The following is a 144,179-nucleotide window of genomic DNA, read 5'->3' on the forward strand; positions in this document are numbered from 1 at the left end:
TAAGCCCGTTGCTTCCTGCCCCTATCCTTAGGGGCCAAGGAGAACAATTTTTCTCCTTCCTCCTCGTAACACCCTTTTAGATACTTGAAAATTGCTATCATGTCCTCTCTGTCTTCTCTTTTCTAAACTAAACAAGACCAATTCTTTCAGTCGTCCCTCATAGCTCATGTTTTCTAGACTATTAATCATTTTTGTTGCTCTACTTCGGGACTTCTCCAATTTCTCCACAGCTTTCTTGAAATGTGGTGCCCAGAACTGGACACAATACTCCAATTGAGGCCTAATCAGCGCAGAGTAGAGCGTAAGAATGACTTCTTGTGTCTTGCTCATAACATTACGTTTAATGCATCCCAGAATCATATTTGCTTTTTTTACAACGGTGTTTATTTGTCCCCAGCAGTGTTCTAAAGGCAATTCAAAGGGGCCCAGAGCTATCGCCACTGCCACTGGGAACTTTGGGTGCCTTTGAAGCTCTGGGCTCTGGGGCAATTACCCCTCCCCCCTGTCAGCAGACCTGCTTAGCACAGTGGGGTTCTGCTCTTGGCTGGGGACTCTGGCATTACAGTAAATATCAAATATGTTTTATCACACAGTGGTGACCATGTCACGGAGCAAGAACTGCTGCTTTCCCAAGAGCTTCAGAATTGCTGATAACCAAGAGATTCTAAATTTTGCTCTGAGTATTTTTTTACTCCAGGGACAAAACTGGGATAGTCATAACATGGAATAACCATGTGAGACCTGATAAAATCAAAAAGTAGAGAGGTGAGAGCAAGGTCACTGAAATAAATCATTGGCACATGGGATAAGTTAATCCTGCTAGCACCAAATGCAAATTGAATATAAATGGCATGACCTTAAGCGGATAGAAACAATGTGACAGAAAAGTGATTTTTGTCTTAGGAGGTTTTTATTGACGTTTTGCCAGTACAGGAGTGGAAGGAGAGGTATTTTCAGTGTCATGACAGTGGATTTTTACCATGTGACTCCCAGTTCCTCTAATCAAAATTGTACCTCTCACTTTCTGTGCTTATAATTTACACCTAGCTTTTAAAGAAATTTAGCGAGAGTTTGGAAAGGATGATCGTACAGGAGTGTAAAGTGCTTTGCTGCTATCTATGTGTGGTTGGTGGTTAGGTCATAGGGCCAGGCATAGGTTGGTGTGACTGCACTGATGACACCGAGAATGAAAATCTCAGGAATGTAATCGAATGTCTGTAGAAAGCAGCATAGGAAATATTAATACTAAAGCCTAGCACCTATGTAGTGCCTTTGGGCAAAGGATCTTAATAGCACTTCACAAAGGTTAATAAAGTCTTGCAACCCCAACCCCTCTGTGGAGTAGACATGGTGATTATCATCTCCCATTTTACATTTATAAGATGAGCACGCTCTCATTGCAGTTGATGGCAAAAATCACGTTGTCTTCGAGGGGGCAGGACTGGTTTCATAGCATAGAGTAAGAATGTAAAATGCACATTAAACTTTTTAGGGCCAAATTCTGGTCCTTGCTCCAAGCTCTTGGGGGAACTCTGTGGGGTATGTAAGGTGTGCGTTGGGTGGGCGGATTAAAAAAAAGTGTAGGAGAGGTAAGAGGGATCAAAATTCTCCTTTGGGGTTTGTTTATACTCAATATTTTTAGTTTTTCAGTTAAATTGTAGTGGACAAACTCAGAATTCAGGATACAGAGGACCCTCACTGCTCTGCTCAGCTGCCCTAAGGTCTGAGTTATATGCACTGACGGGTGAGTAACTAGATCCCCAAATCTTTCCACTAAGGCTACATCTAGACTGAATCCCTCTATGCAAATCAAGCACATCGAAATGGCTAACGAAGCAGGGATTTAAATATCCCGTGCCTCATTAGCATAAACATGGCCACCGCTTTTTTCTAAACGGGATTTTTTTGAAAAAAAAAAGGCAGTCTAGATGCGGATCTGTTGAAAATAAAGCCTTTTTCGACAGAGCCTGTATTCCTCAAAAAATGAGGCTTACAGGATCTGTCAAAAAAGGCTTTATTTTCAACAGATCTGCATCTAGACTGACGTTTTTTCAAAAAAACTTTTGGGAAAAAAAAGCAGTGGCCATGTTTATGCTAATGAGGCGCAGGATATTTAAATCCCTGCTTCATTAGCAATTTCAATGTGCCTAATCTACATCTTTCTGTCTAGACATACCCTAAGTGGTTCATCATAACACATACAACATTATACCTATACAAGTTTCAGAAAGATTGACTACCCAGTCTTTCTATGCTGCTAAATACCATGCACATAGTAAAGGATAAGATGCAAAAAATAATGGCTGTTTTCAAAGGCACTGCAGAAATAAGGGCACCATAGTCTCAAGGTAGCCTGGATGAGAGAGAGAGTTCAAAGGTCTTGGTTCTAATTCTAGCTCTGCCATACTGACTTAACCTGAGGCAGATCACTAAAAGTTCTCATGGCTCAGTTCCCCATTTGTAGAAGGAGGACAGTGCTGTTTATCTTTGAAATCTATGGATGGAAGCATGGGCTGTGAGTGTAAAAAACAAGGGGAGGCAATGCCTTTTCTGTTTCTTAGTGCTCAACTGCTCCGCTCTTCCTTTCCTTATTCTGACTGTTCCTGAAGGCTCCCACAGCGGGCTGTTGCTCTTTTCCTAAAGTGGGTTGTTAACTTAAAAGAGAAATGTCTTCCAGCTTGCCAGACCTATTAACACTGAACCTTGAACATTGAAAGAGCCAATAAGTAGCAATGAAACCATTTCGCAGGTGTGTGCCAATCCTGAATTTACTGACAAAAAGAGTTGTGCATTACTATGTCTACAGGACTGTAATTTAAAATTTGTTTTAAATATTTCATTAGATTGTGCATCTAAATATCTATGCAAGATTTTTAGAGATGTGATTTTATAATTTTAGCAACAATCTGAGTATACCTGGGTTTTCAAACAGAATTTTCAAAATAAATGTGTCAAACGACCACCTTATATGAAATTCACATTTTAATTTTAATTGCTCTAGTACAAAAACTTGCTTCCAAAATCTTCCTGTCCTTTCTATCCATCCCTACTCTCCTTTCACTCCCCTGTTGAAGGGAGCCCTTAAAGAGGCAACATTCCTTTTCTTCCAGATAGCTAGACAAATTACTTTCTTTTTCACTGCTGACTATCTGATGAACTGGTTTTAAAAGGCATCTCCAGCAAAATCAGTACCTTAATAAGATACAAAATTCTTTGTTCTGCCTAAAATTTTTGGAAACATATTTTAACATAAACATATAGTAAAATTTCATAAACACGTCTTGTTATGAAAATCATACAAAATAAATTAGTATTCCCTTTTTCTAAAAGCAGTGAACTCTGTTATTAACACACTAAACCACTCTGATTAATTTAAAATAATGTCTTTTTTTTAGTGAGTTTAAATATATCTGTAATGATTACTTTAGGAAGGCTTAATAGTATATTTAAAATATAAATTCATCTTAGAAATACTGATGAAGAAAATGTAAAACAGACAAGAGCTGCATCATGTATTTCATAATATTTAATGTTGTAATCAGCAGGACAACAGACTTGCCCTTTGTGATGGTAGGAGGAATGCTGGCCAGCACCTGGTGACTAAGGGGTTAAATTCAGATCGCTAGCAAGGGTGTTCGCAAAGAGCCAGAAGAGCCAATAGGATTCAGTGCTGAAATTTGAATTGTATAAGATACCGTGCCTGCTTTCTTTGTGGGGGAGTTAAGCCAGGCATTGAGAGAGACAGAATGATTTAAACCCAAAAGGACTATCATGCCTACCAGGAATTTGGGGCATAGTAGTAGACTGAACCAGGAGGGAATCATGAGTAAATAAAGGGAAAATGTGTATTTAGTCGCGATCAGGACATTTTTCTTTGTTTTGGTTGTTTGGTTAAACTTTTCTGTGTGAATCTGCCTTCCTTCCCCCATTCACTATCTTAGGGTACATCTAGACAGTGGCACTCTTTCAGGATACTTCTGGTATACCAAAATAGCTATTCGATGTCTTTTAAGCAAGCCCATTATTTCAAAATATAACGGGCTCACTATTCTGATGTCCCTATAAACCTCGTTCCATGAAGATTAAGGGACATTTCAGACTAGCGCTATATTTTGAAATTAAATTTTGAAATAAGCTATTGCAAAATTAACTTGAAATAAGCTACACAATTTGTGTAGCTCAAAGTGTGTAGCTTAGTTCAAGCTAAGGGTTCAGTGTAAACACACCCTAAAAGAGTACCCAGATTTGTTCTGTGTTTTAATTTGTTTTACTCAGTTGCTCTGTAACACCTAGCAACCAAGTATGTTTTATTAAGTATATCGTTTTGTTTTGTTAATAAAATCACCGTTTTTAAGGCGATGATTTAATTCTTGTGTCCTGGAAAGAAACAGAAGGTAGGTGTGTGTTTCTGCCTAGCCTGAGAAGCCAGCTATCAGAGATATAGTTTGTTTTCTGTGCTTTTTGTTTGGTTGGGGTTTTTCAAGCTCTCTTGTGGCAGAGGAGCTTGGGGTACCCCTAGGGAAGGAAGTCCAAATGCTTCTTTCTCAGGTTCAAAAAGAAAGGAGTTTCACTTGGTGGTGGTGGCAGCTACTCCCCTCCCCAAAGTCAGTGACTCGGGGGAGTTTTTGTAAGCAGAGCCTATAGAAGCAAGGTATATAAGCTCTCTTGTGGGCTGCCATCTTCTGCATTTGAAGTGCCAGAGTAGGGAACAACCCAGACACCTTACTACAGAGCTTTTGCAAATAACTTTCTGACAAACTTCAGGATATAATTTAAAAAAACCCTCTGATTGACATTTTTTATTCTCCAATTTAGTGCTTTTAATTAGGTTCCTTCTTCATGTCCAGTCTTCACAATCTTCTGTAGCCCAAGGTCTAATGTTCCTCAACAGCAGCACTGGGAACTACAAGTTGTGGACTACAAACTGCAGCATGTTGGGAGAACTTCCTGGTTCCTGCCAGGATGTACCCTTTGCCCCCAGCAGGGTCTTAGCAGGGGCTGAGCTGGAAGCAGCACAGAGAGGAGGGGCTGCTGAACTGTGATCCTGTTCTGTGGGTTTTTTTTTTTTTTTTTTTTACAGACTAAAGGTGTTCCTGATGGTTTGTCTGAATGGGTCTGGTCTGAGGTGCACACACTAATACATAACACAGAGCACACCGAGGAGCCTCAGGCCTAGTCTCCCACAATTGTGTAAGAAGTCACAAAGCTTCCCCTATGCTGAATGACCTCATATTGAGCTACTGAACTAGGGCTGTTAAAATTAGATTAATCAACTAATCGAATAGTCGATGGAATTTCCATTGACTATTTGATTAGTCGATATGGGTGCTTCCGCTTTGAAGTGTAGCAAGAGCCTGCTGGGCTGTTGCTACATTTCAAAGGTGGAAGTGTCACAGGCATTCCACCTTCGAAATGTACAAGAGCCCCAAAAGGGGTACTTGTGCATTTCAAAGATTAACGCAGCATGGAACCTGGGACCAGCATGGGACTCTGAGTCCCCCCTGGTCCCAGGCTCCATGCAGCACTTCTGCTTTGAAAAGTACAAGAACCCCAGCGGGGACTCTTGTACATTTGAAAGGTGGAACGCCGCTCCTGTCCCCTTCCACAGAGCTGGAGCTGGGAGGAACTGGCTTTTAAGCCGGATCTCTCCAGCACCCCTTCCTTCACACACACCCCTTGCTGCCTCTCTCTGATAGAGGCAGTGGGGCTGGGGGAAGCAACTAGTCGACTAGTGTGTCGACTATTTCATAAGCTTTTGTTTATCAGATAGTCAACTAGTCGCTTACATCCCTATTGTGAACAGGAGGGGTTACATGGCATGCAGTTGAAAACATGCTCCTTTCTCTTTAGAATGAATTTTTTAGAGTGTTTTTTTTTTCTCAACTGTCATTTGTAACATTTGAGTTCAAGGATCAGGCTAGAATGAGTGAACTCAGAGAAGGAGGAGACAGTGTGGACGGGGTGGGACAGGAGTGGAGTATGGGTCAGGGCCACAAGCTGGGGCGCTTGCCTCCTCAACTAGCAGCTTTTCCTACCACCCATGGATGGAAGGCCTTTTGTAAGTGCAAACTGTTCTTGAAGGAAATAAAGTATCTTAGTACATTGCTATAGAGACAAGAACAGTAAGATTGATCACTCAGAGTTACATTTCCCCTCCCCCTGTAGCACGTGTGATTCCTGTTGGATTCAGTTGGCAAAAATGATAGTTCTATTTTTTCACAAGTCGAGCATGTAAATCCACTGATAAGAGCTCAAGCAAATTTACAAGTCAGCGGGCAAATAAAGGGCAGAATTTTCCAAGTCAAATGCAAGGATTTAACTGTGATCTCCAGTAGTATTAATATTTTCAGTGATTAAAACCCCACACAGTTATATGGTCCCAATCCTGTTCCCACTGAAGCCAGCAACAAAGGTTAATAATTACACCAGACATACACTGCTAACTCAGCCCAATCTGACCCAATGAATCCATCTCACCTTACCCATCTGTGTATATAAACCCCTCCACAACTGAAGTCAACCTGATTTCCACATGTGACATGCCATTGCAGTGCTGACTTAAAACCTGCCAGGCACTTGGGTAATCTCTCAGCTCTGTCAGCTTAATGAAATGGTTCAGTCACGTTATTCCAGATGCGGCCACTGTTAAGTGCCTGCAAAATGCTTTCCCAGGGGAATAAACCTGCGAGAGAAATGGAAATGGCCCACCATAGACTGCATTTGTCTCAGGGTAATCTATTTCTTTCCAGTTTTTGCTGTCAAAGCACTTTTTACTCTCACCAGTTGTCAACACTTCTTCCAGTTGTTCTTTGGGAATTCTGATGATTATTGCTGTGGAACCCACTTCTCTTTTCCAATATGAATATGATACTTTTACTGATGGAAGCTCTTCAGTTGCAGGGCTTTGCTAACACCTTGTCATTAGACATGGACTAGAATCAAAACTCTTACACATTGGTTAGGGATGGTTTCAGATTCAGGGTACGTCTACACTACACGCTTCCTGAATAGTTATTCTGAAATAGCTTATTTTGAATGAGCACGTCTACACTGCAGGGAAGGCTCAAAATTAGTCCGAAGCAGGCTTCCCTAATGTAGATGTGCTATCTTGATTTAGAGCCCCAGGAGGCACTGGGGAGGAATAACTTAGAATGGCCTTTGTGAGAGGCTATTTCAAACTAGCAGCAGTGGAGTGACTACGTATGCTTTATTTCGAAATACAGGCAGTCCCCGAGTTACACGGATCCGACTTATGTCGGATCCGCAGTTACAAACGGGGATTTTCTCACCCCGGAGGACTGGAGCGTCCCGCCGCCCGCCTCCTCCGGGGCGAGAAAAGCTGCTCCCCGTCTCCCTGGTCTGCTGGGGGAGCCAGCAGACCAGGGAGACGGGGAGCAAAGCGGCAGAGGACCCGGGCCAGACCCGCGGTGCTGATCTGGAAGCGCCGCGGGTCCGGCCCGGGTCCTCCGCCGCTTTGCTCCGCGTCTCCCTGGTCTGCTGGGGGGGGACGCAGCTAGTGCCCCCCCAACAGACCAGGGAGACGTGGAGCAAAGCCTGGGGCCTGTGGTAGAGCAGGTGGGGTGCTGCCGGTTGGTCCTGCAGCACCGCTCCTTGGCGCTACCGGACCAACCCGGCAGCACCCCAGCTGCTCTGCCCCAGGCGTCCTGATTTAGCCGCTGCTGAAACTGACCAGCGCTGACTACAGGAAGCCCGAGGCAGAGTTGCTTTGCCCCGGGCTTCCTGGAATCAGCTTCTGATCAGTTTCAGCAGCAGCTGACTTGGGGACGCCTGGGGTTCTTAAGTTGAATCTGTATGTAAGTCGGAAACTGGTGTCCAGATTCAGCCGCTGCTGAAACTGATCAGTTTCAGCAGCGGCTGAATCTGGATGCCAGTTCCGACTTACATACAGATTCAACTTAAGAACAAACCTACAGTCCCTATCTTGTACGTAACCTGGGGACTGCCTGTAGCTATTTCAGAATAGGCATTATTCCTTGTAGAATGAGGTTTACAGATTTCAGAGTAAGCCATCTGTTATTTTGAAATTATTTTGAAATAACAGAATGGCTGTGTAGACGCTCCCATTGTTATTTTGAAATAACACTAGTTATCTCGAAATAACAGTGCTGAGAGGAATATCTTTTATTGCCACTCATATTGTGTCTGAGTGATTGTATCTTTATTATGGATGAACCAAAACCTGCATACCCTTGAACTAAATGACCCGGGTGATGGAGAGAATTTTGACAAAAGCTATTTTTACCTGTTCTGTCTATTCAAAAAATATGTGCACATTTCAAACACTACAGAAGAAGACGGGTACCCTTAGCTTGTTCTGGCAGCTTACTTCATGATATTTTCCTTTTAAACTTAAAATATCAAATTCCCTTGCTGTTGTAAGCTGTTGGTTTTGCAAGCTGTTAAAAGAACAACCCCTCCCCACATATATGAATTCATCCTGCTGATTAGAATACTGAACCATTGTTTAATTGACATACATTTTTACAGAATCCCAGAAATGCAGTGCTGGAAGAGACATTGTGAGGTCATCAAATCCAGCCCTTTTGCTGAGGCAGGATCAAGTAATATTAGACCATCTCTGATAGACATGTGTCCAACTTGTTCTTAAAAAAAGGATCCAGTAATGGGGATTCCACAACATCCCTTGGAAACCTAGTCCAGAGCTTACCTACCCATATAGTTATAAAGTTTTTCCTAACATCCAACCTGAATCTCTGTATAAACCCATTTCTTCTTGTCTTACCTTCAATGGACACAATCATCACGCTTTATAAACAGCCCTTAACATATTTGAAGACTATTATTAGGTCCCCTGTCCTTGATCTTTTTCTCAAGATCTTCCCATTTCTCTACGCTCACTAATCCCCCTCTCTCTGGCCATGAGTCTAATGGTAAGTATCTGAGGGGTAGCTGTGTTAGTTTGAATCTTCAGAAACAATGAGAAGTCCTGTGGCACTTTATAGACTAACAGATTTATTGGAGTATAAGCATTCGTGGGCTAAGACCCATTTCGTCAAATGCATGTCAGATGTAATGCATCTGATGAAGTGGGTCCTGGCCCAAGAAAGCTTATGCTCCAATAAATCTGTTAGTCTATAGAGTCTAATGATGTCACTCTGTCATGTGACAGGAAAAACTTTTTTATAGAGAGAGAGATGCAGTTTTTTTAACTGTCAGGTTTTATAAACCATTTATCATTTTGTTGTTTGCCTCTTTCAGTTTATTCATCTCTTTCTTAAATTGTGGTGTCCAGAATTGGACACAGTTCTTCAGCTGTGGCCTCACCAATGCTTGGTGCAGTAGGACAATTACTTCCTGAGCCTTACCTATGGCACTCCTGTTAATACACTCCAGAATGACATTAAACTTTTTTCAGCAGGATCACTGTTGACTCATATTCAATTTATCTATTATACTTCCCAGATCTTTTTCAGCAAAACTACAACCTACCCAGTTATTCCTTATTTTGTAGCTGTGCATTTGACTTTTCCTTCCTTAGTGTCTTTTCACTTGGCTTTATTGACTTTCATCTTGTGGATTTCAGTCCAAATTCTCTAATTTATTAAGGTCACTGTGAACTCTAATTCTGGCAACCCCACCCAACTTGGTGTCATCAGCAAATTTTATAAGCTCCATTCCATTATCCAAATTATTAATGAAAGTATTGACAGTGAATCACTGATAACTATTCTCTAAGTATGATCTTTCAACCAATTGTGCATCCATCTTATATGAAATTCATCTAGACCACTTACTTTTCCCTAACGGGCTTGTAAAAAAGTCATATGGGATGTGTCAAAAGTCTTACTAAAAGCCTTACTACACTTGACATAAAATTCACTATAGTTTCTCCAGAGTATCATGTGAGAGCTATTTAAAAGGTTTTTCTATGCAGACAAACCACATTCCTTACCTCCAGTTGGTGCAATCATGGGCAGACACACTTTATTTGGTAGTCTTCATTGCTGGTATTGACAGGGCTATTTAGTGCTTGTTATTTGGCTATAAACTCTTTTGGCTGTGTGCATTTAGGTGATTTCTTCCATATGAAGCATGACACAAACAGTGGTTTCACTAGGAACAGTTACCATTTGGGAAATCTATATGTCTTGTTTCCTAGTCAAAGACATTAAACCTTGGAGTATAATTTATTGGCTAGGTAGCACAAATGTGACTTAACTGTCCTCTGAGAAAGTGTTGGCTACATTTACCTCACTATAAAGGAAAAGAAGGCATTGTGATCCATTGTAGGTGAATTAAAGCCGTTTATTTGACATTAATTGCAGAATTTACAGCACTACCATTTAATGATAGGAATAAAAATATAAAGAATCCAGTGTAAGCAATGTTGTAGACAAAATCATCAGGGCGGGAGAATAATGGCATCATGATGAAAACACAGCAAATAGAAAATAGTTTCTCAAAACTCAACCAAATTATTGAAAGGACTGGGAATTTAGCAAAGCGTTTAAAGTGCCCCAATGTATCAACAACTACAATGATGTTCAAGCTTCAGTCAATGCAACAGTTGAAACATATAACACCAGTAACAGCATTTTGCAAAACCTTTTTTTTTTCTATTTGATGACCTACAGATGTGGAATATGGACTATTCCTGTTGCAAGAAAGCTCAGAAAGAACAGGAATGCATTCCTATAGTGAAGGAAAGGATGTATGTGAGAAAATGCTTTGTTCTAATAGTAGCATGTGTACAAACTAATTAACAGCACTTAGTAACTTTTGGGAGGAACACTCCTGTCCCCACACGTATCTATTAGTTCCCATTGATGGTCATGCCAGTTTCAGTACTGTGTTGAGAGGTGTTTACTCCCTTTTTATGGAGCTGCAGTTTTCATGGAGCCATGTTGCTACTATTCCAAACAACACAGAAACCATTACCCATGGGAGTTTGCCTGTGTTAGGAGTGAAGGCTGAGGCCTGAAAAGTAACATTTTTTTATTTGTGTTTTGTGAGGAAAACAGAGTATTAGGAAATTTGGGTGGTGTCTATAGGAGACAATTGCAAAAATGCTTAAAAAGATATAATGGTCTAGATTGTCCACTTAACTTTAATGGGTCTAGACAGTGTGGACAGAGATAGTATAGAATTTGGCTGTGTCTTCTTTTGACATGTACTGTTGATTTCAATGGGTTATGAAACAGGCCTGTAGTGATGGAAGTTTCCATTTTAGGGTATTTTTTTCCTGTTTCCAATCCATAAATGGCCATTTTTTCATTCTTAAAATAATACATTAATGCAGAGCTTTAAAGCAGAGCTGCAGAGTCTCTCTTCCTCCCCTCTGTGCTCTCATTCCAGGCCCACACTGCTGTTTAGTTCACAGACTGGAATGGCTTTTAGTCATGCAGCTGCACATGAACAATGGGTTTGCAGGGAAGAGGCAGTGCTTCGAGGAGAGAAGTTACAAACTGCTACTTTCACACCAGTGGAGCTGGTTTGGCAAAGCCTGCACACCAGCTGAGCTGCCGAAGGTAGAAGTTGAAACAAGATGACTGTGACATTGGTTTTGATGTTAAATAGATTTAAAAAACCCACTTCATTATACAGGGAAAATAAGTTAAGGGGAGAGCTCGTGGCAGGAAAAGGCAGAGTAGCGAAGGCCAGCACAGACTGAACATCTAAGAAGGCCGCTCTCAGGCCAGGTTAAATGTCCATGACTACAACTACATGACACAGGAGTGTGAAAAAGCCATGTTCTACTGACCTAACTGCCAGTGTAGACAGTTGACTGCCTGCCCTGAACTATGGCACTTTTGGAACAGCAGATTTGTGGACATGAAATGTGATGCCTAAAAGGGAATTCAGTTCTACTCTCCCCATCTGCCTCAAAGCATCCAAGACGTCAAACGATGACAAGAGAGAGGAGACTCTCAAAATAACATCCTGAGCTCTTTTAACTGAAACACAAAAAGCCACATTTTGCTGCTGGCCTACTGACATTCAATGAAATAGAATGGGGGCAGCATCTGGTTCAAAGTGTTCAAGAGAGGAACATGAAGAGAATTAGCATCAAAGTGCACAGTTAAATGCTTTTATTCCCCCCAAATGGCCTAAACACTAAAGCCTTTTGCTGACAATGGTTGTCAACAACACATTACAATCAATCAGTTCTACAGCTAGTGTGGATCGGACCAAACATCTTTCAGCACTATTACAGGAAGTTATCTTGAAGCTCAGAACCATCATTTTGCCTCCACTGTGCTAGTGGCAGAACTGTTGTGCACAGGTTTAGTAGGACTGTTTACTAACAACTGACGTCAACAACAGGTCAACTGACTTCAGAGAAAAAGCAATGGACAATAATCATAGGCTGGGGATTAGCTTCCAATTCAGCCCAGGGAACAAGGAAGGAAAGGGCTATTTTGAGTTACTTTTTTACTCTGAGCGATAAACAATGGAAACCTTCACCTTTAACTGTTTTTCCTTGTTTACTTCTTTTGCATCTGATCTACTCAGAATAAGACCACTCAAGAAGAAGAAAAGTAATTCCCATAGCAATAGTAAAATCAACGTTAACTGAATTTGTTGTAAGTACCTTCCCAATACCAATCCTTAAATTATTTATCTTCTTATCGAATATACCAGGACCCACACCAAACAGGGAGATAAAGACGACTGATATACAGTTCTTCTGAGCCTGGGATAAAGGGCAACTCACTTTCTGGGACTGAAACTTATGGAACTTCAGCTACAGCAGCAGCACCTGCTGCTTCTTGCAGCTACAGTGGTAGATTCACACAGGGCTGAGTTTGGCTGCCAGGTTGAGTATAATTTACTTCAGTTTCTTGTGAGAAAGTAAGTTACACAATATTGGGAAATTTCTGAATATGGTAACAGTGAAGACTAGAGAGACAGTTGGAAAAAAAACAACAAAGGAATCAGCTTGACTTCTTTGGCCAACTTCTCTGTGGGGATTTGCTTCTAAAGCCTATAAAGACAATCTTGGGATAAAATTTTTCCCTGGGTTGGATTCCAATTACTAAAAAAGGGATGTATTTGCACCTTTATGTGTGAATCATTCAACAGTAGAAAGTAATATCCACAAGAGAGTAAAAATTAAGGTGCATGTTCCCCACCTCTCCTCCAGCAGTTGTGCCAATAATGTCATCAATCATTGTCCTTTCCTCTGCCATTTAATGGACTATTGAAAGACCAAGACCAATTGCACTGCCAACAAGAATGCATGAAATTTGCCTCCAAACCTGTCTCATTCTCAAGCTTAACTAGTAGATCCTGAGCTTGCAATGACATACACTCATGCTTAATTTTAAGGACTCTGAGTAGTTCCATTGAGATCAATGGATCCACTTTCAGTGCACACAATTAAGGACACATGTAAGTCATTGCAGGGGTCTTAGAAAAGAGGGTTCATTAGAGAGAGTCTGAAGCTTAATTAAGGTGTTTTTCTTTATGCCCTGATCTTCCTCATTCCTTTATAATTCAAGTGCATCTGCTCATATGAGGCCTGATTCTGGATGCAATGTAGCATTTCTAAGGATCAGGATCTGCAGTATGCCAAATGTGCCCAGCTCTGCTTTATAGTCTGCTACAAAATGTGATATTCAGGGTCTGATCCTGTGCTCATCGAGATCAATAGCAAAGCTCCCATTTGCCTCAGTGGTGCAGGATCAAACTCTAGGTGAGTTTCTAATAACTATAAAAGGCACCTGAAAACAAATGACCTTTTCATTGCACAAGGAAGCAAATATGTCAGGTTTTCCTCCTTTATTGAACTTTGGCAAATCATATGTGTGTGGTTTTTACATCAATAGCTATAAATAAAAATTTGAAAATTATACAGTATTTAAGATAAAGGACATCTATTGGCACAAATCATTGAGTAAAAACCTTTAATAATAAAATAACATTCACTTTGTAGCTACTTTATTTGTCTGGAAAACTCAGCTTACACTCAATTCAACATATCATCTTCCACAAAGTTTAAAAAAAAGTAATAAAATGATATAACAAAATATACCTTAAATTTCATAATACAAGTACCTTGGCAAATCTTAGTAAGCTGGACCATCTACTGTTTGTTATAAACAGTAATGGACATTGTCATTGTCTCACATACCCCTTCTTTCCTTTGGATTGAAAAAAAAAATTGGAATTTAATGTATAGGTATTATAATAACTGCATTAAATAGGAATAGTTTGTGGATCTGTTAGCATGAGTTGAAATTACTGAAACAAATATTGATTCTATTTATTGCGGAAGAACATATAAAGCTTTTTGGAAGATTAAACACTATTACAATCATTAACTGTCTTACAAAAAACCTATTTAAAATCCTTGTCTCCATTACCATCTTTGGCAGATAAATAAGGGGAAAATAAACAGACTATATTACAAAACTTCCATATCACAATCTACTTCATAAGGCCAAATAAAAATATGGTTTTTGCAGTAATGAAAGCACAGTTTCAATATATTCTTAATGCCAGATAATATAAACACTGTACTGATGTTTAATTTAGATGTTGTGTGTTGGAGACTGATGCTTTTACATCTTCTGTTTCCTAAATTGCACTCTCTATGCAAAGGAAAGTGTATTAGTAGTTGATTTGGCTTTATGTTTAGCATGGTCAATGAGTTAGGTTTATGTAAAAGTTTGCAAGTAGGTGAGTGAACCCAACTATAAAAACTACTACATTTGCAAATGCCAAATAGTGCTAATATAAAATTAGTTTTTTATGGGTTCTTGTAAGGTAAATGAGATTAGGATATAGAGATTATTTTAAATTGAGTACAAAATATCTTATTAAATACTAATCCTAAACTGAGGGAAGTGAGGGGTGGGTGTATCCTAAAGGGACTGAAGAAAACAGAGCTTCAGTATTCTTTCAGTAAAATGCAAATAAAACCAATATATATACTTCAGACTAGAGAGTGAAGTGAAACACAGTTGCATAGGCAAGATAGATGGGAGGGGATTCTATCTATGTTTTTAGACTGAATCTCTGAGGCAGTCTGAACTGTTGTCAGTCATGACAGACAACGTGGCTACTATATTAGATCTGGTAATACTGAAGTTTTTGGTTCATGCTGAGTGCTGACCTTATTACAAAATACAAAAAGAAACAAGATCATCAGAAGAGATCTGGAATTTTTATGAAGCTCCATAATATCTACATTTACATTCGAGGGCATTGCATGTTATGTCTAAGGTCTATGTCATAAAGCCAAAATAACTCCTTTTATTTTTTTGAAAAAATGCACAGTTCACTCGATTTTGAATAAGGGGTATTTTGAAGTGACCCACTCATAAATTTATGGGACATGGAAAACTACCAATTATTCAAATTTTGCTTTGAATGAAATTTCCTGTTTTATATTTTCTGAAATCCAATTTGATTTTGTTGTTTCTTAAACATGGACTGATCAGAATAGAGTTTAAAAGTGATGTAACTTTTCATATAAACTAGTATTTAAACTTCATGAAGCAGAACTGTGCATATTTTCACAGTTTAAATGTATACACAATTTTTCCACAACTGCTAACAGATAACAGGTGCCCATGCATAAATTCCATTAAACCAAAGGTTAAGGTCTATTTCTGAATGAAAAAAAAGTTGCCATTAAAAACCACAATGTATCACACCGCTAAACTTTTTTTTTGCCTCATGCATACAAATTATAGCACTGATTGGCAGTTGCTAATTATAATACGACACTGTAACACAGAACAATTAGTTGTTCAGACCAAGTAGCACAAATGTAGAAAATAATCGTATTTTTTTTAACAGAGCAAATTAACACAGATTGTTTCTTCAGCAAAATATGAAACTGTAAACTTTGGGCTCATTCTGCAACTTTCCCCATCCAGAATAAATAAAAATCCAAAGGGAAAAAAGACGGACGTACATTATTTAAGCGCACCTTTTTTGTCTATTACAAAAGCACAACCTAAAACGTATAAAGCTTTTTTCTTTAAATCACAGTTACCAAAAAGAAACAGTGAATAATTTATTACATACGCTATAATAACATTACTCTAAACACTATTATCTATGAGGTATATCTGAGAAAATTCGGTAAGGAATTGCGCGGTCTGCGTTGCCAACATGCCCAGTTTTATATTAAAGCTTTGGAACCGTGAAGAAATAGAACAGAAGGAGGAGGAAGAGGAGAAGGAAGAAGAAGCAGAAGAAGAAGAACCTTTGGTATTACAAATATTGTTCTTTGTGGGGTTGCATTGCAAAGCACCACAGTACAATAAGCCCACCAGGTATAGTATGGCGGCCCACTTGAAGCTGAGGTATTCACAAGAATTTAAAAAAGCACAGAGAGGTCTAGACTGGCAAAATCGTTGCTTTGGTTCAAGGAAGGCACTCGTCCCGTGGTAATGTCACACTTTGCAAGTGAAGCATGAGTTTTGTAAAGAATGCAATTACTGTAGGGGATCCTGCCAATTCTGACTATTTTCTGTGTTCAAACTGTCAAAGTCCTTAGACATACACTGGCAGGTGAAAGGGGGTGGAACGGTATGGAAGGTTTCACTTAATACAAGGAATACATCATCTCCTCCATACCTAGAAGGCATCCTGAGAATTATTATAGCTCCATGTTGAAGGTGGATAGATAGATAAGGATACAGACAAATATAAAAAGCACACATATCAAGCCACTGTCTTGTCCTAGAAAGAAAAGGCTTGTTATTTTGAAAAGAAACAAAAAAAACCAGCCAACTTTAATACGGAAGTGGAGCTTTTGGGTTGAGGTGGTGATGAAAAGAATTTGAATCTGCAATGTGCTGCTGATGCAAACACCTTACTGAAAAGCTCAAGTATCACTATATGATGTGCAAGTGCATTAGACTATTACACAGTTCTATGGCCATGACCCTAGCAGTTTTATCTGCCTGGGGAGTCCCTCTGAAACCCACAAGGTTCTGCATGGGTACAATCCTTGTTGCTAAACTAGGGCCTTTGTATCTTTTCAGGGCTGGATTCTCCTTCTGTTGAGGAGTTTTCTATGTCCCTTGGAGCAGGAGCAGATCAATAGACTCAACAGGCCAGACAGCAAACACTGTTACTCTTGTGTATCTAAATTCAGTGTTTAGATTTACTTCTCTACAGATTGGCGTATATTGGCACAATCCTGCTCCCTTTACTCAGGCAAAACTCCCATTAAAGTCGATGGGGTTGTGCAGGATCCAAGGGAATGCAGCATTTTGGCCTTCTATGTCGAAATCTATTTGCTATAAACCCGTGAAGTGTTAAACACAGTATACAAAATGCAAACAATGCAGATGAGTGGATTTTAATAGTCATTCAATCATATAACAGGCTAAAAGAAACAAGCACAAAAGGGTACTCTTTATTCCCTGATGACAAAAGAAGCAACTAACTTTTAAGTAATCACTTAGGCACATCCTATTAATGGAGCATAATATGCCTTAATTTCTCTGATAACTTGAGAAAAAAATAATTAAAAGATGAGAATGGGAAAAATGTAATTGTAAAAAAAAATAAAAAACAAGAAAGAACCTTTTTCTCTTGTATCTAATACATTAGTTAGAAGCTCAGGGCTTGTTTCTGATCTGTTTCACTAATGTAATTTTGTGACTTCCTGGGATATACCCAGGTTTATACTGATGCTATTAAGATGAGCCTCTGGTCTAGAAGACCTACTGTACAAGACCTGTGATTCACTGACATTTGGCTACCCTGCAGTCGAGAGGTATGATTCAGCACATGTAGACATTAAAAAAAAAGCAGTGAAGCTTCGGCACCTTGGACAGCCACTGCTCCATGATGTACCCATGGCTTTGGGCAGTTGGTGCTAGCCCATGCAGTCTACTGGAACCCCAGCTTTGTTGCTACTGTTACGCACGCTAGCTTGAGCAAAGCTAGCTCAGGTATGTCTACACACACTATAATCCCACCTCCCAATTACAATGTAAACATACCCTAACATGTCTATATTTTGTTTCTTGCACCACCTAATGCCCCATGTTTTAGAGGAAGTAAAAAAAAATCCCATAATGCACATATACTGAGTTCAACTGTAACCAACCCATCTTCCTGATGTAGTGTATTGTCCCATCTAGTGGCACTATGACCACTTATAGAGAGCATAATGAGTCTGCTCTATAGCTTTAGCTAATAGCCAGCTGGCTTTTAGCTCATTGGTAGAAGCTTATGGTCTAAGCTCGAGAGATCCCAGGTTTGATTCTGCCTCTCAGTGCCTTGCCTAGGGCAACAATTCCTTCCTGACCTCTTTACAATCCACTGAAATAGTGCTGGGTTTCAGCAGAATCTGTTTTATGTGAACTAGAGAGACTTGTGAGTTTGCAGGATTGAACTCCACATATTTAATTCTCCCTCACATCAATGAAAGTTCTGCATGTGGAGCATCTATTAAATCAGGCAATGAGCAGAGAGAAGTACTTACTTCAGCATGTGGTTTTCTCCTAATGGTTCCCTATACTGCACTTAAATCTCTAAGGATCATCAATGGGAGTTTTGCTTGGATAAGGACTACAGAATCAGACCCATAACACTTTTAAACAAAGAGAAAAACACTGGTCCAATTTCTGCCAGATTCAAATGCAACCCCTCCTCCCAATATTACAGATGAAGGTTTGCATGTGGCAAAATAACAGGATATAGATTTATTTTACCAAGGTAATAGTCAAAGAACAAAAATCAGATACCAACCAAGAATCAACTCAGTTGCTCCAACAGATTGAATTTGGCAGGTGGAGGAAGTAAAGTGGCCTGAGACATTTTTGGCTGGCAGACAGGAATAAGACAAACACAGAAAATGCTCTCATCAGAATTAGCAGTCCCACTACAAGAACTTCTTTGAGGGTATCGGAGTTGCAGCTGTACATGACTGTATGTAAGAGAGAAAGGAGAAAACTATAAAAGAGCACGAGCAAAATGCAGACCGCACAGAGAAAGAAATCTTTGGTATCTTTGGTATTATCAACACGATTAAAATTACAAATGGAAAAAGTCAGTGAGGTAGCCTCTTTGGTTCTCACTAGAAATAGAAAGGTTTTTCTTTATTTTTTCTTTTTTTCCCTCTTTTTTTCCCCCACACACAGAGTTCATTCTTGGAAGCAGCTAGTTTAAGGGTTTCTCTGTTTTTGCTTGTCATCATATGTTTTCCCCCCAGCTTGTTTTCAGAAGCCACAAAGTTTAGGCAAAGTATCGGTGTCTTTTTTCTATTGTCTATTGTTTCTGAATGCACAGTTATAGGTTGAATATTCATTGCTTGTCCACAAAATTCGCTCTGTTGTTCTGACAGCAAATAAATTGTAGTGCTTTAAGTTGTTTTAAATAAAAAATATAAAACTATACAACGCATCTTTCGCAGATGCTGAATAAGTTAAATAAATAAGGTATATTGGGAAGGCTTTCTGTGTCAAAATAATTAAGGGTACATCGCACTTTCTAATGAGATGGGATGGGGGATTAACTTAAATAATTTAATTATTGGTACGTAAACAATTTAAATCAATTAAAAGAAGAAATACAATTTTAAAATCCCTTTTTAACCTATTGTTTCCCTGTCTGTAACAGAATTTGGCTGCTTTATGAAGCAATACTAACTTTAAAGTGTATGTACTAATATAAGCATTGCATCTATGATGCGGTACAATTCTAGAACTGATAAATATGTAAAATTAACTCAAATGACAAAGTAATTAGGAATGATTAAATTAAATAGTTACAAAAGATTTTCACTTGCCTGTCCCTTCAGTCTATAGGCAGACAAAAATCCCACTGAAAATTAAAATACAATGATACCAGAAGGGGATTTAGCCTGAATAAAGACTTCAGGATTGGTCCGAGGTTAATTTAAATAAATTACAAAATTGAAACTTAATATAGTTGGTCACAACCCAAAAGAGTCAGGAAAAAAATTATTCAAAGATTTCTGTTTTTTAAAGATTTTAAACAATAAAAATTCCCCTTCATAAATATAAATTAGGCCCAGTATAATCTACAACATTTTCCCACTATTAAAAATACTCAGGTGTTGTGACAAGCAAGAAAAACATCAGATTCCCCCCTCCCCCATAGCTAGCACAACCTTTCCAAAGCTATGTTTTTACCATGTCTCCTTTTGGAACAGGAGATTCCTAATTCCTAAAGTAGGTTTGAGCTTTGCTTTGCTGGTTTAGTCCTTCTCAGGTCTTTGGATTTAGCTTTAGTTAAGAGAGATCCAGAATAAAGCTATTCAACCGAAGTAATCAAGCACATTCTTTGTTCCTTCAGAGATGATTAAACAATATCCAAGGTTTCTTGAAAGTTGAATTCATCTTGGATGTGCCCATGATAGTGACTCCAAGTATATAGTAAAGAAGATGCTGGGATACTATTTTTACATGTTAGTTTTTTTGTATCAGAATAAATAAAAAGATATTTGTTATAACCATACAGCTATAGAGACTTATAAACAGATGGCATAAATGTAACACACATTTTGGATTTTTTCAGTATAAACAGAATATTCTGTATACCATACCTATGTGTACTCAGACTCACATATAAATATATCTAGACTCAGTTTATATTGTTAACACTTTTTTCTGAGTTATATGCTACATAAAAAGCCTGCTACAGTTGACAATGAAATGGAAGACTTAATAATGGGGTGATAAAACATACGGGAGTAAAAAATGCAGCAGTGTTTTCATCAAAACCATTTGTGGCAAATAGGCATATAATGAAAATGCTAACATGGCCATGACCTCAAATGCAATCCTCTCTCAGGCAAAAATCTTATATTGCAATTTTGCTTGAGTAAAGGCTGCAGTTTTGGAACCCCAAACATAACAGCAACACCAGGGAGCAGTTCACCTTGTACATCATTATATTGTCTCCAGTGTCTGACTGTTTTCCAGTAGTTTAAATTAAAAAATTGGAATTTGCAACATGACATTGTCTACCAAGCAAACCAAACATTTGTGGGGAATCAAAAATATCACATTTTATCTTAAGAATAATTTTTTTGTTAGTTAATAATTCAGCATTTAAACTGGATAGTGTTGGCTACAGCTGCTGGCCTGCAGTCAAATAAAAAAGTCTTAAACACATCCTTGCATAAAAATTATCATTTTTTCATTGTATGGTTAACAGGTTTTGCATGCTACCATAAGATATGAAGCTCAGACACAAACTTATTGGTCATGTTATCTTTCCAGAAATTGTTGGGCATCTGCTGTATTTTTTATTGGTGAGATGAAACAAATAAAGCCAAAAAGGTGTTTAGAGTTTGGACAATAAAAATTATGGTCTGAAATAATCAAGGACCAGATTCTAATTTTCTCATGTTATTTAGCAATATATGTCACAAGGTATTGCAATGAAATCCATAAGGCTGCTCACAGAATGAAGTACTACTCAGCACAGGTCAGGAGTATACTAGAATCTGATCTTAAGCAATAAGAAAATGATGACACAGGAATTTCTAGATAATTCATTAGGCTTCGGTGCATATGATGTAAAATAGTCTGTGAAGCACTGAGAATTTACTCACTCTTCTTCTTTTACTTGTTAAAAGTTCACAAATCACTCTAAATTGCCAGCATAAAAACTTCATAAGAGAAACATGACACTTTTCCCTGGACTAAAAAGGAGATGTTAAACAAAAGACAGAACTCCGCAGGTGGTGGATGTGCTTAATGTTCGAAGACCATCTGTGTGGACAAGTTATTTTGGCATGGATATCTCATTTTGACCACATGCCTTAAATAAGGCTTGGACATTATTTCTTGTCAGACATATAGCTCAATTCATTGCAATAACAGGGAAAATTGATTGTAATTTAAAAGGCTATGTCTACACAGCAACATTATTTCAGAATAACTGACATTATTTTGAAATAACAAAGAGCATGTCTACATTACAAGCCATTATTCTGAAATAATGGCAAGCTTGCAGGACTTCTTACTCTGACTCCTGTAACCCTAATTTTACGAGGCGTAAGGGAAGTCGAAGGAAGTGTTCTTCCTTCGACTTCCTGTTGTGTAGACAGCACCAAAAGCTGAATTAAGCTATTTTGACTTAAGCTACACAATTGACTTAACTCAAGTTGAGTAGCTTAATTTGACTTCTGTCCTGCTGTGTAGATGTGCCCAAAGAGGGTAAGAGATTATATTCTGTGCTTTAATTAAAGTATTGTGACCATTCATTTTATGGAACAGCGAGAGGCATAAAACATTATGGAATGGGCTGTGAGAAAAACAATAAGAAAAACAGCACTGTATAGTACTGCAAGAAAATGAAAAACAACTCTATTAGGATAGAAATTGCTAGTCAATTATCATACTCAAGACGTGTGGAGATAGGTATTCTCAAATCAATCCTGATCTAAACATTAGTTTTCTGCCAAACTTTGAAGGTGAAGATTTGGATCAAAGTTTCATAAGCTGAACCCTCTTTCTGTTATGGGCAAAATCAAAACCTTAAATCCCAACACTTTGATTCTTTGGAAAAATGTGAGTACAGATCTGGTGTTTGCAACTCAGATCCATCTCTGATAATGAGGCTTCACTTGTTCATTGGAGACTTATATATGACTGACCTTCTCTAGGAAAGAATTATGTGAAAAGAATAATTTTTCCCCAAAGATATCATTTAATTAATTGCTAATGCCAATTCCACAGTGCCCATATTGAATTTATTTGAATGTATCCTTCTGGTACAGAAACTTTTTCTGTTTTTCTTCCTTTTCTTAAAAAAATGTAAAAAGCAGAAACTGATTAAATTACTTTTATATGCAGTTTTAACTGAAAAGAAGCCCTAACTCATAAGTAGAGATGGAGTTGAATTGATACCCTGATTGCAATCCTCCTCGGACTTTCCCTCCTTCCCAAACATTGAGGAAATTCAGATTTGGTCTTGGATCCAAACTTCATACTTTGTAACTACAGTAGTTCAAACCAGAACAATAAATGCAAACCATGAACTACTGGAAGCTCTGATCCAGACTGAATTCTAGATTTGATCTTTTTAACTCAGGCTCACTGATCTCTAGAGATATGCAGTATTTACAATGAAGTGTATCAGTACCTATACTGCAAGAGTCTTGGAAGGGGAAAAGGATCTGGTCAGTAAACCATTTTTTCCCATAGGAGATGGTTGTTTAAAGCTCTGAACATACAAGAGAATAATTCTACCTATTAAAAACAAATAATATTCAACTGACACATTTTCCACATACTCGTATGAACAGAGAAGACAAATTAGATTAGTATCCCAACACCTTATACTTGGAGTCTATGGAATCTTTATAAGATTCCATGTGGGGGGGGGGGGGGGGAGAGACAGAAAAAAATTAAAAACTACCCTTTTTGTTGCTCAACAAAACAGAATTGATTACCTTTACACAGATCAATGGTGCTATAAGCATTTTAGCCATGCAAGAGGAGATAATGAACTGAAACAAAAGTGAGAAATCCTCATCTTTGGTATTGTAGCTGTTGAGGTTTCGGTTGCTCTGTTCCTTGTTCTTTTGAAAAAACTGCATAGGCACAAATTAAAGACAATCTTCAACTTTAAGATTACTGAGTTGTCAGATGAAGCAGCACTCACATTGGCTTTACTTTGTTTTCATTCTTGTCAACCCTTTCTTTGAAATCTGCTTCCTAAGATGTCTGTCAAAACACAGTGTGTTGTTTGTTCGTTTGTTTCCTGACGTGCTTCCTTGTTTTTTTTTAAATTTTATTAAAATGGAACAGTTTGTTGCAGAAGAAGTAGGTGCAGAAAAAGTTTCTTTGGTTTCGATTACGTTACATAAAAAAGTCTCAAGTGTCTTTAAAGAATCATTACAGCGTTTGGCTTGCTTTTGAACACTCAGTTGGTGTTTCAAAAGGGGCCATTCACTGGTAAATATGCACATCAAGTGACCATAACAATTTTAGTGATAAGGATTGTTTATGCTATTTGAAGACTACTGTAATTGCAGCTAGTATGGCCATGTTAGCTTTGCTACTCCACTCATGACTTTGCTATTTTTTTCAACATTCACTTTCTGTTCAATTGTACAGCAAACTAAAATGATAGTTATACATTTTTTTTGAGGTTGCAAGGCTTTCTGATTTCTAAAATAATCACAAGATGATGATGATGACGATGATGAAAAATAACAAGTTATAAATGTCTTTGGCTTGCAATATATTGCATCTTTGGTGTACTGTGTTCTTTTTCAAGTTAAGTTAATTGGTAATGGAGATGTGACAGATTTTGATGTCATATTTAAATCATATGCAGCACATGTACAATGGTCAGTGATATCCTGAAAATGGGGGGGAGAAGGGGGAGGAGGTTCTGCTAAGAAAATAGCAAGGAAATCTAATATAGAATGTAACAATAAAAATAACCCAAATAGATATGAGTAACAATGAAATGATAAGGAAAAACTAGATGCTAACGAATAAAAAGGCCATTAGTTACCTAAAGAAATCTAGATCTCTCAAAGTGTTGTGTTTGTTCCATGCACAGTAGCAATTAAATTGACCTCCTGAGTGTGCATCTGCATTATGTACAAACACAGAATTTGTGACAAACAGCAAAATGTGCTTGAAGCTTATGTGGTCACATACTTTTCATTAACTACTTCATACATTAGAGTGTCTTAAAAGAACAGATGTAGCAAGTTAGGAACCATTCTATTTCTGTATCTATTGTCTTTGTGCTTGATACTTTGAGCTCAAGTAAACTGAATTTTAGTGATCCAAGACCATGTGAGTGTTCACTGATAAGTTTAAAAAATAAACCCAAACCATAAAATTGGATCAATTTTTTCCCTAAGACATCTAAATAAAACAATGCCTGAGATTACAGAACAGGTTTTTGGAATCAACAATTTCCATGTTTTAAAATTTGTGCTCAGTTCTCATGTCATGTAGTGGGTGTGAGTTTTAGGATATTGTGATCTGGCAAGTGTAAGCATTTGAAAAACAAAGTAGGTCAGACATGTTTGTACCTCTTCTATTTAGCTACCAACCCTAGGAAATCCTGAAGTACTCCAATCACCTTCAATACTGATACATACATTAAGTCTTCATTGGTTCTCAGAAAAAAATTGGGTAATGAATGACCCACTTATATTTTGGATATGCTTAGCTTGTTTTGAATGTAGTATTATGTAGAAAGTGATTAATTTGTGATTTGCGCCTTCTAAAACTGACTAAATAACCATTAAAAAAGTGTCCTGTGTTTACAACTAAACTAGTATTACTTTCCAAGAGAATTGTGCTTTCAAATCACCAGTGAAGGGCCCCACTACAAATCCATATTTTCTTTCTTTTCTTTCCTTCTTTTTTTCTTTTTTTATAGTTGAGTTGAGCCCAGTTTAGATTCCTTTCTTCAATCATGCTTTGGTACAAGTGCTGGAGGTTGACGAGGATCCCCCTGTACTCAAATCATCCTGCCATTTCTCAAGGCTGCGCCTCCTAGCGTTCATGAAGAAGTTACTGACCGTGGTAAGTTCCAAGCCCAGCTGCTGGGAAATAGTGATCTGCATTTCTTTGGATGGACGTTTGTTCTCTTTGAAGATGGCAAAAAGTGTTCTGCGCTGGAGATCGGTGAAAACCAGACGAGATTTCTTCTGGGAATTGTTCCTGTCTTTATTTGGTTCTTGCTCTTTGCGTTTGCATGCTTGGGGAAGCAGAGGGGGAAAAAAAAGAGAGAGAGAAAGAGTCAATGTATTCATAAGTACCAATAAACTGAGCAGGTGATACATTGAAAACATTGATAAAACTGTACAGTGCATGTAAACTGTTAACTTTATTGTGCAAATTGCAGCACTGTCAATAACCAATGTTTTCAGGTTCATCTTTTAAGAATGTGAGTCACTGATATGGCTAGTGTGGGCAGTAAAACCAAAGAGATCAATGATCTGAATTAATACTGAGTAAACAATTAGTATTTGAAAAAGCTTTCTAGAAGGAATTATATGCGGAAGTGATTTTGGTCACAGTCACCATTAAAAGGCCTGATTTTTCCCATGACTAGTGATTTTGAGTCATTTCAATTCTAGGTACTCAGCACCCATCCACAGAAAATTGGGTGTCATCCAAAAATTAAGGCTCCCAAAAAAATCACTATCCTCTTTTAAAACTGTAAGCATTTAGTATCTATTCCTATTATAAATGTCCCTCTCTAAGAAATATATAACTCCCCCATAAAATTTGCTGCATGATCTGAAATGTAGAATATAAGATTTGGGCCTAGCAAAAAACCATTTTAAACTGCATCTGTATCACTTTATCCAGTTGCAAACAGAAAGCTGCATTATTTTCAGAAACTTGTTAGGAGCTCTTATAACCCACAATAGGCTCAGTTTTTATTTTGTGAATAAAATGGTGGTGGTGGCTGTTAGTCCATTATGTCAAGTAAACCATTTAGGAAGTGGATCTATACACAGAATAAATCCAAATGGAAATGACTGTTCTATGCCTGCAGAAATGTACTCCACTGGCATATTGGGGCAGAGAGCATTTTCTTAGAGGTAACATTATTTATGCATGCCAGTAAACTGCAAAAGGCACTGCACTGCAGTGGTGAGGGCATGGAAAATCTGCTGTGTAAACGTAAAGGAGAAGGTAGAGAGCTGAACCAGCATAATCCCTCCATACCCCTGTTTACAAAAGCCTCATCACACAGACACCATCCATCTGAGGCTCTGTGGACTGAAAGGATATGTCAGCATGGAAGCAGTCTGAAGCTAGTAGACAGCCCTCTACACTGTTATTAATTCCTGCTGAATATCTTGAAAGGGGAGCAGAAAGGCATGGACTCACCATGGTTAGGAAGGGATACTCACAGTTTAGCATGGAGACAGGAGGCTGCCTGCACAGATCCCCTAAAAATCTATGGAACTCTCCCTCCTCCCCCAATTTGAGGACATATATCCAGACAAAGGATCATGTCTAACTCATATTCCTTAAACTATGAAGTCCAGGCTAGATTTTTAAAGGTATGCCCAAAGATACAGATGGGGGCCTAGTGGGATTTTTAAAAGCACCCAAAAGTCTAGCTCTCATTGAACGGCTAGTGTGAAAATCCCTGTTAGCACCTATCACATCTTCACTCACTGAAATATCTTTACAATTCTGGCTCTCTGTGCTCTGCACTCTATTAAATTTCCCCTAGCTTTTCTCTTCTTGTGTGTTGTCATAAGAGTGGATGGTTTGGGCCCAAGTACTGTAGGCTTCTGTGTCGCTAAATTGAAATGTGGAAGAGGAGAGGAAGCATTGTCCAGGACTTGGCCTCTGAAAAGTTGTGTTCCAGTACTAGCTATGACACAGACTTCTTCTCTGGGCCTCAGCTTCCCCCTTTGTGGAACAAGGAATACTTAATCGTGGTATTGGAAGGCTTAATTCATTAATGTTTCTAAGGTGCTTTGAGATCCTCACATGGTAAGCCCTATAAAAGTGCAAAATATTATTATTACTTTTTTACAAATTACTCATTTACACAATTTAAAGTTCTTATGGTAGATGCAAATTTGGAGGATGTAAAATGGTTTGGAATCAAATTATCACTAGTAATGCAAATCTTTACCCCAAACTTCAGCCAAACTAAGCCTTTTTTAAAATTTAGACCTGTATGGTTTGGGAAAACATATTTCCCTATGCTGAATATGGGATACCTAGTAAAATTACTCATATTCAAGCAAGTTCAATGGCAATCAATCAGAATTGTGCAGTACAAATGTTCAAATTAATATCAAGTTGACCCGAGTCCCTGTTAAAAAAAAATACTGCGTAATTCTTCTTATCCTTAAGACTTTAGAGTTCACATGGGGAGAGGTGACATACACACATTCTTGTATATATCTCTCTCACATGGGGAGAAGTGACTGACTGACCTGCCTAGTGCTCTTTGCCTTTCATGCCTAGCTGGGCCAACGGTATGGACCCACCTCTCCTGATACATGGCATTGTGTCTTTCAGGGGCAAACATGTGTGGACACACAGTTACAAGGGCCCCCTTCCCTAGATTTCTGCCAGGATTCACACCAGAATCTGGCCAGCAGCAATCTTTCAGCACCAGGCGGGGGGGAAGTGATGGGAATTTCTTTTAGTCACAGGGACTGGGGGGGAAGGCGGGGGAGGGAGGGAGGATGCCGGAAGGAATGACCTCACCTTGCCCTGGTCTTTGTGGAGCTCATCTCTTTCCCCACCTCTTCATCCCTACTCCCTGTGACTGGAAGCAGCTTGTCCCTTTTTGCGCATAGTGTCAAAAGGCAGCTAACATCTCCAGGCTGCTGCCGACTACAGGTTGTACCTCCCTGACCTGGGACTCTCTGGTCCGGCAACATCTGTGGTCTGGCAGGAACAAGGAGGGCTGGTGGTAGAACTGGTAGCACTGGCAATTCGACTGGAAGCTCTGGGGAAGGAGGGGCAGGGGGTGCGGTGGGGAGCTCTGGGCCCAACAGATGTGAAGCTCCACCCCAGCGGCAGATAGGGAGCTCTGGACCCAAGGAGTCATGGCTAGGCCAGTGGCAGGGGGGCTGGGACTGGAGCCCAGTGGCAGTATGACTAGACTGGAGCCTGAGCCCGGGGGCAGTGGAGCTGGGCACAGGCTACAAGGAGCCAGTAGCCGGGAGGAGTGGCAGGCCAGGAGGCCAGTGGCAGGGACCTCCCCTGATCTGGAAAATCCCCTTGTTCGGAATCAGTCAGTTTTCGAGGGTGCCAGATCAAGGAGGTCCAACCTGTACTGATGTAATCCAGCTGTTTCCTGTCTTCCAGATTCAGCGTGGATCTGAAAGGGTGAAGCCTTAAGGATCCATTGTGCACCAGGGCCAGGGAACCTGACTGCAGTGGCTTCAGTGTACCTGGTAAGAGGGGCTCAGCAGGGGGAGGATGCCTAGAGATAGAGCAGCCCTGTGCTCCTTGTGGGAATGACCCAGACTGGTGGTGGGAAGGGACAAGTGAAGAAGATGCTAAGCCTCTGCTCAGGGGGCTGCTGTGGAGCCTGTAGGCACAGCCATCCCATCCATAGGACAGTTTGGGAGGGCTGCCCTGGGCCTCTGCAGTGGCTGCCCCAGTCATTTTATGGGGCAGCCCTCCATACTGAAGTTTACTCCACCCTTGATCTGCGGGGTCAAGGGCGAACTGGGAGATTTCTTGAGGGACCTGATGCAAGCAGGAGGAGTGAGCTCCCCCCACTTACCATAGTGGCAGGAGCTGTGGGAAGCCGAGTGGCGCTGCAGCTCCGCCATTTCCTAGCCCGATCGCTCTGCTTCTGAAGCTTCTGCCACTGCGGTGAGTGCAGCAGCCTGACCCCTACTTCCACCTTGCAACACCTCCCCTCCCCCCGGTAAATCCTCTATGTCATGTAGCTCAGGGGAGGGGAGCTCCAGGGAAGGGGTGCAATGGGGGCAGGAGAAGGCAGAGCGGAGAGGGGGAGGGAAGATGTTGGGTGGAGCAGGGGTGGGATTTAAGGGAAGGAGTGAGGGGGCAAGGGCGGAGCAGAAGCAGGAGGAGGTGGGGGCAGGGCCTGGGGCAGCAGAGGAATCATCCTGGGCCTGCCTGCACCATCCTAGGGAGGGCCCTGCTTGCAAGTTTAAGACACAAACAGGATGGAAATTGCTTCTCCCTTCCTGCTCCTGAATTTAGCTGAGGGGGAGGGAGGCTACCCCATGCCAGCGCAGTGCAAGGCATTGGCACAGACAGGACGTGGCTCCTCCTGGCCAGCACCCCAGGTTGGAGAGTAGTGGGCTTTCCCAAGGCTCTGGCCCAGCCACAGGCAGTGGGCAAGGAAGGAGCCTGATGGCCGGGCTGCTGGTGAGCTGAGAGCTCCAGCCAGTAGCTGGCTCTCCGCACAGCGCTCGGAACAGGACATATTCCACTTTGGGGGATATGAAGGAGCAGTGGGGCTAGAGGGGCGAAGGATCAAAGCAAGGACAGGACAGTGAGGGGGAGCACATAAAGGGCCGATGAATGTGCAGCAGAAGTACCACATAACCAGCCACTGCCTGGCACCTGCCTGGCACCTGCTACCACAGCTCTCAGTGTGCAGCCAGTACCAGCCAGAAATGGGATGAGGGCAGGGCCCTGCTGGCTGAGATCTGAACATTCAGCAGGAGCTCTGTGCACTGTATCTTTGCCCTGCCACCAACCTTGCACACACAGGAATGTCCTTAGGATTTATGGGGTCTTACACAGTACTATTAAACTGGTGCCCCTCTGCCAGACAGGAATCGGGTGGGGTGGAATGACAATTTTTTACAGAAGTGATTTTATAATCCTCAGCAACACGCTAATGGATTTTTAAAGCAAATTTTAAACTAAAGTCCTGTAGATTAATATAGTAAATTCAGAAACTGACAGCATATACCTGGGGCTGATAAATGCTTGTTAAATGGCTTCATTATCACTTGAATAGCTCTTTCATGGTTTCAATATTTGCTGATAGATCTGGTAGGTTTTTTCACTTTTAAGTTAACTAGATTGTCTCCAAAGGAAGAAGAGCCACAAAACAGGGATAAGAAGAAGCAAGTAGGTGGACATTAAGACCCAGTAGAGTCCCAAATTTTCAAGTGCCCTATGCAGCTGCATATTCTGGGTATAGGTAAAGAAGGCTCTGTATACACCCACTCCATCGTCAACCACTAAGCCTCTCACTCACCACGGGTGGGTGGGCAGCTGGTGAACAGAGATCCAGCCAGTAGCAGAACCTGCTAGTATTGATGTTGGGTAGACAGAAAATATGGGACAATGTGCTCTTTTCTATGAAAAAGTGGCAGGTCTTCAGGAGGGCTTAAATATCAGACTGTCCCTTTAAATATGGGATGTCTGGTTACCCTGGACTGTCTGGATAACTTTTTTCCCATCTTCTATTATTTGTCATTTTCATCCATCTTTGCACGAGTTGCAACCTGAAAAAGAACTGCTGAAACACGCTAACAGTTATGGGGCTATTTATAGTCCAACTGGAGAGAAGGAGGAACCAAAAATCTGTCAAGCATGTTTATTCTTTTGAGATTTTCATGCACATTTTGCAGACTTGAGACGTTTCAATAAAATTCAGCTAAGAATCAAAAATCTTGATGTTTATTGGACCATGAACTAAACTTCTGGACCTTTGAATTTCCTGCATTACTACTGGGAATATGTAATATTAGACATAGAGGTCAAACCAATCCTTAATATTATTCAAACAGAAAGCAGATGTAGAGTTCAGCAATTTTATTTTGATTAGCCTAGCTCAAACGCTCCACCAAAACTTAAGCCAAACCAACCAACCAACCAAAATCCAAAAAAATCCAACCTCCCCCACAAATTTCCCATGTCAAATTACAATCCCTCAAATGATATGCAGCTTGAATTATCCTGTTAATTAACTATTATTAAAAACACAAAACACAGAAAGTTCAGTTAAAACAAACTCCTGTTTAAAAAGTACATTTCATGATACAATATCCTTCTTATTTATTTGAGCAGTATAAGATGATCTAGACTCAGTGATTGCATTCTGTGCTTCTGAGCATTATGGAGACACTCTAGGGGTACGTCTACACTACAGCGCTAATTCGAACTAACTTAGTTCGAATTACAGGCAGTCCCCGACTTACGTGGATCCGACTTACGTGGATCCGACTTACGTCGGATCCCTAGATACGAACGGGGTGAGGCAACTCCCGCACATGTGCAGCAGCATTCCCGGGGCTCGCTCACCTGGGTCCTAGGATCCTCCTCCTCCTCGGGCCGGCTCCGACTGGGGTCCCGCAGAGCTGCCGGGCAGAGGAAAAGTGCCTCCCCACGCCCGCTGCTCCCCCCCCCCTGCCAGCAACAGGCTGCCCCCTCCCCTGAGCAACAGGCTGCCGAACAGACAAAAGCAGCCTCTCTGCCCCTCCTCCCCTCTATACATGCCGGGCTCCCGGAGCGCAGCAGCGTCCCCGGGGCTCGCTCACCTGGGTCCTAGAATCCACCTCCTCCTCCTCTTCGGCCAGCTCCAACTGGCCTCTGCCTGCAGCAGCTGGCCACAGGGACAGGGATCCCGCAGAGCTGCGGGGCAGAGGAAAAGTGCCTCCCCACGCCCGCTCCCCCGCCCCGCGGCCTCGCATCCTGCACGCCTCCCCCTCCCCCCCTGCCAGCAACAAGCTGCCCTCTCCCCTGAGCAACAGGCTGCCGAACAGCAGACAAAAGCAGCCTCTCCGCCCCTCCTCCCCCTATACATGCTGGGCTCCCTGGGCAAACAAAGACTCCACCAAAACAAACAAAGTGCTGGCCTCATTGTGTTAGCAAAAAAAGGACCCTCCTCCTAGAACCCTGGGTGGTGTGTGGAAATAAAGCTATTAGCTCAAAGCATGGTGCAGAGCTGTTTGGTATTTGATGAGTTACTCCTTTAGTCCTGAGTTTGTCACAGGGACAGAAATAGATGTGAAATCTTCTGAACAGGGGAACAGACAGCAAAACAAACATTAGAGGGGAGTTAACCTTTCCCTATGCTATCCAAAACTAAAAAAAATGTTTGGCTAGAGTTTCCCCTACAATATGTACCAGTTCCGACTTACATACAAATTCAACTTAAGAACAAACCTACAGTCCCTATCTTGTACGTAACCCGGGGACTGCCTGTAGTTAATTCGAACTAAGCTAATTCGAACTAACGCGTCTAGAACTAAAAACTAGTTCGAATTAGCATTTTGCTAATTCGAACTAGCAAGTCCACATTGAGTGGACTCTGAACAGGGCTTAAGGATGGCCGGAAGCAGTGCCGGCAGGGCATCAGAGGAGGACTTAGAGCGTGGAGATGCTGTCTCAGGCTAGCCGAGGGCTGCACTTAAAGGGTCCCGACCCCCACCCCGGACAGACAGTTCTAAGGGGTGCCCCGCTTGCAAAGCAGTCCTGGCTTGGATTGCCCGGAGTACCCACACTGGGTACATCACAGCACTCGGCCATCAGCCCGGCTGCACTTGCCGCAGGCTGCCATCTGGGGAGAGGGGACAATCGGGGGGCTGCAGGAGAGCTTCCACCCCCAGAAGCCCGGAGAGCCAGCCCAGTCCTCCCCATCGGGGGCTCTTACCCCATTCCTCCCTCACCTCCTTCCACTTACCCTTCCCTAGCCCCCCTTCTTATTGATGTACAAAATAAAGATAACGTTTCTTCCAACATTGACTCTGTCTTTATTGAACAAAACTGGGGGAGACTGGGAAAAGGAGGTGGGAGAGGGGAAGAGAAAGGCTGGGAGAGGGGAGGGCAACTAACATGATCAGGGGTTGGGAACAGGTCCCAGATGAAGAGAGGCTACAGAGACTGGGACTGTTCAGCTTAGAAAAGAGGAGATGGAGCGGGGACAGGATAGAGGTCTCTAAAAGCAGGGGTTGGGTGGAGAGGGTGCACACAGAAAAGTTCTTCATGAGTTCCCATAAAGAAGGACTAGAGGACACCAAAGGAAAGGAATGGGTAGCAGGCTTCAAACTAGTAAGAGAAAGTTGTTTTTCAGAAAGCAAATAGTTAACCTGTGGAACTCCTTGCTGCAGGAGGCTGTGAAGGCTACAACTAGAACAGAGTTTAAAGGGAAGTGAGATCAAGTCATGGAGGTTGGGTCCATGGAGTAGTCTTAGCCAGGGGGTAGGAATGGTGTCCCTGCCCAAAGTTTGTGGAAGGCTGGAGAGGGATGGCACGAGACAAATGGCTTGGTCACTGTCTTCGGTCCATCCCCTCCAGGGTCCCTAGGGTTGGCCGCTGTCGGCAGACAAGCTACTGGGCTAGATGGACCTTTGGTCTGACCCAGGATGGCCATTGTAAGCTCAGGGCTCAGGGTCGCGGGTCTCAGTGGACCCCGTTGATTTTCATGCACACCTGCTCCTGGGTGGCCAGGCTGGCAGCTCTCCTGCCCTAGACGGCCACTTTCCTGTGCCTAGTGCGGAGATCGTGGACGAGGTCCACGATGTCCGCACTAGCCCAGGAAGGTGCCCGCCTCTTGCGGTCCAGGGCAAGCTCCCGGGAGCCGCCAGCCTGGTCCCGGGAAGAGGGGGTGGGCTGGGGGACATCGGGTGGGTGGCTCTGTGCCGTGCCAGGTGCAGGGTCTGCTGGCTGGGTGCTGGCAGGCTTGCACCTGGCACGGGCACCGTAGCCATCCCGTGCCCCTTTAAGGGGTCCGGGGCCGGGAGGGGGGGCATAGAGTTTCCCTGGTGTTGGCCAGAGTGGCCACCTGGGAAACCTGGGGAGGGCTAGCCTCCCACTAGTTCGAATTAAGGGGCTACACACCCCTTAATTCAAACTAGTAAGTTCAAACTAGGCTTAATCCTCGTAAAATGAGGTTTTCCTAGTTTGAACGAAGCGCTCCGCTAGTTCGATTCAAATTCAAACTAGCGGAGCGCTAGTGTAGCGGCTATGAATGTTAGTTCGAACTAACGTCCGTTAGTTCGAAGTAACATTGTAGTGTACACGTACCCTAGGTTAGCTACATTAGATTGAGAATTAGTAGCATTCATTTTAAGACCTTGATTCAAACAGTCACAGAATATATTTTTGAATCAAGAACAAAAAGGGCCACTGTCATGGTAGGTAGCCCTGACATTTCTCTCACCTCTTCTTCTCCTCTGTCTGCCTGCAGACTTTGGGTATATCTACACTGGCAAAGGGCCTGCTTGTTTGGGCTAATTAGAGGGTGATGGAAGCAGCCTCCAAAGCTTCTATTCCTCTGCAAACTCATCTTCCTCTGCAGCCTTTCTGGGGACCCCAGTCAGCAAACTAAATGGAAATGGCACTTAATGCACAAACCCAATTAAATATTTTCATGTGCACAAACATGAAATCCAGGATAAGCAATTCAGTACACAACGTGCTTATTCAAATAGTTATAGGTGGATGCAACTCCATTAACTCCAACTGACTTCAGTATACAGATGGTACTGCAACTCAAAACATCACTCACACACCCTCCTGCCTCCCAAAGTGTCATATAAACTTTGAACTGCAGAGGTGGCAGAATAGAATTCTGCAGGAGCAGAATCCTACCCAAGGGAGCCCTGGATGAGGGAGTGCAATTACCTCACACTACCCATTACATGTCTCACAAAAGAAAAAAACAAGCCACCCAAGAACAATTCCATCCAAGCCTGTCACAATTCGTGCAGGTGGGTGGGTCAACAGATCAATTACATCAAAGACTGCTAATGGATCTTAAAAAGTTCAGTATAAATAGCTGATTTTTATCCATTAGCAGGAGAACTTTAACCAAGGAAACCAATGCCATCTATATGACACATACAAGGCTAAAACTAGACAGATAGAAGTATCTGGACAAAAGCAATAAAAAATGTATGTTTTGACATGCTTCGGTAACATGCTCAAATCAAAATATGCCTATCAGATAAGTGACTGGATCTGCAGATGTGCTGTTGGAACTAACCTAACTCTAGGCACCCAAATTTGAAAATTTTGTGCTTCTGAAACTGAGAACAGAATCTGACTCACCTACCTCCATTCAGACCTAATGAAAATGGGTATAAATAAATTGGTGTTCATGGAAGGGTATCCAAAGTCCTATGAGTCTATTATAAGTTTTTGAACTTCACAGAGATCTTCATTATGCCAAAATGACAGCTGTCATGTTGATTGCGGGGATAATGAATGCATTATTCACAGATTCATGTATGGATATTTTTTTTGGAATAAGCATCAGGAAAGAAAATTAGTGCACGTGGCATGATTGCTTTTCACGCAGCTCATCGAAAGCAATGCTTGCTGTCCACCCACCTGCTCCAGAGTTGACAGCATGTAAGAGATGTAGCACTTTTGTAGCAGGGATGTACTAGTCAGGAAAGGGTGTTCAGGGTGTGCATCTCAGACAACACACACAGGACGGGGGATGCTGTCCTGGATCTTTTGAGCACCAAGAGGAGACCTTATTAACAAGCCTGCTGGTGATCCATAGACTTTCAGGGTATATTTTGCTTGTTGCAAGCTATGGTTTCTTAACCCTTTGTGCGTATGCTGCAGCACATACCAGAGTGAGAGCATTTCAGAGCACAGCATGTATCCCGCTGGTTATGAGTCACCGTACCTTGTCTCAGGAGGGTAACTATGAGACTTACAGCAAAGCCAACTCACTTTGTCCTCCTCCAATATGTGGCCACTAATAATAAAAGGAGGATTTGTTCAGAATTTAGAAAGTGCTTTTGGTTGGAACATACAATTTAAATGTGCAATTTTATAATTATATTATTCTGGCACTAAAGATGGGTCTGCACCAAATGTACAAGTTATTATTATTCATATTACAATAGTCAACAAAAATTGGGGTCCCATTATGCTAGGCACTGTACATACACATAGCAAGAGACTGCTTTTGCCTTGAAGAGCTTACACATTTAATAGACAAAAGAAAAGGGAAGTGGTATTATTTCCATTTTCAGATGAGTAAAGAAGGCACAGAGAAACTAAAGACCAGAATTTCAAGAACATAGCACTCATGGTGAGGGGCATAACTTCAAAGTTGGCTTCTCTAATTATTACAACAAATAAAGCAAAGCTCTTCTATTTATGACAATGATCAGATTTCCCCTACCCTCATTTATCGAGTTTCCATTAAATCTCCAGGTCTTGTTTATTTGTCCACTATCTTATGGTTCTACATCTCTGCTTCACCCAGATTCCTTTTTATATTATATTGGAACTTCTTCTTAGTCTTGGTTTGGGAACTAATGATTTTTATTTTGATGGGGAAGGTTACAGAAATTTTGGATTTGTGGTTCAGAAATATTTTTTTTTCACACATTCACCCTGCACCTCCAAATAACCAAGTCCTCTTGAGCTAATGTATATGGTGGCAAGAGGTGGAGAGTAGAATAGGAAGGGAAAAGTATGAAATTGATGGTCATTTTTGTTTTATTTTTGGGGTGCTGCAAAGCATATTCAAGTATTTAGCTCAGGAAAGGTCTCATGCATGAGGAAACATGGCAGAATTATTTTAAAAATTATTAAAATTTTGACAGCATGTTACTGCCTCCATATGTTTGACAGCAGCCAGTTGTCTCCTGTTGCTTTTTATATTTTATAACGCTTCCTTTTTTCCATTTGTAATGTCATCTCACTATGTAAATTATTCCTTATTTTTTATTTTAGGTTAATTTTTTTCTTCTATATTTCTTTCTCTACTTGTCCAACTGATTTCCCCCCTTTTTTTCTTGCTCTATTTTTTTCCATTCTTGCTATTCCTTTTCTCCATTTTATTCCTTCCTTCCTTCCTTCCCCTCATCTTCTGCCATCATTTTCTTCCCAGGCATCATGTGAAATTTTGCATGAATTATCTTGTATGGTATGGTACAAAACTATATTTTGTATGACACATTTAATGCAGACTATATCCCCAAACTTTACACTATTATTTTACATAAACACAACCTTTCCTGTGATATTTCTTTGAAGACACAATGCTCCTGATTCTGACCTCATACTGGGTTTATACTCGGGTAATACCCAAGGTTTCAGTGGATTACTCCTTATTTATACTGGTGTATATCAGGGAAGAAACAAGCCTACTGAAAACAGAAGATTTCATTCTGATAATTTTGCTACAAAACAACCTTTTCCTTCAACCAAGAAGAAGTCCAGAAAGAGAAAAAAAGTATTCTGAAGTCTTTGACAGACACAAACATGCAACAACTTAATTCAGCCTTGGTGTAAGCTGATGCAGCTACACGGAAGTAAATGGAACCTTAGGGCATGTCTGGATTTTAGTCATGGACTAGATCTAAAGCAGTAAAAGATGTCTGGAATTTGAGGGTGTAGAATGTATGATTTAAAAAAATCACTGGTTTTCCCTGCTAATGTGCCAAGGGCTCATAGGAGGAACCTGGTTTGCTGGATGTTCCTCCAATGACTGCTTAGCTCTTTCATCCTCTCACCATGACTCCTCCATAATCTCTCCTTTCCTCAAGATTTACAAGAGCCTCCTTGCTCTAAGTATTCCCCCAAGTTGTCTCCTCCCCACACGTTTTCCCCTTGTATCACCTCCACCCACTGCTCAGCACTCTCTTCCCTACAAGTTCTGCCTCCCATAAATTCCCTGCTTCTGAACTCTCTCCTTATCCCCTCTGGCGATCTCTATAAACTCCTCAAACTTAAACTCTGTTACCCTAAGGTCTCTTATGTTCCCCAGAGCTCTTCTTTTACTCTTAATCTGTCAGATAATGCTATCAATTTTTTATTATATATTGGAGAACAAATAGAAGGTTTTAATGTAGTCATACTGGATTTTTCCATACTGTGTTTTACATAGTCTTTTCTCTCAAATCTACTTCCATGATATGCCAATGAAAGGCAAGGAATGTGATGAGCTCTTACATATTCGCTGTAGTTCAGGTTACAGGGAGGGCTATGATATTTTCTAACATCACTAATTTATGTCCATTCTTGGTATTATAGCTATTCATATCTAATAATAAATAATGCAAAGCTACGTGCTTCTCAATGCATTCAGTAAATACTTTCCTTGAACTGTTAAGTTTGCTCTTGAAAAGGAACTATAAAGGCAAATGTTTTTCCTTGATGTGCATTTATCAGAAAGGAAAAATGGAATGAGCACTCTCTTGTGAGATACAGCTATTGTTTAGGAAACCTGTCTACAGAGCAAGACTCATTTTTAATAGGAGAAGGAGAGGAAGGAGCCATCTTCATTTTAGAAGAGTCTTGATTTTATGTTCTAGAGTTAAGATTGAAGGTTGTCTGTAAAAAACAACAAGTAGTGGGAAATAACTATAAGCTTTATAGACATTTGGAGCAAGAAATGCAGGTGCATGTTTCTTTGCATTAGGCTGCACTGGAGAACACAGGAGTTTCTATAAAAACGCTTTGAAAAAGGCAATAGCCTGACTCACTATTGTGTTACTCCAGTTTTACACATGTGCAATATCATTGATTTAACGGAGTTATACTCGCATAAAATTGTAGCAGTACGGTGGTGAATCAAGCCCTCAACATTTTTTGGGAGTAAAAGATGGATTGTCCTTCATAAATAAAGGCAGTAACTATATAATGGGTTCTGAAAGCAGCAGAGCTTCAAAAAAATTCAATTTAAAAAAAACAAAGATCTGTTATGGTGGCATTCTTATAATGTAATCAAAGTGTGAAGTCTGCAGTTCAGCCTGAGAAGTGAGGGTGAGATAGGAGCAAATGGGTGCAGTCTAGCAAGCTGTGCAGTTATGTATTTTTAATCAACCTTCATTGATTAAAATTTATAATTTTTTCACTATAAAGGTAGAAAGACAGATTCTGATCTCAGCTACATTTAAAATTTAGAATAATTTTCAGAATTACTCCATCTTTTCACAGGTGTAATTAAAACACAATCTAACCAAAGACTCCAGTTCTGACACATATGTCATTTGCACCACTACAAGCACAAAGAAACTCCAGAGAAGGTAAACCCTAATCCAGCAAAGCATTTACCCACAAGTTCCAATTTAATTCCATTGACTTCAGTGAGATTACTCACAGGCTAGAAGTGAAGCATGTTCTAAAGAGCTTTTTTGGATTTAGGACTCAGTGACCACGCAATAAGGCTCTCAATTTTCCTTTGCCATTACATAGCTTTGCTTTGAATATATTACTTTTATAAGTGACTGTAGTGTGCAAGAAAGCTGCCTGAAGGATGAAGGAGTCCGTTTATTAATTGAACAGGTACAGTATGAAAAATAGAACAAGCCTTCCCTCCTTGCACCTGGTCTGGTCTGGTGGGATGAAGTTGAGTGAGAGGATAATTATTGTTCCAGGCTCATTCCATCCTTGGACTCTCTACAGAGATTGTTAAGAAGGCTGCCAGCTAGCATCCTCAACAATGGTGATTTTGGGATGAGGCACCCGTCCACTAAATCTAGACAGAGACCAAGTCATTCCATCCAATGACTTTTTGTCACTATCACCCAGGATGGGATTCAAACTGATACTGTAGAGGTGAAAATCTTCCTATCTTACTACTCATTTTCTGAACCACTGTGACAGGGAGAGCATACCCCACACTGAAGGGAGGGGGGTCTAGAACTCTGTGAGCTGACAAAGCCCCTTCACTTTTCCCAGACTGGGCATGCTCCAAGTGCTGGAGCAGTATAAGAGGCAGCAGAACAGCCCAGTCAGGGTGGACTACCAGAGGGGAAGGAGCCCAGGCTGGAGTGCCTGAGTTGCCCCTGCAGCCCCAGCCGCCACAGCCACCCAGCAGCAGCCACCGCAGCAGCAGCCCCAGTGACAGCCCCGAACAGGGAGGCCATCTGCGGGGGTTGGACACGCCGAACAATGCCTGGAGAGCTGAGCAGCGCTATGGATGGTAGGAAGTGGCCCAGGGTGGAGGACTGTCGTCCAGGAGCTCAGCACACTTTGGCAGGAATCCCCACTGAACAAGAAGTGAAGGCCTCCACTGCCAACAGGGCCCTAGGCTGGTACCCAGTGGAGCAGAAGGGACTGGGTCCCCCTACTCCCCAGCCCCTGGTATCCTCCTCCCTGACTACTTGGGGAGCCTTACCTGTGGATTAGGCCTCTAGGCCAAAGTAACTCTGAGGAAAGGGGAACTGTGTTTGAGACTAAGCCTGTAGGGCCATATTTACCCTGGTTGAAGGGACTAGGCCTGTTGAACTTTGGGACTAGGCCTGCAGGGCCATATTTACCCTGATGGGGGAACTGTGTTTAGGACTAGGCCCGCGGGGCTGTATTTACCCTAATTAGAGGGAACTGTACTTATGGACCAGGCCCATAGGGCTGCATTTGCCCTGCGAAAAAGGGACATTGTCCCGACTTTGGGGGCGTCCTGACTGTCGAGGGGACCAGCCTCTTATATCACCTTGCTTAGAGAATTTTACTATCTTAATATTACATATTCCTGGGATTTTTAAGTGATCAATTTACTGTATATGTTTCACAAAGTATATTCTGGAGTTGTAATAAGAACTGAACAAATAGTGCAAAATACTTTTCCTCTCAGATTTGTTCAAATTTCTGAACGAATCAGTTTTGCCCATGCTCACACCCATGCCTCCTTTATTCTTATTCTCTATGAACATTCTGGTGAACGAATTGGCAAGCAGGAATATTTGTGGAAATAGTGATTTTAAAACAAATACAGGCAGTCCCCAGGTTATGTGGATCCGACTTATGTCGGATCCCTACATTCGAACGGGGCTTTTCTCGCCGCGGAGGACGCGGGCGGCGGCACTGCCCAGACGTGCAGCGGTCCCACCGCCCACGTCCTCCGCGGCGAGAAAAGCTGCTCCGTGTCTCCCTGTCTGCTGGGGGGGGGGCACAGCTAGTACGCCCCCCCCAGCAGACAAGGTTTTTCTTGCCGCGGAGAACGCAGGCGGTCCCGCCGCCGGCATCCTCCTCTGCAGTGAGAAAAGCCGCTCTGTGTCTTCCTGGTCGGCTGGGGGGGCTCCCCAGCAGACCAGGGAGACGCGGAGCAAAGCCGCAGAGGATGCGGGTGGCGGGACCGCGGCACGTCTCGGCGGTCCCGCCGCCCGCGTCTCCCTGGTCTGCTGGGGGAGGGGCGCAGCTAGTGCGCCCCCCCCCTCCCCCAGCAGACCAGGCTTTTCTCACCGATGCCTGGGGTAGAGCAGCTGGGGGGCTGCCGGGTTGGTCCCACAGCGCCGAGGTGTGGCACTACTGGACCAACCTGGCAGCGCCCCAGCTGCTCTGCCCCAGGTGGTCCCAAATCAGCCGCTGCTGAAACTGATCAGCGGCTGATTCCAGGAAGCCTGGGGCAGAGCAGCTCTGCCTCGGGCTTCCTGTAGTCAGCCACTGGTCAGTTTCAGCAGCGGCTGACTTGGGAACGCCTGGGGTAGAGCAGCTGGGGTGCTGCCGGGTTGGTCCAGTAGCACCGAGGTGCGGTGCGGTGCGGTGCTGCGGGACCAACCCAGCAGCACCACAGCTGCTCTGCCCCAGGTGTGTCTGATTCAGTCGCTGCTGGTCAGTTTCAACCGCGGCTCAATCTGGACGCCAGTTCGGACTTACATACAAATTCAACTTAAGAACAAACCTACAGTCCCTATCTTGTACGTAACCTGGGGACTGCCTGTAATGAAGAATGTTGCAATCTGTTTTGAATTCTAGAACATGTATATGTGTACTAGAACCTTGATTCTAAGAGTTATATTTTTTCCAGTGAGAGAGCAGAAACATAAGATGTGACTGTATAAGCAAAACTAACCAAAATAACTCAAATTTTGATGACTGAATAACCACAACAAATTGCTTGTGAAAAATCTAGAGAATTAAAAGCAAGAAACTATTCACTACACTATACGATGCAGCAGCTCTTGAACACAGTTGGCGAGCACATGTATGCCTGGAATTAAGGCAAATGCCCTTTTGTCTGAAGCAATACAAAACAGTCACATTCCATTATATTCTGGCAATAGTTTTAGGGGAAAATGTACAGCATTTTTCTTGAATAACATCAAAAACTCCCAATTTGCACAACACCTAGAAATGTAAGAAATATGAAAGCACAAGCACAAAAATATATGCTTTTCTGACAGCTGTTACTGTCATTTTATTTATGAGTAGAAGATTTAACCGGCATTGTTTTCTTCATTTAAATCATTGTTCTGGGATGTGGCTGAGAATGAGGGGTTTAGTATGCAAGCTGCTCCAGGAAGAGAGGACTACCCCAGCCCTCCATCATTGCATCAGCTTGGAGCCAGGTGAGAATTGCCTGTCCATGGGTGTGTCTAAACTATATCTCTCTGATGGCAGCGGGCACAATTGAGGGAGGAATACATTTTCCATGCCTGGGGACATGGAACTCTCTGATATGTAGTAGATAGCTGTCTCTCTCTGTATCCTTCCCCCTTGTTACCTCAAAGGGGTTTTAGCTGTCTGGGCCACATCTCTGACTCCTTGCTGCCCCCCTCTGGTCATTATACAGTATAACTATTCCTTTTCCATCCCACATCCTCTGCAGTCCCCATGTGGTCATTAAATAGCAGAGCCCTCTCTTTCTGTTTTATGAGAAACACTCCCATTCCAGGCACAGTCCATTTTCCTAGCACAACCAAACCCTTGTTTTAAATTTTGATAAAAAGAAACTATATACTAAATTCAGTAGTCCTAGCTCTTACTCTTTAGGAGAAGTTCTTGAACAACTGACAGACAGATGTACTCAGGCTAGGTCTACACTACAGGGTTTTGCGCAAAACCTGCGGAGTGTCTACACCGCAAGTGCATTTTTGTGCAAGAAAATTTACAATAGAATGGCAGAACAGAGGGCTTTTTTCGGTATAGGTATACTTTCTATGAGGAATAACTCCTTTTTGCACAAAAGAGTTCTTGCACAAAAAGGTGTGTGGATGCTCAACAGGGGTTTCTTGAGCAAAAAGAGCCTATCAGAAAAAGCACAGGTGCTCTGGTGACCATTCTGTTAATGGCAATCAGAGCTTTCTTGCGCAAGAGTGTCCATGCAGTGTGGACTCTCTCTTGTCCAAAAGTGCATCGCTTTTGCGGTATGGATGCGCTTTTGTGCAAGAAGATTTTGTGGAAGATCTTTTCCACTAAAAGTTTCTTGTGCAAAAAGCCTGCAGTGTAGATGTTGCCTCACAGTCAGATAGACAAACTCTCTCAAATTTAGCACTGCTCAGAGTCCTCAAATATGCATACAAAAACAAAATCCCTCTCCAGAAAAGCTTATAATCCAAACAGAAAATATAGTCATAGAGTTTGTAGGGGAGAACATATCAAGAATTATTCTATCAAGGATCTAGTTTATCTCTGACAAATATGTTGGGTGCAGCTGACATTGAGTAAAACTTTTTTCTGACCAATTGTCTTGTTGCAGTAAGTCACTCCAGAGTCAGTCAGTTCAATGTCCATCCTTAAGTCACTCCACTGTAGTGATCCATCTAGACTTAAGAGAACGGTTCCTGGACACAGGAAACAGGACATATGTAATGCCTTTTATGAGGCACTTCCATGGATCAGCCAAATATGAGCATCATTAAGAAAAACAACATGGTGTACCTCTCTTAGATATGGTGAAATCCTTCACAGAGTTATTAACATTAACAATTCAGGAAGCCTGTCAATACATAACACTATTTCTCAGAAGCAGAAACTGCTGGGCTGTGTCTAGACTGGCAAGTTTTTCCGCAAAACCAGCTGCTTTTGCGGAAAAACTTGCCAGCTGTCTACAATGGCCACTTGAATTTCCGCAAGAACACTGACTTCCTACTGTCTGAAATCAGTGCTTCTTGCAGAAATACTATGCTGCTCCCGTTCGGGCAAAAGGTTTTGCGCAAAAGGGCCAGTATAGACAGCTCAGATTTGTTTTGCGCAAAAAAGCCCCTATTGCAAAAATGGCGATCGGGGCTTTTTTGCGCAAAAGCACGTCTAGATTGGCACGGACACTTTTCCGCAAAAAGTGCTTTTGCGGAAAAGCGTCCGTGCCAATCTAGACGCTCTTTTCCACAAATGCTTTTAACAGAAAACTTTTCCGTTAAAAGCATTTGCGGAAAATCATGCCAGTCTAGACGTAGCCCTGGAGTTTCAAAGACAGGAAAAGAAATGTCCTGCTCTTGGTACTATCATGAAGCTTCACCCCTATCATCTGCAAGGCTAGCAGTGCATCCAATTACTCATGCTTTCCACCTTGGAGGGTGAGTAGCTAATTTGCTCCCAGCCAGAGGGGAAGAGCTAAGCCATAATAAGTAGTCTAAAGGGCTATGTCTACACTCACGGCTTCTTGCACAAGTACAGCTGTTCTTGCGCAAGAATCTGAAGTGTCCACACTGCCCGCCCGCTCTTGCGCAAGTAAATTTACAGTATGGTGTGGTAAGAGAGGGCTCCTTGCGCAAGAGCTATGCTCTTTTTTGACAGGTGTTAGCCCTCTTGCGCAAGAGCTCTTGCGCAAGAGGGCAGTGTGGAAGCTCAGCAGGGATTTCTTGCGCAAGAAAGCCCTATGGCTAAAATGGTCACTAGAGCTTTCTTGCGCAAGAAAGCATCCACACTGCCATGGGTGCTCTTGCGCAAAAGCACAGCTCGCACATGGCAGTGTGGACGTTTTCTTGTGCAAGAGTTCTTGCACAAGAACACTTGCGCAAGATGTTCTTGCACAAGAAGCCGCGAGTGTAGACATAGCCATGGAGTTCAACTGAGAGACAGATGGCAGAGCTGGCCCACAGCATTTTGGTACCTGAGGCAGGGAGCTCAAATGATGCCCCCTTGCTTGGGCCAAAACTTTGAAAGGTCTCAATTCTGCCTTCTTCCTGTTCTACTCCTTTCATGGCACTCCACCATCTCTGTGCATCTGGAGCAGAGAGAATACATATACACCAGCAGCAGACACAATTTTCTCCACTCTGGGTCCTAGTGGTGCCCCCCCCCCACTGTCTGGAACCTGAGGCAGATGCCTCAGTTCGCCTCATGGTAAGGCCAGCCCTGAAGAGAAGACAGAGAAGCCCCCCTGGTTGAGAGAAACCCCGGGTTAGGGCACACAGACAGAGGCAAAAGCGGCAGCACACTACAGGACCATGCAAGAGAAGCCTTGAGACAGGGTCTATTAGTTGTTACAATTAGAAACCTGACCCTGGGGAGTTGAGTAGCTAACTGGTGCCTGGCCTTAGGGGAAGGAGCTAAACCATAATATAAAGACAGAAAGAGTTTGGTTGAGTGAGAGATGGCAGAGGAGACAGACATGTCTGGCTGAGAGAAGCATTCAGTTTGGGCTGGATTTATGATACCCCAGAATGTGAAATTAAGTGACTTGTCCAAGGGTTGAGTATTCAGTGACCTGGAGCCACAGGGAGGCTGTTGGCAGGAGAGGCTGGACCCAAAGACAGTGGCAACCTCCCATAGTGATGCTAGTGGGTGCTCTGAGGATCAGTGAGCCCCATCACAGGTACGTGTAAAAAGCTGGAGCAAGTGGCTATACACTGTTTCCCCTCTCCATTAACCTCTGGCATTGTGACATAAGTTATTTTTGCAGGGACTAAATTCACAAAGACACTTAAAAGCCTAGCTGCTATTTTAGGTTTTTGTGTCCTAGACTTAGGCATTGACAAACCCCACTCTCAGCAGCCAAATTGCTCTGTAGGCACCTAAACTCACTTAGCCCCTAAGTTTTTGCAGACAGTGATCCCTGGACGCCTATGGGTACGTCTAGACTACCGTGTTTTGTCGACGGAAGTTTTGTCGACAGATACTGTCGACAAAACTTCCGTCGACAAAGAGCGTCCAGACACATTGAGTTCTGTCGACAAAGCAAGCTGCTTTGTCGACAGAACTCCGTAGTCTGGACACAATGTTACAGGCAATAACACCTTCTGCCGACAGAGTTCTGTCAACAGAAGGTGTTATGCCTCGTAAAATGAGGTATACCAGCGTCGACAAAACTGCTGAGTTCTGTCGACGTTATGTCGACAGAACTCAGCGGTAGTGTAGACGCTGGTATAGTTTTGTCGACAAAAGTCCACTTTTGTCGACAAAACTAGGTAGTCTAGACACACCCTATGTCTCTGCCTCTGAGCAAGCACAGGGCTGCCTCACTCTAGACATCCAGCTACCTTAGCTCCAGTGAGGTTAATGAACTGAGGGAAGTTAGTTGCTTCCCTGCCTAACTTGCTTGCAAGGCTAAATCATGCACATGTGCTCAGAGGCTATCTAACACTACATTCTGCTGCTGCTGCTAATGTTTAGGCATCTTACTCTGTGAGAGGGTTCACAACTGTGACTACCAGGTGAAGAAAGGGGCCTCTCTGTAACCTGGTGTCTATATCCCTGCAAGGGGCAGGGCTTAGCACATACCCCTATCTTCAGTCTCTCCCACAGGCTAATTTAAGTGGTTTAACAAACTGGCTTTTGTTAACCCCATTCTTAGGCACTTGTCTCTCCCCATTCATTGTATAGCAAGTTTAGGCATCTCACACAGGCTTTGTGAATCCCAGTGATTTTCTATGTGCCCAACTCTCTTTCGGAATCTAGCCCAAGAAATACACTATCACAGAATGATACTAGTGGCTGCAATTTGGAAATTCCAAACTCAATTGGGAAGTTAATTATAACATCCACATTCCATATGAGGTTACTTATGTTTATTTAGAAACCTATAAGTCCATGTTACATTCCAATGTGATGCTTTAGTGGCATCTAGATGTTCTATTTAGAGATGCTAATGTCAGAAGATGAAGCCCACAGTTAAGTCAATGAACTTACGTCAGACTGCTCTGTTTTGGGCATGTTTTTATTATAACCATAGAATTGATTAGAGAACCAGTAAAATTATTTACTGAAAATATAAAACTTGCAAGTCTTAGACTTTAAGGCATGACTGCTCTCACTCACACTGGTTTTATGCTATTATAACTATAATTATTAATTATTACTACTAGGGGGTGGTGCCCTCTCCTCTCTACACTCACCAACCCCCCATCTCTGGGGATAGGCAGGCCCAGCTCTTCCCCTGGGGAAGAGGAGAAAGCCCTGGGACTCCACACTGGAATTGGCTTGTGGGGAAACGCATGCTGCTGTGTGGAGGGGAGGAGCAGTGTGCATGCTTCCCTGCAAGCAGAATCCAGCATGGAGTCTCAGGGATTTTTCCTCCTCACCCCCACAGGAAGCTGGTGCTGGCGCTCTAATGTTGTGGTGGGGAGGTTCAAGGCTGGAGCACCAGGCAGACAGAAGTCCGAGAGCAGGCCAGGCGGAGGCAGGAGGGCCCCAGAGATCAGCAAGGAGCCACTGCCACCACGCCCTGGCCCTCCTGCAGGGGAGCTGGGGGCCAGCGCAGACTCCAGGGCACGCTCGGAGGAGAGGTGGGGGAACCCTGAGCAAGGCTCCTGCTTTCCCTTCTGGAGGCTTTGCTCAGGCTGGGGGGCGAGGCGATGCAGAGAGACCTGATGACATTACTCTGTCACCCCGCAGGAAAAGGGTTTTTTTCATATAGAGAGAGATTACTAATCATTCTTATTGCAGGGATTAAACAACTCTGGAGCCTGATTAGGCTAGAAGCTCTACAAGCACAAAGAAGTAAAGAGACACTACTCCAAAGAGTTTACAATCTAAACATGACTTCAACAGGTTCACACCTGGTTTAAACCAATCTGAATTAGATAAGAATTCAGATAAGAATATCTTCTTGGTAAAAAAATCATTACAGTATTGAGAAATCTATTTTAATCTATTTGCAATGACACCCCACCCCAAAAAGAGAAAATCAGAACAATTGTTATGTAAATTCTATATAGAATAAGCCTGCATTATGCAATATATTTTACTGTGGAAACATTTTATTAAGGAAAAGAAAAGTGAGACTGGACTGGAATTGTCTTTACAAACAAACATAGGAATATGTATGATATATGTAATTTTGGATATATAGTATTCCAGAGGGGAATTCAGTTTCATCATGTTTATTATTTATATTTTATTTTGTAAGTCTTGATTTCTATTTTTTTACATATGCTGGATTATAGCACCTTTCTGAGCTACCCCCTTCTGAGCTGGTTAAATCTGACTTTTGACAGATCTGTTCACATTTTTTGTACACTGCAGTTGCCTTCATGTTTCACTATGTGCAATGGATATCTGTTTTCTAGGTGATTTTTATCTTGGTACCTTCTGAAGGGTAGAAAATTGGGCAGCTGACTCCAAGCAAGTTTTAAGTTAGCGAGGAACAATCCAGGATTTACACAAAGGCCGAGTTATGAGAGAAGGAGTATCTGTCCTGGGGATCACAGTCTTAGTTGGGCCCCATCTGTCTCCTTCAGTCTGACTTCCCTCCCATATCTGAAGGGTATGCACAGAACCAGCTCCTTTAGCGTGATCTGCTTTGTGCTCAGCATGGTACAACCTCTATGTTGTTGGAGCTTATCTTCTTCCATTAGGTGAAACAGCTAATGGGGGCAAGAACAGTCCTCTTAAATCAGTGAGCAGGCTCAGGCCCATCACTAGCCAGTCTTAATGACACTAACATCTAATGACATCTAATCCCAGTGATTTAAATGGAACCACTCAAAGGTTTTGCACCCACTTCATTTAAATCAGTGGAAAAACTCCTGTTGACTTCAGGGGTCAACCTGAACCTCATATAAAATTAAGCACGTCTGTCTCTTTGCAAACTGGGGCCCAAAGCTCAATGTTTTCAACAATGGAGTCCTCATTCATGGATAAGAAACCTTCAGCTCTTGCAAATATTACATTAAGGTGACCATACATGTCAAAAGCATAAGTGATTAATAAGTCATAAAAAATATATTAACTGGAAAGCTGAGGTAATTAGTGTGAAAAATCTTTAATGAAACAGGCATGGCATAGGTCATCACTGAATACTACAAATGTATAGTGTTAACTGAATGTAGAAATAAAAACATCATTGCGATGCTTTAGTGTATTTCATTAGATATTATTGAGCTCACCCAAATTTGGTTATAATAATAACATACCAAAACACTATGTTAAAGGAACATTATTCAAAATGCAAAGTCAAGCACTTGAAATTTAATGAAAGCTAGATTGATGGTTACCTCTGCAAACTTAATTCTGTCTGAATAGCTATCCTGTGCACTAAATGTGCACCTTACATAGAAAACAAAAGACAGGCCTCTACTCTAAAGAGGCTTCAAGTTAGATTTTAGACATGACACAGCAAACAAGCAGACAAGGATGAGAGTCTTGAGACAAGTCTAGGGCTACAAAACCACACACAATTGTATAACCACAATAAAGAATTAGGCTTGCCAGATGCTTCCACCAAAAATCCCGAACATGACAGGAACTGTCCCCCGTCCCCGTCCCCCAAATCCTGGGAGACCAAACATGTTTGAGCAAAAAAAGGGGGTAGGGAGGGGTCGCTGTGCCTTTAAGAATTCCTGCGCTCCTTGCTTCTCCCCGCTCACGCCAGATGCAGCAGGGGAATTTTGTCCTTGACGGCCTTTTGTATGAGAAAACAGAAAATACAGGACATGTAAAATGTTTCTGTTTTTTTTTTTTTACCAGACAGGGGCCAGAAAAAATGGACTGTCTGGGTGAAAACCAGACACCTGGCAACCCTATAAAGAATGCATATGGCAAGATGTGTCATATATATTCAGGAAAGCTTATAAGCATGTGACCTAAGTAAAGGAAAACACCTAGTGGCAGTGCCCCAGGAGCAGCTCTGAGGCACAATCCCTCCCTCTGTTTGCTCAGTGAAGAGGAGTTGCATCAGCTATTACAAGATGCCACATTCTTCCTGCGTTAAGTCTAATTTGGGTGTGAGGGATCTATATAGGTTTGCCTAGTCTCCATCCCTTCCTATCTATCTTACTGCCCAATTGACTGCAGAGCAATGTAAAGGATGCACAGAACTTGCTGTTTCTTCTTCAAACACAAACTCCAACATAAACCTAATCCAATTCTGAATCCCTCTTCCTCCAGTTTCTAATTTTACATTAATCAAGCAAGGGAGCTTTAATCATGTATCTTGGGAAACTATTTAACAGTACAGAACATTTAATAGAAGGGGCACTTTTGAGATCTAACATTTTCCCTTTTTAGAATGTAAGAATGGCCACAGACCAATGGTCCATCTAGCCCACTATCCTGTTTCCTGAAGTGGCCTATGCTTCAGGGGGAATGAACAGAATAGTCATCAAGTGATCCACCCCCTGTCACCAATTCCAAGCTTCTGGCAAACAGGTTGGCGACACTTCACAGCATGAGACTTCACAGCCTGCCCATCCTGTCTAATAGCCACTGATGAACCTATCCTCTGTGAACTTATCTGGTTCTTTTTTGAACCCTGTTAGTGTCTTGGCCTTCACAGCATCCTCTGGCAAGGAGTTCTACAGGTTCACGGTGCATTGTATGGAAAAAGACTTTCTTTTTATTTGTTTTAAAACTGCTGTCTATTAACGTCATTGGGCGAACACTAGCTCTGAGTTATGAGACGTACTAAATAACTCTTCCTCATTTACTTTCTCTACACCAGTCATGATTTTATAGACCTTGAACATATCCCCTTTTAGTCATCTCTTTTCCAAACTGAAAAGTCCCAGTCTTATTAATCTCTTCTCATATGGAAGCTGTTCCATATCTCTAATAATTTTGTTGTCCTTTGTTGTACCTCTTCCAGTTCTAACATGGGCATTGGGTATGTAAGGCGGGGGAAGACTCTGCCTTCCCAAACCACCAGGTATAGCCCCACCCACATTCCACCCCCAAAATGCCTGCTGTAAGTGTTCTGGGGGCGGAGTGTTGCTGCCCCTAGTGTCCACTGTCCCACTGCTGGAGAGCCTGGGAAGCGCACTCACTTCCCACCCCTGGTGCTCTGGGGCTGGAGAGGCTGGGGCCACACCATGCACCCTTCATCTTCCTCGGGGCTGAAGAGGCTGGGCCGGGCCGGGCTGTATGGTGTGGCGTGCCCTCCTCCCTATCCTGGTGCTCCAAAGCTGGGGGGGGCTGGAGCCATGCTGCGTGGTACAGCACGTCTTGCTTCCTTTCTCCCCTGAAGTTGGGCTGGGTGTGGCCGGGCCACGCGGCATGGTGCACCTTCCTCCGGGGCTGGTGAGGCTGCAGCGAGTGCACGCCCACTCCCTTTCCCTCCCCGTGGTTGGAAGGGAGAGCACATGTGCAGCACGCCACCCTGCCTCCTGAGTGGGCCCTAGCAGAAGGGGCAGGGCTGGAGGTGGGGCTGGGGCTTGCCTCCCCCAGCCCTGCCTTCACCAACCATCCATGTATTCTAATATGTTTTTCTGAAATGTGGTGACAATATCTGCATGCAGTATTCAAGATGTGGGCATACCATACGTTATATAGCGGCAATATCATATTTTTTGTCTTATTATCTATCCCTTTCCTAATGATTCCTATCATTGTTTGTTTTTTTGATTGCCACTACACATTAAATGGATATTTTCAGAGAACTATCCACGATGACTCCAAGATCCCTGTCTTGAGCAGTAACAGCTAATTTAGTCCCCATCATTTTATATGTACATTTGGGATTATGTTTTCTAATGTGCATTACTTTGCATTTATCAATACTGAATTTCATCTGCCATTTTGTTTCCCAGTCTGCCAGCTTTGTAACATCAGTTTGTAACTCTTCACAGTCTGCTTTGAACTTAATTAGGTTGAAGAGTTTTGTACTACCTGAAATTTTTTCCATGTCACGGTTTACCTGTTTTTCTAGATTATATTTGTATATGGTGAACAGCACTGGTCCTAATACAGCCCTCTGGGGATACCACTGCTCACCTTTCTCTATTCTGAAAACTGACCTACCTTTGTTTCTGATCTTTTAACTAATTATCAGTCCATGAGAGGACCTTCCCTCTTAGCCTATGACAACTTAATTTCCTTAAGAACCTTTGGTGGAGGACCATGTGAAAGGCTTTCTGGAAATCTAAGTACACTATATTCACTGCATCTCCCTTGTCCCCATGCTTGTTGACCTCTGCTCAAAGAAGCCTAATAGAGTGTTAAGGAATGATTTCCCTTTTCCAAAATCATGTTGACTCTTTCCCAACTAATCATGCTCATGTATGTGTCTGATCATTTTGTTCTTTACTATAGTTACAACCAATTTGCCTGGTATTGTAGTTAAGCTTACCGGCCTGTGAGGGTACATCTACACTGTTCAGTTATTTTGGAATAAGTTATTCCAGAATAGTTATTCCCAGTGCTTTTTTTTAAAAAAAAAAAAAAAGTCCCGGCACTACGGTTTCAAAAAATTTGTCGAGGAAAAAAAAAAGCCAGGGAAAATTATCACGCGAAAAAAAGCACTGGGGAGTAACCAGGGGGCCCTGGGAGGTCGAGGCCGAAAGCCGAAATGCGGTCATGGCCCCTTTAATTGCCACATGTCCAGAGCAGACTTACGTCCAGCATGGCACGAGTGCTCCCAGAGCCAGCAGGGGCCTGTGCTGGGGGGAAGCAGCAAGTGCTCCCAAGAAAAGGTGACGGTATGCCGTACCAGTGCGTACCATCACAAAAAAAGCACTAGTTATTCCCAAATAGCTTATATCAAAATAGCATATCTACACTGCAGGAAAGCCTCAAAATTAGTCCAAGGCAGGCTTCCCTAATATAGACGTGCTATCTCGATTTACAGCCCCAGGAGGCACTGGGGAGGAATAACTTAGAATGGCTCTGGTGAGGGGCTATTTCGAAATAGCAGAAGTGCAGCGTCTACACATGCCTTATTTTGAAATAGCTATTTTTGGAATAGGCATTATTCCTCTTAGAATGAGGTTTACAGAAGTCGGAATAAGCCTCCCATTATTTCAAAATTATTTCAAAATAATGGAATTGCTGTGTAGATGCTCACAGTTATTCCAGAATAACAGCCGTAATTCCGAAATAATTTTCCTGTGTAGACACATCCTAATTGTCAGGGTTACCTCTATAGCCTTTTAAAAATATTGGCATCACATTAGCTATCCTCCAGTCAGCTGATATGGAAGTTGATTTAAATGATAGGTTACACACCACAGTTAGTAGTTCTGCAATTGTAAGTTCCTTCAGAACTCCTGGTTGAACACCATCTGATCCTGGTAATTTATGACTGTTTAATTTCATATTTAAATTCATACTTAATTTCATCCCACCAACATGCTCCTAATTTTTACTCCCTTCAGTCTTCCTAACCAAATCCTTTCCTTTCTCAGTGCATAGATACTTTTGCTGATTTTTAGTTCTAGAATAATAATGACAAAGAAGCACAATTTTTTTGAACTGTGAAATGAACACATCAAATAACTGCTAAATGGTAAAGGAGCCAAACCTACTATGAAAAAAACAGAAGTCCTTCTAATTTGAATGTAAGACATTACTCCATATCTTTTGCAAGAGTAAGCAATGCATATAGATCTCTAATATGTTGTTTTATATATGTGCAGTACAAATTTAGCTAAACCAAGTTATCTGCCTCATGGAGCTCAAAAATGTTTTTCAATTTGATTTCAGACAGAACTCAATGTGGAGGAAATGTAATTATGTTAGTAATACTAAACACAATGAAATGACCATCAAAACAGTTTTCAAAGATTTAAAATGTTTTTCTTTTAATATAATTTAGTTAGGGCACCTCTTGTATATCTGTATTAGTACAATCTCTTAAAAAGGAGGCCTCAGAAATCAATTTGATTATCTCTCTGAATTAAGTATGCACAAATGAGAGCAATTGAGATCAATATAAATTAGGTTAAGTACTCCACTGTGTACAAAACCATTGTGTAACAAGAAACAATTTGAATGAAGACACAAATAAACACATTGTAAGGGTTTGCAGGTTGTATATGTTTATCGGCTTATTTCCATCTGCTATACATACAGAAAACAAGCTTGACTTTTTTAAATCCTTATGAATGCCCTTTTTTATCCATCATGATCAAATATGCACATAAATGGAAATGCAGTATCAAGCATGGATTCTTTCAGGGAAGATCAAGCAGTGGACTTTATGGATTGGAAAGATCTTTTTAAGTCACCTTGCCAAATCCCCATGCCAATGTAGAAATGTTCCCTGTGGTATGGTTTCTAGTGCTTTTCCATGGCTATGTTCAAATGCCCCAATATAGAGGGATTCCATCTCTTCCCCTGGCAGTGTATTTTACACCACAGCGAGTCTTCCAATGCAGATTATCAGACTTGTGCTAATGGGGCTCCAGTCAGCATAGTAAAAATAGCAATGTGAATGATCCAGCTTGGGCTGGAGTTCAGGATCTCAAACATAGAGGGACAGATAGGCTTGAGAGCTTCACTAGTTCCAGCCCAAGCTGGAGCATCCATATTGCTATTTTTATCATGCTAACTTGGGCTCCCTCTAGTATGAGCCAGCTAACCCAAGAAGGGCTGAGAACAGACTTTGCTGAGCTGGGCTTCCGGAAGGAGGCCTCAGGCAGAAGGAATGGGGAGGGGCTAGAGTCCCCCAGTAAGCTCTTCAGCTTGCTGGGTGTGTGCCACATGGGCTCCAATGGCAATTTAAAGGGCCTGGGGCTCTGGCCATTGTTGCTCTCAAGGTAGCGGCTGGAAGCCCCAGGCCATTTTAAATCATGGGGCCGTTGAGCAGCTGCCACCTTCCTCACCTCTCCTCCTTCCTCCCCCTCCCCTCCCCCCTGTACTCAGGCTGGGAGACTTCCTTCAGCCTCAGAGATCTCATTATCAGGACAATTTTCTCAATAGCCTAAATTTTCCCTTTCTTCAATTCATCCCCGGGATTCCACATGAAATAATTCCTCTCTTCTTTCAGTGTCTGCCATTCTTCTGATACCTGTAATCTCAACATCAAACTTACTTCTAAAATGGTTAGCAATGAAATCTAATGGTCGGCACCTTGTTAACGTTATTAATTATTTTAGAAAGATACTTCACTCCATAGAAATTATACCTGAATTCATTATGGGCCTATTCCAAGGTCCACTAAAATCCAGGGGATAGGTTCCCATTGATTTTAATAGGTCTCAGATCAGGTCCTAGATGTATTAGTCTCCTGTAGCCTACTATATATTTTAGAGAATTTGTCTGTCTGTGAGGGTATGTCTACACTACCCCCCTAGTTCGAACTAGGGGGGTAATGTATGCATACCGAACTTGCTAATGAAGCCCGGGATTTGAATTTCCCGGGCTTCATTAGCATAAAGCCGGCGCCCCCATTTTTAAAAGCCGGCTAGTGCGAACCCCGTGCCGCACGGCTACACGCGGCACGGACTAGATAGGAAGCCTAATCCGAACTATCTAGTCCGTGCCGCGTGTAGCTGCGCGGCACAGGGTTCACACTAGCCGGCTTTTAAAAATGGCGGTGCCGGCTTTATGCTAATGAAGCCCGGGAAATTCAAATCCCGGGCTTCATTAGCAAGTTCGGTATGCATACATTACCCCCCTAGTTCGAACTAGGGGGGTAGTGTAGACATACCCAGAGTGTGTCTCCTGTTTGCTCAAGAATTTCCCCTAAACAGTAAGATCTAGGACCACCAAATTCTGTATGCAGCTTCCTCTTATTATAACTTAAAGAAAGGTAAAGAAAATGGGATGTGCCCAGAATGGGACTGCTTCCATAAAACCCATACAGACAAGAGACAGAATCATCAGGCATGTGAAAGAGGTTGGCTGGGGGCACACACCCCCTCCACTCCAGAGTGCCCAAGCCTTCCACTCCCTAAGCTTCCTTTAAGAAAGAGGGGGACGCTCCCAATGATTCATACAAAGATGCACAAAACCATATAGAAAAGAGACGAAATCACCAGGCAGGGCCCCCATCTGGGACTGCCCTAGCCCAAAGCCTCCCACCCTCCAGTTGCCCTTTAGGGAGGGTGGGGGGGATGAAGCTCCCCCTTTCCCGATTGATACAAGAACACTGTTGGCTGTTCCCCTTCATCACAGAGCGAGGAGAGAGTGCACACTTTTCTGCATTCCCCTCTGGCTGGGGAACACAGGGAGCAGATGAAACTGGACTGGCCCCAGCTTGGGGGACATGCACCGCTCCCCCGTCTGTGTTTGCTGGAGCTGCAGTGGTCACCTGGCCCCGAGCTGTTGCAGTGAGAGAGGGCTGGAGTAATCCTCTCTCCCTAGGGCAGCCTGCATACTGATCCTCTCATCCCTAGCCCAGAGCAATGATTTAAATGAAGAAAAACAAAAATTGATTCAGCAAAACCAAGCAACGCCAGGGAAATCTTCTAGTAAAATATATTCATAAAAACTAACAGACTTTTCTTTTCCCCTTTCAGCTTCTTTTAAAGTACTAAATTATGAAACAAAAGAACAGATGGAAGGAAGAAAAAGAAGAAAGATGTTGAGGTATTTGTTCCTGTAAGACCATGTTCAGTGTTTAGCAGGTCTCAAGGTAGCTCAGTGATAGGATCCTTATAAATACAACCTATGAATTAAAGATTAGAATAGATTGTTATTTTTTGGGGTCAGGGACTGTTCTTTACTATGTTTGTACAACACCTATTATAACACGGCAGTGATCCCTGACTGGAGTGTTTAAGCAATAGTGTAACATACAACAATGACAGGGCCCAATTATTGCACTCAAATGCAAACGTGAGTGGAGCTGTGGTGTGGGTATAAAATCGTTTAAGTATCATCATTTCCACTGAGTGGAAGTCTCAAGCTTGGACTTGTATAGCCTCCATAGAACAGATCCTCTCCACGTCTTGGAGAAGATGCTGCCCCTGTACATTGCACACCCCAGTTACTCATGCCTGACCCTGGGCAGGTAATTTCCCCTTCTGTTATTAAAAATGTATTGGTCCTGATTTGGAATACCATACTGCTTTCGTGTACTGATAGAACTTTCGAAATGCAATTGCATTCAAAACTCGTTCATCTTTCTGAATTGGTGCCATCTATTTTATAGCTCTGACCAATTCATTGATGTACCTTTTCCTGTGTTACAGTTCTTCAGGTAGATTGTACAGCAGCTTCTGCTTTCACAGGACACTGTGAGCAGGCCTAAAATAAACCAATTAAACTTATAAATTGAAGAGAATAACACATTTACTGTAAGTCATGCAAACCATCTGTCAGTTAAACAAAAAAGTTTGGTGATTGAATTTGACTGATTACATTTTGAATTTATTTCTTGTCATGGGTCACTTGTAGGGCATTTAGCTCTATGGTTGTTGTTGATCACATTTATGGCATAGCTGGCACAGAACTGGCCTCGGGACCAGGGGTAGGTAAGGTCAAACATTTTCATTGCAGCTTTCTGAACACTGTGTTGATGGGGCACAAATGGGGATGCAGCTCACTGTGTTCATTCAGATTCTTCACGCAATATTTACCAAACCAAATCAAGAGAAATTATGTGCTATTCAGTACAGTAGATTCAAACCATGTTTATTATTGCTAATTATTAACTACTTTGCTCTCTGTACTCAGTAGAAGGTCTTTGAGCACTTTCAAATCAGTAGAGAATTTTCAAAGCCTCTGTGAAGAGACCATTGTTCTGTGATATTCATGGGAAAAATGAAGACACAGAAAGGCTAAGAGAACTGTCAGAGATCATGCAGGAAGTGAGTGCCAGAGCCAAGAATGGTTCCTTGATCTCTTGACTCCTAGTTCTATGTTTTTCAGAAACTGTGACTCATGACTGATAAGAGATAATAATGACTTACTCGGAATGACTCACATTAATGGGATACAATAAGGATTAGTGGGGCTTTCTGCACTTGACCCCTTATGTGTAATTTTTTGACCAGCAAACTTTTATAGTCAGCAACTAAGCCTTTGTAAGGCTGATCTGAAGACACTGAGAGTCTTTCTAGTCAGTGTCTATGTAGATTGGCCCTGGCTCTTGATGAGGGTAGGTGAGGGAGGGGAGCTGTCTCAGATGAGGAAGGGAAACTCAGTCAGATTGTGTCATATCTGGTGAGACTACTTCTAACATTTTGAGCCATTTTTTAAACAGTTGATAAGTAGTGATAGGTTTAGCTCAGCATTAAAAATACAATTCAAGTGATTAATATAAACTAATACTATTTATAAATGTTTAATATATTTCTTTTAATATTTATAAATGTTGTTACTACTAAATTTTGAGCTACATCTACAGGAGATAAAATATATAGTCCCACAAATCCATTCAACAATTAAGCTGAAGTATAGATAGACATACACCATAGATAGTAAAAAAGCACCAGTGTACAATGAATCATGATGCATGCAAAGACCATCTAGATGATAAGGAAGCCATAGCAAAAATATATTATTCTTTTTTGGTGAAGGCAGTGAAATAAATATGCATTTCTGTGTATGTCCTAGAAATTGCACCAACAGGTTTCTCTTTATCTAAATAAAGATTTCCCAGGATTCTAACTAGCATCCCTAACCTTTTTCTAATTCTTTATTAAACCAGCCCTCAAAGGGCCTGCCTAGCAACATCCAAGGGAAAAGAAGGGGAAGTCTTCCAGGAGGTCTGCAGGAACATGAAGATCTGGATCCCCACAACCACATGCTGATCCAATTCTTACCTCACATGTCTCTTGGAAAGAACACTGCCTGGTGATATTCTTGAGGTTGTAGTAACTGTTCTTGGTACTGAAATTAACATGAAGATCCCATTGCAAAAAGTATTTGTATGCCTGGTATTATTGTGCAAATAAATGCATTTAAATACCTGCCTTCCACCCTGCTATGGTTTCAAGACATTTAGAACATATTGCCAAAGAATGCAGTGATGTATCCCAGTATTTCCCTCTAGTTTCTCTGTGATTGCTGTTAAGATGTCTTAATTTTTTAATTAATTTAATGTTATGATCATGACTGTTACCTTCCTTTGTTAATAAAATCATATTTAATTGTCTAATTTTGGTGAAAATCTTATATTGGCCATAGAAGAGCCAAGATCTTGTTCGTTTTATACAAATAAAGATGTTACTATCAATAAGCATAATAACACCAGATGAAGTATTTCAGTCTTGGGGAAAGCACCATTGCCTTTATGAAGCAAGTATGTAGCTAATAAAAGAAGAGGAAAAGGAGCTTGAGTACTGGTTCAAGACTGTGGAACAAACTTCCTCTGGGATGAAGTATCACCACAAACCTCACCACTTTCTGTACCAAATGCAAGGTACATTTCTCTGACCTTGACTTTGCTATTAGCAACATACATCTATCACTTAACAACTACAATAATAAAAGCCATTGCACGCACAATTTATCCCTTAGGAAGAGTATGAGAGAGAGAGAGAGAGAGAGAGAGAAAGAGTGCAAACCATACATGACAGATACTAGCCATATCTCTTAATGAACCTCTGGCAGGTGCTCAGATACCATAGTGTTGAGAGTGGTATAAGAACAGACTAGAATAGACTTTGTAAGAGTTGTGTACATCGTAAATGTGGTTCATGGCTAGGATTTTTTAAACCAGAATTCATATAGTTGCTTACTTGCTTCAATCCTTATTCAGGCTTTTATCTAGAAGGGACCTGATTTTCAAAGATGTTGAACATCCACAATTTCCTTTGACTTTAATGGAAGCTCCTAGTGGAAAGTGGAAGTCAAATCCTAGTGAGGAAAATAGAAAGGACCATATACTTTGTCAAATTAAGTGTAAAAACATAGTGGCTGCATCTAGATTGGCATGATTTTCCGGAAATGCTTTTAACAGAAAAGTTTTCCATTAAAAGCATTTTCGGAACAGAGCGTCTAGATTGGCACGGACACTTTTCAGCAAAAGCACTTTTTGCGGAAAAGCGTCCGTGCCAATCTAGACGCGCTTTTCTGCAAAAAAGCCCCGATCGCCATTTTCGCGATTGGGGCTTTTTTTGCAGAAAACAAATCTGAGCTGTCTATACTGGCCCTTTTGCGCAAAAGCTTTGTGCAAAAGGGCTTTTGCCTGAATGAGAGCAGAGTAGTATTTCCACAAGAAGCACTGATTTCTTACAGTAGGAAGTCAGTGCTTTTGCAGAAATTCAAGCAGCCAGTGTAGACAGCTGGCAAGTTTTTCCGGAAAAGCGGCTGATTTTCCGGAAAAACTGGCCAGTGTAGTGACAGCCAGTAAGAAAAGCCAAAAGGAGTTAAGAACAGCTAGCCAAAAACTCAAAAAGTAATAGTAAAATGTTTTAAAGTACATCAGAAGCAGAAAGCTGGCTAAATAATCAGTGGGGCCCTTGGATGATCGAGATGCTAAAGGAGTACTCAAGGATGATAAAGTCATAGCGGAGAAGCTAAATGAATTCTTTGCTTCAGTCTTCATGGCTGAGGATATTGGGGAGATTTCTAAACCTGAGCCATTCTTTTTAGGCTCAGATTTTTAGACAAACCTGAGGAATTGTCCCAGACTGAGGTGTCATTAGAGGAAGTTTTGGAACAAATTGATAAACTTAACAGTAACAAGTCACCAGGACCGGATGGCATTCACCCAAGAGTTCTGAAAACTCATATGGGAAATTGTGGAACTATTAACGGTGGTTTTTAACCTATCTTTTAAATCAGCTTCTGTACCTAATGATTGGAAGATAGCTGATGTGATGCCAATATCTAAAAAGGACTCTAGAGGTGATCCTGGCAATTACAGACCAGTAAGTCTACCGTCAGTACCGGGCAAATTAGCTGAAATTATAGTAAAGAATAAAATTGTCAGACACATGGATGAATATAAATTTGTTGGGGGAAAGTCAACATGGTTTCTGTAAAGGGAAATCATGCCTTACTAATCTGTTAGAGTTCTTTGAGGGTGTCAACAAACATGTGCTATAGTGGAAATGCGGAGACTATTGTGATTTCGAGGCGATTAAGTGGTGTACAGCAATTGTTCCTTTTATGTCTACATCTCCTTTCAGGCCTAGATGCCCTAGACAGCCACTTGTGCTTTTTGTTTCTCATTATTTTCTTATTATTCTCAAAGAGTTAGCTGTTTGTTCAAGATGGTTCAGTTTAGGAATATACTGTTTACTTTCAACAAGTTCTGGACCGGGTCCCAAGGCTATCCACCTGGTACGGGAGTACAGGAGTGTTTGGGATAGTTATCTATGTTGAAGGTTTGCCACCGGCCAAGCTGATTATTTGGCCTGGGAAAATATGCAATGTATCAACAATCTTGTCAGGTTCTCAAAGCAGCAGGTGTGAGTAATGTAAATCCAATAATATATAAAGGCCAGGGAAATTTCTAATATTGGAACCTCGGCATAGACCAAAGCCGCAGAAGGTGCTACGTACCAGCCATTGGGGGTCTGTCCGCTGTCCTCCTTCAGGGGGTTCCCAGCAGCAGAAGGGATGTAAGCATTGTATTTTATTCTGACATTTAATAAAGTCTTTAAGCCTTCACCCAATTTGTGTACTTATTGCCTCCGAATCCTTTACGGAAAGGACCATTGCCTCTTGGCAACACATGTGGCCAAAGGCGATCCAGTGGATATAGTATATTTAGATTTCCAGAAAGCCTTTGACAAGATCCCTCACCAAAGCCTCTTAAGTAAAGTAAGTTGTCATGAGATAAGAGAAAAGATTCTTTCGTGGCTTGATAACTGGTTAAAAGACAGGAAACAAAGAATAGGAATAAATGGTAAGTTTTCCGAGTGGAGAAAGGTAGCTAGTGGTGTCCCCAAAGGGTCTGTCTTGGGTCCCATCTTATTCAACTTATTTATAAATGATCTAGAAAAAAGGGGTAAACAGTGGGGTGGCAAAATGTGCAGATGATACCAAATTGCTTAAGATAGTTAACCAAACCAGACTGTGAAGAGCTTAAAAAAGATCTCACCAAACTAAGTGACTGGGCAACAAAATGGCAAATGAAATTTAATGTAGATAAATGTAAAGTAATGCAAACTGGAAAAAATAATCCTAACTATATATACAATATGATGGGGACTAATTTGGCTACAACTACTTAAGAAAAAGCTCTTGGAGTCACTATGGATAGCTCTCTGAAAACATCCACTCGGCGTGCAACGTCAGTCATAAAAGCAAATAGAATGTTAGGAATCATTAAAAAAGAGATAGAGAATAAGACAGAAAATATCTTATTGCTTCTATATAAACCATGATACACCCACATCTTGAATACTGTGTACAGATGTGGTCGCCTCATCTCAAAAAGGATATATTGGCATTGGAAAAGGATCAGAAAAGGACAACAAAAATTATTAGGGGTTTGGAATGGGTCCCATATGAAGAGAGATTAAAAAGACTTGGACTTTTCATCTTAGAAAAGAGGAGATTCCGGGGGGATATGACAGAGGTCTATAAAATCATGACTGATATGGAAAAAGTGAATAAGGAAAAGTTATTTACTTATTCCCACAATAAAAAAACTAGGGGTCACCAAATTAAATTAATAGGCAGCAAGTTTTAAACAAACAAAAGGAAGTCTGTCTTCATTCAGTGCACAGTCAATCTGTGCAACTCCTTGTCAGAGGATGTGGTGAAGGCTAGAACTTTAACAGGGTTCAAAAACCAGCTAGATAGATTCATAGCAGTTAGGTCTATCAGTGGCTATTAGCCAGGTCCATCAATGGTCTTAGCCTTTGTTTCTCTGGAGGTGGGTGACAGGGGAGGGATCACGTGATGATTGCCTGTTGTGACCCTTCCCTCTGGGGCATCTGGTATTGGCCAATGTTGGCAGACAGGATACTGGGCTAGATCAGTGTTTCTTAAACTGTGTTCCTCAGCACACAGGTGTGCCGCGAGGCAGTTGGAGGTGTGCCATGGAGAGCAACAGAATTCAAAATGGCCACCCTTAAAGGGGCAGGTGACTTTTTTTTCTTTTGCTTAACAAAAAATCCTTGGTGTTCCCATAAAAAAAAATTACTGTTTGGTGTTCCTCGGTCTTAAAAACTTTTAAGAAACAGTGGATTAGATGGACCTTTGGTCTGACCATGTATGGCTGTTCATATGTTCTTATGTTCTTCTAGGCCCAGATGATCCTCCCACTGAAATCAATGAGATTTAGGCACCAATATAAATGGGACTTAGGCACCTAAATCCCTTTGGACATATGGACCTCAGTAACTTTCAAAAGTGCTGAGTACCAATAGCTTCAATTAAAGTCAATGGAAGCAATGCATGCTCAGCACTTTTGAAAATTAAGCTTTCGTTATTTAGGTTTTAAATATGAATATGGATTTAAGTGATTAGCATTTTTGGCCCACTTTCCTAAGATAAACAGCTTCCAGATAAAAAACAGAAAATATTATAATACTACTATATAAATCCAAAGAACATGCACACCTTGAATCCAGTTCTAGTGATCCCAGCTAAAAAAATAAAACAGATATTAGAATTGGAGAATGATAATGAAAGTGATTAGGGGTATGGAACAGCTTCCATACAAGGAGAGATTAAAGAAACTGGGTTCAGCTTAGCAAAGAGATGACTGAATGGGGATATCATCGAGGTGTATAAAATCATGACTGGTAGGGGGAAAGTGAATTAGGAAGTGTTATTTACCCCTTGGTATAACACAAGAACGGGGTTACCCAATAAATTTAGCAGGCAGCAGGTTTAAAACAAAATATAAGGAAGTACTTCACCATACAACACACAGTCAGTCTATGTAACGGGGGGGTATGTCTACACTACCCCGCTAGTTTGAACTAGCGGGGTAACGTAGGCATACCGCACTTGCAAATGAAGCCCGGGATTTGAATTTCCCGGGCTTCATTTGCATAAGCGGGGAACCGCCATTTTTAAAACCCCGCTGGTTCGAACCCCGTGCAGCGCGGCTACACGGGGCTCGAACTAGGTAGTTCGGACTAGGATTCCTATTCCGAACGAGGTGTACCGGTAGTTCGGAATAGGAATCCTAGTCTGAACTACCTAGTTCGAGCCCTGTGTAGCTGCGCTGCACGGGGTTCGAACCAGCGGGGTTTTAAAAATGGCGGCTCCCCGCTTAGGCAAATGAAGCCCGGGAAATTAAAATCCCGGGCTTCATTTGCAAGTGCGGTATGCCTACATTACCCCCCTAGTTCGAACTAGGAGGGTAGTGTAGACATACCTTTGTTGCTTAGGGATGTTGTGAAGGCCAAACATACTGAGAATCATAAAATAATTAGATTAGCTCTCAGAGAATAGGTCCGTCACTGACTGTTAGCCAGGATGGTCAAGGATGCAACCCTATACTCAGGTTTCTTGGAACCTCTAGTGGTCAGAAGCTGGAACTGGACAACAGAGGGTGGATCACTTGAAATTGTGCTGTTCTGTTTATTCTGTCTGAAGCATCTGGCACTGCCCACTGTCAGAGGCATGGTACAAGGCTACTCGGACCCTTGCTCTGACCCAGTATGGTGTTTTTTATGTGACAGTAAAGCCACCAGGAGGTGGTGCTATGGTTCAGAGCTAGAAAGGACTCTCTTCTGCCTCCCTTGTGAAAACAGTAGCTCAGAATTTAATGTTTGTCTCTGGCAGTGTTTGCATATTTGTCTTCATCTTGATCCTGCATTTATCCAGATTAGATGCCAAATAAAAGCACTGTTTGCACATTCATGTTTGCTGAAATGCACAGTGATCAAGCGAATATAAATAAAAAGTGGTCAGTAGGAGTATTCTGCAAAGATCAATCATTGATGACATTTTGGTACAAAAATGTTTCATCATCGAAGTAACATGATTCAGCAATCAGGAAATGCAAACAAGTTATGCAAGCACATTGCTGATCAGCCCAGAAAAATCATAAGTATTTACAGAGTGCAGGATTGGTTTTACACAGTGTATTGCACTCCCTACAAACTATCATTTATTGTACACTAGGGCTAATTGTGACCCTTGACTTTCTTTCAAAGCAGTAAACAATCTGGATGGGGTTAACTGCACTTGCTGCAAGTCCTGGCTGTGTAAACAAATGTCTTATCCATTTTAATAGAAGCACATTATTCTGAGAGCTGATTTTCAGTTAAAGCTGCAACAGCTGCTCTACAGGTCACTGGTACCAATAAAGCAATTTTCCAATGAGAAAACACTTCTCACCCAAGGGGACTCAAAGGTTTTAACCAGGCATTTCATAAACCAAGTTGAGCTTGGTAACTTACATAAGACTTTGTAATGAGAGCAATTTTAATTGCATTCTACATGAGTCCGCTTACCTTGGATTTGGTGCAGTATTTGCTTAACAGAGATGTGGTACTCCTTCTAAGAGATAGTATTCTGACTTTTAGTACTTTGTGGGCAACACAGACATTAGGCTATGACTTTGTGTTCAATTAACCTGAACCACAGTTGAACCCTGCCCTTTGAACTCACTAAACAGATAAATACATTAACTCACCTAGGGATCATTAATATTTTTCATCCTGACAAAAATTTAAGAACTGCACAATTAAGCCCAGATCAAATAGAGAATTAAAACAGAATGTCTCCTTATTTGTTATTCATGCAGTTAAAAGACCACAGAATTAGTGAGACTGATCTAGCAGATTAGTGCTGTAAGTGAAAGGGCCTTTCACACTCTGTAGTTACTGGAATTAGCAGTTAGTACAGGAATCATTGCTACATTCCTTGGATAATACTAGCTCCTGCATTTTCCTATTCTTATAACCCTATGGACACTGCCCAGGACCTATCTAACATCAAATCTACCTCCTATCCCCAAAATGCCACATGAAAACTCTTTGGAGGAGATCTCAGCGGGTGCAAATAGTTGCAAATTCTTTGATATCAATATATTTTATACGTAAATAGAACAGATCAAAATTCTGCCCTGGACATTACATTTGAAAAATCAACTGACATTAAAATACAAATAAAAACACTTGTATTAAGACTATCTTACAATTTGTAAGAGTATGTATACATGTGCTTTCCAACATGTAACTATACTAAAGACTCAATAAAAAATTAACACCTCTGGAGGAGAAATAATTGCACATTTTGGCAAATATTTTAGGGCTTGGCCCTGCATGTCCTTTCTCAGCCAAATCTCCCACTGACTTCAACAGTGACTTCAATGGGAGTTTTACTGGGACACAGTTTGTAGGTTGGGCCCTTAGTTTTCTAGTATTTAAAATCCCCTTATATTTTTCTACCTTGCTTTTGTTTGGATCTCAGGTTTGATGCTGTAAAGGCAATACTACCTTAAATAAGACCACTTAAAAGACTATTGCAAGCATGCTAAATCTATTATATGGGGGTCTTTAACTATGTGGTTTCCTTAAAGGGACTGATTGGATCAATCGGTTCAACACAAAAGATTTCCCTGGTCCTGCATAAAACAGTAAAGGGCTTCTCTTTTCACTCATTTAACTTTCCTCTCTGACAGATGCAAATCAATGGATCTGTGTTTACAACAGATCCTCTAACAGACTCAGAGAATTCCCGCTTAAACCAGGAATATTAGAAGTTTGCCAGTTGAGAGGGCCCCACTGGACACTGGGCAGAAGTCCCAGGGTCATATCAATTTGCATAAAATGGAACAGATTGAAGCTGCCTTCTTTTATCTTGAATATGGAAGTCTGATCTGCAGACAGAGAAACATTGAACCTACAGTCACCACGTGCCATGCTTACATTATTAATTATTGTTGTTGTTGTTTTGTTGTTGTATTGTTGCTGTTGTTATTTACAAATTGACTTTAGCTATTCACTTACTGGTATAATTAATTAATAACATAGGCACCTCTAACATTGCACGAAAGTACATTTATATCAGTAAAATTAAAAAAGGGTGGAAACACACAGTCACTAAACAAATGGCTTGCTCCTGCTCCCACTGAAATAAATGGAAGTTTTGCCAATGACTTCAGAACAGGGTCAGGGTCTGAGCATTCAAACCTATGTACTGGACCTGTCTCTAATCTTTTACTTGTTTTACACCAGTGTAAATCCATCGATTCAGTAGTGTTGATGCTACTGCACTAGGTAGAAGAGAGATTAGAATCAGGTCTAAAGAATGCAAACCAAAACTAACAGACTGAGGAAGCTACTGGGTAGCACAGTAGAACCAGCACTTTGGCCACTCCTTGAGTCTGCAGTCTTCAACAGGCAAGACTCCAATTACAAATGGCCATTTATTATTCATAAGACCTGATCCTGCATTGTTTATTCAGGAAAAATCCCATTTGCTTCAGTGGAACTTTTGGTTGAATAAGGATTGCAGGTTCCTTGTCAACATAGTATTAACAGAAATTAATCAATGTTGGGATGCCTACATTACAGACTGAGATGATGAGCACAATCTGAAAAAGAAAGGTAGAAACACAAAATGCACATTGCCTTCTCATTAAAAACAAATATAGTTATTTTGTCCTCTACAAGTTTGATTCTTTTCTCTTAAATGTTCCCTTTCCAGGTTCCATATGATTAGTACTTGTGACATGGTCAAAAGTAAATATAGATTATATACCTTTAAACTATTTTCTTTGTATATTAAATTACATGAGCTAAGGTCCAAGTGTGATTAAATTACTTTGGTGTGCTTATAACCAAAACGATGTCTGCCTGTTTTCATGAGAATAAATTCATCCTAAAATGATACAGAGCAGCCCTGCATGAATACGTCTTCCCTTTAATATGTCTTCCCTTTAAATATATTAGGCCTGATTCTGCAGGCCACGCAAAGAAAAACATCCTACTAAAAGGAATAGAAGTTTTATCTTGGTAAGATGTGGAGGTTTGCAGATTGGCCCTTTTGTGTGCAGTGTGGTCTATAAACTCTTCAAGCCATTTTTAGAGATTCTGACAACTATTATGAGAGATTCTGGCCTTTCCTTGGATTATTTTATCTCAAGCTTTGTCCTTTTAATACTTACATGACCTCATACTATAGAAAAACTTTGGAAAAATGTGTACACAGACGTGCACACATTGAGACAATGGAAATAATGTTCTTTTATCTTCAAAACATTTGATGAACAACTAATTTGTTAACACAGAGATGGGAGCCAAATCTTGGCCCCATTAAAATCAACTGTAAAATTAATGGGATTTGGCTCATAGATATCTATGTATAGTGTGCTTTCACTATTCCCCCTACTTCAACAAATCTGAGATCATGACTGGAATCTGTATGGCTTGAGCTTCTCTAAAGGCTAGGCAAACATTGCAGATAGTTTTATATCTAGGGGTTGCATGGCAAGCCATAAAGCTAGCAAGCAATTTTGATAATTCAAGTACAGAAATGTTTGGAGATGAGTACCCGACTTCTTCATAATCAATGAAAAAAATAAACAGTAGGTACATCCAGACAGCTAGACTTACCTGACAAGAAAGAATTCCTGAAAGATAACATGGATTAGCTACAGTTGAGAAGAACTGCCAGGAAAAAGGACAGCATGAGTTTTGCTTCTCTTATAGTAACCTGAGCAGCGTTTGGGTTATTTTATTCCTCCCATTCAAGGGGAAAGTCAGGGGAGACGGAAGAAGAAGGAAGAGCGAACACTGGGGCAATGGACTGCATAGTCACACGTGCTAGCTAGAAATCAATGCTCCAGAGAATGCTGTCAAATTACAAAGATCCTTCCCCGCTGTGAATCTTCGGGCCTCTTGACGCGGTTCTCCTCTCCCCAGTCACCGGGCAGGAACACATGTCACCCATGTGTTCTGGGATGAGATGTACGAGACTGGGGCACTCTTGGCTGCAAGGCAGGAACGAAAAGTCTGCCCTCTACCTACGCTCGGAACCGGTGGGCCTTCCCGCTCCTTTCCCGGGTTTACAAGGCACTAATGGCCAGCCAGGAAAGGCTTAGGCCACGGTTAGAGAAGGCGGATTGCTTGAGGGGAGGATAGGATTTATAAACAAGAATGAAATATATTCCGCAGACCCTTCACTGTTACCGCCTGTAGCTGGGCTTTAGGGTGGAGCCAGGAATGCACAATATAGGCCATGGGTACATTCCAGCCCCTCCGCACCCTCGGAGTTCTAGGATTACAGAGTATCCCGGACCCGTGGAAATGTCCCTTCGCTGCTCGAAAGCGCCAGGGGAGATTTGCCTTTCAAGCGCACAGCGAGCTACAGAGCCGGTGGCAATGCAGTATGAGACTTCACAGCTAAGCGGGAGGGGACACTCACGGCGCGGCTGGAAACCCAAAGCTAAGCGGATTTCCTCGCCCGTTCATGTCTCACCGGGCACTGTACCCGGGATAAGTCGGTGCTAAGCCGTTCCACTCGATCTACAATCTCCCAACAGATTTTACCTGTCCCCGAGTCCTGCTCAGACCGGCGAAAAACTACGGCTTTGCAAACTTATTGAGGGCAGAAAGCGACAAAAAAAGAAACGACAAACAAGTCCCTTGCGGAATTCCCTCAGTTCCAGAAGAAATCTACCTCCACGAGTTAAAAACCCCTGAAGAGCACCAGTTAGAAGGAGAACTGGGGGGAGTGGGTGTAGATTCGTTGTGGTTGAGTTATTATGTTTGCTTTTAGTTTGTTACATACGGGTTTTAAAATTAATATTTCTAATTTAAAAAACCAGGAAATTTTTTGGATGGCGACCTAAGTCTATTAAAAAACGAAACACCAAAACAAGCAAACAAAAGAAAACAAAACGAACCAACAAAAATCTACCATCCAGCTCATGTTTAGGCTTTATCTTAGTCTCGAACAAACTCAGATCCAATGTATAAATTGGGGTTTTTTCCCCCTCTGAACTGAAATATTTTGGGAGACGGAACTATAGAGCAAGAGTGCTGTGTTGTGCTTTATGTCAAATCATCCCGTAGCGCTGAAACTTTTGTGTGGATTCATCAAATCGTTACTTCCAAAATATTTAGCTGATGCTTTAAAAAACGGACACAAAGAGGTAGAGAAACAGAATGAAGGTCGATTATTTAGAGGAGTTTTAAATGTTATTGCTCAGAGAACAACTGTCTGCTCTGTAACTTATCCGTGTTGGGAGATTTAAAGACTCTCTGCATCGATCTCAGAGCAGAAGCCCCCTATGAGCTCATGTGACCAGTTGAGGTGGGGGTGCTGTATTTACCTGGACATCACAGTACACGGTCATTTACAGTATCAGTATGCAGAGTATTCAAGCAAGCTAGGGAAAGCAAAGACTGCGCATGCAACAGCGGCAACTTTCCAGATTTGGGGCCTGAGAGAAGGAATTGGGAAGGGGTGATGAAAGCCCCATTTCAATATATCCTCATTAGCCTTTTCAGCGCCTCTGCTCGGAGCTGGTTTCTTTCAGACTTCTCTTAGGAAGACAAGACAGGCGGCCAGGGGCATTTGTATTGGTTGGAGAGAAAAGCGCCCGCCCGCCGGCCTGGCCTTCTGTTGGGGTATTACCGCGCTAAAGCAAAGCACCGACTCGTATGGTCACCACTTAGCATGCAACAGAAGCGCAAGGACAGTGGTGACTAGTTTAGCGAAGAAGGCAGGGCCCGGACCGCAAAGAGCTAACCCTAACTCGACCCAGCCGTCTGCTTTCCCACTGGGCCGTAGGCGCGGCTCCCTCTGCAAAGCGAACGTGGCTGGCACCGTACGGAAGGGTGAATCGACATGTTGGCCATTATCTTTCACAATCCGTGTAGCCAACGTTTTGGTAAGGGGATAGAGAGGGATTGCGACACACACACGCGTCTTGTGCTGGGATAGGGAGGGTTTGTGACATGCGCGCGCCCACACACACACACAGACACAGACACCCACTCTTGTGCTGGGAAAGCCAGCGCCATCAGCTTTACTGGAAACAAGCCGGATCAGGTTCCAGATCAATGAAAACTGGGTCCACACGTTTATGTTACTGTTGCCAGCATTAATGCTCTTTTAATCTTCTAAACATTATCAGCATCGATCTCCCTACATATACACATTTGTTTGGGAAAGTGACATAACCACATGGCTGCAAAGCCTGGAATAAAAATAAATGTTGGAGGTTTCTCGCTTTATGGGATCCTGTTCCCCTGATTATTCCGCGTGTGGTATGCGGCCTCTCCTACCCACCCACCAATGCTCTTCGGGACCCAGCACTAATGCATATTAGAAAGGTGTTATTGATTCACAGGGGACTCGAAAAGACAAGGACAGTAGTGAGCGAGCTCTTCAATTATTAATTTGATTAGCCCATCAAGCAAAAGTATGGCTGTGTAATGTACAAATGTTAATACACGATTCTATAGGACGCAAGGTGCATATTGACTAAAGTGACTTGACACCGTCGGTACAAGATTATATTTTGCATTGGTTACAATGGAATATTGCAAGATTAGAGTATAACGTTTAGCTACACATACCAAGCTGTTTCCATATGTGCAGCTATATCTAACTGAGATGCTGAGTGTACCCGCGCGAACATATACACCTCCATAAATAATATATTCTCTCACTGAACGAGCTGCAGAGAAATGTACTTTCGCTGTTCAATGCAATTATAGGAATAGGTTAAAATATTAGGAAATCTGAATCACCATCATTAACGACTATTATGTTTGTCTCTTTGCATCTTTTATCCCCGTCAGCTGGAATGCACGCGGCATAAATGAACAGTGTTTAAAATATGCAAAGTTAGGGCCCAGTGCTTCCGTCACAGAAAGCAGCAGAAATCCCATTGACTTCCACGGGAACAGGATAAGGTTTGGGATGTGGATCTCGCCACATACACATGATAGCTCTTTCCTTTGGTGTCAATGGGAATCTGTGTAGAACAGTGCAGAAAAAAAGGAACATCAGTTACCAGGGATCTCGAGAAATAGCTGTCGGTGTGTATCCATCATGCTTTTGTTGTGGGACAGAGGATGAGCAACGATGGATGTTAATCGAAATGACAAGTTCCCAAATGAGCCAAAATTAGCGATTGCATATCATTTCAGGAAAAAATGCCTGGTATAGCTAGCTCCCCAACAGCTATCCCCACCCTTCCAACCAATGAAAACTGAAGCAGATGAGTGGATTTAGTTTTAATGTCTTCCCTGGTGGAGATAAGGCCACCAGCATATTCTTCTTCACCTCATTATTTTATGTAGATCTTCTCTGCCTTCACTAGTGATGTTTCCCTAATTGAAAATCGTTCAATTTAGTGCGTGTGTGCGTAAGTGATTGTATCACAAAGGTGAAAACCATTAACTCGTGATCTCTCTCGCTTCGAAGGCATCATAATTTGATTAGTAACATTAATGTACATCCCACTCATCAGAAAGCCTCGCTCCGAAGAGATCACTCACGGATTCCACTTTTCCTTTTTGAGGCCAAAGACCGTATCCTTCTACACAGCTGCAGACAAACGCAGACTCCTCAGCTAAATATATTCATATGGTTAAAAGGCCAAGGAATAAATACACAACCCCATCTCACCCTGGGTGTGTTAGAGAGGATACCATGAATTTTTAATAGCCTACAGAGTCAAGAACAAAATCACCTTCCCAGCCCTGTCCTCTTTCCTCCCTCCCCCAGCCACAGAGGCCATTGGAATCGACGGGAAAAAATAATCAACCCTACAGCCTGCTGTAAAAATTAATATACCAGGGTGGCTTTGGGCCGGTTTCTTTTCCCTAAAAAATCTCTAAGGCTCTCAGTGATGGATTTGGACCCGAAAGCCGAGAGGCCAGGTTTGTACCTGTTTAACCCCAAACAAAGTGAGGTTGGCATGTCCTGTTCTGGGGGGGGTGCAGAGATTCCTATCAATATTTCATGGAGAGATGGTTTCTGTTTTCACCACACCGGCCCTATAGCTACTATTTACCCAGATCCCCGCTATGGAATATTTTACAATAGGAGAGTGATCTATTGACCAAAAAAGTAGCCTACTACAAATACCCTTAACACTCTTGTTGTTACTCAAATCACACAATAAATGAGAAAACCTCACCTTACTTTTGATAATAGATACAATCCGAATATTTGTATGCTTCTATTTAAACGCCTCTCTGGAGCAATATATTGTATAAGCTTTTCGCCGTTGTTAGGACTTCAAGGGAATGATTATACCTTCTCCTGCAATTTTAGCAATTCTGACCCAACGATACCCCTAAATGAATAAGAAAAGAGCCCTAACTTCTGTTTTGTACATTGCACTTCGGGGAAAAAAAATCTTGATTCACACAAAGCTTGCAGTCCCCCACCAAAGAAACGCACTGCAAGAGTCCCGCTGGCCACTGAGATAGGCCAAAGAGATCTATTCTATTCACTCAGGACGTCTCACGCATGATTTGTCCCTCAGAGCGACTGAAAAAAGGAAGGGAGTAGAACTTGCATTTCACTATATAGTGTTTCCAAACTGCATTGTTAGAAAGTGTGCCAACTGCACGCGCGCGCACACAAACTAGAAACACACACACAACTAGAAACAAAGGATTTCAAATCTCACACCAGGTTAAGTTTCAATGGAACATTGTGAACAACAGCAAGCACGCTCACAACTACCCTACCGTCTGCGTTTCTTTCCACGAGGTAGAGCGTCATAATAAAATTAATATTAATCAATAATTATAATTAGCAAGAAATCATCGCAGAAGCGTGAGAAATAAATGAACTCGGGACTAGACACTGCCAGGAAAAACGACAACAACCCCCTCTGCGTACGAATGGAAGGTGGATTTTGAAGCAAAAAGTAATCTTTCCGAAAGGTTATTTACTCTCTGCTAATCAATAATACCAAACGATTAATTGCTACAGATTGGAATCAATCCAACCACAGGTGAACGAGGCAGTTGTCAGAGTAGAAATTCCTTCTAAAATGCATTTGTAAACATGCTGCTGTCACATTATGAAAATGAGACACACGCTGTTTTTGGAAAAGGGCTAGTATGTGTCAAAACAGGTTGCCAGTATCTTGCGTGTTATGTTAAAATGTGATGGGACAGAGAAGCAGAGTGTAATAAATGCACATATGTTAATTCTTGCCTACATGTCTTTCTTTCCAGCTGTAGAGCCAAAGCAATGCTGAAAGGACTGCAGATGTTCATCTATGCAAACACTTTCTCCTCACTATATGAAAAGAGATCACACGCTCCCCAGGAACACAGGTTTTTCCCAAGCTTTACAAGTCTATTGTTGAAGCATAAATACTCTATTGGTTTGCTCCTCCACTGCACACCATATCAAGGAAAGAAACATCTATTCATAAACCCATGTATACTTTTTCAGATAGTGATTTATTTTCAAACCATCTGTATTATTATCCCCCATCCTCCTCAAATAGCAACCTTAATGGACGATTTCTTGTAATCTTAGAACAATAGAGGGGTGTACTTCTCTTTGATTACAGCAGAGGGAGCACAATACAGCGTCACCTCACATTAGAACAATATACTAAATGTGATTGTTTTCTCTCTCGGCTTCAAATCTATTTCTGTGCTCTGTAGAAAATAAGTGCCCGTGTATGCAAAGAGGGTATTGCAGCCTTATACTTTGAGATGCATTAATCTACAGCTTAATTTCTCGGCACGTAATTTATCACACACTTAATGTATTGCTTCCTTTCACTGAGGAGCCTTTGAAATGATTCACACAACATCGTCAGTGCAAAGGAAATACACGTTTTATGGTTTGTCTGCTAAATGCGATGATGTGACCAGAAAAGAAAGATAATGGTGCTATGGGGGAAAAAACTAAACTGAAGCACCGAAAGCCTAGAGAACAGCTATTCTAAACTGCCTTCCACAAAATGCGCCATTCTTTATAACAGGTTTTCCAGGATCTGATGCTTTTTCCGCTCCTAAAACTGATACAATACGTCAGACATCACTTCGAGACTTCTCTTTGCGTCCAAGGAAGTTTTCTGAGAGAAATAAACAGAACAAATGACCTCTGTCCTATAAACAAGGATACTATGCACCTTCCATGCATCCTTTATTGTGTGGGTCAAACCTGAAGCGATTTTTGCTGGGTGCAATAAGGATTTTCCAACATGAAATGTCAAAAACTCGGCACTATTCTAGCCTCGATAATGGGTAAAGATTACAGAGCATCGAGAAACCAAATCCTCCAAACCATTGTCCTCTTAGCAGTGCCATCAGACAAGCCAGTCTAGTAGCACCCAGTAGCTAGAAATAGTCAAATTAAACATATATAAGGGGGCCAGAGTAATGTATTTATCATTAAGTTCCTTTAAAACAGAGTCGCTTCAACACAACCAAGCACTAAGCTATGCGGAAAGTCTGAACCTGCAGCACCACAATACAATTTTTCAGTGGCTCTTTTGGTGGAATACTTTGTCTATTTGCCTATGTACATAGGCCGTATTTTGGGTGCCGGAACTTACCTGCAAGTCTTAAGGCTGACATTCTCTGGAACTCGGGTTCCTGCAGCCATTTCCACATTCTCCTGAAAGTCTCCCTGCCAGATTTCAGTTTACTCCAAGGTTTAGGGTTCCTTAGAAGGTCTGAAAGGGTCCCCTGAGAACGGCACAGCACCCTCTGGGCAAAGATCGCCTGGGGGATGCTATAGCGCTTCAGCTCTGCGGTGATCCGTTGTGCCACTTCTTTGGTGTTGATTTCTTCTAACTGCCCGGAGTTGTTAACTTGAGATCCAGAGGAGGAGGGCGGCCTTTCCCGGCTGGAAGCCAACACGGGCCCGTGAGACTGAGCATGGCCAGGGTGTCCAGGATGGTGCATGCCGTTTAAGTGGGACATCATGGCCGCGGGAGGGGTCGCCAACCCCCGGGAGAGGTGCTGCTCACCCCTGGCCAGCATGGCAGTGTGGGCATCAAAGTTGGGGCTGAGCATCTTGTCGTGGCTGGGAGGCCCATAGTTGTGGAGGCTCTGTTGGGTGTTGTGGATGGACCCCAATCCGTTGCCCAGGGGGGTACCAGCCAAGGGAGACAGGCTCTGCCCCATGCCGGACATCTCCTTGTAGGGGCTGTAGAGGTTGTTCATGGCCGGTAGTCCCCTCTCGTCCCTCATGAGGGTGAAGCTCCCGCTGACATTGCCGGAGAGGCGCTGGTGGTGGTGGTGGTGATGGTGGTGGTGGGCATGGGGGTGGTGGTGCGGGTGGTGGAACTTGTCGGAGACGGTGGAGATGGGCGGCAGGGGCTGGAGTGGAGTCAGAGTAGTGTAGGTGCTGCTCATGCCCATGCCCGGGGGCGAGGAGTCACAGGGCATGCTCATGGCATGATGGAGAGGGATGGACAGCTCCGGGCGGTAATCCCCTGCCCCGTCTAGCAGGGAAGCCATGCTGGACACCATGGCCGAGCGAGAAGAGGCAGCGGCTAAGTCCTGGTGCGAAGGAGGAGGGTGGACCCGTAGCGATCCGGCGCTGCGGCTGGGGTGGTGCGGGCTGGGGCTGCCCAGCAGGTCCTGCTCATGGCTGGCTGCCCCATGCAAAGTGCCCAGGCTGTCCATTGTCATCTCCGGGTTCATGGCGCAGGCATCCAGCTCTTTGGTGAGGCATCGATAGGCGGTGTAGGCAGTCTTCATTCAGTCCATGGGGGGCTGGGCTGGCGGGGCTGGCAGGATGCTCGTGGTTGGGGGGGGGGGGTAATATAAGGCCTCTCAGTTGTGTGTGTGCGTGTGTGTGTGCGTGCGCGGGAGGGGAGGGTGTGTGTGTGTGTGTGTGTGTAGGGGGGGGATCACCAGTCTCTCTCTCAGCCGGGCCAGCGCCGTTCCCTCGCCATGTCCTAGCCCTTTCCTCCTCTTACGTCTTCTGTTTAGGTAGCTGGAGCTGTCCAGAGTGGGTTTGCTGCTCGCACACCCTAACTTCGCCCAGATGGGCGGGGCTTGGGCCGGGACTGACAGGCCGCCCAGCCAGAACCCAGCGCGGGACTGCGAAGCCCTGGCCGAGTCGGGGAGAGCTCTCCAATGGGAAAGGGAAAGGGTGGGACTGGAGGCTTCAAGTTTGGCTGAGATGTCAGAGCTCCCGCCTCTCTTCTCTCTCCCCCCCCCCCCCGCCCCCAACGGAATCAAACGTCAAGGAGAGCGAGCGGGTTTAAAGATGCAGCGTCCCCCTAGCGCGGGGCCAAGGCAGGAGCGGTGCTCCCCCGCCCCCCGCGGCAGCTGCGGACCAGCAGGCAGAGTGTGCTCTCAGCAACAGTCAAAAGTCAGACCTTGCAATCGTGACTGGACACAAATGCCTACGAAAGCGCCCGTTTGCTGCTGGACACCCAGCCAGCCTTGTCATTCAGGGTCCCCGAGAGGGACCCCGCTCCAGGGACCGTCTCTCCACTCTGCCTGCCAACCCAGGGGCGATATTTTTAAACCCCCGGCACAAAATCTGGGCGGGTTGCGCTTGCCCAGCGCCCGCCAACTTAGTCCAGTAACAGGATTTTAATTATGCAGTTCCTCAAATTTGTTCTTATCAATCGCTGGTTTATTACATTATTCCGTCTCGCTGCCAAACAAAGCTGGAGCTCCCAGCACTTTAGATATTAATATTTTAAACTCAAGCGAAGAACACCATAAAAACAATGCCCCCCAAGAGTTCTAATTATTTGTAGTAATAAAGTTTTGCAGCCCCCCCCCCCACCTCCTCCAGTTCTGCAGCGCGCCTAGACAGCCTGCTCCAGGCTCATCTGACTTTTTAAAAAGCTGCGCAGCGCAGCCCCCTCCCTTCCCCCCGAAAAAACAGCACGCGCTGCCATATGGCTGTGAAATCTCTGCGTTCCAGAAGGCAATCCACTTTTTTTTTGCATAGTCCTAATTCAGTTCTGAAATGGATCAGTGGATTCTGAAGGCATGACAAGGGCCTGTCTTTTCGTTTTGCCTCCTCTCTTCAAAAGCCCCTCTACATATCTATTCCTTGAATCTGTGTCCGCTGTAAACCGTGAAGAAAGACAATCACCAAGAGAAAGGGCATTGCAGCCAGCAGCCCCTGCCTGCCCCCAAAGTAACAGATTCTTAGAGAGCAGGTTGTTCTCCCTGTGTTATTCTCGAGGTTTGAGCAGGCTGAGGTTGCGCAGATGTTGCCTTTGTTTAAAGAGACAGTAATTAAGGGCAGGGTGGACATAAGTTTGAAAAGCGTGACCTATTTTCTTTTGATCAGCTGTCAAAAGAAGGGCAGGGGGTCTTCTTAAGACAGCCCCTTCCAACCACTTCCAGCTGTTAGAGAAAACTTGATAAGAAAAGAAGGAAAAGTGCCCAAAATACTGTATGTGCCATCTTGGCTAGAAAGAGGTTTGATTCCTTTGGAAATCACTTCTGACTCTCCCTTGACCTTTCTCTTTCTCCTATCCGCACACGGAGAAAACATCCCCTCACAGGAATATAACGTTATGGGCCAACTTGAGAGAGTTCTGGTCAGTGCAAGTATTCTCTTAACTGATCCGTTCCTCCCTCTTGTACCATATCTATTTAGTAAATGGTTACTTTTTTGTAGGTATAAAGGGAGGGTCGCCTTGGCTGTCAGATATATATAATTCACTACAAAAGCTCACGCTATTGTAAGCTCTTTCAGTGTCTAGTTGTTTGGGGTCACCACTGACACCCAAGGAGAGTGTACACCCCCTGAAGAATTCCATGCAGGTTTTTTAAAAGCCATTCTGAAGAACAGCTGCTTTTAATGCCTTTGTAATAATCTGTCCTTCATCCCCAGTAACTTCACACTTTCACAAATAAGAAGCTCTTCTGACATCAATATATTAGCATATTATTTCTTTCTTTTCTGGGAGTGGTTTTGGGATGAGGGGTGGCTCTTACAGGGCACGGGGCGCAAGCTGTAAAATAAACCCTTTTCCATGATCAAGATGTTCTCTGAGCTGCGCTTCTCGGCTTGGGCATGATCACATGTGATGGAGTTTAAAGGTGAGTTGTTGCATGCTCCCACCTCCGGATCAATACTGGGTTTCTCTGTTCAATCCCATTTCTTTCTTTGTGTCTCTACCGGGCAGGATTTCGACAGATTTCACGTTTAGTTTCTAATAGAAGAGGGACATGTTGAGGTTTACCCTTAGCAAACATTTACATGAGAGATGCACAGTCTGAATGAACCACAGGCTAAGGTCCTCATTTAATGAAGTCTCTCCTCCCCCTCTTAGTAAAATATTTTATGGTATTGTTCCTTATTTTGGTTCATTTATGCAGTGGCAATTTTGATAGCAGTCTGAAACATTTTTAAAGAGCTAACTTGTTTGTGATTTTTTAAAATGGTAACATTAGATGAAAACTCCTGCTTCAAAGGCCACGAGTAGAGCTCTGATAACTGAACTTTGCGGAATTTAAAAGTCCATGTTTTACTCTTTTGATTCCATTGAGTTTTTCCCTTGCCCCAATGATTTTTCAATATACTGGTAAACAATGCAGAAAGTGTGAGATATGGTCAATACAATTCCTTCATTTATATTATTTGATCAAGCTAGCCTGTAGATGTTATACAAGTACATTGTAATATTCCACTTTAAATATTACACAGCTAGATAGGAGAGTATAATCACCCTGAATAACAGTGTGATAAAAGTAAATATTATATAAACATTTTACAATAGGGTGTTTTATGTTCTATTTTTTAAAATCAAGACAGCAGGCAAATTAATGAGATATAAATACTCTCAATTAGATTAAATATATCAGAAACCAAAGCTTGGTAAATATATATTATTAATGTACAATAAACTATATATATATATATATATATATATATATATATATATATATATATATATATATATATATATATATATTTACAGAAATAAACAAAGCTTACAGCTCACAATCTAGATCAGTCTTCGATTGTTTTGTTGATTATTTACAAACAAAACATCTATTTTAGAGGTAGAACTAGTCATTTTCAGAATATTCAGAAATGCCTAAAATTCTATGCTTGTAGGAAGACCATTTACTCTCCAGCTAGGTTTATTAGAGAAGCACAAAAAGATACAATAATAGTAAGTTGATTTAAACTATTTTATTTTTGTCTTTGCCAAAACCATCTGGCATGTGAGTGCAGGGGTATTGATCAGAATCTGTGTGCTGCAGACCCCATGCTAATCTATAGCGTTACTGACAATCAGCTTCGCCTATGAATTGCATCTGTCCGTACAGCTATCAAACAAACCTCTTCCAAAAAAGTTCCCCTTCCCCAGCGTAATCATCCATTCAGAGGTAAGTCAATCTTCTTCCTTTCTGATTCTGCTAGATAGAAAGTTTGTGGTGTTAGGTTTTAAAGGAGTGAGAACAATTATTTTCCCTCGTAAAATAACCCATGATAAAGGTTTTCCAGAAAGGCCTCAAGCGTTTGTATTAATCTAACAACAAAAGCAATTTCAATATCGTAGGGGAATTTTTAGGAGAGGCAGAAGAATCATTATACTAAGTGACACTTACAAATGAAAAGCCGCGTTTTAACCACTAAATTCTATTTTAGTAAGAGGACTATGTTGAAGAGTGTGTATGTTTACATGCTATGTATGGAGGTGTACAAATCACACAGACACAATGTTCAAAGAATATCTATGTATTTGCTGACTCCTGTAGCTTGATTATATCTAACCATTCAATAGGCGAAAGAGGAACAGATACCTACACAAAACCAGTCTTCCCATAGAAAAAAATCTGGTCAGCATAGAGACAAAAAACTATTTAGCTCACCAACCAGAATTGTTTCCCTGGGTAACTGTCGGGAGGCGACGAATGGCTGAATTGTTCAGGATCGCCTCCCTCGTTAACCACACGGGAGAAGTTTAAGTTTTGGCAAAAAGTGCAGGATTGAATACCACGGTCGTTTATTACACTGTTACTTCGCCAGGAATCATCGCGTCAGGATGGGACTGTACAGTTAAGTTGGGCAGGTATCCGACCACCAGCAGCTGAGTTCTGTTAGCTCCAGGTTGGAGCTGAGAGTAGCCAGAGCGCAACTACCGTGGCTCTGCTAGATCGCACTGGCCTTGGCACGGATTTGAGAACTTTCCCTGCCACAGCTTTGATAGCTGGAAAAGCTGAGAGGGGTTGCAGGGAGTGGAGGAGGCACGAGAAAGGAGGAAAACGAGCAAATCAAACCAAAAGCAAATTAGGTACAAAGTTAGGTATGAGGGGGCTTTGAATGGCGGGCTAATTGCGGAACTGAATCAGCGGGACCCGCTTCTTCTGCCTTAATCTCGTAAATTTAAGCCGGGCTCCGAGCTCAAGGCAGCGGGATGCAGGGGCGGTGGGAATTGTTTGAATCTCGCTTGGCACCGAGTTCGCTGCTCCCAGCTACACCAGTGTTACGCTGTTTCTCAGTGGCAGCTCGCCTCCTCCATTTTAATCAGTAACGCAGCAAAAACGGTAACTTTGAGAAATGTCCTTACACTTTATGTTAATCTTATGGAGGACCCCGGTTCTCATCTTTGTGTTTGTTCAGAGTTGCAGCCACATTTTTATGGGGAAGGAGGGTGATTCAGAATTGAAAATGGCACCTTTTTGACAGGACCAAAAAAGTTCAGTTTATGTGGATTCCTGAGAATATCAGGGGTCAGGAAAAAGGAAAGGAAAGGAGAAATTCTCTCAGTATGAAAACAAACCTGTATGTTGTTGAAAAGAAAAGAAAAGAAAAGAAAAGAAAAGAAAAGAAAAGAAAAGAAAAGGTTGTGAATTGCTATCCGGTCTGTTTGTGCATATGCAAGCTACAGCTCTGCTAACTGCTCACTGTTGTTTGCATTAAAATGTATACAGCATGGATTCAATTTTAAAAGTACCTTATTTTTTGGTTAAAGAGAATTGTGAGTTTGAGGAAGACATTGTCAATCGTCTAATTAAAAAAAATTGCCAATAGTTTGACAATTCTGTTTTCAAATACAAAAATAGCTATACAGAAGAATAGACATATAGCTATAACTAAAATATACTTTATACAAAAATATACTTTGTAGCTAGGTATACTTATGATTTATACATTTATTTAGCTAGATATATTTTATTATACTTTGCAGATATACTTAGTTCATCTACCTACACTTTACATATAGTATCTCGGTTTTATACTGTGCTTTCTTCTGCAGATCTCAAAGCGCTTCACAAACTTAACTGTATAGGTGTACTTTATATTCATTCCTAAAGCTCAAGTTAGTTTTCAGAGCTACCCCCGCAAGTGTGTATAAAATTAGGTCCTACCCCATGCCCCGTTGTCAGCCTACAACAGTAAAAACTGGCGTGAGGTCTCTTTGTTCAGGCCAAGTTATGCGTGAAATCTTTTTGTTGTCCTTTCTAAAGAAAGGCAAAAGTTGCAGTTGATTGTAAAAAAGACAAATTTAACTCTCTGAAAGCGGAAATGTTTCTAAGTTGGCCGTAGACACTAAACTCTGGCGTCGCTTTTAATTTATTACCCCTTTAAATGTTTCATTTGCCCTGGAAGCACACAATTTTTTGACCATGGAAATTCAACGGACCCACCCCAATAGAAGTTTAACAGGAAAGTGATTAGCAATGTTTAATACGAATGTTTGTGTATTGAACGTTTGTAACATCAGCAAATGATTTCTATTTGGATAAATTCCCTGACTGTTCATTAATAGAAAAGTGGCACTTTGGATTTGTTTCACAACTGATGTTAAACATTTAAAACATTATTTAGATTTTAAATGTTAGCATTTTGCTAATATTTTATATCTATAGACACACATTTTGCTAATATTTTAAACTATATCTATATCTACATCTACCTATGATTAAATCCAAAGATTTCTACATAAAACCTTCATACATTAGGGCATTTGCAGAGATTTGAGAAGTTATTTAGCTGCATAAGTACTATGATCTTCCGCTTCCCACAACTCTGTAGGTCAGCCAGGAAGCAAAGAGGGCTAGATAACTCAGCTCGTCTTTAGTACTGTTGTACAAAACTTTAAAAAGTGACTCAGCGTTTAAGAGCTTTTTATTGACTTTCAAACTGATACAAAAGTGCAACTTTTTATGCGGAAAGCTGTCTTTATCAGTTGCCTTAGAAAAATATATAAATAGCTTTTTAACGGCACTTAAGCATTAATTTCTAATTAATGACCAATTTAATAAAATATTTATAGACTCTAAAATTAAATCAGCAAGTATATATATATATATACTTGCTGATTTAATTTGTCTGTACACATACTAATATACATATATTATCAAATAGTATGAACATACTGTACATACTGTACATATAAAATTAAATTTATTCCTCTGGAATGTACTTTGCAGTAATAAGATCTTTCATTGTCTGAAATACTGTTTAGAAACCCGGTGAGGATTATGCTGGCAGATCCAAACAACTGCTTTTAAAAGAATCGATGGTTTCCCAACTACCTAAAAATCTTGGATGAGAAGACATGGAAACAGGGGTGAGGTCGTGGAAAACAAATTAAATAGGGGAAGGGGCTCAAACCGGGTTCATTAATTTCTCTGACCCCTTCTCCCTTCCCTCCCCCCGGTGCACCTCGCTGTATAGGTTTGCACTGTGCCATGGTTCAAAGGAAATACTCCCGTATAGACTCCGAATAGCTCTGTTTTTTAAAGACACCTGGAAGGGGGTCAGTGGCGAGACAGCGCATCATTGAAAGGAAGGAAGGAAGGAAGGAGGAACCCCGAAAACGTTTTTGACCAAGAGACCCTTTCCCAGGTATGTTGAGGCTGGCAACTTGTTGCTGATGTAGCCTCAAGAAATCGAAACTGGAGATTTCTTCTTAGAGCCATTGCAACGTGGAACATTTTCAGTCCTGGGGTCCGATCCTGAGTCCCCAGAGTTCCTTTCCCTTCCCGCTTGACTTCAATAGGAGACCCGCGCTTGCCAGCACTCACGCCGTAGGCGGAGGGGGGAGCGGGAGGCAGATAAGCAAACACTTTGCTACAGGCTTCTGTGGGTGAACATTTATACGTGTTTATCTTCCCCAGAAGCACATCCCGGTGTCCCGAAGGAGGGATCAGCGCAACTCTGCTGTAACTCCCCTCCCCACCTCCAAAGACGGGCGAGGAGGGGAAAGCCACAAACTCTCAAAGGAGCACAACTGGGGGAGTGAACCCGATTGGCTTGGGAGATAACTGCAGTAATCACGAGTCAGCCCAGCTCCCAGTGCACACAGGATCCGGCTTCCCACCGCAACCAAGTGCAATTGTAACAATGCAGACGAGTTAACGCACACTTAGCGTTTCTAGCGCCGAACGTTTTGCACAAATGAGCCCCTGTCCCTCTGTCCCCAGAGTCAGATTTTATGAAGTCAATAAATATCTCAGGAGAAGACCCCTTCACCCAATTCCTAGTCCGTAATGCCGGGAGGCCTGGTCTGCTTCGATTTACTCATTCACTGATGCGGCAGACAGCTGCAATTGTTGTGGGAAAGCAACAATTCCCATTGATTGGGCTTTGGTTAGAATTTAACCAGAGTCCTCAGGTTGTCCCCTCCTCACGTGAAACAGAGGCTTGGACCCTGGGCAATTTGGTGTTCCATCGCCCTAAACTGGTGTGTGAGGGACATAATCCTACATCGCCTCAAAGCAGCTAATCTCTTGATGCAATTGGAGGAGCAGCATCCTATTATGAAACTAATTAGATCTGGTGATTTCGGTCCCGGACAGAGAGAGGGGGGATCATCTTCAGGAGTCACTATACACTTTAAAACTATTTTTCATTAGGGTCACGGTTCCAACCTCCTGTATTGCAAATATTATTCCCTCTAGCGAAACTAAATAAATAATTATAGTGCAATTCCACTGTGTCTCTCTCTGTGTGTATACACACACACACACACACACACACACACACACACACACACACACACATGCAAAATGCAATTTATAGGTCATTTTTATTTCTCTCTCTAAAACAGAACTTAACCTGATCTGCTTTTTTTTGGTATGGGTGTGTATGTGATGCAATGCAGACCTTGTTTTATCTGCAAAACAGGTTGCTTGTTACCTCAGTGTAAATAGCTTTATAGATCATAGCCTGCAATGATATATTCACAGCCACTGCACAGAAATTCCCCACGGTGGTGTGTGTGTGTGTGTGTGTGTGTAAAAGAAAAGAAAAGCTAACATGCCCGCTCTAGTAATGTTATCACACTCATTGGTAATGTCCCTCATTCACTGGGCAAGGATGAGCTGTGTATTGAGAAAGATGGACATGGGAACACTGGGTTGTGCTCAGGTCCCATTGTAGCATTCTGGAGGTCACTTGATCCATGGACTGCCAGATTTCCCCTCCTCCACCCCCACTCGAGGGCACAGGGAAGCAAAGGTCAGCACCTTCAGGCCTGGTCAGCACTGGCTTTCCTATTAGCATGGGCCTTTCATTTCAGAAAGCCCTGGGTAGTAGGAAAATGAATGAATTATCTCATTAGAAAGGAGCTCACAAGTCACCTTCTAACCTTTATTTCAACATATTTGGTAGGATTAGAATTGTAGAAGAAAAAAATGCTCTCTACTAGAAGGTTTAGTCTGTGACTAATAAATAATGACCTTTCATTATAAATTATTATAAAAATTAGTAGTAAGAACAAATAACAAAATAATAATATTACATTGATAATACACATTTACAGTAGTGAAGAATCAAACTTTCAATATAAATTTATCATCTTCATTACATTAATAAATTATGCAGCCACTAGTCATCAGCAATTATATTGTATGCATACAGCATGTGCTTAGAATGATATCCGGATTCTCATGCTCCCTGCCTGAGAGCTAACTTTCTGTTCTCAGGTATTGCCCTGTTGGGAAAAGGTAAGTCATTTTCAATTGTACTGAAGGAAAAAGCAATGAGCTTTAATCTCATAAGGAGAATTTCAAGTATCCCAGGCAAAGTGCCAAATCCTGACCCTATCTTGTATCTGAGTAAGACTAGTAGAATTATTTACTTCCCTCAACTTCCCCTCCCAGCTGACACCACCAGTAGCTGTGATAGAACTACACTGAAAAGTGCAGTTAAGGAATATAAGACAAGTAGGATTAGCCAGACAGTCCCAGATCTTGTCTGAAGAGCAATGGGCTCCAGCATACAGACTGCTCATGGCCTACATAAAATAAAAACAAAACAAAACAAAAAAGACTGACAGCAACCAATATGCATTTATAGGTAAGAAATAAAAGAAGTTCCTGCTACTTACTATCATCACAAATGCAAACAACTGTGGCCTGGGTCTGAGGCTAGTAAAGTCTCTCTTCAGATCATAGTCATCTTTCTCTTCCAGGAATCATATATGCTGCTCATGCCAAACAAGTGCGCCTTAACAAAAGTAAGAGATTTACTTTCCAAGTGACAATTTCCAAATTCAAAAGCTCCGGCCTCATTGCCGAATGGAAAAATAGGACAACAATGAAATAGTAATTCATTTAAAAACAGTTATCAAATAATATTTATTGCCCACTAAAACGGGGACATTTTTTAAGACCTCAATAGTATTATGAGAAAACTGTGAGTAACTTACCTGTATGCTGAAAAGATACTTTCCTGTCTAGTGAAATGGATGACATCATTGTAAAATACTTGCTTATGTACTTATGTATTCACTCACCATCATATTTATCTGTGTATTCTTCTGTAGAACATAATAAATTGCTATTTAAAAAAGATTAATCATCTTTTGAATATCAAGACCACACATTGTAAAAATGTTATCTCACTTGCTGCATAATTTAGATGAATTAAAATATTTTTGTAGAACAAAAATTGACTGTGCTTCCTCTATGTTATTGCTTACTGATAACTTGTTATTTCTAAAGAGCCTACTATCCACCCTCTATCACCTTCCTCTTCAATGTCCTGATGTCACAAATCCCCCTATTATTAATTTGGGGTGGCATTCATATTTGTTAATGTTCTGTAGTTAGCTGCTGTAAGCCTAGTGCTTGTATCCTCTTTTCAGATCCATCAAGCAGATCTGAGATTAGTGGCAGAGATGATGGATTATCTCAACTGTAATGCAAAAATGTTCTTTGATCCCTCTGTGCGCTAAATCAATTGAGTTAAATGAGCCTTGGATCAGGCCCTGAGAGAGAGATTTTTGCCACCCTTGCTCAGCTGAAGAAGTAAGGACAGGAGTGGCAGAATCTAACCTTTGAATAGGGGACCTCAAGAGTTCATCTAGATGCTACAAAAATGGGGACCTGATCATGCTAGTGCTCTGTGCAAATAACTCCATATAAAACCAGATTCTGATCCTCTCATTGTATTAAGTAGCTTACTCCACAGGACTATTGAAATCAGTGGGTTAGATTTTTTTTTGTACTATGCCCTGGATAGGGGCGCTTGTTAGTGGGGATGTAAACTGCCTTTTAAAAAGTTAACCGATTAAACACTATGTTTAACTGGTTAAGCGTGGAGCAGCCCTCCACCTGCATCATGCCATGGGTGGGAGGCTGCTCTGGCTTGGCTGGGCCTGATGCACAGTGGGCTGCTCCTGCCAGGCTGAGCTGAGCATGTAATAGCGTGAGTGGGGGGCTGCTCTGGGCCAGGCCAGGTCCACTGCACCATGCCGCAGGTGGGCTGCTGCTTAGCCAGTTACTTATATGCATCACTCGGTAAAGTTAAGGTCATTTCAAGGGGACTGCTCACATGCTTAACGTTAAAAACCTATTCTGGTGCTTTTCTAAATAGTGCACTAATGAGAGTATGCAAGTGATTTCTTCTTGTGAGTCAGTTCCTCTGGTCCTTCCGGCAGGTCCTACTTTTGCTCCCCATGGCTCATTAGTTGATTTCCCCTTGTTCATGATATAACCTGTTACCCCTTTATATTGCTACTTGTTAGTGCACCATCCATTTGGGTGCCTCTGAACAGCCCCCATGAGTTGTTTTCTGAGGGTTTAGAGTCCTACTGGCCTCTTAGTGAAAATTATTGATTTTAATATATTCATTTTTTTAAATCACAATGTCAGCTATAAATGACCTGGGTGCCTTTTCGCTGCCAATGTGTAGCAATCTTATACTGACCATTTAGAATAGCATTAGCCACTTAAGCAGATAATGTATCCACTGTCCTAAGCAGTATGGGAGATAAAACTTTCACCATATCATCCAGGTAGGTACTTCAAATCGTGAACAAGGGAAAATCAGCTAATGAGCCATGGCAAGAAAAAGAACATGTACTTCTGCCAGTAGGACCAGAGAGAGTAACTCACAAGAAATCACTTGTATACTCTTAGTAGAATTCTATCTAGAAAGGCACCCTATCAGGATTTTAAATTTAAGCACATGAGTAGTCCCAGTGAATTGAGTCAGTTGCACTCAGGTCTGGAGTTTAGCACCTGTTTAAGGACCTGATTCCACAAAGCACTTAAGCATATGCTTAACTTCAAGCACATATGTCCTGCCTTGAGTGAAGGGAACTGGATTAGAAAACCACTCTACGTCCCTTCCAGTCCTGTGAGTCTAGGATGTCAAAGTCTTATTGACTTTCATATGGGACTTAAGCATATGCTTACATTTAAGTATGTACTGAAATGCTTTGCTGCACTAAGGCCAGAGTGCTCAGCACCCTGCAGTCTCAATCCCTGAATTAGTTACACAATCTCATTCAGTTTTACAGCACTCATATGACCATACTATCAGAGTGCTGCTGTCTAGCATCTGAGATGAATCTGTGTGCTGTATAATAGGAACCATAAAACAGCTGATCTATTGCTCCCTCATCTTCCCCACCCACACAGTGGAATGCTGTTCAATTTGGTGGTAGAATATAGAATAAGTGTCATAGTTTCAAATCTTGTTTCCTGTTGGGTTTGCAGGGAGGCAGTATTGCCTAGTGAATAAAGCACTGGACTGGGACTCAGGAGACCAGACTGCTATTCCCCTTTCTTCCACTGGGTCATGTGGGTGATAGTGAGTAAACAACGTTGCCGCTGAAAGCCTCAGTTTTCCCATCTGTGCAATGGAGATAATGAGACCACCTCTGTAAAGCATTTTGAGAGCTGCTGATGAAAAGTGCTGTATTAGTAAGTGCTAAGTATTATTATTATTAATATTATTAGGCGTTATTATTATTACATAAGAACATAAGAACGGCCGTACTGGGTCAGACCAAAGGTCCATCTAGCTCAGTATCCTGTCTGCCGACAGTGGCCAGCACCAGGTGCCCCAGAGAGGGTGGACTGAAGACAATCATCAAGCTATTTGTCTCCTGCCATCCCTCTCCAGCCTCTGACAAACAGAGGCCAAGGACACCATTTTACCCCCTGGCTAATAGCCTTTTATGGACCTAACCTCCATGAAATTATCTAGCTTCTCTTTAAACTCTATTATAGTCCTAGCCTTCACAGCCTCTTCTGGCAAGGAGTTCCACAGGTTGATTACACGCTGTTATTAATAATAACAGCAACTAGCAGACTTACCCAGTATTGCCTGGGTTCTTCAGTTCAGGGGGCTGGCGATGTGGGGAGTGCAGGACTCAGGGCAGGGCCTTGGGGTTGCGGGGGGAGTTCAGAAGGGCTGGTGGTTGCGGAGGTACGAGAGTGAGAGTTGGAGGTGAGAAAGGGCTCTGGGCAGAGGGTTCCATCTGGCACCATCTGGCACAGGCCTTTTCTCTCCCCGCATTCCCATCACCCAGATGCCAGGGGTGTTTTTCTCCTTTTATTGCCACTTGATCCCTGGGATGTTTTTTCCTCCTCCAGCCCCTCTGGCTGCCAGGGGCATTTTCTCTTCCCCAGTCTCCCCAGCCACTGGTGCATTTTCTCTCCCCCCAGATCCTCCCCATCACCAGGGGCATTTTATCTCCCTCTAGTCCCCCCCGCCATGGCCACCAAGGGCATTTCCACCCACCCTTGCCTCCAGGGGTCTTTTCTTTTCACTCCAGCTCTTCCCAGCCACTGACTTTCAGCTGACTTTAAATTGCACTCCCTTTCCTTTTAGGGCTATAAGGTTTTCTTTAGAAAGAGTGTTGTATAATAAAGCCGGAATCCTGCCACTGATGGAGCACAGCTGGGCTGCTGTATGCAGATGAAGTGCCAGCACTCCAGTCCAATCAAATATAATCTGTTGGAAGATTGGGGGTTCAAAATGTTATTATGGTGGTTAAAAGTATTTCTGTTCAGTGACTGCTAACTACAATAACATTTTTATTTTTCTTCAAAAGTTTAATCAAGGGTCCCAAAATGTATTTTTGATTTGAGCAATGTGAAACTACACAAATAACATTCAGAACTGTTACAGTTTCAAACATATATCCTGAAAATGCCAAGTGACCTGAAAATTTTAGAGCCCTTCTCTACTGAATTTCAAGGGGCTTTTTCACTGACTTCAATGGGAGCAGGTTGAGCCCTTTGTCTAGATCAGTTATACTCTCCTCAGACTAACATTAGAAAAAAGGAGAAATTGATTTTGTTGATAACATGATATTTTCAAAATTCAGGCTATAAACATTGAATTTGATTTTTTGATTTTTTTTTGCCGAGTCAGCTATGATGATTATTGTATATTGTGGGGGTGTAGGTTGATGTCTAATACAGGCAGCTCACTAATTGTACATCAGATGTGGCTAGTAATAAAATAAAAAATACAAAATAAAATAACAGAGAACAGTAAAATAAAACTATAATTAATAAAATAGCAACAAACAAAAATAGGTAGCACTTTATATAGCTGTTTATGGGTTTACACAGCACCTGAAACTCAAAATAAGGTATGCAATTTGTGCTACACAAATTGCGTAGCTTATTTTGAATCTATTTTGAAATAGGCTATTTTGAAATTTGGCCTTGTCTACACAGTGCCAAATTTTGAAATAAAGCACTGTTTCGAGCCATCCCTTACTCCATGTAGAATTAGGTTTACAGGGATGATGTCCGCGTTCAAAAGACACGTTCATTAGCACATCCACATTCAAAAGATACCTCTGGTATCCCGAAATAGCATTGCAGTGTAGACACACCCTATGGGACTAATCCTCAACTACTTCGTTGGCCCCTTTGCCTGAGAAAGCTACCTTAAAAGGGCAACAGGGGGTTTAACATTTGTGCTGGAAGGGCTGTTTCATATGTGAAAAATGGCACATGATGTGCTATAGTAATTCATGTAGGCATAATGGTCTCCAGGGCTATTATAAGAGAGTTCAGGTTAGAGTAGTCACATGGCCACCCTAACTTGCATTGAGGAATCTATCAGTTTCCAGGATTCAAGGGAGGGTCAAAATGACTTAACTCTATCTTCGACTACCTCATTCAGCTATGCAAAGTAAGGCTCTGGCACACTTGAGCATCTGGCTCTATATCTGTAAAGGACTGTATTGACATGTAAAGGCAAGATTGTTCTCTGTCCCTACATGAGTACATGAAGTAATAGAGAGAGCAGAAAAAGGCTCCTTCTATCTTATACTCCCACAGTGCCAAGAACAACAGTAATATTTTTATTAAGGCAACATAGGACACACAGAGCCTGCACCATCACCAGTACTTACCTCTCCAAAGAAGATTACAACCCATTCAACAAAAGACCTCCAAAGAACCTTTCCCTGGCTCTTCACCCTTTGATTTTTGCCTTACTGGCCAGCACAACTGACTGGGTACTAAGGGAAGTGGAAGATGCAGTCTCCCCCAAGGACTGATGTAGGATATAAGAACGGCAACACTGGGGCAGACCAATGGCCCATCTAGCCCGCTATCCAGACTTTCGACAGTGGCCTGTGCCAGATGCTTCAGAAGGAATTAATAGAACAGGGCAATTATTGAGTGATCCATTGGCTAGGCTATTGTCTGGTCCCATGTTTTGGCAGTAAGAGGCTAAGGGACATCCAAAGCATAGCGTTTCATCCCTCACCATCTAGGCTAATAGCCACTGCTGGGCCTTTCCTCCATGAAGTTGTCAAATTCTTTCTTCAATCCAGTTATACTTTGGGTCTGGCAATGAGTCCCACAGGTTGCCTGTGCACTGATTTAATCATTTTATACTAAGTACAGTTGGTGCAGTAGAATGTTTTCTGGAAGTCTGAATACTGGGCTCTGCTTAAATGACAGTAAATGATGCACAGCAACAGACGCTGGCTTGACCAGATGCCATGGTTTTAAATGTGATAGTCCTTGTCTACCTGACTGCTAAATAATGCTTCACTTTGTGATACTTCAAATGTGTTACATCAAGTCATCATTACCAGTTGATCCATCAGACTAGAGGACCAGATTTTTGTGCATACCCCTCTCAGGGTTGGTAAGCACACAAATGTGAAACTTGACATTCAAAAAGTTCCCTCTGCTTCTGTACCAAGCCTGGGTTCTGACTGACCAAGGCTTTATTTCATCATTATAAACCTTTGTCAGTAAACAATGGTAACTCCTTAGTCCTTACTCCATAGAATCACTGCACAAATTGGTGATGTCTTTGCTGTCACTGACAGTGAACACAGGGGCTAACTAGGAGATGATGTTGGAAACCCAGGGCAACTAGCTTACAGCTTAGACAGCAACAAGCTTTTGCTGCCTAGTTTCCTTGCCACATGGCTGCATTTGCCAGGAGCTTTTCTTCTTTCTCTTGAGCATGTGTCTGTGTTTTATTTCTTTGTTTTTATTTCTCTTCATTCCTTCCTCCTACTCTCTCTTTGTGAGAAGGAGTCCCCTTCCCCCCATGCCCATGCTTGGTACAATATAATATCTTTTTCTCTTCTTCCTCTGAAACATGAGGTATTGGACAGTGCCTGGAGGCAGCCTACAGGATTTGATATACCAGTGGGGTCTGACCTGATCTGACTGTACTATAAGTATATATTCTCCTTTCATTACCATTCCAGCTACTTCTCCACTGGTTTTTTTTCATGTTTACTTTTCTTCCCTTTTGTACATTAGAAGCTCAATCCTGCAGTTCCTTGTTCACCTGAAGCTCTCACTGCCTCAGTGGAAGCTTTTGATGTCTGAGGAATATGGGACTGGCCTTTCAGCACTGCAAAAGCTACTCTCTTCCCCAAACTCTAGGGGAAGCAAAGCTTTTCATGTGTTCCATAGATATGAGTAGAACTCAGGGATCTATAATCTCCACTGAACACATAGCCATGTCATGTTTGCACAGGCACCACGGGGAATATTGACTCCTAAGACAGCAACCACAAACTAGTTAGTGACAAAAAGAGACAGGTCTAATTTGCCTCATTTAAACAGACTTGTCTGAGTATTTTCGTTGAATAGGTTTACATAATATTTGCAATTTCTTTCCTTTCTGTGTTAAAGCTGAAGCTTCTATTGAAATCAAGGGAGTCTTTCCCCTGGTTTGGTGGGAGCTGGCCTGGGCCATAATGGGGGCGTTAATAAAACATTTGACCTTGTGTGGTGAGTTACACTCAGAGAGAGAGGGAGAATGACTTTCCCAACCTTTTTATGGCCACACAGGATAGTCAATTTTGTAATAAGTACAAGCTGCAAAACAGCACTGGGTCACATGTGATTTATTTGTTCCAGAATTTGGCTGTGAAGTAGTTTAATGGGAAAAATAGGATTTAGAAAATTGAATCAATATTAGAATCCTGAAAGTCACACTATGATAAAGAGGGACATTGGTCCAAAGGTTGGGAGCTCCTCTGAAGCTTGACAGATATGGGTTCAATATTCTGCCCTGCCACAGATTTCTCGTGAAACCCTGGACAAATCACTTCATTACTCTGCCTCATTCTTAAATGAGGGATCATGTCGTCCTCCTGCCTCACAGGGATGTTGTGAGGATAAATATATTAAAGACTGTGAGGGACTTTGCTATGCTGATGGAGAGCTTGTTAGAACCTTAGCTAAATATTAGTTCTCATATTTATACATAGCATAGTATGTATTGATGGATCCTAAACCACTTTTCAATTGTTAATAATGGATTCTACAAGCTGTGGCTACATTCTGGATATGAATATGCAGATCTACTTGACAGTATGCCATTATTTTTATGAGGATGTGTGTGGGTTTAAAAAAAAACATAGATAGAAAGAGCCCTTAGAGTGTGCAGACATAAAATAAATGTGTAATCATTCAATAACTCCCTTACATTTATATAGTGCATTTCATGAGAGCAACTCAAAGGTAATTTACACATCAGAGTAAATCAAGGAAAAGCCCTCTCAAACAAGTATGCCTTTCAGATTGGGTTTGTATTGTGGCAGGTATTCAGAGAGCAGTAATCCTCAAAGGAACAGAACTTCAGACTGAGCATACCTGTGGTAACTCCAGTGGCTTTAGTTGATTGCTGATCTTGATTTCCATCACAGCAAGAAAGATTAGAATCAAGCCATCAGTTTGCAAAAAGCCTCTTGCCAAATAAGCCTGTTCTAAACCAGGCAGCAACGAAAGTTGCAACGGATCAGGGTTGGTAGGAGAGGGAATGATGGACAAATGAGAGTTTCTGGCTCCCAGGATGTGTGTTAAATAATAACGGGTTGGTGTAAGGGGCCCATGGAATAGATTCTCTGTTGACTTCAGTGGTGACAATTTACAACAACTGAGGATGCCTTTTAATACTTTGAATTGTCCCGAGGGCCCAGAAATGTTCCTTTTAGCCTTATCCAGCAAGCTCTAGGTAAGAAGGTTATGCAAATAAAATGAAAAACATCTTGAAAAAAAATCAGTGTAGCATTCAGCAGACTACAACAGGCTGTGACCAGAACCAGGATTTAAACTCAACACTCTATAGAGTAAAAATGAAAGCATTAAAGCATTCCAGCGATAATAAGGTTTTTACCTAGTGAGACCCACAAACGTGAGTAGTACTGAATATACTATTATCTGTATACCAGACCAAACTGGCTATTTCAGATATTGATACATACATTGGTAAAGACTTAAAACACCATGGCTACGTCTACACTGGCATGATTTTCCGGAAATGTTTTTAACTGAAAAGTTTTCCATTAAAAGCATTTTCGGAAAAGCGCGTCTAGATTGGCATTGCTGGTAGAGTTATTCCTCTCCCCATGAGGAATAACTCCTTTTTGCACTACAGCTCTTGTGCAAAAAGGCAGGTGTGGATGCTCCGGAGGGGTTTTTGTGCAAAAAACCCCAAGCGGAAAAAGCACAGGTGCTCTGATGGCCATTTTGTGAACGGCCATCAGAGCTTTCTTGTGCAAGAGTTTCCATACAGTGTGGACTCTCTCTTGTGCAAAAAGCACATTGCTGGATGCGCTTTTGCACAAGAACTCTTCCGCAAAAGGCTTTTTATGCAAAAACCCTGCAGTGTAAACTAAGCCCATGGCTTCTCTGAGATCTTTATTGCACAATGAATATTTCGTGCTTAATCTGGAGTATGACTCCGCTTCTCAGAAAGCAAATCAAAAGATGTCATTGTCACCTGCTAGCTAAATCACATGACTGCACACGCAAATTAGGGACTTAGGTATCTTCTTGACCTAAGTTTCATGGGTAAATATGTCAAGTTAAAATTTGGTCCAATATTTTCTCCTGAATTGATGGATTCTAGTGTCTTGAAAATATGGTCGGCTGTATTTTGGTTTTACACTATGTTCTGTTTACAAACAATCCTGTCCAGACAGCTTCTTAGCAAAACCACAAATACTGAAGGTTCCCCAAACTTCTACGCTGTTATTTAAATTTTTGTTATTTTTCTGTGCAAATGTGAACAAGAAAAAAAAACCCTAAATATGTATGCTGCTTTGCCAGTTGATTAGGCTTCAGTGGTGATTAGTGGATCAATCAATCAATCAATCAATCAATCAATCAATCAAATAAAACAATATTTAATGTTAGCAATAAATTATAACATTTGTTTTCATATGGAAGTTTTCATATGAGTATCTAAATGTGCTTTACAGCTATGTAGGCCTATTGCAAAGATACCCACTAGCCTGGAGTGTCTCTTTTGGCTGCTTACTCTGGGGAACCAACAAGTGAGGGCTGAAATTCTGGCCCCACTGAAGTCAATGTGAGTTTTTCCATAGACCTCAGTAGGGCCAGGATTTCATTTACTGAATCTAAAGTCAGAGCATATTATATTAACCTTTTATAAATGAGGGAACAAGACTTCTATTGTGCCTTTCCTGACATCTGTACTACCATGGTGGAATCAGATAATGAAAGGATCTGAATTCTTGCTCCAACTGTCTTTGGCTGGCGGCCTGCCTAATTGTGAGGACACCCCTTTTGTTCTCCTATACGGTACTCCCTTCCATGCTTCTGGATCATTGGCCTCTCCCCATCTCTCTCCTTGATTTCTCTTGGCCCTTCCCTTTTCTTTTCATACTGGGAGAGGGCCAACAACCCCTCCATCTAAATTTCAGTAATGAGCTAAGAGCCCCCTTACATTTTATAATATCCTAGTGAGGGAATTAAGTATTCTTATATCAGTTTCACAGGTATAAAAGTGAAGGATAAAGAACAACTAGTAAATACCAGGAGAAGATTTCAGATAGTAGATAGCTCATTAATCTAGCAAACAATGGTGTAACAAGATGGAATGGCTGAAAGCTGAAGCTAGAGAAATGTAGGTTAGAGATAAAGTACACATTTTGTAAAGTAATGCTAATTAACTATTGGAACAACTTATCAAGGGATATAGATGAGTTTAAGTCAGACTAAATGTCTTTCTATATGATATGTTATATGTTAAGCTTAGTGTTTCTCAACCAGTGGTACGAGTACCCTTAGAGGTACTTGAGAGAAGTCTGGGGGATACGTCAACACAACTGAAATTTGAAGAAAACTGAATTTTTGTTTTAAGTTTTACAGTGCTTTATTAATTTTGTACTTTTTGTACCCAAAAATTTCATTGCCCACCTGGCTATGATTAAGTTATTTAAACAAATGTGTTGCAGTGGTAGAAAAAAAATTGTGTGTTTGAAAACTGTAGGTACAGGCAGTCCCCGACTTACGCGGATCCGACTTATGTCGGATCCGCAGTTACGAATGGGGCTCCCCCGGATGACACGGACTGCGGGACCTCGCGGTCCTGCCGCCCGTGTACTCCGGGGCTTTTTCTGCGTCTCCCTGGTCTGCAGACCAGGAAGTCGCGGAACAAAGCCGCGGGGTGGGGGGCTCGGGCAGCGAGGCAGCCCAGGCACGCCTGGGCTGCTCCGCTGCCGGCTTCCCCGAGGCTTTGCAAAGCCACGGGAGGGCTCGGGCAGCGAGGCAGCCCAGGCGCGCCTGGGCTGCTCTGCTGCCGGCTTCCCCGAGATGAGCAACAAAATGATTAGAGTAAGGATTCATATAAGGAAAGACTGACAAGTACAGGACAGCTTAGTTTATTAAAGAAACTAATTAGAAGCACATGAGAGAAATATGTAAAATAATAAATTACAGGTTGGACCTCCCCAAACCAGGACTCTCTGGTCCAGCAACATCTGTGGTCCCAGTGGCAAGAGGGCTGGCAACTGGAAGCCTGGCAGTGCTGGGGCTGTGACTGGGACTGCAAACCCAGTAGTGCAGCTAGGGCTGTGGCAGCCCCAGTAGTGGGGCCGAAGCCAGGGATGCCATAGCCTGGGCTGCAGGAGCCACAGCAGCATGGCAGCCTACCAGGGCAGGTAGCTAGGGCCAGCAGTGGGAAGGGGCGGTGGGCTGGGGGGCCAGTAGCAAGGGACTTCCCCTGATCCAACAAATTCCGTCGTTCAGAACCAGTCAGGCGCAGAGAGGTCCAACTTGTATATAGAGAGGTAAATTGGACTGTCCTACTTTTCAGAACACTAGAACAAGGGGAATAAGAGGCAATAACCGGAGAAAGGATAAAAACGGTAATTCTTTTTAAAAAAACTGCATAATTACCTGTGGAACTTACCAGCACTAGATATCAGAGAGACCACAAGCTTAGTAGCATTCAGAAAAGAGATTAAGCATGTATTTAGATAATGAGAACATCCACATTACAGGCAGTCCCCGGGTTACGTACAAGATAGGGACTGTAGGTTTGTTCTTAAGTTGAATCTGTATGTAAGTAGGAACTGGCGTCCAGATTCAGCCGCTGCTGAAACTGACCGCCAGTTCTGACTTACATACAGATTCAACTTAAGAACCCCAAGCATCCCCAAGTCAGCTGCTGCTGAAACTGATCAGCGGCTGATTCCAGGAAGCTCACATTTGCAACTCCGGTTGCCTACATTACCACCCTAGTTCGAACTAGGGTGGTAGTGTAGACATTTAGTGACTACGGTATGCAACCTGCCCAAAATCTCATAAGAAGTCAGAGGTAGTGCTGGGAATAGAGTTCTGGAGTTCTGATTTTCTACATGACAGTCTAAGTGAAAGAGTTATTCAAACTAGACACAAAATGTCCCTACTTTGATTTTAAGGTTTATTACTCTAGAATAGAAATAAGCAAAGAGAGATAAAACTCACATACTAGAGGAAGCCAATCAATAATTTCCACCAGTATATTGTAGGTAATGAAAGTAGATGATGACATGCTCTTAGGAACATAATTCACTTTTACGAACAAATCCACTAACTCAATTTCTGTGCTGATTTACACCCTATATAACTCCTGTATTCAACAGTAAAGCAGAATTTAGCCCATCATATTTATATATTGCAGTATATAATGAAACGTACAAAATATTATACTAAGAGCATTAGTGATTACTGTACTTGAGATTTCTAGTCTAACTTTTTGTTTAAGTGAGTGGCCCCTGGCCACATGAGAATTTAGTGTCAGACTGAAACTCAGAAGATGCTCACTTCCTGTCCCATGCTTTTTTTTTTCTTCTTTCATTTAGGACCTAAAATCCTCTCACGCTTTCTTGCTGGAAAACATAGAAGTCCCACAATCCTTTGCAGGTACAAAAGCTCACGGGACAGTGGCCAATGCTTAAAGTGCAAGTGTGTGTGTTATAGGTGATAAGCTGGTAATTATGGGGCTGGTACTGGGTGTCTGTGCTGAGGGTAGAGATTAGGGTTGTGTATGGTAGGCACAGATGGGATTGTTGGGGGAGGTTCTAGTGTTAGAAGGAAGGGTCACTTCTTCACTTTGCTCTGCTGTCAACACAGCACTCAGTTCTGGTGGCAGGACCACACTAAGCTGTGGAGCTCTAGTAGGAGAGGAGTGAAGTTGGACTGAGAACAAGGCAAGAACACCGCAATAGGGAGAAGAGCTATTCCGTGCCAGCAGGCCACATTGTTCAAGAGTCTTTGAATGCTGTTTTCCCACTCACTCTCTGGGTTGTGAACCAGTGGATCACTATCAGCTATTTGTGGGTCCAACCCTATGAGCTGAGAAGCCATTTTGTTTTAAGCTGCAACTGGCTATGGAGAAGACATACACTCTACTCTTTCCCAGAGACATTATTTAGTTTGAAATAATATATTTTGCTCTTTGTATGCAGCAAAAAACATATAGTTAGAACTCAGGCATTCATTAGAAGGTAATTATATGGGCTGGGATCTTTCTCAGCCAATCTGATCACAGTCACTTCAGAAATGCTGAATTATTTAGTTCAAGCAGGCATTAATCCAACCAGATATTTCAGAGAGTTAATTAGTTCTGAGTGCAGAGGGGGAGTTTTTCGTGCTAGTTAACATTGATTTTGCTGATGTAAAGTGTTTAAAATGCTGTTGTATGTGCAGGGCATTGGTGGCTAAACTGCATAAATGTTTAAAAAAAAAAAGCAAACAAAATTCCATGTGCTGATGTTTGAATAAAATATGTGCTCCAAATTTACTAAAGTATTCACTAATTATGGCTGCCCAATTTTAGATATTCTGAGACAATCTGATATTTTAAACCTGTAACTCAATAGAAGCTTTCAGCATCTTTAAAAATAAAAACACATTTCTGGTTGGGTGTCCACAAATGGAGACGCTCAAAATTAGTGGGCACTTTTCAAAATGTTGGCTTTTGTCATATCAGTTGTGCTCTAATCTAGGGAAATATTTCTCTCCATATATTGTAAACTGGGAAAAAATAGTTTCGTTTTATTCATGCAAATAATCTAAATATATTTTTATTTCAGTTAAAAAATAATCATTGATGTTGGGATAGTGCTGCTGAGGTCCATTAGCATGGAATCTAATTTGTGCTAATCGGCTTGAGGCAGTAAGAGTGTGAAAAAAGATCATTGTGTCATTTTACGGTAGTTCTCAGTGATTTAGAATTTAGCTCTTGGGAGGTATGTTGGTGTGGGGATGCACTCTGATTTAACAGCCTTGGGCATGGCATAAAACTCCAGTTAGAATAATATAGAAGACTAGATCTAACAAGCCTGGAGAATGAAGTGTTCTACTTATCAAATGGAGTAAGTGCAGCAAGTGTCCCCCCCACCATTAACCAACAATGTACCTCATCTTCTCTGATTTGGGAGAGGCAACCTCTAGGGCTGAAAGATTAGTTCATCCTCTCCCTGTGTTTCAGTCCCCTACTTGTATACAAAAAGTCAGAGGGACATAAATTTGTTTTCATTTAGACTATTAACGCTTTGGAATGGGACTTATCCTTTCCAGTGTTTGATCACCACCAAGCACAATGGGTCTCTGATCTCAGGCCTAGTCTAACCTATGCCTGGTAGTCAATCTAATCTATGCATCTTCAGCTACGTGAATAGTGTAACTGAAGTCGACATACTTACCACATTGTCTTCCACACAGTAAAGTCAGCACGGGCTGCTCTCCTGTCGACTCCAGCTACTTTTCTTATCCTGCTGGAGTACCAGAGTCTATGGGAGAGAGCTCAGAGATCTATTTGTCGCATCTAAGCAGACACGATAAATCAACTGCTGGTGGATCTATTGCTGCAGCATTGATCCACCATGCAATGAAGACAAGTCCTCAGTTGAGCCCATAGGTGCTACTGTAATACAAATTGTAATAACTGCACTGCAAACTGCTGAGCATCCTCAATGCCTGTTGAAACCAATGATACTTAGAGATGCTCAGCAGTTCAGATAAAACTGTTTAAAAAGATACCATTTAATACAATCTCATGGACACTTGCTTACCACATACTGGATTGAAAAAAATCAACTTTATTGTACTTAGGTCACTGAACATGTATAGCTCTTCGGTCACTTTCCTCTGGAAATGAATCCATATCAGTGACCTTAAAGGAAAGGCTACATATCACATTATCTGTCTCTTTATTTGCTCAGTAACACAAATTTAATTTTTGTGTTTGTAGTCTATTAGATGTTAAAATCAGATTTAAAGAAGACACACTATTGTGTAATTTTTTTCAAATACATCTGTGCCTATCTTGCGTACTACAAAATATGAAATGCTTTTTGATTAAAATGACGTTAAGGAATTCAATATAGTGTTGGCAATGTACACAACGAAAGCTGTCAAAAGCAGGTCTACAAACTACAAGCAGTTAAAAAAATAGGAAGGAAGAAATACACACTGTTGAGTTTTACAGATTTCCAATGCACAATAAAATATTTTATTTAAAAACAATGCATTCAATATTGTGTTTTGGCACATGAGTCAATGTTGCAGGCACATTCACGCTGAACAATAACATTGTGAAAAGATTAAAAATGAATCATTGCATTTCCCCCCTCCCCACAAACTACAGTCACAATAAATATACAGGATTCCTCTACAAAAAGGAAACAGGTTCCTTGTTCACAAATATGACAACATATTTACATGTACATTACACTGTGCACGCCACATTCGAATCTCAGATGTGTGGCCACATCGAGTACATATTAAGAAATGCGCTGGGGTCTGATCCTGATCCCACTGAAGCCAGTAGTGAGTGCAATGGGATCAAGCTCAAATACCAGTTTTTGCATGCAACACATTTTGCAACATGTGCAGCTTTGCACGCCATTCACCTGAGATTATATTCTGGCCCATAATGGACATTTACTATTTTAAAAATAAATAATACTTCTAATATGGCCATTAACTAATAAATGTTTTATTACAGTTATGGCAGATCTGTTTTTAACATTTTTAATTTTTTTTTTAGTGAAAACAACTCCATCAAGCATGAATAAAGACACATTCATTTACAGAAAACCTGCTTTTAAAATTATTTCTTTTTGTGGTCTCCAATCACAGCTAGTTATATTTCACAATCCTCACTTTTTGGTATACTTAACTGTTAAATAAACAAAGTGATAGGAAGAATGACTTTTTTCATATGTCCGACATACATGTAATATTTACCGAAAGATGCTAGGTACTTAAATGTTAAATAAATATATATAACATCTCCAATTTGTATGTACACTTTTTGTTTTATGTTTTACTTCTCTCCTGCCCAATCCCCAATATACAAGATAACATCTAGATTGGCACTGCTCCTGAGTTATACTCCCACATTTATTTTTTAAGCTTACCACATGCATATCCTCATTCCCTCGCAGGTCTTCTTTATAGGTGGATGGCTTAAACGCACTGAGAAAGGAAATAAACATGCAGTTCCTTGCATAAATTCAGTCCTGGTCCTCCTTCTACTGAAGCCAAGTGCACCTTTGGCACTGACTTTAGTAGAAGAAGGACAGGCCTTTATGGACTGTGTAGCAGTATCATAAACATCAATACGTCCTCCATATTCATAGATACAATTCACTATAATGGATTTTGTGCATGGAAAGCCCTCCATGGCACTGTAGTGAATACTGCCTCAGAACAGCATCCATCCCAACACTGTGCTCACCCATTGCCCTTATAACTCTATCTTGCGTCCTCTCCATTTACCACCAGTCCTATGGGAGGCATTCTATTCTCATGAGACATGGTTGCATTGGCTTAGAACAGTTTGTGCCTCTCTCCTTGGAACCAGTAATCATAATTAAAAAAAAATGTGACATGTACCTGTAGACACTATCATGTATCTATGCCTACTTATCAAGACATTCCCTTGTATTAGTATATCACTAGCAGCAATTCACTTAGATATAGACAAGAAGGGATTCAGTTTGCAAGAGAAAGGCAGGAGAAGAGAGTAGCCAACAGCAGGGGTGGTATACAATTTTGGCCACGTTACACTCAGAGAATCTGATGCGCTGGAGGAAGGCAGCTGAAGAAGTGGCTTTAATTTATGGGTGGTGAAGTCCCGGTTGGTCTGCTTGGGAAATGTACTGAGTCAGCGCACCTCTTGGGTGTGCCTGGCCCTGCACCTTTCCCAGTCAGCCCCGTTCACTTGCTTCACTTGGCTTTGCTGTCTCCATTAAACACAACCAGAGTCTGCCACAGGAAATAGTCATGGGGTCAGGTGCTAACTACTCACTGTAAAAGAGGCAGAATCTGGACTTTCAAAAATTTTGGCTTGTGAACACTGAGGTGTTAAACAAGACCTTTGACTCTTTCCAGGTTCACACCCTGAAAAGGGTATCATGAGCCATGAGTCAGACACACAATAGGAAAAGGACAATGATCTCAATCATGCAGCCTGATACAGGCAAAATACCTATTGATATGATAGGGATCTTATCAGGACAGATATTTCTGGGTGAAGCTCCTAAATGTGAGTTTCTCCAAACAAGTTAATTTGAAAAATAGACCCGAAGAGGGCCTGATCCTGCCTTGAATGAGTCATATGCCTTCAGTGAGATGAGTATTGCCCCCACCAATAGTGTTCTTTTTTATTTGCATAATGAATCCAATCACTTTTGTCTCTAAAGAAAAACAGATTTGAAAAAAACATGCAGCAAAACAGAAGGATACAAGTAATATTGTTTTAAAATGTGGTTTCCACATTGCAGCAAACTTGAACAAAGAATATTGATACAAAAAGCAATTTTCTTTGGGCCTTATTGTGTCATTGATTTTGAAGCAGAACTCCCCGCTGAAATCGATGGCTCTGAAATGTTCAATGGGGTTCTGAAAAAACAACGGGGAGTTATGTGTAAAAATCAATGGTATGATATGGTCCTTTGTCAATAATTTTCTGAATTCCTGTTTCTGATATTTAAAGATATTTGTGTTTCTCACTTAGTGCCTAGTGCCTCTTTCTCCCTGCAATAGCACCACAGTAGGGCTTATAAAACCTCAGTCTGTTTTCAAGGGCAAAATTCTTTTCTCAAATGCCCAGAGTGGATTTCCCCTCTGATATTTTGCTCTTGGGAGTTCCATTTCAGTAGAGAGAGCAGAACTTGGAGTGTAGTTCCACTATGTACCTCTGGTTATGTCTAGTCTACAGACTTCTTTCGGAAGAAGCTTTTTTTGGAAGAGATCTTCCGAAAAAACATTTTCCACAAGAGTGTCCACACTGCAAAAGTGCATAAAAAAAGCAATCTGCTTTTTTGAAAGAGAGCATCCAGACTGAATGGACGCTCTCTCACATGTAAGCTGTGATTGCTATGGACAGAATGGCTAATTACCTGGCTAATTTTCCTCTTTCCTCTTCTTCCAAAAGAACTCCCTCTTCTCCGTCCACACACACCTTTTTGCGAAAGAGCTCTTTCGCAAAAAGGCTTCTTCCCTGTAGAATGAGAATTACCAGTGCTGGAAAAAAACCCTCTGTTCTTTTGATTTTCTTGTGGAAGAACGCAATTGCCATTTTTCCAACAAAACTCTATAGTGTAGACATACCCTTTGAAAGGACACTTTTGTCCTACAGTGCCATAATTTTACTGCAAGGGGGGGAGGAGGGGCGGAGATAGAAACAGGCTGTAAGGGAAGCAACATTTGTTTAAACTGAACAAATTCAGCCCTGATAAAAGTGGCACAACTTCAAATCTAAGCCCTTGTCTACACCACAGAATTATTTCAAAATAACTCACCTTATTTTGAAATAACAAGTAGATCATCCAGACTACCAAGCCCGTTATTTTGAAATAATGGGCTGATTATTTCAAAATAATAACTCTTGCTTTCCATGAGGAATAATGCTAATTTCAAAATAGCTATTTTGCAATAGCGGTAGCATGGACGCTCCAGTGCAGCTAGTTTGAAATAACTACTCCCCAGAGTAATTCTGACTAATTACTCCCCATTGCTTCCTGGAGCTGTAAGTCGAGGTAGCACATCCACATTAAGATCATGTCTACACTAAGAAATTATTTCAAAATACCTTATTTTGAAATAATAACTCCTGAAATAACAATTTAGAAATAGCATGTCCACGCTACAGGGAGGCCTCAAAATTAGTCCGAGGCAGGCTCCCTCTATGTGGATGCACTAACTCAACCTAGAACTCCAGGAAACATGGGGGAGTAATTATTTTGAATGACTCTGGGAGTAGTTATTTTGAAATAGCAGCAGTGGTGCATCCATACTACTGCTATTTTGAGATAAGCATTATTTTTCCTGGAAAGCAGAAAAGCAGGAGTTATTTAGAAATAACCAGCCCCTTATTCTGAAATAATGGGCTTGGTAGTATGGATGCTCCCCTTATTATTTCAAAATAATAGAATAGTGTAGACTAGAGCTAATAATAGTGTAGACTAGAGCTAATGGAGCCTGCCTCGGACTAATTTCGAAGCTTCACTTTAGTGTGGACACACTATTTTGAAATTATTGTTTTGGGAATTATTATTTTGAAATAAGTTATTTCCTAGTGTAGATATTGCCTAATTCTTTTAACAGTTCTGGGATACAGTTTCAGAAGAGTGGCCTCCCTTTTACAGAGCCATTTGTTCCCATAATCTTTGCACCTGCAATTCATTTTATGAATGCAAAAGGCACTGAAACAGAATCCAGCCCTCTGGTAAAAATAAGAGGAAGAAAAATTATGAGGAAAAAAAAAGCTGGAAGCTGTGTCTACATTGGTGCAATCTCGTGCAAAAGTGGCCACTCTTGCACAAAAACTTGCTGCCTGTCTACACTGGCCGTGTGTTCTTGCGCAAATAAACTGACGTTCTAATGTATAAAATCAGGGCTTCTTGCGTGAGAACTCTGACACTCCCGCTCAGGAATAAGTCCTCTTGCGCAAGAGCTCTTCCAGGAGAGGCCAGTGCAGACAGGCAACATGAATTTCTTGCGCAAGAAAGCCCTATGGTTAAAATGGCCATCAGAGCTTTCTTGAGCAAGAGAGCGTCTACACTGGCATGGATGCTCTTGCACAAAAGCACATCTCTTGTGCAAAAGCACATGCCAGTGCAGATGCTCTCTTCTGGAAGAGTTTTTGCAGAAGAACTCTTCCACAAAAGAGATTTTGCATGAAAACGCGCCAGTGTAGACGTGGTAGTCTACAGCTGTGTAAAGATTGGAATATTTAGTTTTGTACAGGATTTTGAGTTTTCAAAGTTTGTTTTTGTTCTGATTAGGAAAGAGACCTGAACATTTCAGAATTTTTTGTTACAGAAAGTTTCAGAGAAAAGCATAGGGACTGTTTTGTTTCAATTTTGGCTTTTTAGTTGATATTTAATTGTAATATATATGTAATATATATGTAATATAGAATACTAAATATAACATTGAAAAAGCCACACCATTTTAAGGGGAAAACGTTAACATTTTGTTCTGAAAAATGTCAAAATGGGATCTTTTAACATTTTAGAAACTTTTTTCCTTTTTAAAATACAGATTCATGAAGTATTTTGATTTCAGTGGACCCTGTTTTTCTAGTGAAAAATGGTTCCAATGAAGTTTTTCTGACACATTCTACAGGAGAAATAAATCCACTTTCTGAACAGGAAATTGTAGAGCAGTGCATAACAAAACTAGATCAGGACACCAACCCAAAATCCAGATTTAAATCCAAATGATGCCACTATGCTAAAAAGTGGCACTCACAGTGAACTTTGATACTCTTTGTGAAAATGTCTCTTGAAGATGCTCTATATGAATTGATGGAAAGAACATGTACTTAGACATTCATTTAGACTAACGCATATTTACTTGTGATTACATCTAATTAAATTCATTAGTAATTTAAACTTGCACATAACTATATACCTAATGTGGACATAATTATGTTATGTAGCCAATGTACAGTAGCCAGACACTGACACTGTTGGACAATATAACTTCTTATAGTTGAGAGCCAGCAACCAAAAATATATGCAACATATTGGCCTCAGCATTAAAATGAATATGATGTTAATGTTCATATTTACTTAATTAGATTAAAATGACAGTTTACAACAGATGAAATTAATAATCTGTCACTCAATTAAAATCCGAGCCACTAGTTATGAAACCTCCTTCATTATTTTCTATTCTTTAGTGATTGAGTTCAGATGGATTATTATTTCCATACAGTGCAAAACATGACACAGTTTATAGAATTAGATGCACACTGATGCTGTGTGTGTATACCAAGGTAGACTATTATACATCACAGTGAATTAAGAAGGGACTTAGCTTCCATAGAGCACACACACATACTGTACAACCCAATAGTAAAGTACATTGGAAACTATTAATTGATGTACCAAGTTAATAATTCACGCAGAACCCTACCCTGCATAACTCTCATTCTTCCTTTTAAAAAAATATGTAAATAATGTTTCCACCTCCCTTAGACATAGGGACCCAGAAAAAAAATTGCTTAGAACTTAATACTGGCTCTCTTGCTCCTCTCTTGTCCCTCCCCCCACCCTCAGCTGTGATAGCTGGGCCTACAAATTTACCCATATTGTGAGTTAAATTGTAAAAAGTCAGTCCAAGTTCATAAGATGTCACAATAACAGCAAACACTGAAGGAAAAAGGTGTTAAAGGGAGAGAGAAAGGCTGAACTAGTCCATACCACAAAGCCTACTGATACAACTCAAGGACGTGTTAAGATCATACTTGTAAGCAAGAAAAGTGTGGAACCAGAAATTAGTGAACCAAAATTGGTGTGCAAGAATTAGGCCTAATTGGTGGACAAAATAATGAGGAATTGTGCCTTTCCACCTTCCATTCCTTTTGGAGACATTGGGGAGAAAGATTGCTCCTAGAGCAAGCTTCATTATTATGTCTGAAATCCCTACCATCTCTTGGGTGAACCTTCATTATCTTGGACTTCCCTGGACCTTCATCATCCTGACCTTGAGAGATTTCCTGACCAGACCAGTCCAGAAAGAGAGAGAGAGAGAGAGACTCAGATTATATCACCACCTCTACTTGGCTCCAGCTGAATCCCAAGTAGCATCATTCTTGATGCAATAGGATCAAACTTTAACAATAGCACCAGGATCAACAGTTCCAGCCCATCTCAACTATCTTCAGCTCTTTTTTTCCAAAAGGACAGTTATTGCCATCTTTGGTACCATCTATAAGAGACTATCAAACAAAGAAAAAACTTAAAAGACAACAAATAGTCTGGTAGTACTTTAAAGACTAACAAATCATGTAGGTGGTATCATGAGCTTTCATGGGTACAACCCACTTATTCAGATTACTGGTCATCTGAAGAAGTGGGTTGTACTTTCAAAAGCTCATGATACCATCTACATGTTTTGTTAGTCTTTAAAGTGCTACCAGACTATTTGTTATTTTTTAAGTTTTTCCTGTTACAGACTAATTCAGCTACCTCTCTGAAGCTATCAAAGATTTTTCTTCTTTTCTAAAAATTTTCTGCAGCTAAAGGGAAAGGGAAAACGGGATGTTTTAAAGTGAAAACCTTACTTAATATTTTACATTTTGCATCCTTTTACCATTTTCCTTTCCTTCCTGTAGCTTTAATAAAAGGTTAAAAGGATATTTAAAAATATATTTACCACGGTACTTAGCAGTTGGAGGTTTCTGTATATCAAACCCCAAACCTTGTTTAACACTGTTTAATGTTGGACAGTGACTAGATTATGTTAACCCATTTAGACCATCTATTCAATCTAAATTAATAGAACACTCCCCACACTCTTGCATCAGTCATAATAACACATCACTCTGCAGGGCATCATATGGCATCATCATCCAAAAGGTGCAGGAAAACTCCACTCCTTGGCACAGCTAGCAGGAAGTGGTCTGTACATCCTGCTGCACTTTAGGAGTACCATAGCAATCACTTCCACGATGTAACATGGCAGATTAGGAGTTACAAGAAATGGGTCCAATACAGCACATTTTTAGTCATCAGATTTTAGTTAAATAAAAGGTAGAGAGTAGCCAGTGAAACTGTATATGGGTATGTCTAGACTACATGGCTCCATCAATGGAACCATGTAGATGAGGTTTCTAGACATAGGGAAATGAAGTGGCGATTTAAATAATCGCCGCTTCATTTACATCAAAATGGCTGTTGCGCTGTGCCAATCAGCTGTTTGGTGGCACAGCACAGTAGACTGGACGCTCCACGGTCGACAAGGGAAGCCCTTGTCGACCACCCCGTTATGCCTTGTGGAATGAGGTTTCCCGGGGCAGTCAAAAGGGGCTTCCCTTGTCGACCACGGAGCGTCCATACTACCGTGCTGTGCCGCCAAACAGCTAATCAGCACAATGCAGCAGCCATTTTGTTGTAAATGAAGCGGCGATTATTTAAATTGCTGCTTCATTTCCCTATGTCTAGAAACCTCATCTACATGGCTCCGTCGACAGAGCCATGTAGTCTAGACATACCTTAAATGTTTAGTTTGTAAGCTTTTTAGGGCAGTGACTGTCTTTTTGTCCTGTGTTAAAACAGTGGCTAGCACAATGAAGAGCTAAGTTCAAATACGGGATTCCACATGCTACTGCAATGCAAATAATAAATAAAATAGCAAAAATTAATCATATGGAGCCATAATACATTGGTACCGTACCACTATGAGGACACTCAATAATAACAACACCTGATCTAGCCTATTAATTCTTAAGAATACTGAGCAGGACAGACAATAAGGAAAGCAGATGCAGGCTTATACAACTGGGCAAGACAATTTTGCAATAATGTGTTTTGTAAACAGGAGAATCTGAAGTAATCCATTAACAGTATGATGGCATATTCTAACTCTGTGATTTGGGGTATAGCTAACCTCCTCCTAAACACTTTCAGTTTTAAGTTTCTATTTACAAAACAAAACCAGCAATTTTTGGTGATGTCCTCTCTACCAGTAAAAGAGGAATTCTCAAAATGGTTTTCATACTCTTGCTGTTTCAGTATCTCCATTCAGTGAATGGGGCTGGTGTCCTTTGCTGGTGGTATTACCACTTTAATAAGACTGTATAGCACAGGCTGAGTTTGATGATGCAAAGTCAGAGGGGTAGAATTCATTTTTCCATCACAAAGCATTGGGATTCAGAGTTTTTTAAAGTTGTTACAAGGTGGGTTTGATGGGCTCCATGCTCCCCTCAAATGGGAATCCTGAGGGAGGTGGAAACCTAGAAAGGGAACTAATGCTGCTAGGCATTAAGGGTGAAATCCTGGCCCTTCTTTAGTCAGTGGAAATACTCTGATTAGCCTGATTAGGGCTAGGATTTCACTTTAAGTCTCAGGCAGATTTTCACTCCGAAAAGAACAGAGGCAGAAATTCCTGTTGAAATTGAAGGCAAAACTCCCATTGAGTTCATTAGGGTCAGCATTTCACCATGGATGCTTTAGGGGAATATGCTAAATAAAGCAGTGACCCCCCACTATCATCCTTCACCAATGCTAGCTTGACCATCTCAGCAAACAGTACCATGGCTATGAAAACGTTTCAGTGGCTTCCATGGAGGGGGAGACCATTCCTCATTGATTAAAATAGTCTAGATTACCGTGGAGTCTTCCTTTCTTAAGTTCTATTTCTACTTTGTAGATAAAGAATCTTGAAAAAACGAAGATAGCAGCATGTGTGATATTTTACATCATTATCGCAGACACCTCTAGGACTTAGTTATTCTTCACTTAAAGCCATACAAAATAATATAAAAATTGTTAGAATATTTTAAGCATAATTGTTTTAATTTAAAACTATTAGAATCAATTGGCCTGAGACATGATGGCCAACATTTCCAAATGTAGGACTCCAAATTAGGCCCTTATATAAATTGCCTGATTTACAAATGGGCTTAGAACCCTGCATTACCCATTGATTTCAATGAATACTTAGTTACCTAAATATGGGTTTAGGGTGGTTATTTTTTGGCACCTAAGTTTGAAAATTTTAGCCAGGTAATTTTATTCTGTAATTATTGTTGGCACAGAGCTTTATCCCCACTGCTCCCAAATAAACCTATTAAAGATGTTTGTTGAATTAAGTTTCATTGTTATACTTTTTTTGTAGACAGAATGATATACACTGGTTTAAAAATAATGTCATGGTTACCCTGGTTTCTGCACATTTTTTAAGAGGACATGGAGAGGGACCCAATATGGATGCTATTTTTGGAACACAACACAGTGTGTCACTCCAAACACATAGGATAATCGTGCTTGAGGTACAGTAGCACTAAAAGGAAAAATAAACAATGTATGCAAAAATTGAATGGCTAGTTGCAGCCTTGATCCTGTAATGAGGCCTGCATGGGTGGATTCCAGAGCTGTCACAGAGCTCATTGCAGAACCAGAGCTTTGGCAGGTAGTGCAGTGCAATGGGGTAGGAAGTGGAAATCCCATTTCTTGTAGTGGCCTTAGATATGTAGGTTAGGTTTGTGGCAACTGGGAGTGTAGCAAAAACTTTATTAAAGGGGAGTTTGGAATAGCAGAGCCTAGGACAAAAAGACTATTGTAAACTGTGCTCTTCCTCAAAAGGATTTATTTTCCTAAAATCACAACCCTTTTGAGGATGTGTGGGTATGGTTACAAAGGGCTCTTCCTCGGATGCCCGAGGTCTGCTCATCACAGAATAGGAATGTTTAAAAATTGTATTATTAATCTTGATACATTACTTTTAAAATCAAAGGGCCAAATTCAGTTGCATTGATGTTAATGACAACATTCCTATTGATTTAAGTGGGTCTGACTCTAGGATTTGTCTCAGATTGAATTATAACACTGAAGTAACCTAAGATCAATGTATATATCTAGGTATGACAAGGCTCATCACTTCAATATTATTCCTAGGAAAATGCCAAATACAAGTCCACAGATCATCTGAAAGCTGTGAAAAATCAGAATCTATTCTAAAGAACTTCAACTAAATAGTCATGTTGATTAGATTTCTCTATTAGCCATCACAACATGTGTATGTTTCACTATTAATAGTAATAGCTGTAAGATAAGCAATATATTGAAACTGATAGTTCTAATTCTAATTAACAAGGAACATTAAAATGTGGTGGTTAGAGGCATTTAGTGTAATGTTAAAATACATATGAAAATATTTTAAAACTTATTTAGTAGCATATCTACAAATGCAAAATGTCTATTTTAAAGAGTTTAAACTTTTCTAGACCATAAGTAGTGTCAGTACATTTTGTTAAACATTTCTGCATTGCTAAATATGCCGAAACCTTTTGATGAGCTGTAATAAGGGCAATTAAAAAGCATCTTTATATTATGGAAAATATTTTAGGGGTTTTTTTTTAATTATATTTTAAAGAATGTTTCATTCAGTTTTGGGCACTTTTTAAACAATCATTTGGCACTTCAAGTTTCAAGTTCTTAGGCACAATGTGACAAAGTCAGTTTAGTTAGTCCTTCACCGTGCATTTTGTAGAGCAGCTGGAATTCTGCAGGCAGCTGGTGGGACTCCTGCCACTTGGTAGTGAACTTTGTTCCTTTTTTATCGTAGTAATGGTAGGGGAGGTCTTCCCTGGTGTTAGGATCAAATCCAAATGGCCAAAACCCATACAAGTGGATTTCTTCACATATTGCAGAAGCAAGAGTATACATAAGAATACCTGTGCTTAGTCGCTTGGGTGACAAATGTTTATTTTTCCAATACCTGTGAAATAATAAGCAGATATTGATTCAGGTGAAAATTCTATATATGATCATTTCATAAGAAAACAGGTTGTTGGGTGGAAAATTTCAATATTCATAGGTGATCAGATGTATAAGATAAGAGTTACTATTCCGGCTAGGTCTTATTAAAACAGCACTTTACAGAAAACATTATCTTTGCACAAGTTTATCACAGACTTCTTTGTGCCTGTCTGCAATGGTGCCCATTAGGACATCTGCTTATTAGTTCCCAATCCTGCAAAGTATTTCCTGTCTTCAGAAAGATCCCTGGTCATTTGAGAACTCCAATGGCACTATCTCGGTTACCCATAGGCTTCCATTTGTCTATGTAGAGGCAACTGCAGGATCATGGTCTTTGGGTTAAATTCACCTTTGTGCAGACAGCCATTACAAGACTATGACTACTTATGCCAGGGGTGGGGAACCATTTTTGGGTCAGGGGCCACTGACCCATGTAATAATTATTGCCACACACAAGTGAGAAGCAAAAGAAAAAAAATGCCTCACTGACATGGCACCCGACTGAGAAGCAGAAAGAGACTCTTGACATTCCCCATCTTGCATGCACCAGAGCCTAGGGGGGCCCAGGCTAGTAGATCTTGTCTGTTCCAGCCCCATGATGGAGCGATGGGGGAGGGAGGGCTAGAGCACCAGCGTGGGCTTTCCAATGTTGGGGGGGAGGAGGAGAGGAAGAGGCCCTGAGCCTCAGGGGCTAGATCCAGGCAAGCCGTGGGCCACCTTAGGTTTCCCACCATGACTTATGCCAATTTTATTGCATTACATTTATAGTCTTCATCCTGAACAAGAGTGCCTACAGTGAAAACTAGTCTGAATTGCAAGCCTGCTTATGCCACCCAGTTTATCTGATCACTTTGGCTATAGGCTGGCTTATAATTACTTACAGCCAAGGTTGATGGTGCGCTAGTGAATCATTGTGTGATTTGTCCTTGTGCAGTGGGCCAGCACAAAACCCATGCAACCACTTACCTCCCACTTACTCTGAATTAAATCCCACATTGGCCTTGTGATACTCTTGTACCGGGGTGGGGAAGGGCGGGGGTGGAGGGAATTTTACATTAAGGGTCTAATTGTGCTTCTCATTAAAGTCAATGGCAAAACGTTAATTGTCTTCAATGTGAGCAGGATCAGGTCCTAATCTTTTAGACATTGTATATCAGTTGAATTGTGAATGAAAAAGAAATAAAGTATGTGGTTAGCAATATATGTTTCAATGAATGAATGAAGTACACATAGAATACAAACCTGTTGACATGCTGCATTATATTTCCTGGCCAAGCCAGCTGGACCTTTAATTGCCCTCTATGCTCAACAAAGAAATCAACCAATGTTCTTGTAACAGTTGCTGAAGTGTGGAAGAAAAAAGCTGGGATCCAAAGAATGGCCCCATCAAGCTTTTTTAAACTCAGAAAAAAATTATTGCGATCTTGAATGGTTAAAAGATTGTTGTAATACTTTTCCAGGATGCTGGGATTGAAGGTGGTAAGGTTGGTTTTCCTTCCAACATCTTTTTGGAAAGCCTCAGTTGGAGCAAAGTTGCAACGAAAAACAAAATCAGATTTATCGATTTCTTGTCCACACTGACTCCCTGTAAGGATTCCACTATTTCCAACAACAGCACAAATGTTATAATGCTTATTCAAGATAGGTGAGACATCTGGAAGCAATGATCTGAAGTTATTGCTAATAGAGAAAACATACTTATGGCTGGAATAATCATAATGCATCAGCTGTCCAATCCGAACACTATTCTTGGTCAAAGAAAAATTTTTTATTACATCAACATGCTGGAGAATTCCTTGCCTAAAATGAAATACAAAAAACAAAATAAAACATTTCATTGTGTTGCTCCCCTTTATACATAATAGAGGGCTTCTTTCTGATGTCACAGTTGGTTTTATTTAAAATGACTGGAGTAAAGTTATGTCAGCTTTCAAGTGGATATGAAGTCATGAGAGTTGTGGGTCCAGATCTTCAAAACTTCTTAACTCCACTGACTTTAATGGAGGTTGCTGATTTGCACTGCTGAGGTTCTACCCAGAATAACACCAACATTATAGGACTTCCTTAATTCTTAAGTTTGAGGCATGTGACTGTAATTGTGTACTGTTTATGTGGGACGAAATTCACTGCTGTGCAGAGCCTCGGCAAAACACTAAGTCCTATTTAAACCCTAACTTGAGGGCAACACAAGGGCCTTGTGCTGATCCTCTGGGTAGGGGTACATTTCACCCATGGTAGTGAACTGGAGTGCTTTGATGAGACTGGATTGCTCTCATCTGCCAAGATGTACTTAAAACAAAATGAAGCAGTCAAGAATATTCAATTGTATTAACAGTAATGTAGCTGAATTTTTAATACAAGTGCTTCTTGTACCTCATTAAGAAGCTTTGAGTCACAAAGTAAATGACATTCAACTGTCTCCCCTTACATAAACATAATCCCGTAATATCTCATTGGGACAAGCAAACTGGAATTTTTAAAAGGGCTATTATGAATCCTAAAAACACCCTGGAATTTCTCCTGCAGTGGATAAAACTAGAAAATGAACCATTACTGTTTTATTTGCTCATGTTTATGAAAAACAATCTCTCTTCCAGCTCACCATCCTCAAGTATCTAAGCAGTAATGGAATCCCAGTGGGTAGCCTAATTATGGTCTATTGCTAACAGATACATGCAAGGCATATCTTGATGCATTAACTAACAGCAACAGAGAGGTGCAGCTGAGATATTTATTAAGTAATAGACTGTGCTGCAAGAACACAGGCCATAGTGGTAGCACATTGTGATGTCATTCCAGGAACACCCCAGGGAAGACCATAGCTTCCTTTCTACTCTTCAGAGCCCCTGAAGGATTGTAATTTAGTGTTGGACTACATCAGTAGTAAATTATTTTCCCCAGCCCTACACTAGGGACCAAAGGAAGTGGACCCAAAGTTCATCACATCTCCTACCCATTCCAAGGAAGCAGTTAGTGGACACATTGCTCAGATCTTCTGTGTGCCCAAATTCTTACTCCTCTGCCTGGTTGTGTGGTCCAAGCCACAATCTAGCCTTTAAAAACAGTGGGCAACTTTCAGGCAAAATCTGTATTCCTTGATCATTAATGGGCTAGTTTATGACATCAGTCTCCACTCACCGAAGATAAATGGCTAAACATATATAAAAGTAAAGAAAGAAGACTGGCCCAGCATTTACCAGTGTTAACATTACAAGTTGAAGAAGAACAGCAATGATAAACTAATAATTAATTTCACGTCACATTAAATTCTTCCAAAGATTGAGTTTTGAGGAAATGAAGAGAATTGAGGAATAATTTCCATTGCCACGTTGTCTTGTTAAATTGAATTTGGTGAAGTTGAGGTGCAAATTATCATGGAAATAATTTAATTTAATTGGCTCAATAATGTTTCAATCTCTTGCCCCATGATTTAGACAACCACAAATGGCTATGGATATAAAGACAGAGATAGCCGGCAATTTTACAGAATTAGTGGTAGCTGATTGACTGAAAATTTCATTTAAACTTTTTTTATTTTAATGAATATAGTGTTTGATATTTTATAAGTTGACTCAAAGTTAAAAACATTTATCTTGAAATAAGAGCAATTTAATTGTCATTTTGATAAGCATGGTCACATCCCACTTAGTACAACGGTAACTGTCCATTGTTGTAAAACCGCCTGGGTACTTAATGAAATAATAAATTATACTAAGACAGTGATGTATTTTATTTTGTATAATTTTAAACACTTCACCTTGTTGGGAAATGTTTTGACTCACTCTTTGTCTCAAGAGTTCTGGCACATTGCACATAGCTCAGTATTTATAATTGCTTGATTATATTTTCTAAAGATACACCAACCAAAGGTAAATAGGAAGAAGGATAATGGAACTGCATGAGGTTAGACTAGAGCCCCATGCCTCACAAAGCAGTCCTTCGGCTTGATTCTCTCTCACCTTTGATGTAAGAACGCTGTTCTATTAAACGTCCATTTGGAAGGTTTTTCCTGCAGCTCGTGTGTCAAAGAATTTGTAATTGGTACAAATGACGGGTCGAGAAACTTCAGTGCAAACTGAGACCTGAAAAATAAGCAGGCACGTACACGTGTATACGTGTATATACACACACACACACACACACACACACACACACACACACACACACACACACACGGAATTAGCAAACTGTTCAGGGCTAACTTTAAAGATTTTGTTTCAGAGCGGATGACTTAATGGGCAGGAAACTGAGCAAAATCTCCATTTTCCCCGGCCGGCAGAGTCTGGACTCTCTGTTTAAATCAATCTGAGCGGAGACTTTATACATTTCTGTGCCCTGCAGAATTCATAAAATGGCCGTCAAAAATATTACAGTGCTGGAATTGAAGTCAAATAGATGGGCAGGCTCAGAGTGTAAATCAGCACCACGGACAGCGATCGACCAGCAGGCAGTCTCCAGCAGCTAGCTCCACTCTCCGGGCCTGGGTTATTACGATAAGAAGGTTCTGCCTGTTCATTTCGTCCCTGCTTTCCTGTCTCTTCCCCTCCCAGCCTCAGAAGCTCCAGCAGTTCAACACCTCTCCTTTCCCTCGCTCCCTGGGGGATGTGGCGTGCAGCCTGCCTGCCCTTGTGCCGAAAGCTCTGTGGGGAAGGGGCTGAAATTTCTCTTCATCATGTGTCCCCAGAAGGTGCCAGGGGCTTTACACAGGGACTACATCAGCCTGTACAGAGCGGCTTCGAAAGGAGTTCCAGCTCTGCCGATATGGTCCAGGCCAGTTGGCCTCTCGTCGAGCTCACCCCTGGGATTTCCTAGGGATGCTGCAGTGTGGTCCCCTCGCCCCCCCCCCCCCACCCTCAATCAAATGCAATGCAGGATCCAAGCCGCCCTGGAAGGTGGGGATCTGAGCCTCCCTGCTCTGTCTCCAGCAGGAAGAACAGCCCGCTGGGGAGGAAGGAGAACAGGGGACCACTCTAGGTGCTGGGAGGGCTGAGGTCTACTTCAGAGAGCTCCCTGTGCCCTGAGCCTGAAGCCGTGTGTCAGGGAGTGGCTTTGCGCTGGACCCGGGGCTGGAATCTCCCTGATGGTGAGAAAATGCAAAGGGGTGGGGGGTTGCAAGTGAAGTCGGGGGGGGGGGGACTCCCAGCCTTTCCCCACCTCAATCCAAGGGACCAGGGCGCCTGCGCCATTAGCTCGCCCCCTGGAATATATATGAACCGGGCGTGGAGCCACCATGATCATCAACTACCATGAGTCTTTCCCCAGGTCAGTCAGCATCCTCCTCCCCACCACCCAGACCAAGGGGCCGCTGCTGTGAAAGCCCAGACATCGATTGACTCGGAGAGCTGAGGGGGGGGGGGGGGGGAGCGGTTATTTACAAAGAGCTGCCTGGGGAGAGCCAGGCTGCAAGACCCCCTCCCGACCCCCTTCCCGTGTAAAAGGGAGCGAGAAACGGCAGGCACTTACCTGAATCCCGCATGGAACATGTACATTCGGGGCACCCCCGAGCTGGCATATTTGGGGGTGGTGAAAATGTTGTCCTTTTTCAGGGACACGTAACTGATGAGGGATAAGATCAGCAGAGCCACGCTGAGCATCACCAGCCCCAGCACGCTCGCCACCCGGACCATTTTGCAATTTCTCATGCCTGGCAAAGCAATGGAGTTGCAAGCGGGGCGGGGGGGGGGGGGGGGAGGAGAGCGAAGCTACAGAAACCGGCCCATTGGCGTTACAGCGAGCGAGCTGCGATGGCGCTGGCGGGGGGCGAGGGCGGGGGAGGCGGCTGGGAGAGGGAAGCCGAAGCCACCGGGAGCGAGAATAAAATGGAGGGTTGGCGCGCGGGTGCGGCGCTGAGATGGCAGCGGGCTGCGCTGGCGGGGCCCGGCTCGGCTGCCCCTCATGCCATGCCGGCGGGCAGCGTGGGGCTGGGAGAGGCGCTGCCGCTCCGAGGCGGCTCGGGATTAATTGCTGAACTCTGATCTCCCCCACAGCCAGCCTGCGGGGAGGGGAGCAGTCATGCACATTAGACACGCTGCGCGGGGGGGGGGGGCTGCATTAACATGGAAGGGGAGGGATGCAAATAGCCAGAGGCGGCGCGTGACCCCCCCCCCATTCGGGGAGATTGCCCCCCTCCTTCGGCCCGCTCCCCCCCCCCCCCCCCCCCCCCCGCCCCGCTCCCCACGCCGGTGTCCCGAGCAGCCCGGGCCGCCTCCCAGGGTCAGAAGTGCCCCTGGAAGCTGCACGCAGGGTCAGGCTTGGACTCACTGACGCTGGCGCTACAAGGACTCTGCTTGTGACCTCCGGGCTCGGAGCCAGAGCTGCATCCCGGGGCAGGTGGCCGAAGGGAGTGCAGGAGCCATGTGAGACAGGTCCACCCTCCTAGTCACCAGGGTGACCACATTTCTCCCTACTGACTAGGGGACACTTGTTAAAATGACTCACAGTCAAGACAGTTCAACCTATAAAGCTTCAAATGAATCAAACTGACTGAGGCCCTGTTGAAAAGAAATAGCAAATTGGGGTATGTCTACACTGCCACCCTAGTTCGAACTAGGGTGGCAGTGTAGGCATTTAGATTGTCAGATTATCTTCTTACCTTTAAGGCTTTAGAGAAGGGCTACTCAACGCGCAGCCTGTGGGCCACATGCAGCCCATGACCCATTTGTTTGCAGCCTGCGGTGTGGTTTGGGTTTACATTGTGCTCAACACTTGGCCCATGGGTGGGATTCTTTGAACATGGCCTCCACTGGGAACACACCCTGCAATGGCCAGGCATCTCCCAGGTGGGGTGAGCATTGAAAGATACAAGTGGATGGGCTGGCTGGAACAGACGGGTACAGGTTCTAGCCTCCAGAGAGGAGATGCTGGGAGCACCAGGGCATTGTGGGAAGTGCTTTGTATTCATGCCCATCAGTGTGAAATAAGCTATTTGCATATATATTTGAATGTATATGCAACCACACTTAAGTTGTGGCCTTCACAACATGCTGTGAGTATCATTGTGGCCCCCGGGGCTTCCCACTCTCATACATTGGGGAGGAGGGCAACCAGCCCTCCCTGCCTACTGCTTTCCACTCTCCATACCTGGCCGAGAACCTGGGACAGACCTGCCTCCTCTGGTACTTAGCCTTCTTGAGACAACATGTTGGGAGGAAGGGACACATAGGGTCACATGCCTCCCTCCCCGGATTTCTGCCCTAGTTCAGACCAAAATGCGGTCAGCAGCAGTCTTTTGGTACTGTGTGGGAGGGAAGTGCTGGGAGCTGCATCCAGCTATGGGAGTGGTGGTGGTGGTGGTGGTGGGGGTGGGGGGGGGGGGAAGGAATGGATGACCTGGCCCATGTCTTGGCAGAGCTCGTTTGTCCCTCTACCCCTCTTTCCTCTCCATGGGGCTGAAAGCAGCTTGTCCTTTCCTGACTGCGCAGTGTTAAAAGCCAGCTAACACCACCAGGCTGCTGCTGTCCACTGACATAACTCAGCCACCTCCTGTCCCGGCTACAATGCAGGCAGGCAGGAGTTAAGCCATAGGGATATATTGTGCATGAGGGGCAGGGATCCTGACTTCAGCGAACCCAGCCAGAAAGGTGGCGGAGGAAGTGCCTAGGGGAGGAGCAGGACCACACTCCCAGGGGGCAGCAGGACCAAGGGTTGAAGGGTGCAGGGGGTGAAGAATGTGCCCTGCACTTGGGGCTTCTGTGGAGCCTGCAGGCTCAAGGCATGAATAGGCTAGAAATCACTTTTCTGTCCCCCCCATCCCTTGCCATTCCAGAGCTTAGCAGAAGAGTAGAAAGTCTGTCCCATGCCAGTGCTGTGTGGTGCTCTGGCACGTGCAGATTCAGCTCCTCTTGCCCAGTGCCCCAGGCTGGAAAGTCTTGGGCTTTCCCAGGGTGATGGCTCAGCCAGAGGCAGTGGGGAAGGAAGGAGCCTGATAGTCAGAGCATTGGTGAGCTCAGTGCTCTGCACAGAGCTGGGGGTGGGATGTGCCCTGCTGGCAGCAGGGAGGGAAAGATGGAGGAACAGCAGGGCTGGGAAGGTTGAAAGGGCAAAGTAGTGAGAGAACAGTGAAAGGGGGAACCACATAAAGCAGATCGGTGGGCAGAAAAGGGAACACATAACATATAGCTGCCTGGCACCTGCCTACACTCCCCAACCACTGCAGGGCTCTGCTTTCCAGGTGCCAGCACACAGTGGGGGTTGCACTCAAACATGTTTAGGTTTCATGTGACATTTGCTAAGTGATTTATTTATGATGCAGTTTAATTGCATTTAATATTTTAAAAATAATTATGACTTATGCAATGTTTTAAAGAAAAGTGGCCAAATGCTGCATTTTGAAATAGCCTTTGAAGTCAATAGCATCTGTGTTTAAATTTCCCCTTGCCTCTGGAGGGTCTTTGTAAGGTACTTGCCCTTCTATAAACAATGTGTCAAAATACTGTTCTATATACAGACTCAGTCATCCAAAGAATAAGTAAAGTTGCATAAAACTACAAGAGATATTTTTTCATGAATAACTTTTCCATAAACACATAAAATACATTAAAATGGTCTGAAGCAGTCATGCGAGGGCCCACTTCTGCAAACCCTTTAGCAGGTAGTTACACTGAAGTCAATAGTTTATGAATGTAAACAAAGACTACTAGAACTCTCATGAGTATGGGAGGACAGAATAGAGCCCTGACCACCAGCAGAACTAATGTGCCTTACTCGAAGTTGATCATTAAGCGATGTTTCTACAGATACTTACACAGATTATACAAATGCAGTATTAGGGGAGATACTTTATAGAGCTCATTTGCTGGAGGTGGTTGCTAGCACATTTCATGGTATGCTAGAAGGGCCTAGTTAATAAAAAAGAGGGGGAAGGAGCAAGAACTGAGGGTGAAGATGGAAATTCCATTTTAAGCTTCCTCTTTGTGTCTAGGTGCTGCAGTATGAAAAAATCATCTACCGTGCTACACCTGTCCAGAAGAGACCGAGTTAAAGAAAAACATCTCACCTGATCTAAACGAGACCTGAGCCTGGAAAGTGACTATGAGCAGCAAGGGATCTGGTGCTGGGGCAAGATCTATGTCACAAAAAATACTGTTTTTTCAGGCTTTCATGTAAAGACCAGAGCCATGCAGGAAACTCCTGGGGCACCTATGTGGCTTTAGTGGAAACAAGAAAGGTTAATAAAATAATAAAAAAGTAGGGATGCTTAGGAAAGAAGAATTAGACTTATTTATAAGATTCCTTTGTTCTCTGGTTCAGTCTCTTTTTCCATCCCATGAAAATCACCATGTCCCCCACCCCTTGCATGCCAAATCAATTTTTCAAGACTAGGCAATATTGGTGCAAAGTTGGCTTATGCATTCATGCATGCATGGTAATAGTGGACTTATACATATCTATAAATATCTTAACATATAGATGAAGTCTTCTGATATTTTTGCACCCTCACAAAAGCCAAGTATCTCCTAGGCCTATAAGGACCCCATAAGAGTAACAGAATATATAGGTTTTAGCACATCGTTAGACTGCTTTTGGACCTTATACGGAAATATAGGACCATCCCTTGATTTTTGTTCAGAATTCCCATTCCACATTAATAGATGTTAAAGAATGAGAATGTTGCTTATATTCTTGTCTGCACAAGCACTTAATTGGCGGCAAGCTGGAGTGTAAATCTACCCCATGTTTAAAAACGGGGAAGATCAAAGCACACTAGGGAACATTTAGTGAGTGGTAGTAGGGTACACAAGGACACTCAGAGTAATAGCAAGCTAATGTGGGTAGCTTGATACTGCATCTTGCCATAAAGAATTTTTGTAGATATGCCCAAATGGCCCCTGAAAAGAGTTTTATTACAATGCACTTTAAAGATGTAATTCTTGGAGTTCCAGTGAAAGTTGTGAGTGAATCTGGTATGGTTTATTATAAGTCAAGTAGAAAACATGAAAAGTCTTTACATAGTATTTGAGACTTTTATTGAATTAGGTACATGTTAACTGCTACATCTTTCTGCATACCTGTTGGCTCATGGAAAGCATAGTTTTTTCATCAGTTGTTTTAATCATCATCATCTATGTATGTGAACAACATGATGTTACTCCAAATGATTAAATAAAGCAAATATGTTAAGTTAAGAGGGGGAAGCATCTGTTACTTCAAGGTGATGGCAGCAGCAGTGATATCAATGTCAGTGCATTCTGAGTGGTTTGTGGGACACAGGCAAACAAAGCTTTCATAACAACTGGTAAACATAGATACAGGGAAGGATTTATTATAAGTGATTTGTGATGTTATCTGAATGCCATACTGTATTGTCAATACATCCAGAGTGACATCACACTGATGCCAAAATACCTAGAGATTGCAGGTCCGCTAAAACACAAAAGACCATTCTTTTCAAGGATTTAGGTAATGAAGAGAATACAGCGTACAATTATCAACACAATAATTCTGTATAATGTAAACCATGAGACATGAGCCATGGGACTAAGCTGAAGTCAATGGGAATGTGGGAAGGTAGAATACTGTATCCAAATGTACCTGTTGGGGGAAATTTTACAGAGTCAGAATTCAATCACATTACCTGGGTTTTCATCAGCATACAGGAGCTGACACAGCTGGTGTTGGAAAAAGAGGTATGTGATCTTTGACTAGCTCCAGAAGAAGCTTGGTTTTGTTTCATCCTAAAAACAGCAACTTCCGCATAACCTTCCTTGAGCTTTATGTACTGACAGAGTGAGGGTCCAACAGACATTCAAAAACAAACCGCCAAACTAGTAAGTTTCTGAGTCACCAGTACAAGTTCCTGGAACCACTTTGATTATCACTGGAAGTCTCCAATTAAATCCTAACCAGGTTCAATCCTGTTTAGCATGGGAGATTTGAGGAGATACCAATGTAAGGTTACAAATATATTTTGTGCCACAAATATTTGGCTACAAATATTTAAAAGGTTAGCTATCGAATTTCACCAAGCACTACTTTAATTTTGATTTCGCTTACCTGATACAGCCCAGCGTTTACAAAGTCACAGACTAGTTTCAGGATACTGCGTTGCACATTCGAACAAGTTGCAGTAGGAAACAAAGGCAGTTTTTCCTTCAGAGTCTTCAAAGATAGCAATATGTCAGCAGCCCCCAGAGAGGTTGAAAGTAAATGAATCAGTGCTAGAAAGTGAAGGATATCATCTGCAGTGAATGGTGAAAGGGAGTCCTGAACAGTATCTTCATTGATTTTTCTGTAATTGACACAGAATCTTGGTTTGCCTTAGGGCTTCTAAATGAAAGAAGTGGGGAGGCCCAGGTACAAGAAGCTTCCTTTGCTAGAATTGGTGAAAATTTCTCCTCAGTTAGTTGTCTTTTTTACCCAGGCAGCTTTGAACAAGAGACTAGGGTGATAAACTTGGAAATTTCATTATTCGCTGAGACTTGCTTTGCAAGGTGATTTGGGGGAAAAAAAAGATATTTATGATTTAACATTGCCATGAATCCCAGCATCCTTTAGAGTAACCATGAAAACTTGGTGTCCATAATGCTAAAAATCATTTGCTGATGGCAATGTGCTTTGATAAATGTCAGCTCTAATTTGCTTATACTCAGTAGAAATACAGTAGTAACACACTATCAGAATTTAGTAGGAATTATTGTCTTGGATGCATTTGAAACTCTCCCACCAGGAGCCTGTCTTCCTTATGAAATCTGTTCTATCCATAATTCTACAGCACCTTTTAAGAGGAGAGTTCTGAGTGCATTCCTAGCTCTTGTTCATCAGAGCTCTAGGCCATTTTGGATCAGCCCCTCAGAATAATACATAATTTCTTTGGGAAATGTGGTTATGAAAAGAAGGAATATTGCTGTTTATTGAATTCCGTCTGAAGAAAGCAAGGCCATTAAAACGATAACAGAATGCAGGATAGGTTGAAGGTATAAGCCCTATAGATCTTTGCCTAGGGCTCCCAAATTCTGGAGTCAGGTGACTACATCAGAATCAGTTTTCATTTAATCTTGAATCCTCATTGTTGTGAAGAAAAGCTTGAAATATCACTTGAGTTTATCTGATGCAGTGAGTCCTACCAGAGTCTGCAGAGAGCAAGGTGCACATCTCTGTGTTGTGGTATGCCTAAAGCCCTGGATTTCCTTATCTGGGCTTGAAATCATAAATGTGGGAGTGGTACAACCTGCAGATTTATTAAGGCTGGCAAATGAAAAAAAATTAATCACTATTAATCACAAGATAAAAAATCACTATTAGTCACAGTTTTAATTACACTGTTAAACAAGAGTAGAATATCAATTTAAATTTTTCTACATTTTCAAATATATTTACTGTATTGTATTACAATACAAAGTACCAAGTATATGGCTCACTTTATATTATTACTTTCTATTATAAATATTTTCACTGCAAAAAGATAAACAAAAGAAACAGTATTTTTAAATTTGTGACTGAACTCCTTGGGGGGGAAGAATTGTATGTCTCCTGCTCTGTGATTTTACTCATATTCTGCCATGCTGATGACAGGTTCTGTTAGATAATGATCCAAAACATTACAGAATGTCACATTCATTTTCATTGTCTCAGACCTCGTCTACACTGGCATGTTTTGTCACCAAAAACTGCCTTTTGGCAACAAAACAGTGAGAGCATTTATACTGCAATACAACTTTGTTAGGAAAAACACCCAGTTTTGGCAACAAAGAATTTCTAACCCTGTGAGAGACTTTTGTCTTTCCCCCTCCCTTTATTGTTGACAAAGAGCCAGTATGGACTCTGTTTTGTCCAGAGAATTGGCTTCCACCAGTATCCCACAATGTCTGTCCTGATAGCTGTTCTCAGTGTTTTGTGAGCTTTGCTGCCCTGCAGGCATGCGTTCCTCCTCTTTCAAAACTCCAAAAAGTGATTGACAGCTGAGTGAGCTATTCCCTTTGTGGAACAAAGAACAAATCATTGGAATGCTTCTGTTCTACCCTGCACTAGAAATACAGCAACAGGTAAACTGCTGCTGCAGGAGAGGGCTGGAGAAACTGCTGTGCTGCTTTGATACTCCTCAGCACAGAGAGCTCAAAGAGCTATGAGAGAATCCCAAAAAGTGCAGAGATCAGCTCTGCTTTTCCACAATACTGCACTGTGGGATGCTTACCCACATTGCTCTGCTCTTATCTGTCGACAGGATGCTAGCCATGTAGCCATAAAATGTTGACAATGGGAGGCAGAAAAACTGGTTTGATTAGTTTTCACTTTTGGTGACTTTTGCATGTTGATAGCACTTTTGTCCCCAAACCTTCCCAGAATAGACATAGCTTGAGTTAGATGTCACCAATCAAAGGTTGATTTTTCATTGTGGTTCAGGATCTACTGTTTCTGCACGGGTATATTGCTCTTTTAAGACTTTTGAAAATGTTTCACACCTTGTCCATTGCAGATTTTGGAAGGCACTTCAGATTCTTAAACCTTGTGTTGAGTGCTATAGCTATCTTTAGACACCTCACATTGGTACCTTCTTTGTGTTTTGTCAAATCTGCAGTAAAAGTGTTCATGTTTCTGGGTCATTATCCAAAACTTCTATAACACAAAATATATGTCTGAATGTGGGTAAAACCACAAGAGACATACAATTCTTACCCCAAGGAGTTCAGATAAAAGTTTAATTAATGCATATTTTTTAAGAAGCATCATCTGTATGGAAACACGTCCTCTGGAGTGGTGAATGAAGCATGAAGAGGCCTATGAATTTATGTTTGTAAAATGCATTTTCACAATAAAGAGATTGCACTACAGTACATGTATGAGGTGAATTGAAGAACATTATTATTTTTAAAATCTTTTTTACTGTGCAAATATTTATAATAAAATCATATAAAGTGAGTGCTATACACTATGTATTCTGAGATGTATGTATTTGAAAATATAGAAAAACATCCAAAATATGCATAATACATTTAAATAGCTATTCTATTATTGTTTAGCAGTGCAATTAAAACAGCGATTAATCACAATTAATTTTTTGACTGAATTAATTTGTTTTGAGTTAATTGCTTGAGTTAACTGTGATTAATTGACAGCCACAATACTGATCAGCATTTGGGTGGAAAGAATATGAACAAGCTTTAATAATCTACAAACTCTCAATGATACTCCCACATGTTTCTTGGAAGAAACATGTTCATAATAGGACCTTAGAACCGACACATAGGGTGGTTTGTTGAATAAAATACATTTTAGATGTAAATTCCACAAAATTACTAGAAAGGCGGAAGAAGGGCCAGAATGAAGAAGTCTTTATGAAAGTAATGCCAGCTTCAAAATCCAGCTATCAGAAATGAGCCCTTTTGAAATTCTATGTCTTTTGGTTTTATAAAGATTTGCAAAAAAGCCATTTCAGATTTTTTTTTTTGGGGGGGGCAGGTGCTTCAGAAGTAATAAAAAGAAGAGGCATTCATCATGATCCATCTCCTGTCACCCATTCCCAGCTTCTAGCAAACAGAAGCCAGGGACACCATCTCTGCCCATTTTGGCTAGTAGCCATTGAAAGACCTATTCTCCTTGGCTGTGTCCAGACTCAGGGTTTTTTTCGAAAAAAGTAGCCTTTTTCGAAAAAAACTTCACCTGCATCTAGACTGCAGCCGCGTTCTTTTGAAATTAAATCGAAAGAATGCGGCTTTTCTTTCGACGGCGGTAAACCTCATTTCACGAGGAAGAACGCCTTCTTTCGAAAGTGCTTCTTTCGAAAGAAGGCGTTCTTGAATGTAAATAGGGCTTCTTCGAAAGAGAGCATCCAGACTCACTGGGGCTATGTCTAGACTGCAGGCTTCTTTCGAAAGAGGCTCTTTCGAAAGCATCTTTCGAAAGAGCCTCTTTCAAAAGATCGCGTCTAGACTGCAGGCGGATCTTTCGAAAGAGAAATCCGCTTTTTCGAAAGAGAGCACCCAGCGAGTCTGGATGCTCTCTTTCGAAGATGGCCTCTTTACATTGAAGAACGCCTTCTTTCGAAAGAGGAACTTTCGAAAGAAGGCGTTCTTCCTCGTGAAACGAGGTTTATCGCCATCGAAAGAAAAGCCGCGTTCTTTCGAAATAATTTCGAAAGAACGCGGCTTGAGTCTGGACGCAGGGGAAGTTTTTTCGGGAAAAGGCTACTTTTCCCGAAAAAACCCCTGAGTCTGGACACGGCCTGGGTGCTTTCTTTTGAAAAAGCGGCTTGCTCTTTCAAAAGTTCCGCATGCAGTCTAGACGCTCTCTTTCGAAAGAGGCTCTTTCGAAAGTATCTTTCGAAAGAGCCTCTTTTGAAAGAGGCTTGCAGTCTAGACATAGCCCTTGAAATTATTTTGTTCTTATTGGAACCCTGTTATGGTTTGGGCCTTTCCACCATCTCCTGCCAAAGAGTTGCACAAGTTGATTGTGAAAAAATAATGTATTTTGTTTGTTTTAAATCTGCCGCCTTTAAATTTATTTGGGTAAGCTTCTTGTGTTATGTTAGTGAGGGAATAAATAACATTTCCTTATTCTATTTGTCCACACCATTCATGATTTTCTAGACCTGTAACATATTCCCCCATCCGTTAGTCATTTCTTTTCCAAGTTGAAAAGTCCGAGTCTTGTTAATCTCAGCTCATATGGATGTTGTTCCTTACCCCTAATCATTTCTGTTGTCCTTTCTATTACCTTTTCCAAATCCAATATATCTTTTTTTTGATGTGGTGAGCAAATCGGCATATAGTATTCAAGATGTGGACATACAATAACTTTATAGAGAGGCAATTTGCTTCCATTCTGGTCCCAAGCTTGGCATGCTGTTACATCTTTTTGAGGGAAGAGACTCCACCTGGCCACCTGTTACATCTATGTAAGCACTTTGCAGGAGTTTTCCTTAGCCATAAAAGGCAATACATACTGTACTGTCTCATGATTGGTTTCTCACTCACACTTTCTCATGCGTACATTAACAAATCATATATTTATAAGCATGAATACAATTAAGTCTATTAAGGCGATGTGGTTTTAACAGATATTGAACATTATAGGGATTTTCCAACATAACTGGAACTATTTAAACCACATTTGCTCAGCTAACAGGAACTGTTTAACCTGTTTGATTAACAGATTCTTGCTCAAACTGTAGCTGAGAGGGCAGATGAGGACAGAGCGGAAAGCAAAGGGGCATTGTGTCCAGTTGACTAGGTTCCAATGGGGAGCCCTTGTCTGGCCAGCTACAATGGACAGTTTCCCTCTCCCCGATGTCCAAGAGAACCAGATTGCATAGTTGCTTCAGCTAGGGATGGCCCATAGTCTGGGAATCTGTGACTCCCTGCAGTGGAGACTCATGGCTTTAGCCCCTAAAGTTTAAAGTTCAATCCTGCTGGCTGACAACCCATGTCCATTGGCAAGATGCGCTGTCATGTGAAGAGCTCCTTTTGTGCAATGTTCACTGACATGTTAACCTGACAGAGCTAATTCAACAGGTTTTTTAAACCCACCAAGCATATTTTTATAGAGCAAAGTGTTTGTGACAATGATTTTCCCCTTGTTGTATAGCACCATATAAACATAAGCTTCTATATAAATAACAAAGATTCTCTTCAGGCTGAAAGCAGGATGGGCTGGATAGTTTTGTGGATTCATTTACAAGATCAGTGGCAAATGAAGAAAAATAATTTTATAGCCATTAGCTTTCTGTCTTGAAGACCTTTCAACCCAACACTATCTATATTATTTAACATTGAAATATGAGTTCCAAATTGTATTTCAACAATCTGTAAGGGGAAGGCCCTAATAGGACCGGGCAGAATATTCCTCCAAAACAATTTGAAATAATAAAAATATCAACATCACTCCAGAAAAACAAAATCCCCATGTGACTTCTCTCACTGTTCATTAACTAGACTGCAGAGCAAGCAGAGGCTGACAATATTTTGGCCATCTGCAGCCTTCCTTAACACTTAGATCTGACATTACCTATGCAATCATTGAGCTGCCAATGCAATTTATTTTAATGAAAAATGGAGCTTACGTGAGTGTCTTTACTAAGAACTCAGTCCTGAATGGTTGAAGTCAGTAGAAGTTTGGTTATTACCTTTAGTGGGAAAGGGATTGGGTCCTATTATAATTGTTAAGTTGCATTAGCAGCAAATCCAGTGTGAAGTAACTGAACTGGAATGATGGGTGCTGGGGAAATGAATGGTAGTAGATCCCAGAGGTGCTACATTATCATTAGCTCTTGGCTTCTGAATCAGCAGTCAGAATTTTCCTGGGATTTCAGACACTCCCCGAGGTGAGAGGTTATCTCAATGGGCAAAGGCATTTTAAATACATTAGACATCTAGGAGTTGGTGGGGAAGTACATGGACAAATGCCTTTTCTCTCCAGGGCCAGAATTAGTTTTTGCTGTAAAGTGTCCTGGAAAGTTGGAGTGCTGGCAAGAACTTACGAGAGTACCGTATAAGAGTGAAGACCTATAAAATACAGATATTAGGTCCAGAGGTAAAAGCAAAGGGTTTGCCTGTTGAAGGAGCTCTTATTTTGTGCCCTTGGGAAAAATCATTTGATTTCTTTAGGTCTCCGTGAACCCAGCTATAGAACTGGATACCAAAACTAGATCTTCAGTGACCACCAGGGACCACAAGGCTTACAGTCTCTTAGGCAAATAAAACAGTGTGTAGCACAGTAGGGCCTGGGACCATGATTAGGGCTGTCAGGGGCTACTGTACAAATAATAAACAATTAAAATATAATAATCAAAGCCATGGACCTACCTAAACACCATGCAGCAGCTGATTGTATACTATTTCTAAACAAAGTATAATCCATAGCCCTCTGCAGTCTTACCATACACTTTCCTGACAATAGCCCAGGTGAAATAAGAAAACATCACTCAAAAGATCTCTGTAAGAGAAAGTTTTACCTTCCTTTTTACTGATGCTAGAAAACTAGTTGAATAACAAGACTTCAAATGTTACTGGAGAAGGAGCAAGGTTTCAAACCATCCAACAGCAGAAGAGGCAACAATGTATCAAGAGAGAAGAGAATGATGATGTGACACATAAAAGAAAGCAAGAGAATTGATTTGCTTTTAAGTTACACAGAAGAAACACTCACTAGGTTGAGTGTGCACTTAAGAAAGGTCCCCACTTTTTGACCTGTTCTTGAAAATGGGACATAGTATTTTTAAGCCAACAGGAAACTTATGCTTTGAAACCTACCCTGTTAAAATGAACCTTTTCAGCACCAGATTCCCTGTTTTTTTCCCTTCCTTTGAAGCTTATGTTAGGGCCCCCAAAGAGCAAAGGGGGGTCTTGTTCTGATTGACTGCACCGAAAATAGTTTTAAAATCCCTTTAAAAGCCAACACTTGTGCGGCTACTGGGGTGTGAAGCTCTATGAATGTATTAAGGCAGAAGAATGAATGTTTCTTCCTTATTTTGCTTTGACCACTAGTTTGCAATGGTTCCATGCTCACTGAAAGCACATTCCCTTAGGGAAGAGGTAAGTAAAGATGCAGCAGCTGCTCTGATATGTCTTCTATAAGACCAAATCCTTAAGTCCTTCAATCTTGTGAAAGCCAGTGAGAGCCCAGGGGAGCTGACAGACTGCGTGAGCGGGGCCACGGCTAGCTAGCCCTCCGCGCACCCGGCGTACAGCACGCGCCCCTTCCCCAGGACTCAGAGCCTCACAGAGCAAATGGCACAGCACTCTGGTAGAGATTTATAGGGCCTAGGGCTCTGGCTGCTGCTGCTATTGCCGAGTCCTGGGGCAACTGCCATCTTTGCTCTTTCCCTCCCCCTGTTGGCAGGCATGTGTGAACCATATTGAGTTAAAAGTCCATGGCTCTGGCCTGATAGAAATGAAAATATAAGAATAATGAAATGTGACTAAAAGTCCCAAACCCTGATTCCACTGAACTCACTAAGGCTATGTCTACACAGCAGCATTATTTTGGAATAACTGACGTGATTCCAAAATAACATAGTCTGCATCAACACTACAAGCAGTTATTTCAACATAATGTCAAAGTAATGTTGAGCTGGAGGACTTCTTACTCCGACTCCTGTAATCCTCATTTTAAGTGGTGAAAGGGAAGTCAGAGGAAAACTGCTCTTTCTTGGACTTTCTGCTGTGTAGACGTGACCCAAGGGATTTCAGTGAGACCCAGATATAGCCCTGGATGATTATTCTGCCATGTGGAATTTTGCTTGTTCTTCAAGGAACTTAGGTGTGCCATGCTCCAAATGAGCCAATTACTATGAGAGAAGATAGATAACTTGGCCAAAAAAGTGCCACTCATTTTGCTATTTAGACACTCAAATGCTTTGAAAAGAAGGCCTATCATTGTCCCAGACTCACCAGATCCACTTTTTCTCTTCCTTTCGCCCAGGTTGGTGTTACCCTCCACCCCAACTTTTCAGCAAGAGCTTCCACTAGGCTGGCTGCCTTCTGTGTGGGCTCCAGCCATCATGCCTCCCCTGCCACTGACCATGACAGTGCACTGCTTTAGGCAGTGCTTGGAGCTACAGAATAGAGTACAGGATTTACTATTAAGTGCATCCCTGCTGTCTCCTAACATCAGGATCAGAACACCTCTACCAATTCATTTATTAGGAAAGGTACATTCCAAAATGCAGCGTGGTTTAAAGAAGGACACTCACCTTTTTGTGACTTAATTATGTATAACTTCTGTTGCTCTTCTTATTTTGAGTCTCCCAGCAGTTCATAATAGCCTAATCAGTTAGCTCCACACAAACATCTGGATGAAGAGCAGTCCCACCAATAGCTAATGTTTGCCATTCCACAGAGAGGATGCAACCTATTATCTTAGCAGGACAGGACATAAAAAACGAAGTGAACAATTTTGATGTGCCAGTAACAAAGACAACCCTGTGCATGCAATTATCTGTTCCATTTACATTTGATGTGAATGCAAGACAAAGGTTAATTAAATAGGGCTTTACAAGGGATCTGAAGATTTGGTAGACAAGATTTATACTGAGAAGTAAAATCACTGTATCAGGAAGCGAGAAAAAAGCTCAAGGGGACATTACCAATTTCCTAGTGGCACTTTTAAACAAATTAACACCAAGTTGGTGCTCTCCTCCTCAGCATTTTAACACCCAAGTTCTCATGTTTATTTTGAACTACCTTGGGATTGATCAGCTAGGTACCGAGCAGCAAGGATGGCTTTATTTTGAAGATAACTTCTTATGGAAGCAAAATGTTTAGCGAGTGTTTATTGTGTAAGCGAATGAATAGTGTGAAGAGGAGAAATTTCTTAGTTTGCCTGGGGCAGCAAAAATCCTGGAGCTGTGGTGCTGTCAGATAGAATCCTCTCAGGAAAGGGCTACTGAAGAGGAAGGCTTCTCTGACTCTTTCTTTCAAAGTAAATGAAAATCACAGCAATGGATGACAGATGAATATCTAGGATAGTTGTACTCTAAAGCCATATTATGGCTTTTACCTTGCTCTACAAATGGACCTGGTTCATTCCTCCTGCAGGGTGAATTCCACTGAATAACACCGAGCTCCTTGTAAAATATCTTTTTTTTTTTCCTGTGGGACAGCTAAGATTTTATAGCTCCAGCCTTGCATTTGAGGTGTGTATATCCTGTTCTGCTATTGTCTTACGTGCTATATTCAGGGCCCGTAAACAAATGCACTAATGGTAGTTTCCCGTGTAATTTACTCTGAATCCACACTGGGCATATTTTAACATTCTGTCTGGCCTGTGGCTGAATAGACTCAGCAATGAGAGTGGAGACAGACAGACAGACAAACACGCACACACAAACCACAGTCTTTTCCAAATCAAAACTCCTCTTCCCCCTTCTACAACTCAGGGAGCGAGACCCACTCTTCCCAGAGACTGGGACTAGCATTCCCATTTACCTTTCCCCTCTCACCAGCAGTGGAAGTAACTTAACATTTCTTATAGATACTGTCCTATTACAACCCATGTACCTGCCAGCTCTTTAAATAGCTTCCTTCCGGCTTCTGCTGAAGCTCAGCCAGCTCTTGCTGGAACTGCCTCTCACCCCTCTGCCTCTCACCCCTCCTTTCCTCCTCCTCTTTTTATTTCCAGCCTCTAGGTCCAGTAGATTAATGAACACCCGTGGTTTTCTAATAATTTTATCTCAGAAGGGAAACCGAGCTGTGTGCCTTCCCTAAGACCTGGATAGATAGTAAACCCCACACTGCCAACATTTGGGAGTGTTTGTATATGGCATTTTGGTTTAGCCCATTCTGGAGCTGGAATCCACCTGGGCACTTTGCATCCACATCTAAACCTGGATGGGCACATCACCAGTGCATGAATGTTTGGATCCATGTTTTTTATATAGGCCTGACATTAGGGAACCTTGGGGGTGACTGAATGTTTCTCTAATGCAGCTGAAAAGATGCCCAAAGAAAATTGATTCCACACTTGAGGGACAGGTGCATTGCACTCTACCTCAGCAATTCGCCTCAGTCCCTTTCTGGACAGCCTGCTTTCCAGGGGAGAGAGAGAATCTCAGCCTTCGTGACCTTTCAATCCTGAGCCCATCTGCTGAGACCACTACCTGTGTTGTTTTCTGTGACATGGACACCTCTCTCCAGATACGGGACTGAGCTTTGCCTTTCCTCTTTATTTGCAGTGTCTTTTCTCCATTTTCTTAACATTCTCTTCCTACTTATTTCTGAATGGGCCCACCCTTCATGCTTACCTGATATGGACTGCATGATTACCTGAATGGGCCCACCCTTCATGGATGGGTTCACTGGAGCCTGCTAAGTAGCAAGGGAAGACCTGAGCAATTAAAAAAAAACCAACCCAGATATTTCCTCAAGTGCTGCTGTATAATCTATGGTAAACTGATTGCTGAGCTGGATCCACCATGGTGAAAGGTGTTGGCTATTTATTTTGGACAGCAGAACTCTCTGCAGATTATTCAATGAGCCTCATGGAAGAACCACACTGAAACAGTACCATGTGTTATTCTGTTTTTACAGTGTGTGGTGGACTGTATTGGTCTACGCCAGAGGTTAACCCTTCCCTTAGTGGAAGAAGCCATCCTCTCCCGGCTCTGCTGGGCATGGCCCAGCTGGAGCTGGGGTATAAAAGGCCTCAGAGAAGCTCAGTCTGGGCTGACCGCCAAAGGGGAAGAAGGTGTATCACTAGCTCCTGGGAGCAGGCTGCCTGCACTCCAAGCACAGAAGCCAGCTGAACAGATCCTGACATATGGAGGGGGGATGCTGAAGATGGTGGGAAGACTGGAGGATTACAGAACCCAAAGACTTCACAGACTCAAGTAGGAAGTGATCCAGGGAAACGGTGTTAGAACCAAATAAATGCTTGGCTTGTTTCAATCAGCTCCTGGCTGAGATGGTAGCCTGTGAACCTGCTAATGACAGGACTCTAGGATGAGACCCAGTGGAGAGGGGAAGCCCAGGTCCTTCTACCGTGGCCACTATGTTGGCCCAGCCTGCCAACTGTATTGACCCTGGCTATTGGAACACACTTCCCTGAATGCAAGGGCTAACCTGTTGACTCTGACCATGAGGCTGCACTGCCCTGACCATAAGGGATATTCAATGGTCTCTGGCTGATAGGCTGCACTTCCCTATCATAAGGGCAGCATTAAAGGATGTAGTCCCAGAGTTTCATAGAATCATAGGACTGGAAGGGACCTCAAGAGGTCATCGAGTCCAGCCCCCCGCCCTCAAGGCAGGACCAAGCTCCGTCTACACCATCCCTGACAGATGTCTATCTAACCTGTTCTTAAATATCTCCAGAGAGGGAGATTCCACCACCTCCCTTGGCAATTTATTCCAATATTTGACCACCCTGACAGTTAGGAATTTTTTCCTAATGTCCAATCTAAACCTCTCCTGCTGCACTTTAAGCCCATTACTCCTTGTCCTGTCCTCAGAAACCAAGAGGAACAAATTTTCTCCTTCCTCCTTCCTCCTTGTGACACCCTTTTAGATATTTGAAAACCGCTGTCATGTCCCCCCTTAATCTTCTTTTTTCCAAACTAAACAAGCCCAGTTCATGAAGTCTGGCTTCATAGGTCATGTTCTCTAGACCTTTAATCATTCTTGTCGCTCTTCTCTGTACCCTTTCCAATTTCTCCACATCTTTCTTGAAATGTGGCGCCCAGAACTGGACACAGTACTCCAGCTGAGGCCTAACTAGTGCAGAGTAGAGCGGCAGAATGACTTCACGAGTTTTGCTTACAACACACTTGTTGATACAACCTAGAATCATATTTGCTTTTTTTGCAACAGCATCACACTGTTGACTCATATTCAACTTGTGGTCCACTATGACCCCTAGATCCCTTTCCGCCATGCTCCTTCCTAGACAGTCGCTTCCCATCTTGTGTGTATGGAACTGATTGTTCCTTCCTAAGTGGAGCACTTTGCATTTCTCTTTATTAAACTTCATCCTGTTTACCTCTGACCATTTCTCTAACTTGCTAAGGTCATTTTGAATTATGTCCCTATCCTCCAAAGAAGTTGCAACCCCACCCAGTTTGCTATCACAGCCACAAGACACAGAGCACCCCTTAAACTTTCACACGCATCTTCCTCAACCCCAAAGAGTGACAGAGTGATCTCTGGGGACCTCATGTGATCCATTAGGGACAGGGACAGGGACATCTAATTTGTCAGGAGAACTACAGGTTGAACGTCTCTGGTCTGGGATTCTCTGCTCTGGCAACATCGATGATCCAGCAGGACCCCACATGTTGCTCAACCAGAGAGCCCCTGGACCAGAGAGCCCCAGCGGCTAGGAGAAGGAACCACTTGGGAGCGCAGTGGCAAAGGGGCTGGCAGCTGGGAGAAGAGCCATTCCACATCTCAGAGCCTGGTCAGGGGGCCAGGAAAGGAATAGGAGCATGTCCAAGAGAGGTGGGGGGTGGGAGCAGCCCTGCAGCCAGAGGACCAGGGGGAAAGAACAGAGCAGGAGCCTGGCTGAGGGACAGGAGAAGAGCTGGTCCCGTGGCTGGGGGGGGTCCAGCAACATGGAGCCCAGATTGGAGTCTGGCTGGGGCGGGGAGCAGAGCTGGTCCAGCAGCTGAGGACAGGGAACCCAGTTAGGGCCGGCAGCAGAACCCAGTGTCTAGATCTGGCAGCAGGGTTGACAGCTATGAGGGGAGTCTGGTCAGGAGGCTGCTGGCCCCCAGGGAGAGCCTGGACACCAGCAGCAGAGGGCTGGACTTGACCATCCCTGGCCAGGTAAGCTCCCTTATTCAGGACTGGTCAGGTCCCGAGGATGCTGGCCCAGGAATGTCCAACCTATGCTCATGCCTTACATTTTTATTCAATCTTCACCCAGACAGAACTCTCAGTGACAATGTTGTCTGAGTAAGCATGAGTAAAAAAAAAACCAACCCCCAAGTAAAGATTTCAGGATTTAAGCCAATTATTTTATTTACTGATTTATTTATTTTAAAATAAAGACCCCACCAAAACACTGGGGACATGGTATGAGAAACTTTCGTTGCTATTACCATTCTCCTCCAACTCAACAAAGAAACAAACTCAAAACTTCCAAATCCCCAGTCATAGAATCCTAGGGCTGGAAGAGACCTCAGGAGGTCATCGAGTCCAGCCCCGTGCCTAAAGCAGGACCCATCCCAACTAAATCATCCCAGCCAGGGCTTTGTTAAGCTGAGACATAAAAACCTCTAGGGATGGAGATTCCAACACCTCCCTAGGCAACCCAACCCAGTGCTTCACCATGCCCTGTAGCTCGAGACCATTGCTCCTTGTTCTGCCATCCGTCACGACTGAGAACAGCCTCTCTCCATCCTCTTTGGAACATCCCTTCAGAAAGTTGAAGGCTGCTATCAAATCCCCCCTCACTCTTCTCTTCTGCAGACTAAATAAGCCCACATCCCTCAGCCTCTCCTCATAGGTCAATTTATCATATCTGAAAATCAAAACCACAAGCCTTAGTCTAAGCACAGTTTTGACTCTGAAAAGGCAGAAGAACCAGATGCTCTATCAAGTCCACTAGTCCATTGTAATGTATTTGATGTAGAAGATGATCAGATACAATGGTGATGGGCAGAGGTATAAGACTCTAAATTAAACTGAAATACATGGGATAAAAATGGACTAAAAACCCATAAAGCCAAAGAAGGATGGAATAGTGTGGAACAGTGGTACTGCCCATGGTTATTAAAGAAGAGATGTCTGCAGAGGAAGTAAAAGAACCACTTATGATGGGATGAGCAGAATATCCAGGACAAGTATGTTCCTGAGCTCATGGGTTCCACAATGAGCATTAAAAAAAATCAAAGAGCAGAGTTGTTCCCACCTAGTGAGCATGGGAATACAAATCACCCCAAATGAAGAAGGAAGAGGAAGAGTTAGGTCCCTGGTATTGCTACCTGTGCACTTCTCAGTCAAGCTGGTTAGGTGCAGAGGCGGGTGTATGCTGCACTCTCTTAGGATGGTGCCGTGTGTACATTTCCCCTGCACACTGGGAATCCCTCTGAGGCCATGTGGAGCAGCACTGCCCTCAATATGGGCCTGTGCCTAAAAGCCACAATTAAGTCAGAGTGCACTAAATGAAGAATCTCCCACTCACCTGGGCCACTACAACAGACGTTCTTCTCTAGACCTCCATGTGCAAATCTTTCAACAGGGCACATTCATCCAAACAAAGCAACTGAGCACTTGGAGAATGTATCTCCATGTTTCAGACTGTCCCGTCATCTTGACCTCACTGGGGACAGACATTTCTGTGATGGCAAATACTGATGAAAGGGCTAAAGAAGGAAACAGCAAAGGAGAGATTAGTTGCATGTATGCAGCAGGGCTTCCCACAGATTACACGTATTTAAGCCTAATCCTTTGCATTCAAAAAACAAATCTCATTTTTTATGGAGTGATTATCACAGACTATGAAGATTGTGTAAAAATTAATCTCCAGGGATGAGATCAGTATGGAACCAGAGCTGCAGTAAATTGTTGGCCAGAGGTTCAAATAGCTAGTAAACAAACTCTTCCAAAGCTATAGGCTTGGAGCTCATATTCTCATTCCTTTAGCCTACCTCAGAGGTACATCTGATTGCATCAGCTGGGTGGGATAAAGAAGCTTCTGGAAGAAGAAAAAGAAAAAAAACTAAGTTTCAAATGTAGCATCCCTGCTTTTCTCAGAATCCCAAAACAAGAACGAGGCAGTAGAACAAATAGGGATGCCAAAGAAAACAAATATGCTAAGCAATCAGCAAAAGGTAGAGAAAGAAATTCTCCAGGCAACTGCACATTAGCTTGCTATAGACAAAGCAAAGGAAACTCATTTCAATATGATATTGCAGAATACTGAACTAAATGACCCTTTCATCATAGACTATTGTCTAGGATACGTTTGAGAGAGAAAGTAGCAAGTGGTGGCAATCCAAAGCAAGGAATTAGTCATGTTGGATAGTTGGGCACTCAGACTCTGATACATGAACACACAGAGATATGAATAAATAAATGACGTTAGGCCAGGGGAAAGGTGTGGAGTGAAACTGAACTCTGGCGTGTCATCATAGATTCAGCATGGCAGCACAGGTGTCTGTACCTCATTCTACCTGCAAAACCAGTCTCTGATTGTTGGGGCCCTGATTCAACAAGGTACTTAAGCACAACCTGAAGCATGTGAGTACTCACCTTGGGAATGTATGTGCTTAATTTGTTTGCTGAATTTGGGCTTAGTTCCTCAACTATACCTTAATTTGTGCTGTGGGAGGGGCGAGCAAGAGAAAGAAAATTAGCTTAGAAAAGGGAGTGAGAATAGGAGAAAAGGATATAACAGCCATTGAAGTCAATAGCAAAACTCCCATTAACTTCCATAGAACCAGGGTTTCACCCCAAATCTCAATTCCTCCAGAATTACAAATAGTATTGTACCAAATATTAAATTGATATCTTAACTGTGCATCTAAAAACCACTTAGAATGAATATCTCTCAGTCATTTAATGAGACATTTAGCTTAGTGTTGAGTACTGTATCTTGTTGTAATGTATTCATTAATCATTAAAGCAGAGGAACATTTTATTTTTACATAGAGCAGGTACATTTTTTTTCTTTACACTACACAACCCTATTGACTTCATTTTAGATGCTGGAGTGTAAATAAGAGCAGATCGTGGCGTAGTTAATTAAGAGGACTACGCCAACGGCAGAACAAGGGAACATAATTAACTGTGTGGAAAAGTATATGATGCTGAGAAGAAGAAATACATAATTCAAGATTTGAAGGCTGTTTTGCAATATTAATATCATGAGGCATGTCTGAACAGCATGGCACATCCAAAGTCTTACTACTCATTAAGGATTCACTGATGAAAGACTGATGAGGCTGAAATATTTTTGTGTTTACTCTTGACCTTAAGCTGTTAGAATGGAGAATTAAATGGGGGTGATTGTGTTGTAAACAAATGTAAAAGGTTGGTTAGAATGGGTAGAGCCCTGCAAATTTGCAGATATCTGCCTTATATGTGCGGGTATTCGTATCCATGGATATCAGTGCAGATATCTGTGGCTCATTGTTGCAGATACGGATGAAGATGCAGATACAAATTTTGTATCCATGAAGGGGTCTAAGAATGGGCTTTATTTTGGCTTATAACTAGTTAACAAGTGTGTGTTTGGGAGGGGGGTAGAGGGAAGGAAATGATTCTATCTGAGTAACACCACGTGGGAGGCCTTGTGTCTCTTCTTGGAACTCCTAGCCAACAGGGAGAGAATGTTTACAGCTGTATCCTTTACGGATCTTGTTGCCTCTCTGTGGCCGGCCAACTCTGCTGGCTGGTGCAGAAAGGATGTAATGAGGCTATTTCTTCCTCAGCTCCCCCCACCCTTTTGGCTTGGACACTGCAGTGAGCAGGACTTGCTCTTGGATGAGGTGGCCAACTCCTGTCAGAAGGATACAAAGCTAAGGAGGGAGGGGGCTAATTCCTGTTGACATCCCCCTCCCACCTGATCACTCACACAGGGGGCAGAGGCATTTTGCCCCCTTGGAATGGTGTGCTTTGGGGAGGGGGGCATTGCATGTGAAGCACCAGTCAGTGGAACTTTTCCAGGTGGTACAAAGCTTAATTAATTGGCATTGCCTTTGCCTGGAAGAAGAATTGACTACTGCTCACTGTGAAGAATTTACTACTGAGTCAGTGGCTGTGGATCTCTGCTGGCAGGGGGAAATGCAGTACTGTCTCAGGTTGAGTTTCAGTCAATTTAATTCACTAAGGCTCTAATTGTGCTGGGGAGCTTTGATCTGAAGCTTGCCAGTAAGACCCCTGCCCTTCATGGCAAGGAAAATATACCAGGAAGGTATTGAATTATTCCTGTTGGGAAGATTGTCAGCACCTTCTTCACAGCTACCAAATGCTTTCCTCCATCACGTCAGATAACTATAAAATATCCACGCATTAACTTTCAAAAGCAATAGCATGAGACTGACTAGTCCAATAGTTAATTTCTGGAGAAAGCTATAAATGAATGCAAACAGAAGAGGCCTCATCTGTAATTATGGTCTAATAGCTGGATACTGTATTTAAAAGCTCCTTCTGTGATTCTTTTAACACAAAAGCGCTATGTCAGATCAAGATGTAATAAGAAGAGCCCAGGAGACTGCATGTGTCAATCATGCCATAGGTATCAAGGAAGCATTTAGCATTTGGATAATTTTAGCCAGAGCATGTTATCACTTTTAAACAGTATTTACAAGAGGCTAAATACCCAGGTACATATTATAGATGGAGTGACAATCAGCAGCAACTGAAAGCATGAGTCTGTACCTAGAGCCAGTGAAAGACAGCTACAGCAAAGACTACGGTTGCTTAGCAACAAGTCAGCAGGAGAATTCTTTCTCCCTTCATCTCTTTCTCTTTCTTTTGTTTCTAGATAACAGGAAGGCTTGATCAATTTTTGGCTCCCAAAGACAAATGTGTATGTTTTTTGAGAAAAAGGTTCTCTGGTAAATAGTGCGGAGCAGGTATCTCCCTAGGTATTCAGATAGCCCCATTGATGCAATATTGAGCACCTTTTATATTAGTGAATATACTCTCACGTCTATATGAGCTGAAGAAGTATTATTGGCTCCCTTTTGCTGCTGGGAACTGAGTTTCAAGGAGGTTTACAGGATGTGCCCAAGGACAAACAGAAAGTCTGTGTCAGAGCTAGGAATTGAAACTTTAAGTGTTCTAAATCCCCTTACAGTGCCTTAATCCCAATACAAGCACTTCTAGCCAGCCAGTTAAAAATGACTCACATTACCATCTACTGGCTGCAGCTTAGGATACAGATTCCAGATTAGATGCATAGAATTTAAGGCCAGAAGGGACCATCATGATAATCTAGACTGACCTACCACATGTTGCAGCCCTAAATCTTGATTTAAAGATTTCAAGCTACCATTTACTCTAATTCAAGTCAGGAAGTGACCCAGTTCTGGTGCTGCAGAGGAAGGCAAACACACACACACACACACACACACACACACACACACACACACACACACACACACACACACACACACACAAACTAACGCAGGCTCTCTGGCAAAACTCTCAACCCCACATATGGTGATTGGTTAGATACTGAGCATATAGGTAAAGCCCATAAACTAGACACCTGGGAAAGAATTTTTTATAGGAACTCAAAGCCCTCTCCATGTAGTGTCCTATCACTAGCCATTAGAGATACCTGGGTTAGCCAAGAAAAACTAGGTTCAGGGGGAAACGTGGGGAGTGAATGTCACTGAATGTAGTGTCTCTTGGTGCTCTTGGATGGTAACATTCAGGGTCAGTCTCCATGGCCACAAAAGTTTCCTCTAATTTTTTCCATCCATGTGTGGAATAAATTATGTTATGTGCTCTGAGGCATGTATAGATGTGCACCACCAATAGAAACACACACTGCTGGATGTGGATGGCTGTGGGCCAATCACCTGGGCAGCACCTGAATCTCTCCTAGGCAGCTGCCCAAGAGCTCATCTTACAGAGAATACTAGTGGTCACCAGTCTAGATCCAGAATGTTGCAGGGAGTCACCAGTCTAGATCATACCCAGTCTGATAAAGTTGTCACTGCACCCATGTCAATGAGAGCCTGCTATGGGCAGATTGTAAGAATTCCCCAGCACATACAGCTCAGTCTGTGCTTGCAAATGCAGTGCCAGTTGATGGCATTCCAGATAGGACAATGGCTTGTGACATGGGAACCTCTTGTCATGGTGCTCAGGCCAGTCCTCTTCACTGGACCTCAGCTGGTTTATTTTCTCAGTTCTCTTCGGGTGTGTTCCTTGTGGGGCAACCAGAGATGGCATGATCCAGTTGGCTGCAGAAGAAGCACAGGTTGAAATGTTGCTGGTGCTTTCTTTTCTTAGGAATAAGTAGCTGGTAGGACACACTGACCTGCAGTCACTCGATTTGTAGTGTGAGCCCTGATAGAAGGGGCTCCAGCTATGACACCCCCCTTCTTTATACCTATGGGGGTGTAGTCCTTGAGATGACCCCCTAATCTACCCCAAGCTCTGCCCCCACCCCACTCCTTCTCGCCTCAGCTCTGTACTGCCCCACCTCTTCCTGCCTCTGCTCCGTCCCTTCCTCCAAGCTCCCTCCCCCGAGTGATGGTCCGGGGAACTAGTAGGGGACTTGGTGCTGGCAGCAGGGGTTGGGCCGACCTCCATACTCACTGGGAAGCGGAGTGACTCGGCTCCACCTGCGCCCAGATGCATTGATCCACTTCCCACCACCGGTGAGTATGGGGTGAGGGGTGGTTCCAACTCTTCTCCCCAAGCTCCCTCCCCTGAACAATGCACCTGAGAGCTGAGGGAGCAAAGTGGGATGGGGATGGGTTGCTGTGCTTCCCCCAGCGACTACTGGTGAGTGCGGAGGTGGCACCAGTTCCTCCACCCAGTTTCCCAGAGTGCCCTGGGCCCTGTAGGACCTCCCAAAGCACCATGCATGGTGCACTTGCCCCCAACCATCAAAGGGATGACACAGCTCTACCTGCTACGAACGCAGCTGATTGTTGATCTGGATGACAAGATACATAAATTAAATTCATAACTTTGCTAGACACTAAAAATCATGGTCTTAATAAAGACACTAGATTTACGGCTTATTACAATAATCTGTAACCTGCTAATCATCCTTTTTGTCCAGCTAACTGTGGGAATGTTAATGAGTGACTTCACCTTGAATGGTCCTTTAGAAAATGTGCGAATTACTTATGCTAAACTGTCTGTTCAACCTTGTATTTGGCTGCGATACTCGGAGTATCTTTCCCAGACAGGAGGAAGAGTTCTGTGTAGCTCAAAAGCTGTCTCTCATCAACACAAGCATGTTCAATAAAAGATATTACCTTCAATCACCGTGTCTAAGATAAATGAAGGCACCCAGGTCCATCAAGGTCTTGACTCTAGCCAGCTCATTGTTGCTCTTTTCCTGAAGGTCCCACTCCCATCAGAACAGGAACAGTTGGTCTACGTTATTCTACTCCCTGTCTGAGGTGAGTTGGCACAAGCATATTGCGCCTGACCCTGTGGGAGTTTCTACAAGGCATCCTAAGCAGAGATCATCAAACATTGTTGATA

At 42.0% G+C, this 144,179-nt stretch overlaps 2 protein-coding genes and 1 long non-coding RNA gene across 4 annotated transcripts; 1 reads left to right on the forward strand and 2 right to left on the reverse strand.

Moving 5' to 3' along the window:
* Window positions 1-10,266: 10,266 nt before the first annotated feature.
* ONECUT2 (one cut homeobox 2) lies at window positions 10,267-76,948 on the reverse strand. 2 transcript variants are annotated; one of them, XM_075932627.2, is made up of 3 exons: window positions 75,484-76,948; window positions 57,297-57,368; window positions 10,267-25,662 (listed from the first exon to the last, which is right to left on the reverse strand). In XM_075932627.2, exons 1-3 carry the CDS (start codon window positions 76,634-76,636, stop codon window positions 25,376-25,378), a joined length of 1,512 nt encoding a protein of 503 aa, XP_075788742.1. In that variant the 5' UTR covers window positions 76,637-76,948; the 3' UTR covers window positions 10,267-25,375. The 2 variants fall into 2 exon arrangements, with proteins under 2 accessions (XP_075788742.1, XP_006116632.4); XM_006116570.5 differs by lacking the exon at window positions 57,297-57,368 and having other exon boundaries at window positions 75,484-76,938.
* Window positions 76,949-78,836: 1,888 nt separating this feature from the next.
* Window positions 78,837-86,187, forward strand: LOC102463059 (uncharacterized). The gene is made up of 5 exons (XR_001367801.4): window positions 78,837-78,955; window positions 80,097-80,251; window positions 83,338-83,442; window positions 83,550-83,720; window positions 83,993-86,187. It is a non-coding gene; the product is annotated as an uncharacterized LOC102463059 (long non-coding RNA).
* Window positions 86,188-109,315: 23,128 nt separating this feature from the next.
* On the reverse strand, window positions 109,316-118,271 carry ST8SIA3 (ST8 alpha-N-acetyl-neuraminide alpha-2,8-sialyltransferase 3). The gene is made up of 4 exons (XM_075932628.2): window positions 118,093-118,271; window positions 116,589-116,711; window positions 113,872-114,429; window positions 109,316-112,588 (listed from the first exon to the last, which is right to left on the reverse strand). Exons 1-4 carry the CDS (start codon window positions 118,269-118,271, stop codon window positions 112,306-112,308), a joined length of 1,143 nt encoding a protein of 380 aa, XP_075788743.1. The 3' UTR covers window positions 109,316-112,305.
* Window positions 118,272-144,179: the final 25,908 nt, after the last annotated feature.

The sequence above is a fragment of the Pelodiscus sinensis genome, chromosome 6, assembly GCF_052426305.1.
Source record: "Pelodiscus sinensis isolate ZL-2025 chromosome 6, ASM5242630v1, whole genome shotgun sequence".
Taxonomy (NCBI): Eukaryota; Metazoa; Chordata; order Testudines; family Trionychidae; genus Pelodiscus; species Pelodiscus sinensis.

Excerpts from the sequence above, each read along its gene's own strand:
- ONECUT2 (XM_075932627.2), bottom strand. The coding sequence starts at position 76,636 with ATGAAGACTGCCTACACCGCCTATCGATGCCTCACCAAAGAGCTGGAT. Across the intron at positions 57,369-75,483 it reads GTCAGCCTTAAGACTTGCAG|GCCTGCTCACAGTGTCCTGT; the intron begins GTAAGTTCCGGC and ends GGTTTATTTTAG. Across the intron at positions 25,663-57,296 it reads GAACTGTAACACAGGAAAAG|CATGCAAACGCAAAGAGCAA; the intron begins GTACATCAATGA and ends TGCTTCCCCAAG.
- ST8SIA3 (XM_075932628.2), bottom strand. The coding sequence starts at position 118,271 with ATGAGAAATTGCAAAATGGTCCGGGTGGCGAGCGTGCTGGGGCTGGTG. Across the intron at positions 114,430-116,588 it reads ACAGCGTTCTTACATCAAAG|GCAAGGAATTCTCCAGCATG; the intron begins GTGAGAGAGAAT and ends ATTTCATTTTAG. Across the intron at positions 112,589-113,871 it reads ATAATGCAGCATGTCAACAG|GTATTGGAAAAATAAACATT; the intron begins GTTTGTATTCTA and ends ATTATTTCACAG.